This window comes from Schistocerca serialis, chromosome 2, assembly GCF_023864345.2.
Source record: "Schistocerca serialis cubense isolate TAMUIC-IGC-003099 chromosome 2, iqSchSeri2.2, whole genome shotgun sequence".
In the NCBI taxonomy this organism is placed as follows: domain Eukaryota; kingdom Metazoa; phylum Arthropoda; class Insecta; order Orthoptera; family Acrididae; genus Schistocerca; species Schistocerca serialis.
In genome coordinates, this window is record NC_064639.1 from 159,298,677 (window position 1) to 159,442,855 (window position 144,179).

Consider the following 144,179-nt stretch of genomic DNA (forward strand, 5'->3'; position numbering starts at 1 on the left):
CCACCTGGCGCCTCAGTTGGACCAGCGTTCGTGCTGGACGTGCAGACCGCGTGAGACGACGCTTCATCCAGTCCCAAACATGCTCAATGGGGGACAGATCCGGAGATCTTGCTGGCCAGGGTAGTTGACTTACACCTTCTAGAGCACGTTGGGTGGCACGGGATACATGCGGACGTGCATTGTCCTGTTGGAACAGCAAGTTCCCCTGCCGGTCTAGGAATGGTAGAACGATGGGTTCGATGACGGTTTGGATGTACCGTGCACTATTCAGTGTCCCCTCGACGATCACCAGTGGTGAACGGCCAGTGTAGGAGATCGCTCCCCACACCATGATGCCGGGTGTTGGCCCTGTGTGCCTCGGTCGTATGCAGTCCTGATTGTGGTGCTCACCTGCACGGCGCCAAACACGCATACGACCATCATTGGCACCAAGGCAGAAGCGACTCTCATCGCTGAAGACGACACGTCTCCATTCGTCCCTCAATTCACGCCTGTCGCGACACTACTGGAGGCGGGCTGCACGATGTTGGGGCGTGAGCGGAAGACGGCCTAACGGTGTGCGGGACCGTAGCCCAGCTTCATGGAGACGGTTGCGAATGGTCCTCGCCGATACCCCAGGAGCAACAGTGTCCCTAATTTGCTGGGAAGTGGCGGTGCGGTCCCCTACGGCACTGCGTAGGATCCTACGGTCTTGGCGTGCATCCGTGCGTCGCTGCGGTCCGGTCCCAGGTCGACGGGCACGTGCACCTTCCGCCGACCACTGGCGACAACATCGATGTACTGTGGAGACCTCACGCCCCACGTGTTGAGCAATTCGGCGGTACGTCCACCCGGCCTCCCGCATGCCCACTATACGCCCTCGCTCAAAGTCCGTCAACTGCACATACGGTTCACGTCCACGCTGTCGCGGCATGCTACCAGTGTTAAAGACTGCGATGGAGCTCCGTATGCCACGGCAAACTGGCTGACACTGACGGCGGCGGTGCACAAATGCTGCGCAGCTAGCGCCATTCGACGGCCAACACCGCGGTTCCTGGTGTGTCCGCTGTGCCTTGCGTGTGATCATTGTTTGTACAGCTCTCTCGCAGTGTCCGGAGCAAGTATGGTGGGTCTGACACACCGGTGTCAATGTGTTCTTTTTTCCATTTCCAGGAGTGTATCTGGGTCGGCGTTGTAGGCGACAATTTCACAGGACCATTTATTCTACCAGGCCATCTGAATTTCGATGTTCGTGCAAACAGTTCTACCTGAGATGTTGAAGAACGTACCCTTGGCTATTCGTGAGAGGATGTGAGTACAACTTTACTGTGCGCCGCCTCATTTCAGTGTGGCTATCAGCAAGGTTCTGCGCAGAATCGAAGAGGAAAGGACCATGTGTAAAACACTGACAGTGAGAAGGAACAGGGTGATAGGACATCTGTTAAGACATCAGGGACTGACTTCCAGTCTACAAGAGGGAGCTGTGGAGGCCAAAAACTGAAGACACAGATTGGAACACATCCAGCAGATAATTGAGGACGTAGGTTGAAAGTGCTACTCTGACATGAAGAGGTTGGCACAGGGGAGAAATTCATGGCGGGCCGCATCATACCAGTGAGAAGAGTGATGACTCGAGAAAAAAATCAACAAGCATCTCAGAGCTGCATTTGCTGGTCGCTGGACTGGAAGGTAATGGCTTATTCGATGTCCGGCGAGGTCACCTGATCTGAATCCCCGTGGTTATCTCCTATGGGGATATCTGAAGTCGGCTGTGTGTAAGACCCCTGTGCACACGGAGATGGAATTAGTTGCCAGAATTGTAGCTGCTTATGATGTGATTCGAAACATACCAGGGATATTTGTCAGGGTGCGTCAGAATCTGGTTCGCTAATGTCACGCTTGTATTGAGGCGGTTGGCCGTCAGTTTCAGCCCATTTTGTAAGATACAGTATAAATGGTACGTTCATTGTGTCAGTGATGGTATTTTCAGTTAACTGTAACTAGCGTAAATAGTAAAGTACACAGTTATGTGGTTTTGTTCTTGTTATCTCCTTAAGCTGGCTTCCCCGACGCCTCGTTCCCTACCTCAAATTGTTCAACGGGGCATCGTCTATGTCCTGTTAAGGTTTTGCACGCTCTTAAGTAAACACCATGCATAAAGATGTGCATATTTAGCCTTGACGGCGAAATATATTCTGAGCGGATGCACTCACTTGTCAGAAACCTTGTGGATCATGGATGCATGTCTGAAGCATATTGCAGAGTACATCGCAGTCGTACAGGCACTGCAAAATAGTGTTTCATGCCAGAACAATGTCGCGACAATAATCATGCGTCTCTCTCTGTCGAGGAATCACAGAAATTGTGCTAGTGTAAGATGCAGACACACCGTGACATATGGAAGTCCGGGTCGGACCTGGAGGCGTGCTTGGATGGCCGAGGCGGCTACAGAGAGCAGTAATGAAAAGCGCGAAAGCCGGGTGCGAGTCCCGTTCGGCTAAACTCTTTATTGTCACCAGTACATTGTGTAGCTGGATGTGATCATATTTACAATTGCGAATTGCTGGGTAAAGGCGTGGATTTGGGGAATTCTTGTAAATTTTGGGCAACTGTGGCTGGAAGATAGTAGGTAAGGAACCGTTTATCACATCTGATGGCAGGCGCTAGCTATGTTGATATTTAGCAAACTATTCTGCGAGACACGTTTACGACACTGTTCGCGTGCGAGAAGGCACGGTTCGACAGGCACTACATAGGAGTGTGAAGTAATCAGGGCAGCACAATGCGCTGATGTGCTGTGAAGAAGAGATACGTTGCAATTACAACAGCACCTAGTGATTTGTGTGTAGGTGGAAAAGCGTGCTGAGTAAAGCTGACGTTAATTATTAAAGAGCAGTCCACTCATCCACTCCAACGGAACTACCTCAGAGGCGTAAGGAAAAGTTTAAATAAGCGAGCCCGAACGCTCAACGGGGCAGTCGTGTCTTCATTTCGTCCACATTTAGAATCGGGGAGAATGACTATTGCGGAAGTTGGAGGCCAACCGCGACGACCTGTGGTGATGGCTGTTAACCGGCCCACTGAAACTACCACCAACCACTGCTACACGGACCTCCCCCCTCCCCCTTAGCTTTGGCGGGGCACACCGCACCTTGGAGCGACATTGGCGTGATAAGCGAGAGGGCTGCTAGCCTCCGCTCTCTGGCGACATCGTCCGGTGGACTTCAAGCTTCCGTTCGGGACGCGGTTTCGCGGCTTCCCAGAAGCAGAGCTGTATGCGATCACTGACCGTGCAGCCCTGGGCGAATGGCCACAGCTGCTAAGGCTCACTGCAGTGATGGCGGATGGCTGTTTCCCTCCGGCGCTCTACAAAGGACCCACGAGTTGCGTTTGAGGAAGCAGTCAGCCCTCCCCCAGGCTACTGGCGCAGCCAACACAAGCTGGAGCCATTCAGCCATGGCGTGAGTAGGATCGCTAGATCTGCAAGGCTGGGCGACGGGACGCAGACGCAGCAGCTTCCGGCACTGGCATTGGCGCCGACCCACGCACGCACATCGTTCGTCGCCATCACCGCGATCATCGGAAGGCCGGCTGCAATAATGCCAACGACACATTTTCCGGCGTTTCTCTGCACGGTTTGGCGTGAGTCACTCATCTACTTCTTTTTCAGCCTTGAATACGACTGCCTTTCAGCAACTGTATATAAGCTTCAGCGGAGAAATAACATAGCAAACCGGTTGCAAAAATTGTTTAATACGTTGACCTAGGTTTCGACACCTCCAAGGATGTCTTCATCAGACCGAAATTTTAAAAGCTGTAAAGTTACAATGCGAGATGGCACGTCAAAGTTTTGAACAGACATGCTAAAGTTAAAAATTAAAACCGTCTCAGCCTTTGGTACGTACACCTTGCAAGAAAAAACGTCAGCTTGATCACAGCGATCGCAACGTACCTTAAAGGCTCTTAAAGTTTCATTGTGATGAAGACATCCTTATAGGTGTTGAAGCCTAGCTCACTGTTTTAAACAGCTTCTGCAACCGAGTGACTGTGTCATTTCTCCGTTGTCACACCTCTCTCCGAAACCATACCTCTCTCCACTGAACTCGGTGGGATTGTAACAGAATACATATCTTCTGTTTCATGTAGTTGCCGATCGCAACAGCGCCTGTTCCTTCAGACATGCATGTCTCAAGGACTTCGCACAGTACATCGTAAAAAGACAGGCGCTGCAGTATAGTACAACAGTGTACCCAAATCTTCTGGGATGTTGTAATGGGCTCACTACCGGAAGAATGAAATCATCGCTGGCGTCGTTGCATACGCTGATGATAACCTGACAATAGTTAATGGAAATTTTAGAACTCAAATAGATAAAAAATCTGATGCATCTCTATGGACAATTCAGCAGTGGTGCGCACAACTAGACTGTATACTTATTTTGGAAGGTGAATTTATCAAAAACTAGTATTATTCGAATAAAAAGTTCTCGGTTTACTTTCCGTCTGAAATTCAGCTAAAATTCTGAGATTTCGATGACTGCCTCCTTCATCGTCGTCAAAAGCTAAGTCTACCTGTCCTGAAACTGGGAAGACTCTAACATTCACGTCCAGAGGACGGTTTCTGAATGGTTTTATTACGTCATAACATCACTGAAATGATGCCTACTGGGGTGATATTCTTTTGTCTACAGACTATACGAGTGTTTAGAAACTCTGTCCAGCGTCGTCTGCAGCGCGATCACTCGCATCGGCCGGTTAACTACGAGTAGTCTTCCTCTGTGACCTTCCTTTACCAAGCGCACGCTTCCATGCGTTGCTAAGTGCTAACAGGTGTCTTTATTTAATTTTTTTTCACAGTGCCTAATTTCTACTGCTTCCTTGATCACACAATCCGAATTGTTCGAAGAGTGAACAAGTTCTCGTTTGTCCAAACAAAATCTTGCTTTTATGAGACAGTCTCTACTTGGCTGCAGCTGATTTTATGATACTCGTGTGGTTAAGGTGATGCTGCCGCTGTTGCTCAACACGGCAGTCGGCGACAGTCCTTATACACAGATCCACATAACTTTTGCCACCTCGCAATGAATATTATAAATCTCTAATACACTCAAGCTGAGATTAATTTTAACAGGTCGCTACGTTTCTTTAATTTACCTGTGTGGCTGGATGCCTGGTTCCCTCTGTAAAGAGGTGGACATGAGTGAACACACTCGGCGGGGAAGGTGGACAGTGTGAATTTCTGAGGCAGGATGGAAACTGAGTTCGGAGATCTCCTCCTCTGTCATGATCTCAGGTCCACCCTTCATTACTACGGCAGTGAGGGAGGGAGGACGGTGCAGAGGCTGTATTTGTCTGGCTTGGAACACAGTGTTGAATGTGGCGAGGGAGATGAGAGGGCCGAAGGTGATGCGTGGGATTTCGAGGAGGAGATTTGTGTGTATGATAGAGAGCGTGGATTTTCTAAGGACTGAATCTGTTACGCCACAGCCAATGTAGCCCCTGAGGGCCGGCAACCCATATTACACCACAGAGGACGGGTTCCAAAAGCACCATGGCAAACACTGGCTATTTACAGACAAGATAATGGAAACAGACATTCCCTGCACTATTTCCTGCAGGGGGACCCCAAGCCACGGCCTGCAGGAAGTATCACTACGCCAAAACATGACTGGCTGGAGACAGCTATTAGGGGCTAGGATCAGCCCCATAGTTCAGTTCCTCCGGATGCCAACCTCGTGCACTTCAATCGCTGAAGATCACGTCTTCTTCTCTGAATTGGACTTTTACTAGTGTGTGTGAGTTACCACGAACCTTTGTGGAAAATTAGAAGTGAACTTTTGTTTGCCTCAATTAGAAGACGTTTACTGGCACCGCTATTGTTACCTTTCTTTTGTGGTTCAGTCATCAACCTTGTAAACGTACATAAATAAAAGTTGTGTTGTGAAAAATTGCAAATTGTCAGGCACTACTGAATCTTTGCGGGACATGAGTTGGGCAGTGGAAATGTGGGTGAGGTACTTCGTGATGGCAAAAGCAAAGAATTTCTATAAGGAATTTGGGATTAGGATGGGATAGAATAAAGGTGTGAACAACTGGCAAATAAGATGTACGGGAATTAGCGATGTCCATGTAGTAAGTGGAATCGTGGTATGTCTGGGACTTTTTGGTTACAGTAGTGGTTGTGGGGTCTACGTCAGGGAGTTTTCATGGTTTCTTGGGGGTAGTGCGATGGAGCAGGGGTTGGGGAACTGCAGAAGCTGTGACATGTCGAGGTGCTGGTACTCTAATTTCGTTTCCGTTGGTTGGAATGCTTGTTGACGTGGGGGCAGGTATTGTGGCTTTAGGCATTGGCAAGGTAGCATGGCAGTGTGTGAATTTTGTTGATGTTGGACTAGAGCATGTGCTCGGTGATGGATAACTTGGAAATGTGGGAAAGGAAAAGGAAATGGTAGGAGGCGAGAAAGAGGCCGTGGGAGCAGTAGAGTAGGCGAAAGATGTGATTGCGGCTGGAGACGAGACTGTGCGAAGGGGCTGATGGACATATGGGGGTGGATTGGAAAAATTCTTCGAACAGTGACAGTTGAAGTGAGGGAAGGTGCGGTTTAAATAATTAAGATGACAGGAGTGTCCGTAGTGGAACAAGGGAATAGGAAACAGCAGTTACCGGCGACGAAATGTCGAGGTGGTGGGGGATAACAGTAGCGGTGTTTGGAGTGATGCGGTGATGATGACAGCAAATGAAGGTGACGAAGACGAAGATGGAGGTATCGAGTCGACTGCTGCGACGTCGGCGAGACTCGACACAAATGAGGCGGCAATAGCGAGACGGGGGCGGAGAGGCGTCGGCGACGAGAGGGCAGTGACGACATGACGACGATCCACATGGCAGATGAGGAGGAGGGAGGGAGGAGGAGCCCCGACCAAATGCTACGAATAGTTGGGAAGATAAAATGAAGGAAGAAAAGGGGTAGCGTCTTTGATTTTTTATCATAACGTTCTCGGTTCCGGATATGAACACCGCCAACAACTACATTTTTAATAAAAATTGTCAGCTTTGGAGGGCGATGTCTTCCAGCAAAAGACGTTATTTCTTGCGAAAGGCCTTGTCAAAGAGGGCGGAGGAACGGACAGAGGTAAAATGGATGGTGTTCCCGTTGGTGGTAAACTGCTAAAGAGATGTTAGGTAACATAGCTCGCTGACTATAGCACATATAACACACACGTTAATGTATTAGGCGGAAAAGCCTCACAAAATAGTCACTACTGCAAGAAGAGAGGTGTTAGGTTACCACTGAATCTCATTAAATTTCTTTGTTGATACGTTTTTATCAGTGTACTGTAAGGTAGCGTCGGCAACTTGATTTGTGGTCTTTGGGGATTTCTGGGCTAAATGGGAGGCAGTGGAAATAACGTTTCTCTTGCACATCAGAAAGATTGGTTCAAATGGCTCTGAGCACTATGGGACACAACATCTGAGGCCATCAGTCCCCTAGAACTTAGAATTACTTAAACCTAACTAACCTAGGGACATCACACACATCCATGCCCGAGGCAGGATTCGAACCTGCGATGGTAGCGGTCGCGCGGTCTCAGACTGAAGCGCCTAGAACCGCTCGGCCACACCGGCCGGCACATCAGAGAGAGGTTCCGGGTGAGGCGCGCGGCTTCAGTGAGGTGGGGGGTATTGCCTGTATGAAGAATTTCTGAGTGCAAGCCATGTAATGTTATTAAGAATTTGTCCCCTGGCAGTATCTTGCTCCGGGACATTAAAACGCATGAGAAGATTGGGTCACATTTCAGTCAGCTGAAATTAGATAGTTCTGAAGCAGAAGCTGGTATGTAAAGAAATATAGAAACAGGGGTGCCTATCCCAGATTCCAATTTTTTCTTTTCTTTTTTGTGTGTGTGAGTGGGGGGAGGGGGGGGGGAGGCATAGATTGATATGTTTTCATCGATAAACTGTAGCCTAGTGCTGGCACATTGACTTGTGATGTTTGAAGTTTCCTTGGCACGTCGCGAAAGGCTGTGAGTTCCGTATGCACCAGTTTCAAGATAATGGGAAAATGCGATACGGGAGAGAGGCTTCTGAAGTACATTAGCGATGAAGTCTCCTAGCAGAGGTGAGCACGGCAATGTAGTCCATGCACAGTGACAATGCCAAACTTTGAGCGGCGTCAGGTTTTTCCTTTTGGATCTGGCTACGTGATGGCTAGCTACTTATAAATTCATCGATTCTTTCGTTTACACTGCCGTTCTGGAACATTTCCATGCGATGAATCATGTTCTGACCTTACCACAGGGTAGAGTTCTGAGGTGTAGCTGCTTTGACATCATTATAAATGTTATAATTTGCCTCATATTCTTTAATTTAATGGTGAGCTTCCGTCTGCTGAGTTACACTTTAATGTGGCTTAGCTGTATCAAAACGAGTAAACATATTACTTTACTGGGTAAATCTTCACAGTGCTCGCGCGAATTCAGCTGCTGTATCATTTGAGTGTCGACGAAAATTGGTTCTCTCTTCAATATTTGCCACCTTTTGTGGAACAATACCTTAAATTTATGTGTTTCTTTTACTTAAGATTACAAATGGAGTCCCAACAGTAACTGGTGTAGTCCTGCGAATTAATTTTATTTGAAAATACTCTCTGAGAGGGGAAATAAAGAAACAATAAAAAGTAAAATAAAAACAGAATTGACAGTCTTCCCTGTTTCCAGCAATGTATGTATAAATACATTTTAAAAAAATGAGTCGACATACCACAACGGAACTATTCGAATAGCACGAAAATCGGTAGAAGTGATGTACAAGTGCAGACAAACAAGTGTTTACCTTCTCAGAAAAATTGGATGATTTCTGTGGCAGTAAATTGAGCAAGTCAATATCGCATTGGTCCACTTCTGGCCCTTTTGCTAGCACTTCTTCGACCTGGGATTGATTGACAGTATTGTGGGATGTCATTCTAAAGAATGTCATGCCAAATTCTGTCGAATTGGCGCGTTAAATCGTCAAAATCCCAAGCTTGTTGGAAGGCCACGCTCATAATACTCCATACATTCTCAATTGGGCAGTACTCACCGACCACGTTGCCGAAGCCACCGTTTGGCAAGCATGGAGACAAACAGTAGAAACTCTCGCCGTGTGCTGGCGGGCGTTGTCTTACTGAAATGTAAGCCCAGGAGTGCTGCGGATGACAACCAAATGGGTCCTCCTATGAAATGAAATGGATCCCCAGACCACCATTCCTTGCTGTCCAGGGCGTCTCTCGACACGTCACTGCTGGCCATCCTGGCTGAGTTACAAGAGCATAGGCCGTATGTGGCCGACACCACAGGCCTATTGATGTACCGAGGAAATTGGAAATTACGGGACCAAACTGCTGAGGTCATCGGTCCCTAGGCTTACACACTACTTAATCTAACTTACGCTAAGGACAGCACACACACCCTTGCCCAAGGAAAAGGAAGGACTCGAACCTCCGACGGGGGGAGCCACGCGAACCGTGGCAAGGTCCCCAAGGCGCACGCTACCCCGCGCGGTGAAGTATGGAAGACAGTGGTAGTTGGAGGAAGTGTCATCGTGATCTTTCTGTTAGCCCCCTATTAATGATCTTGTGGTCACTCGGGCGCATCGCTCATCCGGAGCTCTGAGTGCCTCTCTGATGATTATTCACTCTTCTTGTTCTGTCGTTTCTGTTGATCGACGGTTTTCCTCTTGACGCTGTGTTCGACAATGCTTCACCCATTTCTGCCAACAGCGTCAAACAGTAGCATCGTTCCTACTCAAACGTCGAGCTATTCTCCGATTACTCCAATCGGTTTCTCTCCCAAATGCCGACATCTACGTACATTGTTCAGGCGCCTGTCTGCGAGACGTAGTTGCTGTCCAGCTGAGTACACGAAATAAAATTCGCAAAGGCTCTAAGCCCTGGTATCGACAAGTCCCTTGTTTACTATCCTAACCACCTGCGTGGAGAAATTGTGCTGCAGTATCACACATTCATCCATCGACCGCCAAAGTTGACAATTTTATATTTTCCATAATACCCTAATAAGTATCAATTTGTTACCAGTTTGTGTAACTTCGTCGTGATTTGTCGTTTTTGTACCTTAGAGTGCTTCCCTATGTGGGATAATGCCACAAAATTCACTTCGTTTTGAAATGGCATCGGCGGCCGATGACTGTGGCAAAGTTCTCTCTTCTATTATGGTGTTTTTGTGGATATAGTTGTCATTGAGGCTGAATTTATTTAACGGCAACATTGGTAGTGGCGATAATGGTGGTAAGTTCCTATGGATCCAAACTGCTAAGGCCATCGGTCCCTAGGCCTACATACTACTTAATCTAACATAAAGTAACTTACACTAAGGACAACACACACACCTGTGCCCTTGGAGGGACTCGAACCTCCGACGGGGAAAGCCGCGCGAACCGTGACAAGGCGCCCAAGACCACGCGCAGCTGGCACCAGTTGAGAGTAAATTCCCCAGGTGAGATTCCGTAAGTATTAACGTGTGCTAAGTGTGAAGGTGTGGGTCTCGGCTTAAGTGACGTGTGTTCAACTAATTTACTGGAACACTGACATGATAAACTGATTATGCTATAGATATTTGGAAAAGGTGCAACTCTGGTACTTTCATTTAAATTATATGTAAATATTTTAAGGCATTCTGGCATGTGTGGCATTACTGTTTTCTCTGTTTGTGTTTCAGAGATCTAATATGTAACAACTTCGTCATACTTGTCTAAATCTGGTTGGAAGTCCTGTTGAGACCTGTGGCGAATGTAAACAACTTTTGTACCTCTTTCTGAAGGAAATTTTTTGGGATGTGCCTTTAACTTCCTTCATCCATTATTGGCCTGCTGTTTTGGTATTGTAATTAACGTGTGCATGTTCTTTAACTCTCGTTACTGAAATTCTATCAGCTGCTACTTTTGAATTAACTGGAAGCTGCGTCACACAGATCTTTTTAAGGGGAAGTTTTTTTCTCTGAATTACTTGTTGGTGATTTTAAACTGTTCGCTAATCAGCTTTCAAATGTTTGACTTTACAATAGTGCGTGCTCAGGTTAGCAGTGTGTGTGTATCATGTAAAACTATTGCTGAAATAAATTCTGAACTTGTATTTTGCTGTGTTGCGTGATGTCCTTAGGTTAGTTAGGTTTAAGTAGTTCTAAGTTCTAGGGGACTGATGACCATAGGTGATAAGTCCCATAGTGCTCAGAGCCATTTCAACCATTTTTTGTATTTTGCTGAGAGTGGACATGGAAACTTATCTCTCCCGGATTCACATATCGTTTCAATCGTGATTCAGTACTAAGATGTTAGTATCGACATTTAGTATTCGGTGAGACCCGTTCAGATACCTGTAAGATGCACCACAATGTCTTCATAATAGCCCGCATCTCGTGGTCGTGCGGTAGCGTTCTCGCTTCCCACGCCCGGGTTCCCGGGTTCGATTCCCGGCGGGGTCAAGGATTTTCTCTGCCTCGTGATGGCTGGGTGTTGTGTGCTGTCCTTAGGTTAGTTAGGTTTAAGTAGTTCTAAGTTCTAGGGGACTGATGACCATAGATGTTAAGTCCCATAGTGCTCAGAGCCATTTGAACCATTTGTCTTCATAAGAATGTATGGTTTCTACTAGACAATATTGGCAGAAGACCTCTTAGTGTTACCTGAAATTTATCGTATCTTGCTATAGATGAGGAGAATGGTTACCGAATAGTTCGTCAGAAAAGACAAGACATCTTTGAAAAAGTAACAGTGGTAAGTGGTAAACTAACAAATGAGAAGAAAGAGCTAAAGAAAAAGGACGACTGATGAATGGCAATTAATCTGGACGCAGCCTGTACAGGAAGAAAAGTGTATACTATTCTACCAAAATTTAGAGAACGTGCGAAAATGAATCACTTTATCTCTACAAAGGAGTTAACTCATTTGCTGACAGGACATGGATATCATGCAAATTCTCTTCATAGACTCAATATAAAATCATGATCAAAAATATAATGACTACCTGTTTAGTAGTATGGTACCAAATATCTGTGCGCAGGTCACGCAATTCCTGTAAATTACGGTCCGAAGATTTGTGGGGAGGAGACCTGCCGCCCGATAACATCCCAGATGTGTTTCATTGAGTTCATATCAGGTGAAATTCGTGGCCAAGACGTGGAGCACGCCGTCACGCACGTCGAACCACTGTAGCACGACGGCCAGTTATCTTGCTGGAGGAGGTTACAGGCGATGCAGGTGATTCACTATGAGGTTTAAGTGCCCGTCCGGTTAGCCGTGCTGTCTAACACACGGCTTTCCGGATTGGGAAGGTGCGCCTTGTCTCCGGCACGAATACGCCCGGCGAACTTGTGTCGAGGTCCGGCGAGCCAGCCAGTCTTTGGATGGTTTTACGCAGTTTTCCATCTGCCTCGCGAGTGTGGGCTGGTTGGCCTTATTCCACATCAGCAACACTATGTCGGCAATTGCTGCGCACGCGTACACCACCATTACCATACCACGCAAACATAGGGGTTACACTCGTCTGGTGTGAGGCGTTCGCTGTGGGATGGGGGCGGGGGGGGGGGGGGGGTTCACCGGGGGCAAGCCGCACAATAACCCTGAAAGAGTGGTTCGGTTTTCGGACGGTGGAGGGGTGAAGTGGATTGTGGTAGTCGTCGTGGGGTTGTGGACCACTGCGGCTGCGGCGGGGACGGAGCCTCTCCGTCGTTTCTAGGCCCCCGGTTAACATACAGTACATACAATACAATAATGTTTACGTTTTCCACAGTTATCATATTGCCATAGGTTACTTCTGCAGGTCCAGAGGAAGCCCAGGTGAATGTTCCCTACAGCATAATACTTTCCCCGCAGGCTACTGCCCATAGCACAGTCTACTTTCCGAAAACTCGTTTGCCTGGATGACATCATTCCGGGACATGAAAATCGACCGGGTGTAACGAGGAACCTGATTTATCTTACGAGAAGATACATTTCAATTGATCCAAAGTCCAATCTAGATGATTTTGTGTCTCCGACTATTGTAAAGGACGGCGTCAACATGGGAAGACGTAGAGGTGACGAATCACATGTTCAACACAGTGCAGTGAACACTATGCTCGAAAACACTTGTGCCGTTACGTCTGCCACAGATCGCAGCCTATACTGCTTTACAGAGCATGCAAGCCTCCGACTGTGATGTCAACTTTTCTGAGACATACAAAGAACATGGAGAAATCTCACCAGCTGTCCAATTCAGCTTCTTCTCAAAGAAACAGAGTTGAAAAATACTGTCATAGTATATCTAGCCTCAGATTCGTTTTGCTTCAGTAATCACGAGTTAATTGGTAATAGGCACGGGCCTATATCCATTAACTGAAAAGTCAGTGAATTTAATCTGCCTATTTACGTGTTAAAATCAGTTTTTCATGGCCAACTGAGGCAACCAATAACCTGCCTGAGTTAAAAGACTACTGAATGATGGAGTCACAGCAATTTACTTGATCGCCAATCTTTTAATTTAGAAAATTGAAATTTGCAGAAAATTCAAGGTCAATACTTTCATATTTAAGCCACTGCAACGCTGGCTCATACGAACACTGAACCCGCCCTTCTTTGGAAAATTGCCGCAACCGTTGCGTTACCAATCTGATTGCTGGGAGGCTGGGCGGCTCCCTCAACTAAATACACTTACAACGTTTTGCATCGCTACTCGCAGTCCAGTTAGCAACAGTAACCATTTCCTGTCGGAGGTGGCACACTGCTGCGCAGTGGCCGGGATTACTAAGCTGCTGTAAGATTCTACTTCAGTTCTGAGTCAGCTTTACCCGTGGCTACCAGTGGTGCAGTACTTGACGCAACTTTCCTATACGTGGGCCAGCCTTCGGCATTGTCGAAGCAACAATGTACAGATTCAGTCGACTTGTGGTAGAATGCTTCCTCTTCGTCCGTGATTAAATGCAAACACGTGATACCTCTCCGCGAGCAACCAGCGTTGCTGTTCCACCGATGTTAGACCGTAAGCTTTGTCGCGCTGTCCTTGTTTGTGCACTTGCGTTACGTGAGTCGTCATGCCCAATTGCCTTCGCTCTTGATTCTCAATTCATATCTACACACCTGGAAATTGAAATAAGAACACCGTGAATTCATTGTCCCAGGAAGGGGAAACTTTATTGACACATTCCTGGGGTCAGATACATCACATGATCACACTGACAGAACCACAGGCACATAGACACAGGCAACAGAGCATGCACAATGTCGGCACTAGTACAGTGTATATCCACCTTCCGCAGCAATGCAGGCCGCTATTCTCCCATGGAGACGATCGTAGAGATGCTGGATGTAGTCCTGTGGAACGGCTTGTCATGCCATTTCCACCTGGCGCCTCAGTTGGACCAGCGTTCGTGCTGGACGTGCAGACCGCGTGAGACGACGCTTCATCCAGTCCCAAACATGCTCAATGGGGGACAGATCCGGAGATCTTGCTGGCCAGGGTAGTTGACTTACACCTTCTAGAGCACGTTGGGTGGCACGGGATACGTGCGGACGTGCATTGTCCTGTTGGAACAGCAAGTTCCCTTGCCGGTCTAGGAATGGTAGAACGATGGGTTCGATGACGGTTTGGATGTACCGTGCACTATTCAGTGTCCCCTCGACGATCACCAGTGGTGTACGGCCAGTGTAGGAGATCGCTCCCCACACCATGATGCCGGGTGTTGGCCCTGCGTGCCTCGGTCGTATGCAGTCCTGATTGTGGCGCTCACCTGCACGGCGCCAAACACGCATACGACCATCATTGGCACCAAGGCAGAAGCGACTCTCATCGCTGAAGACGACACGTCTCCATTCGTCCCTCCATTCACGCCTGTCGCGACACCACTGGAGGCGGGCTGCACGATGTTGGGGCGTGAGCAGAAGACGGCCTAACGGTGTGCGGGACCGTAGCCCAGCTTCATGGAGACGGTAGCGAATGGTCCTCGCCGATACCCCAGGAGCAACAGTGTCCCTAATTTGCTGGGAAGTGGCGGTGAAGTCCCCTACGGCACTGCGTAGGATCCTACGGTCTTGGCGCGCATCCGTGCGTCGCTGCGGTCCGGTCCCAGGTCGACGGGCACGTGCACCTTCCGCCGACCACTGGCGACAACATCGATGTACTGTGGAGACCTCACGCCCCACGTGTTGAGCAATTCGGCGGTACGTCCACACGGCCTCCCGCATGCCCACTATACGCCCTCGCTCAAAGTCCGTCAACTGCACATACGGTTCACGTCCACGCTGTCGCGGCATGCTACCAGTGTTAAAGACTGCGCTGGAGCTCCGTATGCCACGGCAAACTGGCTGACACTGACGGCGGCGGTGCACAAATGCTGCGCAGCTAGCGCCATTCGACGGCCAACACCGCGGTTCCTGGTGTGTCCGCTGTGCCGTGCGTGTGATCATTGCTTGTACAGCCCTCTCGCAGTGTCCGGAGCAAGTATGGTGGGTCTGACACACCGGTGTCAATGTGTTCTTTTTTCCATTTCCAGGAGTGTATTTTGTGACTGTCACTCTCTCAATGCTCTCTATGGACTGGACGAGCTATCGTTGCGTCTCTACTGATCCACTATGCTTTTGCGTCCCGACCTCTATCGGGCAAAGTACAACCATAATTTATAGTGTGACTTTGTTGTCCATCTGTCTGCCGGTGCACCTGTTAAAAGGCTTTCTCCTCAGGAATAGGTAAAAGTTCCAAATTGAAATTTATGCCACGCACTAAAATCCATGGTCCCGTGGCGGTGTAAAAATTTGAGGCATCTAAGAAAATGCAGTCGAACGAAATGACCATTTTAATGCTCGCAAACTCACTGACCAAAACTTATGGGTACTTCCTATTGACATAGAATCGAAAAATTAGGCAAGGAACAACTTTTAACAATGCAGTAGAGGATTTGTAAGTGGATCATAAGGGAAAAGAAAACTCTCTTCTATCGTTTGTTGTCTGTCTGTCTGTCTGTCCATCTATTAAGGCCCCTTTCTTCTCAGGAATTGATAGACGTATAAAGTTGAAATTTATGTAACAGATTTAGTTTTATGGTCCCTTGGCGGTGTAAAAACGTTAAGCTTCTAATTCACTGCAATCAATAGATACGGCCTTTTATGTCGCATATTTCGATACTCGCGAAAACCATCATTAAGACCTATAGGGTACTTCCCGTTGACCCAAAATCATGAAATTTGGGAAGAGGCAAGGTTTCGCAGTACAATTAAAGGTAAAAATCAAAATTGTTAATTTGTAATTATACCACATGGGAAATATGTTCCTGTTATGATTCGTTATCCGACTCAAAAGCTAAAATTAAAATATTCTCGAAAGTTTAGAAACTTTCGGGACCATTATCTCGCCAGAAAGCATGAACTGTCTTTGCAGATAATTAAGTTAGTACAGAACCCTCAGAGTGTGTGCTTTGTTGCCGCCTGGCCAGTTCCTTATGTTTATTTAAGTTGATGTACAGCAAGATGGACGCTCTTGTGCGACAACACTGGATCGAATTCACCTGTTTTTATATAGAATGACCTAAATTTAATTACTGTTCTCTGTCTGTTACTGGTCTGTAGTTCACCCCTCTCCCCCCGTCCCTGTTCCCTTCATTAGTCAAGAAGTGCCTGTTGTAGGTAACGTAGACTGATGTGTCCATTGCCCAGGCAATAGAAGACTACCAGGTGAGACCGTTATTGTCTCCTGATATGGCAAACGGTCATAGCCAGATCGTCTAACTTACAACGTGCCAAGCATCTACAGACTTAGCAACCATATCTAGCGTATCCGTGGTTTCACTGTCATTCATCTACTTTTCGTAGTTGCTCACGACTATACTGCTCGCAAACAAACAAACAGCTTCACCGTTTCCGATATGCTCGTCTGCGGGCTGTGAGCCACAACAATCACCTCTTTGTCAAAGTCGCTTAATTCAGTGGATTTCCCCGCGTGCGCTAGAAAGTTCACATTCGTGTCCGTTCCGCTTATGTATACATACAGCAACAAGAGCTTTCAAGTACCCTTCTATTTCTCAATTTATGAAACAGAAAACAGCTATTATCTCTGAGTCATGTGAATATATTCATTTGCAGTGTGTCCAGGTAATCAAATGAGAAATACAAACACTTGTGTGACGACAAAATCGCATGTTAACCTTGGGAGATTTTCCACGGCACTCCTAAACTACATCGACACGTGCTGAGACGCATCCTTTCTCGAACGCAGGCTTGAATCCGTCATGGCATACCATCGGTGAGATCATCAAGCCCGTCCCGGTAAACGTTGTCCCACTTTTCAATGGCGATTCTGCGTAAGTCGTGCAGAGTGTTTGGTCTATGTCGACGTCAAAAACAGCTCGTTTCAGTCGATCCCAAACACATTCGATTAGGGGAACAGGCAGGGCAATCCATGATCCTAACGTGGTGAAGGAACGTGTTCATGAGAACAACACGGTGGGTTATCAACCATCAATATGAAATGGTCATCGAAACGTTGCTAACACTGTCCTACCATTGGTTGCATAATCTATTGCATGTATCGTTGAGCAGTGAGATTTCCCTCAACAACCACTTGAGTTGTACTATGCTCCCATGTATAGCCACACCAGAACATCATTCCACCACCATTTCTTTCAGTGTTGGAGGCACTGTATATTACAGATTCGTCTTCAAACAGGTTGTCTGCAATTATCAGAGTACAAGCAGGCTAGAGTTTCGTCCGTAGACAACATCTGACGCCATCCTGGTCACCGGAAGTGAGATTCTAATCAATCAGTCGTCCCCAAACAGTTCGGTGCGTTCTGTAAATTATGGAGCTGTCGGAAATCGTAGATATTGGGTATCCTGTGCACCTGTCTAACGCTGATGGCCTATTCGATGTATGTTCTCAACACTACCGGTCAGTTGGAATCGATTCCATGTCCGCACCACATCACTTTGACTCCGGTGTACACGTCGAACAACTTCCTTGGTTGACACACCTTCTGTGCGTAACGTGATGTAGTAGTAGACGCGATAATCCTCCTTCGCACGATGGTCGTTCATTCTACTCTTCAAGAAACGCCGCTCACCCGACCGTATTGTAGCTTTGCTTTCAGCTCAAATCTATTCTATTGCGGCGTTCGACCGATAGATAGCGCAAAATTTTGGAAAATTGTGGTAAGTTTCTGTCGGACCAAACTGCTGAGGTCATCGTTCCTTGACTTATAAACTAAATTAAAGTAACTTACAGTAAGGACAACACATACACTCATACCCTAAGAAGGACTCGAACTTCCAACGTGAGGAGACGCGCGTACCGTGACCAGGCGCCATATACCGCGTGGCTACCCAGCCGCGCATGAGAAAAGTGTGTATGTTTACAAACAACGTCAGGGGTGACATTCTGATCGATACAGGAACAGTAACAATAGCAAAACAGGTTTACGACATAGCGGGGTGATGTAAAGCTTTAGGTAATGCATGGGCTTTTCTTATCGCTTCACGTGCCCGCTACGCCAACAGGCGCATTCGGTTTCGTGGTGGGTTGTGTGCGTAATGTATTTACTCATCAGTGTACGAACCAACGACAGATGCAATTGTGGAGTACGAGGAACATCTATCTGCACATGTAGTGATAGAGTGCCTCGATCAAAGACCCTCAGTTAATCAAAGACAGTTTAAGACATTGTAGATTAAGTCATTACTATACGTGACAGAGAAGCTTGTGCTGTTCTGAACAACCAGGCACTACTCCAGGACCTACAAAATTACTTTAACCTTCAGAGAGGGAGAGACTATGTTGTTCGGTAATGTCTAAAAACACAGTTTCACTTATAATCCAGCATCAAAGAGAAAGTGCAAAGAAAACACGACTTACGTCAGGGCATGTCACGGAGCGCATAATGTTCCCATGTACCATGAGTGTCAACGCTTGAGTTACTGGCTAGTAAATACGGTTCCAGCCTGACGCGAACTCCAGCAGAGAAGTGGTTCAAATGGCTCTACGCACTATGAAACTTAACATCTGAGGTCATCTGTCCCCTAGACTTAGAACTACATAAACCTTACTAACCTAAGGACATCACACACATCCATGCCCGAGGCAGAATTCGAACTTGCGACCGTAGCAGCCGCGTGTTTCTGGAATGAAGCGCCTAGAACCGCTCGGTCACAGAGGCCGGCGCGAGAGGTGGAAGATAGGATGTCATTTCAGCATGGTCCGCAGTGCCGGATAAAAGTGAAGAAACCCTTCGTACCAAAACATGATCAGCGTGTATCTTAGCCACAGTTTCCATGCGGGGTGCCAAGGATACTGCAGTGCATCGGATTCGCAATCACGGCCTGTGATAGGTCAGCACCGCTCCTCAAGTGCAGAAATAACTACCACCAGACCACCGGCAGTTACTACCTACGCCTAGAATTACCTTACTAACTTCCTCACTTTCGTCTCAACGTTATCGATTATCTTTGACTTATTTTTTACGTTTCTTTCTAACTAGACAATAAATTGCTATGCTGAATGCTATTCTGCCCTTCTCTCAGTTTTCCTCCTTCTCTAAATCACGTTTCTTCCATTTATTCTTTTTCTTCCCTAAAAGTAGCTGAGTAGTGTGATGTTGGGTTTCGAGGTATACAGAGAACGATCCATTAAATAAGGAAACTGTTTTATCAATGTACTGTGGAGTGCAATGATAACAGTAATAGTAATAACACTGAAATACTTCTTCTGCTTCTTTGATGCGGATCATATGTAAAAAAGGCAGCTGATAAATAAATAAACAATTTGGAATCTGAACAGTCGACGATTCATAACATTTAGATGAGCGTCTCCCTACCTGCTTTCAGCTGTCCAATTCCGTCCATATGTATTTAACACTCGGTACTCCCAACATATGTATCTATTAAACGACAGTTCTACAGTTTCTGCTCCTTATGTAATGTGTGAATCTAAACGTGATTCTTTCTGGATCCTATAAACGCTAATACGTGATTACACTATTTGGTTCTCAGTATAGTTTAGTTGGTAGTCACTGCTATTTATTACTTATGGGATTTTGAGCTATATGTTTGTCTCCGATAACTCCTGGGTTAGAGATTTTCCGTTTCATGTTAATGAAAAGAAAATTCATTAAGAAATCGTTTGTAAGATTGCGCGACGATTGCATCACTCTCTGGACATGTACTTGTGTTTCATCATTTAATCTGCCGTAGCAAAAGAAAGAGACTTAAATTTTATGTGAAGGATTATTCAAAAGTAACCGCAACTAAGAACACTAAAAATTATGCTTGACGTGCGAATGTAGAACACCGTGAATGAACCAACTCCGAAACAAAAGAAGAGAAATGTTGCATCCACTATTTTCTGATGCTTTCTTTCCTCCTCTTTGATTATAATAATGATTTCAAATACTATATTCTTATTTAAAAATCATTTAAATTTTCTATAGAAATAGTGTCGTAGCAATACAAAAGCTCTCAATATTCCAGGTGTGTGGCTGTGTTAAGATACCGCGAAGCTTCAATAAGTGTCATACTCATCATCTTCAGAAGATAAGTATGAATGTTCGTTTGTTTGCGCAGCGCGACTATTGCAACAGCTGACTCTACCGCCATGGTTGGTATTTTCTCGATTTCGATTTCTTAAGTAGTAGAATTCAGTATCAAATGACACTGGGCATAAACTTCATCCAGCATCCACGATTGTATTTAATGCCAGTATTTACAGGCAGGAATTCGCAACTCAAGCACAAAGTTCATAAGGTATTAGTTTTGAGATTACGTGAAGATTAATGCTATTCTTCTACTTGCAACTCTGTTGACTACATGTACAAGCCTTAAGTTAGCGTGGTCACGTTTACAGTTAAAATATTGCACTAAAGCACTTTACGACGTATTTAAACCTTCACGTGCTGTCTGTAAAAATTTTTGCACACTGCAGGCACTGAGGAGGAAACATGTGTGCTTAAATGCAATCATATAAAAATTGCAGCACACACACACACACACACACACACACACACACACACACACACACACACACACTTTGCTACATTCACAGTATGTAAATACTTTTCTAGTCTTTGTAGTAATATACAAAGTGAAAGCAGAAAGGACAAGTTACTAAACATTAGAGCTAATGGGCATCGTTATTTGCGTTTGAAAGAAATTGAGCCACAGGCAAACGAACACTAATTTGTATGCTCTATCTAGTAGTATGAGAGTAACGAGAGGTTTGTAATAGGAAAGAATACTTTAAAACCCAATTTATTCGTGAAATCTGAAAAATGTGTTGATGTATCGTAATAATTTCTGGGGTAAACACTGTTTTGCACTTCGAAGTATGCCTCCACGAGGCAGCAGTTTCCCTTTAGTAATCGGGCGCCCAGTAACTATTTCTTTAACTGTAACTTCTGCTATTACATTGATAGAGGGCTATAGATAATTTCGATATAGTTCCTCAGTTTAAAAGCTTAGTTATTCGCAGTGTTGAATTCACACAGTATTCTTGTCTTTACGAATGTTTAAATACACAAGGAACCAGACAGTAACTTTCAAATTACTTTCTCGCAGCCAGCTCTCGCGACTCTTTCTCGCAATCGAGTTCTTATTTTCAAAGTTTACGAGTTGATATGTTGAGAGTTTACGTAAAACTTGTCTTTGAACGTCTACATTGACAGAAATCATTAGCAATGCCCAGTACATTGAGTACATGTGCAATTGGATAAATTATACGGATGAGTCAAATATACTCGAGTTGTGTAATCCATTGTTAGAACAAAACAGAAACTTAATTACGAGGCAAGCAAAGGGGATGACCTATAGTAATGTGACTTAGCTTTGAGGTGTCATATCTGACGACACGCGCTTTTCTGACCATTATTGTCTTCGCTGAGTTTGACTACTTCCAATAAACTGAGCTCTACACCCAAAAATTATCTCGAAATAATGCAACAATTCTTTAATTACTAACATCTCGCAAAGAGTAATTAATTTACCTGTCAGCCGGATATTCGATTGAGATGTACGCGGTAGTTTGCAATTAGCCACATATTGAGAACATACTGTACTACTTACAGTTTATTTATCATGCAATGCTCTTCAGGTAAATGTGATCAACGTCTATCCGAGCAACAAATCTGGGAAACTCCCCAATAGCATTCACATAAATATGGAGAGCACTTCTGTAGTACAAATATTGTCGGAAATTCACATCATCCCGTGGTGAAACAGTAGTGAACTGTCATAACAAAACTGAAGTTAATCTGTCCCATATGACTGTTGAATAAAATGTTGCTGTAGTTACAAAGAACAATGTTAGTCTTCGTTAAGCCCTTGCTTTGTGCCTTGCCTAGTAGAGTGATTCCTCTTGTTAGAAAGCATTGAGACAATTTGGTGTTTGTGTATTTTTGTATAACTCTAGATTCGCATTTTGGAGGAAACTCCCGTCTGGTGATCCAAATTTAGGCTTACCCGTGGGGTCTCACAGTAAAGACTAATGCCGATTCCATTGTCAATACAGGTCGGTGGACGTTTCTAACGACACTGTCGTTAACAGAACGTTATAATCAAATTTAATTAGTTCCATGCATAATAGTCACGATACGTATAACGTTTCCAGTAAAATGGTTGGAACATACCGATAGTGTACCACAAAGAACATTACCAGAACAAGTATTGAACTACACGAGGAAAACTAGAAGAGACGGATAGGCTGGGTTGGACCAGATGAGAAGCCTACTGCTTGAAGTGAAGAAGAGAATCACTATAAATTACATCACGCGGAACTTGTCAGTTGAACAAAGAATTGCAGTTAACATTAAAATATATATATTTCCCGATAAATGGCTACCTACTGGCAATTTTTGTCATTGCAGTTGACAAATTTTTCGTCAAGAATTCAGTTAAGTCTAAGATATGGATGAAGTTGTTAAGGAGAATGTACTTCACATTTGGAAACACTTCTGCTGAATGAGATATTTTACACCCATGCACAGATTAATAGAGTTTTATAGCTGCATATTTCACTGCATTCTGTGCCAAAATTAGATTCACCAGACACAACTTAGATCTGTTTTTCTTCTAGTATTGTATCTGTGAATATCCTTGCTACTCTTTAACTGCAATGAACTGTTGACAACAAATTTCCTAAGCATAGAAATCTACTTTGAGACTGATTAGGATTCTCAGTTGCTTGTCAGGTCCTCAAAGACGTATGTATATGAACCACGCAGACAATCGTAATTAGTTTTGTACAACGAATATATTTTGCCTAACGCGGAAGTTACTCCAGAAGATTATCCGATAATGTATGAGAAAATGAAATTGTCGAAATTTATTGATTCCTGTGTCTCCAAAGTTGGTAGTTTTATACCCGAACACGAACATTTTAGCAGGTTTCCTATAGGTTTTCTTTTTTTTCCAGTTCATGTTTTCTTCAATATGCACGCGCAAAAATGTTGTGTCCCTTTTTTTTCGTCCTGAACTTTTTCTTTTCTTTTCTCACTTTCTTGTCTTGTTATTTCCGTTTGATGCCGGTAGCTATTGAAAACTACGCGTTGGTCTTTAAGACCATCATCTTGTCGCCAGTTTCCTTCGATTTTGATGGAACCTGGGATGTCCACGAAACAGCTCCACACTTCTAGTTTGCCACTGTAGATGGTCGCTCTAAGGCAGCTGCTCGGCGGATAGCGCTCCCGTGTGGAATTCAACTTGGTCCTAACAGGCCTCGGAAGGCCCAACAGTACCGACCGACCGTCGTGTCATCCTCAGCGGATAAGCGTCACTGGATGTCAGCACACCGCCCTACCGGCCGTTGTCAGTGTTCGTGGTCGGGGCCGCTACTTCTCAGTCAGCTAACTGCTCAATCGACCTCACAAGGGCTAAATGCATTCCGCTTGCCAACAGTGCTCGGCAGGCCCTAACGGTCGCTCATCCAAGTGCTAGCCAAAACCCAAAGCCCTTAACTTCGGTGATCTGACGGGAAATCGTGCTACCATGGCGGCAAGTCTGTTGATTGTAGTTTTCAACAGGGCTGTAAGACTTCGAAAAGAAATCTGGGATAAAATTACAATCTGGAGAACGATCATATGATGCATATAATTTTTATTTAATTGTCTTCATCCCAAAGTTCTTTGAACAGAATTGTCAGTGTCGGCTACACAAAAGCCGTCTTAAGAGTCTCATTCCGCTGCACTGAAAGGAGCCATAACAATGTAGCAATAATGTGAGTCAAAAACTTTAGTCTCGATATCTCGAAAACGGCTGAGAAGTGCTTCGTAGTGTAATGGGAATTCTTACATCTAAGTTTGTACTACAGTTATGTGTAAGACGAGCATATCGGTAACCTGTTAGGTGTTTCTTCCCTTGTCAGCACAAAATACTGGGTCTCCCAGGCTCTAAATGTATACCTGCAGAGCTATGACAGTTCTTCGTTTTCGATATTGTGAAACCTAACTCTTCTACTGCAGGTCCTTTACTTTCCATTTAAGAGGAGGTGTTATGGATCAAAACAAGAAAAACTTGTCTTATTAACAGAATCTTCCGTCGGTTCTTGGTAGAACAACATTATAATAAGCAAACTGGTGCTTTTCATTTATTATTAAAAACTTGTCTAGTAAGCATATCGTATACAATGAATATCTTAAGAGTTTTGACTACTTGTTCAGTAGAAGAGACGTATTTCGTAGTGACAAAGATTAACAATAGCACATAGCTCTTAAGGTTCTCACTTTAGTGTCCATATTTACTAGACTTTTTTTTACTTCGAATGATGGTTCCCGCCATATCGCTGAATTCTGACCATTCCTCCTGTGACACCCTGTATGAACAGCGTTGTATTGAAGCAACGTGACGATTCCAGGTTCATGTTGAGGTCATGCTCAGCACTTTCTACTCAGTCCATAGATACAAGGATTACGATCACCTATGATTTTCGGGTGCCCAAAGGCGACGCATATGTGTCCACCTGGGTTCGGATTTGGCAAAATTAGTGGCCAAGACATCAACATGTACTCACCATTATGCTCCTCAAATCACTATAGCATGATTCTGGCCACTTATCCTGTTGGAAGATGCCTTCGCTGTAGGTCTACAAAACAAAATAATGACACTGGCACTGATAATCACTCATGCTTTTCAGAGCAAATGCAAGTGAAGTTTAACTACCAATAGAAAAAAAATTAACAAAAAGGAAAGGAAACCATTAACTTCCCTGGTTAATCAAAATCGTTTCTAGTAAAGAGCACAGGTTTTACACCGGAATTCCAACACAGAGAGGTCACAAATCACTTGTATAAAACCAGCTGACAATCCATATCTACAGCTACATGATTACTCCGCAGGTCACAACTGTGTCTCGAAGAGGGTTCATCAAACCACCTTTAAGCTGCTTCTCTACTGTTCCATTCTCTAAAAGCGCGCGGGAGTAACAAACACTTACATCTTTCCGTAGGAGTTCTGTTTTCCGTTATTTTATTACGATGATTTTTTTCTCTATGTAAGTGGGAACCAAAACAATATTTTTACACCCTGAGGAGAAATTTGGTGATTTAAATTTCGTGAGAAGGTCCTGCCGCAGCGACAAACGCCTTTGCTTTAGTGACTGCCACTCCAATTCGTGTATTATATCAGTGGCATTCTCTCCTCTATTTCGCGATGATACAAAACGAACTCACCTTCTCTGAAGTTTTTCGATTTCCTCCGTCATTTCTATCTGATGAGTATACCACATCACACAGCAGCTCTCCAGAAGGCGGCGACAACCATGGTGTAAGCAGTGTCATTAGCAGACTTGTTACAGTTTTTAAGTGTTTCTGTCAAAACGCTCAGCCTTTGGTTTGCTTTCCCCAGAGCATTATCTGTACGATCGTTCCTGTTCAAGTTATTCATAATGGTAGTTATTACTATTAAAGGACCGCTTCACAGACTTTTGTACGACAAAAATGATCAAACTGAATCTGTTAAAATTAAATTTATTGGTCTTCAGATATGCTTCTTAGATAGTTCTGTTTGTCTAGGGTAAAAATTAATGATCACGGAATTCAAAAAAATTACATTAATCAATTGTGAGACAACATTCCAATCATTTTGGGACATTGTACAAATGCCGAAAGCACCTGAATGCTATGTGGAAGCAAATAACTCTTCAAAATCTGAGCAGCTCGAAAATGCAATAATACTGTAAGCAATAGACTGATGATGCTAGTACAAAAACTCACTATAAGAAGCAATGTTGAAAAATAAACTCGCGGATTATGAGTTGTGCAGAGAGAAGGCAGCGCAAATGCTAAACACGACACATACCCATAAAAGAGCGAAAGAAGCGCCAGGCTGGGGTCGGACACCTGTCGAGATCTCTGCGACAACCCGTCGCCCCGCAATCCCGAACACCAAGGGTAGCGTTCTGTCTACGTTCCACCCAGCTGCTAAACAAACGTCACCGGTTGGAGCGGAAGATTCGCGAGTTTAGCCACCGAGACACCAAACAATTTTTCCGCGCCTTCCAAAATGCAGGGGTAGTCCGCAGAATTTTCTCAACTAGCGTTTGTTGTATTTCTATAAACTGACTAGAAGCTAGCCCTGGACGGACTCTCTCCTTGATTGGCAGAAAATTCGTCTCGGCGCAAAATGCTCCTTTTTTCCCACATTTTGAACATATAAAATAGCGGTGGCTCATTATAGGCATACGCATCTGTAGGTATTTCTGGTTACTCCCCAGGGACCCCTTGTAATATGCACATGTCTGAAAAGTTGCTTTGATGTACCCCGGCCTGGATTCACCATTACCTGCAGCGACCTCCTCACGCGACTACACTGTCCTTGCGGGAATACTGGGAAACCTCCCGAATACACGCTAGATCGACAACCCAACGCTTAAAGCCTGCAGCTGGCCTCTCTCGCCTCTGTCCAACAACGGGGAATTTTACAAGATCAAACTCCAGCATAAGCCCTGTTCCTCCGTCCAGCAAAACTTTCTATTACAACAGGAAAGAATTAACTGATCATCGCTTAGCGTCATGTCACTAACCAGTTATGTCATACACTGATCCACGTTCCAGTTGCGATGAGCGTATTTGGCGATGTCTATTGGGTCAATATGGCAGCATGTTGGCGTTATCTGCTGCAGACACCCACGATCAACAGTATACACCTGTACAGTGTGCTCGATCACTAGTCCGTGCACCAGCATTGTGCTGTGTTGTTAGACTTGTCACAAATCGTTGCCTATCCTACTTTACACAACAGGCAAGACTGATTATCATGTTCTGTGATGAGGCGTGAACTCACTTTCAGAAGTCGCTCATGACAGCAATACACCTTCGCCGTTTCAGAGCTTCTCTTTCCCAGGCCCTAACAATCCGCGCCTTGTCAAAGTCGTTAAGGTCGGTGATTTCTCCATTTTCGGCAAGCCACGCATGTCCATTAGACAGCACTGAATCTCGTGGAAGCAGTAATTATAATATTTTGGCTCCTCAGAGGATACGTGCTTATTGGCAGCTGGTTCAGCGAACTGCACTCGTTCTGTGTATGGCATTAACATATCTCGACATTAGTACATGTACTTAAAGATCCGGTGGAGTTATGCCTTCTGTCTAAGAGCAGGGTTGAGAATGAAGGTGTTTGATGCTTAGTATGTTATTAAGTTTGTAAGGTGTCAAACAAATAACACACCTTACACTGAATTCCTGAACAAATTCCGGTTAAATCGCTATGCCACACAACCTAGTTACATGAAAATGTACGAATTTCATTGATAGGCGAATCGAATAAGCAAACCGTCATTCCATGAATATAAACCATTAACACTCATACTAGTAATTGCATGCAAATATGTCCCCAAAACTGAGCTACGAGATGCAGTTCTGAGGAGAGGAGAATTTTACGACAGCAATGCCCGTCCCTCATTCAGCTGAAACTTTCACTGCGGGACATATAGCGGACATAGTGAGACGCTGGAGCCACTGCTTAGGCTGCCGGCAAAAGCTGCCTTTGTTAATGCTTTTAACAACGATCCTTCGGAAAGCAATTCTACAGGAAACCGGCTGGAAATAGCAGATAAACATCTGGAGAAAGCTAACTCAAAACGTTGATGCCTCGCTGTGACCACCTGCGTAAAAATCCGTGTGGAACGAAGGTGTTTATCTCAGCATTACATTGTGTAAGTTAAACTCTGACCTATGAAAGAAACGATGGCTGTGATAGGCTGCACAAACTCCAGTGGATGGAGTTATGACAAGTACGAATGCTCTGATTGGCCAGAAAGAAGAAGCGGTGCTACCATCTTTGATAGATGCAAATTGCAGACAGAGAAATTCGCTCTTTCTCTTGCAGAAAATCCTCAAATGTTTGAGCAAGGCGACTCGCGCCGCACTGAGGCGATGGTGAGAGTAATTATGTGAACACTGGTTCACAGGCTCGTCTTAACTCTTAAGTAGTTAAACTGCAAAGTCTCCTAGTAGAAAGAATTTCACAGGGAACTGACAGTTAATATTTGCGAGTGATTTTAGGGCAACGACGTATGCGCTATTCCAGCGATATAGCACGTACCACGCCAATTAACCTAGCTAGGGAACAACTAGGAGTCTCGGCTTCACTGAAGATGTAGGAAATGTATCTGAATGGTGTTTAACAGTCGAGAGAGATTTAGAATAGCTTCTCAGGTTCACAGCTCGTGCCGACAGCAGCCGCTGCCGCCACCGCGAATGGGAGACATACGCACCCGTGCTACGCCAGCAAGTGATATTCAATTGACACCATGAACTGCAGTCGTCTCCGTCTCTCCAGTTTTTTAGTAAACTGAACCATGATCTGTAGTTAAACATTTTCACGACTCTCGGGCTTAACTGAAGCAGAAACACGAGATATCCCATTGAACGAAAACAATTGTTTAGTCACTGTAGAATGCTTTATACTCTGAAATTATTGAATTGTTTTAATTGGATACTTCTTTCTGATTGCTTTCTACCGACTCCATCCATTATTTGATTATTTTAATTGTGCTTTTTAGCTTCATTGTTCTTTGACTCCGATTGCATTTAATTTGTTTGTATTTTATCGACCCACAGTCACGGTCATCAACCACCTTACTATTCAAGAACCTTAGAATAGTTAGGAATTTAGCTTCACAGTACTGAACACCCAATATCAATATTTTACCATTCTGTACATATTATAATTATGATTGCTATGTCATAGTCATACTTAGAGTAAAATAAAAACACGAATAACGAAAATCTAAGCTTTTCATTTTTGCTAACATATAGAGGTAGGGGTGTAAGTGTAGAAACCCAGTTTGTTTTTGCTGTATAAAAGAAATGTTTACTTCTCATTCAGCTTCAAAAATTAGCCAAAGCTAATTCATCATGTTTTACCAATAAATGTAATATTATGAAACACAGAAACTACATAAGTCAAAAATTAAAAAACATTTTCTGCTTGCACAACAACTCATTAATTTTTCAAGAAGTGCAAGTAATGTGGAAACGCCTTAAAATTATGGGAAACTGACTACTTCAAACGAGAACTATTAAAAATGTTAGAAACTATTTTATTTTATATTAAATTTAAATTACACAAAAATGTTTTTAAATGCAACTCTAATAGAAAAATGCTTCATAAGCGAAGTTCACTTGCAAAATTCGCATATGTAAATATCTCCTTCATTTGCGGCACACAAAGAGTGACTCCACTCCTCACACACTACACACAATTTTCTTTGGAAAATGCGCCTCCACAAAAAAAAATGGCATCTTCTTCAGTTGGTTTTTCTTCCCTAGCTGGGAGATCAAAATCTGACTCGCCTGAAGAGACAGTTGGTGTATTGGGCTCTTCATCTGAATCCTCAGATAACTTAAGCTGTTTGTTGTATGGTTTTCTAGGAGGAGCTTCACGTTTTTTCTTGCTTTTGGCAGGTGCCTTTGGAGTCTTCTGTTTACCCTTCTGTAAGGAGTCTTCAAGGCGTGTTTTATAAGGCGAAGATAACAGCTGATGAGCCTGGCTTACGACCTCTGTTGGAAACCTTCCTCTTTACAGGAGGGATTGGCACGATATCTTGTGGAGATAAACACGTGTTTGATGAGGTATTTGACAGCGATGTTGACCTTCTGCTTTCTCTTTGGCCAACTTCACTTGGGCTGTCAGTTGTCACAGGTCTGAATGCGTTCTGAGTGTCTTCTTGTCTGAGGTCATTACTTCCACCTGGAGATGCTGAATTCTCATAAGTTCCTCTCAGACTTCTGGCCTCGTCTAAAGCCGATGTGGGAGCTATAAAGTCGATTTCTGCAAAAACAGTCCTGTCACATGGGAAAATTCCAGTCTCCAAAAATCGTTTTGCTGTCACTTTAGGTGGGCTTTCCCAAACAACTCAGATATGTCATATGGTCCTAAGGGCCTACTGCTGTGTCGCAACCATTGGCGAACGTACTCATCGTAATAGGTTTTTAGAGTGCCCATAAAGGTCTTATCGAGTGGCTGAATTTTGTGAGAGATATAAGGCGGGATGCTCGCGATTGTAACATGGTTCTCCCTTGCATGTTCTATAACTTGAAGGTTTCTGGCATGACTGTTAGGCCCATCAAGAATTAACAACACAAGAGATTCTTTTGGAGGATGTGCCTTAGAAATGAAGTGGTCAAACCACTCGGAGAAGAGCTCAGTTTGAAGCCAGCCTGAAGGATGGCATTTACCAATTGTTCCAGGTGGTGCTCCTTTCAGTAGAGTATCAGTCCAGTTCTTCCTGGGGAAGATCATCATTGGTGGTATGAAAGTACCGCTAACACTCATACAGCATATGACAGTCACCAGGGATCCTCACTCTGCTGATGTGAGCTACTTGATGTTTACCTTTCAGGTCAATTACATGCGGTATTCTGCTCTGGACGACAGAGAGCCCAGTCTCGTCCACACTGTAGACACTATCAGCTCTACAGGAGTGTTTACTGTACTCAGAATCCAAAATGTCAAAAAAATTGTCTATAGCCTCTTTGTTGAAGCCGTTTGCTCTCGAGAATGAAGTCCCCATAGGTTTCTGGATTGTGAGTTTATTTCTGTGTCGTCTAAGAAAAAGGTCACACCAAGCTCCACCTGCAGCATTTTAAGTAATAGGATGATTAATATTATTTCTTTCCGCTAGCTGATATGCCATTCACTTGACATCTAATCTGGTAAGGCCATAGAAGCGATTATCCATTTCAATGAGCATCAGGTAGTACAGCCTTACGTCCAAGTTTCAAAGAAACACATTCTTCAGGTGACATATCACTATGCACAAACCTTTGAAGTGTCGTCTGAGGTACACTGAAAGCTTTTACTGCTCTTCTTAACCCCATATGCTTTTCTCTTAAAGCTATTATAACCTTAATCATGTTTTCAACATCCCACTTCTTCATAAAAGCTCTTGTTTCCGATCAGTTAGCTTTCGTGGCATCTAGAAACAGACGCAAAACGTATTAGAACTAATGTATTTGATATTGGTATTGTGGAAACGTTTCCACAGTGCCATCGTATGTATGCTTCCACATTACCTACACAATGGCCATTTTAAAATTCGGTAAATTACATTAAGCAAATATCCACTTAAGGTTGACAAAGGACAGCTAAAAGCTTCTATGCACCTCCCTTTAGAAGCTAACAGACGTAAAGAAAGATAACTTACAAACTATGTAGATAAATATAATACCACAACTTACCTCAAAAAGGTTTAGAAAATGCGCGAACGTAAATTGTATCACTGTCACGGCGTCTGTTGCTCAACTGACTGCTAAACCTCTGCCATGACAAATAGGAAGTATTGCAAATTTTATGTCTGCCCCGCTAGAGTGCAGCACTCTGCAGGCCAGATACTAGACGTTTCCACATTACCAACACGCTTCCACATTTACAACCCTTCCTCTTGCTATTATGCCTGAACCCGTACACTAATTTTTGTTCGATAATATTTCCTGTACACGGAGTGTAGTGCAACGGACACTGAGCTGATTGTCCGGTTATATCACTGTCCATACCGGTGCACTCTTCTGAACTCTGCATGCATGACATGGTATCTTCCTACCTTACAAACTGTAAGTTCAGTACAAATTCCTAAAACACTCACAGAGCGTCCTTGCGCATCTGTGAGATCAGAACCAGTCTCACACATGTAAGAAGTTTATAGTTCTTATGCACAGAATTGTTCTCGAAACAGGTGAGTGGTAATACTCCCAGGATACTTATACACTCCTGGAAATAGAAAAAAGAACACATTGACACCGGTGTGTCAGACCCACCATACTTGCTCCGGACACTGCGAGAGGTCTGTACAAGCGATGATCACACGCACGGCACAGCGGACACACCAGGAACCGCGGTGTTGGCCGTCGAATGGCGCTAGCTGCGCAGCATTTGTGCACCGCCGCCGTCAGTGTCAGCCAGTTTGCCGTGGCATACGGAGCTCCATCGCAGTCTTTAACACTGGTAGCATGCCGCGACAGCGTGGACGTGAACCGTATGTGCAGTTGACGGACTTTGAGCGAGGGCGTATAGTGGGCATGCGGGAGGCCGGGTGGACGTACCGCCGAATTGCTCAACACGTGGGGCGTGAGGTCTCCACAGTACATCGATGTTGTCGCCAGTGGTCGGCGGAAGGTGCACGTGCCCGTCGACCTGGGACCGGACCGCAGCGACGCACGGATGCACGCCAAGACCGTAGGATCCTACGCAGTGCCGTAGGGGACCGCACCGCCACTTCCCAGCAAATTAGGGACGCTGTTGCTCCTGGGGTATCGGCGAGGACCATTCGCAACCGTCTCCATGAAGCTGGGCTACGGTCCCGCACACCGTTAGGCCGTCTTCCGCTCACGCCCCAACATCGTGCAGCCTGCCTCCAATGGTGTCGCGACAGGCGTGAATGGAGGGACGAATGGAGACGTGTCGTCTTCAGCGATGAGAGTCGCTTCTGCCTTGGTGCCAATGATGGTCGTATGCGTGTTTGGCGCCGTGCAGGTGAGCGCCACAATCAGGACTGCATACGACCGAGGCACACAGGGCCAACACCCGGCATCATGGTGTGGGGAGCGATCTCCTACACTGGCCGTACACCACTGGTGATCGTCGAGGGGACACTGAATAGTGCACGGTACATCCAAACTGTCATCGAACCCATCGTTCTACCATTCCTAGACCGGCAAGGGAACTTGCTGTTCCAACAGGACAATGCACGTCCGCATGTATCCCGTGCCACCCAACGTGCTCTAGAAGGTGTAAGTCAACTACCCTGGCCAGCAAGATCTCCGGATCTGTCCCCCATTGAGCATGTTTGGGACTGGATGAAGCGTCGTCTCACGCGGTCTGCACGTCCAGCACGAACGCTGGTCCAACTGAGGCGCCAGGTGGAAATGGCATGGCAAGCCGTTCCACAGGACTACATCCAGCATCTCTACGATCGTCTCCATGGGAGAATAGCAGCCTGCATTGCTGCGGAAGGTGGATATACACTGTACTAGTGCCGACATTGTGCATGCTCTGTTGCCTGTGTCTATGTGCCTGTGGTTTTGTCAGTGTGATCATGTGATGTATCTGACCCCAGGAATGTGTCAATAAAGTTTCCCCTTCCTGGGACAATGAATTCACGGTGTTCTTATTTCAATTTCCAGGAGTGTAGTTAACATGATTGGGATCTCTATCTAAGGGTGGGATGAAACGGTGAAGTGTCTGTTTTGTTATAGTGTGATTGGTGTGTTTTTGTCTGATAGATGTGATGGATGGCATGTTTCTGTCTTGCTGTACTTGTGTTATGGAAACGAACTAGGCTGCATTTACTGTATAACGATTCTAACAGTAAGTGCTTTGTTTTGAAACACTTGTAGTTTGTGCAGCCAAGCCCCAGACACTTTTTGATCCATTTTGAGATCCAAATACACTACTGGCCATTAAAATTGCTACACCAAGAAGAAATGCAGATTATAAACGGGTATTCGTTGGACAAAGATATTTTACTAGAAGTGACATGAGATTACATTTTCACGCAATTTTGGTGAAATCAGTACCCAGAACAACCACCTCTGGCCGTAATAACGGCCTTGATACGCTTGGGCATTGAAGCAAACAGAGCTTGGATGGCGTGTACAGGTACCGCTGCACATGCAGCTTCAACACGATACCACTGTTCATCAAGAGTAGTGACTGGCGTATCGTGACGAGGCAGTTGCTCGGCCACCATTGACGAGACGTTTTCAGTTGGTGAGAGATCTGGAGAATGTGCTGGCCAGGGCAGCAGTCGAACATTTTCGGTATCCAGAAAGACCCGTACAGGACCTGCAACATTCGGTCGTGCATTATCCTGCTGAAATGTAGGGTTTCGCAGGGATCGAGTGAAGGGTAGAGCCACGGGTCGTAACACATCTGAAATGTAGCGCCCACTGTTCAAAGTGCCATCAATGCGAGCAAGAGGTGACCGAGATGTGTAACCAATGGCACCCCATACCATCACGCCGGGTGATACGCCAGTATGGCGATGACGAATACACGCTTCCAATGTGCGTTCACCACGATGTCGCCAAACACGGATGCGACCATCATGATGCTGCAAACATAACCTGAATTCATCCTAAAAAATGACGTTTTGCCATTCGTGCACCCAGGTTCGTCGTTGAGTACACCACCGCAGACGTTCCTGTCTGTGATGCAGTGTCAAGGGTAACCGCAGCCATGGTCTCCGAGCTGATAGTCCATGCTGCTGCAAACGTCGTCGAACTGTTCGTGCAGATGGTTGTTGTCTTGCAAACGTTCCCATGTGTTGACTCAGGGATCGAGACGTAGCTGCACGATACGTTACAGCCATGAGTATAATATGACTGTCATCTCGACTGCTAGTGATATGAGGCCTTTGGGATCCAGCACAGCGTTCCGTATTACCTTCTTGAAGCCACCGATTCCATATTCTGCTAACAGCCATTGGATGTCGACCAACGCGAGCAGAAATGTCGCGATACGATAAACCGCAATCGCGAAAGGCTACAATCCGACCTTTATCAAAGTCGGAAACTTGATGGTACGCATTTCTCCTCCTTACACAGGCATCACTACGATGTTTCACCAGGCAACGCCGATCAACTACTGTTTGTGTATGAGAAATCCGTTGGAAACTTTCCTCATGTCAGCACGTTGTAGGTGTCGCCACCGACGCCAACCTTGTGTGAATGCTCTGAAAAGCTAATCACTTGCATATCACAGCATCTTCTTCCTGTCGGTTAAATTTCGCGTCTGTAGCACGTCATCTTCGTGGTGTAGCAATTTTAATGGCCAGTAGTGTATTTTACTAATTCGCATCAGGGTCATTACCACCAATCTAGAGGGAGCTGATTCGTTGGGCGCCTCCTGGTAGTGAGCTTGACAGCGTTGCATTTTTCGGGATTAATTTTGATTTTCTAGATGTTGCAACACTGAGTAGTTTGCTAAATATGCCGCTGTAGGGCGCATGGTGAACGGCAGCAGGTAGATATGCTAGTGGAAGGCGGCTGTGGCTGAGCGGACGGAGACGCGGCTGGCGCTCCGCCGTCCATCCATCAGGCGGTGCGCGGCGCCCGGCTGCGCCGGTTCCCACGTGAATGAGTAACGGCCCGGGCCCCGAGCCGCCGGTGCAGCTACCGCGGCCGCACGCAAACCCAGACACCTGCCGGCGAGGCGCGCCACCACCGGCGGCCGTCTCTAAATTAACACCGACCGCCGCGCCGCCGATACTGCCAACAACGTCGAAGCCGGTCGCTACAGCACTCAATCTCGTCCGCTCACGCAGGCGATACTTTCCAATATAAGAAATGTGCCGCGCCACAGTTTGAACTTGGCACGCGATCGCCTGAACAAGGCCACTGTATTCTGAGACTAGAGCTTGCAAGTGGCCTTCGGCGTTACTAATTCGTCTCTTACGATAAGTATACTAACCGTTGATGAATTGATCATATGACTTCTAAAACAATGAAGCGCCAAAGAAACCGGTAAGGCATGCGTATTCAAATACAGAGGGTGCTAGCAGGCAGAATATGGCTCAGCGGCCGGCAACGCCCATGTAAAACAACATACGTCTGGCACAGTTGTTAGATCGGTTACTGCTGCTACAATGGCAGGGTGGCAAATTATTAAGGTTTAAGTGAGTTTGAATGTGGTGTTATGGTCGGCCCACGAGCGATGGGACACAGCATCTCCGAAACAGCGATGAAGTTGGGATTTTCCCGTATGACCATTTCACGAGTGTACCGTGAATATCAGGAATCCGGTAAAACATCAAATCTCCGACATCGTTGCGGCCGGAAAAGGATCATGATAGAATGGGACCAAAAACGATTGAAGAGAATCATTCAACGTGACGGAAGTGCAACCCATCCGTAGATTTCTGCAGATTTCAGTGCTGGGCCATCAACAAGTATCAGCGTGCGAACCATCCAACAAAACATCATCGATGTGGACTTTCGGAGCAGAAGGCCCACTTGTGTACCCTTGATGACTGCACGACACAAAGCTATACGCCTCGCCTGGGCGCGTCAACACCGACATTGGATTGTTGATGATTGGAAACAGGTTACCTGGTCGGACGAGTCTCTTTTCAAATCGTATCAAGCTGATGGACGTGTACGGGTATGGAGACAACCTCATGATCCATGGAGCGTGCGTGTCAGCAGGGCACTGTTCAAGCTAGTGTTAGGTCTCTAAAAGTATGGGGCAATACCACCCACTGTTCCGACTGGCTGAAAGCTAATGGCACCACCACGGACCTGTAGCACTCACTGTTCCAATTGGCTGAAAGCGACTGGCGCCACCGAGGGCCTATAGTACTCACTGTTACGACTGGCTGAAAGGGACCGGTACTCGCGAAATCCACGTGTTGTTACCACCGTGTCCCAAAAAGACATAAAGAGAAATATAGAGAGAAGGAAAGTATGAATGGCAATTAACAACTGTTACTGAAGTGTTAACGAGGAGTAGAACACTTGTATTAAAATTTCTATGAAGTTTTTGAATAATAATTCATGTAATTTGTAGACTATTTTTGCGACAGTTGAAAGGATTAAAAGTCGACTCGACATAGTGGTATGACCCTGAGGCTACCAGTTTATTTCATAAGCATTGACTTTCCCGGGCACGACAGAACGTTCAGAGCGTGTGTAACTGTTAAACGTGCGATCGGTGACTCGTGTTCTTCAAAATTTCTTTTTTTTTCTAAATTAGGCAGAAATGTAACAATTGCATTTAAAGCAGCTAATGGTTGGATGTCATTAGATTGTAGGGATAGAGTTTTGCGACACAGTCTATTCCATCAATCTGTAATGTCAGTTTTGTGGAAGCATTGAACTTATTAGAAGCCAACAGCACGGTCCTCAGCTGATTCGAATGTAAAGTCAGTTCTATCTATTGTATCCACTTTCACGGAGATTAATCTGATAACAATAATTTCTCTACAATTGAAATGGATCCAATAAGCGTCAAGCTAGTTCACTCGTTCTTGAAAGAGAGAAAGCTACAAAGTGGAAACCACACTCCCCCAAACCTAAACATTTGATTGGTGGTGAATGGATATAATTTTAACAGCCTGAATGTGCTATGTAGTATGCCTTAAGGCTGAAAACTACGATGGATCATCGTATATAAATTAATGTCTCCAAAACCACAAGGGCGAACATTGCGAAGGGAACAGCCTACAGTGAACATTTGGATTCGGGTACGTTGGAAAAGACTATTGATCTCAGTGATGTGTGAGTGTGTGCGTGTGTGTGCGTGTGTGTGTGTGTGTGTGTGTGTGTGTGTGTGAGAGAGAGAGAGAGAGAGAGAGAGTGAAGTCTGAGTATAAAAGATACACGTAGAGCGCGGAACGGTAATAAGGAGAGAATACGCGAAAGAGACAGACGTTTACTGAAAACGGTTATTATACCTACAAGTAAGCTCACCATACAAACTACAAACCGTATACAGCGGTGGATTTGCACCTGATGGCTACAACTGGAATTAATTTGTTTTCCAACGTAAATCATTTCCACATTGAAGCATTTTCATATCTACCAAGTTTCGCTGCCATAGGACAAGAACAACATTCACTGCAGCTCCGTGAGAAGCTGTCCTTTACAACAACGTGGTATGTGCGGGTGTAGTAAGAAAGCTCGCTGTGGAAACGTGACAGAACGGCAGAAATGAGCTATCGTGTTTAGAAGTTCCCATGACCACATGGTGAACGAAATTACCCGATTTGATGGTGTATCAACGCGGACTCTGCAACCTGTCTAAAAGGAATGCTGTACAGCCTAAGCCATATACCAGGGCGCAACAAGAGTGATCGTAAATGTGTATTAATGTAAAGGGACCGGAGGCGTCTATCACACCTTGTCAGTGACAATCGGTTTCAAATCAGACGGGAACTGCTGCTGTCATATGAATTCAGGTCATTGTTAGCCAATTCAGAGCGAACATTGGAAGAAAACTGCCTGAAATGAACATTTGGATTCGGGTACGTGGCGAAAGTCTATTGCTCTCAGCGATACGTAATGCTGCCTGCCTTCAGTGGACCAAAGAACACAGAAACTGGGCAGGTCAGACGGATTAGCTACTGAAAGAACGACAGTCGCTATTTCCTTCTTTTGAAATCATACAAATATGTCCAGGCCTAGTTTGGGCTGGATATGGTTCTTTAATGTTTTGGGGGTGTTTTCCGTACCATAATTTGGCCCTATTCATCCAGCTTACTATAAGATGCACCAGGATGTTTCTCTGAACATTCTTGGTTACCAGGTTTGCCCCTTCCCTTCTACATCTTCGTTATCGAATATGCTGTGATATTTCTTTTCTTCCAATACGACATCTGCCTTGTTCACAGTACTGCAATCATATGTTTCTGATTTTACAAACACTGTGAAACTACAAAGCATCTCGACTAGCTCACTAATTCGTCCGATCCTAATCCCACGGAAAATGTTTGGGACTATATGGAACAGCTGATCAAATGTCACAATAAACATCCCAGCAGTTTAGTATCCCTATGAGAGGTGGTATACAGTGAGTGGCTTCAGTTCGATACTACACATCTGTACAGACTTGGAGGGGGGAGGGGGGGAGGCTATTTTCCTCATCGAACTTAGGTCATTTGTAAGGCTAGCATTGGTGTTACATGGCATTAGCACTATGTCTCCTGGGTGTCAGTTGAACCGATGAAAATGTCATAGTGGTTCTTTTCCAAAGCAAGTAATTCTAACTTTCTGGCATAACATACGATTACACAAAACAGGCCTCAAGTTTGTTACGGAATTGAATAACTGAACGCTGACTTTCAAAGTCAGAATGTTTACTCTCTTGACATTTTTATTTTATGGTGAGTCCTCTGAACACAATAACGTCAACATCTTTTTTTTAAGTGGAAGTTACATTGCATTATTGTCTGCCTATTGCCTATTTTGGAACATTTCCGAAATTGAATTTCATGCTGACATTAGTAAATTGCGTCACGTACATTTTAAAAACCCATTCAAAGACAAGAGCCAACAGCCTTTACTCTTTTACATAAGAACTAACTTATTCACCAGGAAAATTTATGGCAGCCAGTGTCTTTCAGAATGATGAGAAAATGTGTGATGTGGAACAGGTCTTACTTTCGAAAAGGAAATCTCTATAATGTATTTCGAGACAGGGCAAATGGGTTTTTAAAAGTCGCTTTCGCTTAGTTCACTGAAACCCCTAGTAAACTAAAAATACAAACTGTAAACCTTCCAACATTCAGAGAAAATTAAAGCGACGCCATTTTTTCATCATTTTTTTCAAGATGAAAGTATTAAACATCAATGGTTGATTTTGCCACCGTGCCTACGCGAGACGACTGAAACCCGAAGTAGTATCGGAAGATTCTCTAATCCAAGAATATTAGTCATTAGTAACCAGTGAAACTGGTTCTTCTTTCATAGCAGATGTTTACGCGTTGTACCGTCGGTAACAACAACGGCAACGAAGGTAACAGAATGCACCCGAGGGCAAATCGCGTTGCAGTGTGCATAGTCACTAACACTGCTGTCAACTGCTCCGCAGCAAACCATTCCGTACGAAATGTCGAAAACAAAATAATTATCAAACATCATTTAGCAACCTACAGTGTCTTGCATGCATCACAAACAAAAAGGAAAACGAAGCGCAGCAGCGTTACAAGTGACATTGTCAGATTTTACTCTACGTCTATCAGACGATGAAGTCCCCAAACTTAAACGGCGAATGATATCAATTACCAAATTATGACTTCAAAAGTTAAGCTATAAGCCAATGGTTGATTTTGCCACCGTGCCTACGCGAGACGACTGAAACCCGAAGTAGTATCGGAAGATTCTCTAATCCAAGAATATTAGTCATTAGTAACCAGTGAAACTGGTTCTTCTTTCATAGCAGATGTTTACGCGTTGTACCGTCGGTAACAACAACGGCAACGAAGGTAACAGAATGCACCCGAGGGCAAATCGCGTTGCAGTGTGCATAGTCACTAACACTGCTGTCAACTGCTCCGCAGCAAACCATTCCGTACGAAATGTCGAAAACAAAATAATTATCAAACATCATTTAGCAACCTACAGTGTCTTGCATGCATCACAAACAAAAAGGAAAACGAAGCGCATAGTCACTAACACTGCTGTCAACTGCTCCGCAGCAAACCATTCCGTACGAAATGTCGAAAACAAAATAATTATCAAACATCATTTAGCAACCTACAGTGTCTTGCATGCATCACAAACAAAAAGGAAAACGAATGATATCAATTACCAAATTATGACTTCAAAAGTTAAGCTATAAGCCAATTAGTTATTCAAAAGTAAGAAAAATGAAGGAAATTATGTCAGGATCGTTGCAGACTACTTCGCGATTGGCGAAACAAGAGACCAAAGCGGATGTACACAAGCCGCTGTGTGTTCCAAAAACAAAAGTGTGTTGCCTTCACTGTTTGGGGGAGAAACGAAGTGGGGAAAGTCATTTCGTGCAATTATTTTACTGAGTTCCCGGCAAAAATTAGTAAAAGGTATCTAAAAGAACCGGTTGGCAGTCTCCTATCCACATGAGTACAGAGATTGCCTCGGTTACACAAGGACTTTCCCTCAGACTGAAACAGCTGATTCCTTCTCATTGCCCTTCAGCTTTAATACAATTTTCGGATACTTTTGCGAAAGTACCTGCTGACAAGAATAGTGTACGGATGGAAAGAAAAGATAATTGACGATGACGATCATTTCCGGTTCAGGAAAGGTGAAGGCAGCAGAGAGACTGCAGAAAAGTCAAAACTCGCTAATGGGATTTGTTGATGAAGAGAAAGTGTTTGACGTTGTAAAATCGTGTAAGACCTTCGAAATTCTCAGAAAATGAGAGTTTCAGGGAAAGACGGGTGATACGCAACATGTGCAAGATCCAAGACCGAATAATAAGACTGGAGGATCAAGAATGAAATGCTCAGGTTAAAAAGAGTATAAGAGCGGCTGCAGTATTTCACTCCTATTGTTCAAACCTTGCATCGAAATATCTCTGACGGGAATAAAATAAGGATCAAGAGTGGAATTAACATTCAAAATGTTTGGAATGGCTCTGAGCTCTAGAACTTAGAACTACTTAAACCTAACTAACCTAAAGACATCACACACACCCATGCCCGAGGCAGGATTCGGACCTGCGTCCGTAGCGGTCGCGCGGTTCCAGACTGAAGCGCTTAGAACCGCTTGGCCACACTAGCCGGCGACTTAATATTCCTGATGAAAATATATCAATGGTTAAATTCTCTGATAACATTGCCATCCTTAATCAAAGTAAAGAAGAATTACAGGACGTACTGAATGAAGTAAAGAGTGTAACGAATACAGAATGTGGATTGCGGGTGAACCGGAACAAGACAGGAGTTGTGATAATTAGCAGAAATGAGAATAGCGAGAGAGTAAACATAAAATTGATGATTATGAAGTAGGCAAAGCTGAGGAATTCTGCTGCCTGTAAAGCAAAGTAACGCGTGACAGATGAAGCGTGGGAGTTAAAAAAAGTAAAGAAAAGAAAAAAAAATCAGACGAGCACATTCGAAGTGGGTATTCCTAGCCTAGAGAAGTATAGTGATTTCAAACATAGGCCTTAATAGGAAGAAATTTCTGAGAATAAACGTTTGGAGCACAGTGTTGTATGGTAGTGATAATGGATTGTAGGGAACCCGGAACAGGAGAGGATCGTAACGTCTGACATGTGTTGCTACAGAAGAGTGTTGAAAATGATGTGGACTGGCGAGATAAGGAACGAGAACGTTCTCCGCAGACTCTGCGAAGAAAGGAATATATCGAAAAAAAATGAAAAGAAGACGGGACAGGATGATAGGATAGGTGTTAAGGCATCAGGTAATAACCATCGTGGTACTCGAGGGAAACGTAGAAAGTGGAATCTGTATGGAAAGACAGAGATTTGGATACACCCGTCAAATAACTTGAGGACGTAGTGTAAGAGTGCCACTCTGCGATGAAGACTTTGGCGCAAGAAAGGAATTCATGATGAGCCGTACCAAAACAATCAGGAGACTGCTGACGCTATACATATGGCCATTAAAATTGCTATTCCACGAAGATGACGTGCTACAGAAGCGAAATTTAACCGACAGGAAGAAGATGCTGTAATATGTAACTGATTAGCTTTTCAGAGCATTCACACAAGGTAGCCCGCCGGTGGCGACACCTACAACGTGCTGATATGAGGAAAGGAGGAGATTACTGTTTAACGTCCCGTCGACAACGAGGTCATTAGAGGCGGAGCAAAAGCTCGGATTAGGGAAGGATGGGGAAGGAAATCGGCCGTGCCCTTTCTAAGGAACCATCCCGGCATTTGCCTGAAGCGATTTAGGGAAATCACGGAAAACCTAAATCAGGATGGCCGGTCACGGGACTGAACCGTCGTCTTCCCGAATGCGAGTCCAGTGTGCTAACCACTGCTCCACCTCGCTCGGTCATGACAAAAGTTTCCAGCCGATTTCTCATACACAAACAGCAGTTGGCCGCCGTTTCCTGGTGAAACGTGATTGCGATGCTACGTGTAAGGAGCAGAAATGCGTACCATCACGTTTCCGACTTTGATAAAGGTCGGATTGTAGCCTATCGTGATTGCAGTTTATCGTATCGCGACATTGCTGCTCGCGTTGGTCGAGATCCAATTACTGTTAGCGGAATATGGAATCGTTGGGTTCAGGAGGGTAATACGGAACGCTGCATTGGATTTCAACGGCCTCGTATCACTCGCAGTCGAGATGACAGGCATCTTACCCGCATGGCTGTAACGGACCGCACAGCCACGTCTCGATCCCTGAGTCAACAGATGGGGACGTTTGCAAGACGACGACCATTGGCACGAACAGTTCTACGATGTTTGCAGCACCATGGGCTATCAGCTCGGAGACCATGGCTGCGTTTACCCTTGACGCTGCATCACAGACAGGAGCGCCTGCGATGGTGTACTCAACGACGAACTTGGGTGCACGAACGGCAAAACGTAATTATTTTGAATGAATCCAGGTTCTGTTTACAGCATCATGATGGTCGCAACCGTGCTTGGCGACATCGCGGTGAACGCACATTGGAAGCGTGTATTCGTCATCGCCATACTGGGGTATCACCCAGCGTGATGGTATGGGATGCCATTGTTTACACGTCTCGGTCACCTGTTGTTCGCACTGACGGCACTTTGAACAGTGGACGTTACATTTCAGATGTGTTACGACCCGTGCTCTACCCTTCATTCGATCCCTGCGAAACTCTACATTTCAGCAGGATAACGCACGACCGGATGTTGCAGGTCCTGTGCGGGTCTTTCTGGATACAGAAAATGTTCGACTGCTGTCCTAGGCAGTACATTCTCCAGATCTCTCACCAGTTGAAAACGTCTGGTCAATGGTGGCCGAGCAACTGGCTAGTCACTGTACGCCAGTCACTACTCTTGATGAACTGTGGTATAGTGTTGAAGTTGCATGGGCAGCTGTACCTGTACACGCCATCCAGCTCTGTTTGACTCAATGCCCTGGCGTATCAAGGCCATTATTACGGCCAGAGGTGGTTGTTCTGGGTATTGATTTCTCAGAATCTATGAAGCCAAATTGCGTGAAAATGTCAGTTCTAGTTCCAGTGAATACCCGTGTATCATCGGCATTTCTTCTTGGTGTAGCAATTTTTATGGCCAGTAGTGTATATACGCTTGAGATTTGCTACTTGCATTAATTTGATGAATGCGCTATAATGGTAACTTACGTTTGTGAGAACTTGAAGCGCAAATAAGGGAATAAGAAAGTGGAGGTCGCTGCAGTTCCTTTGCTGACAAGTGCCAATGTCCAACGCCGGCGGCCGCGCTGCGCGCCCGCGACCTGGCGTTGTTTTCTTTGACAGCGGCCCTCGCCCTCGCCTCGCCCCCTGGCGTGGCGGCTCTCCAGGGCGCGCCTTGCCGTGTCTACACTTTTTCATTCCGCCACTTGAACCACTCCTGCTGCCGGCGTCCCTCCCTTATCCTTTGTGTGTTCCATCCCCCGCCGACACTTACCCGGTCTCCTCTTTGTGTACCTTGGCTGCTCGAGTTTGTTCTTCGGTCAAGTAATCGCGGGGAAACTCTATACCGCAGAGCCGTTAGCTCACGTGCGTCTTCAACCTGACGTCGCAAGGCCCCCATATCTCGGCTCGTATACATACAGAAAGGAACATTTTCCACGCTGCACGTTCATGTGCCCACCTGGACTGCACGGGGTGGTCAGAATATCTCAGCAGTCGGTATCAAATATTCGGTGATGAGGACGAAGAAACGGAACAAATGGAAAAAATTCAAAGGCATCATTCAATATGCCCTAAACAAGTACGTTCCGAGTAAGGTTGTAAGGGATGGGAATCATCCACCACCATTCAATATCCATGTTAGAAAAGCGCACCTCGTCTCAGGTTCAAGAGAAGAAAAACCTAGCTGACAAACAAAAGCTTAACGAAGTGAAAAATAAGCGTAAGGAGAGGAATGAGAGAATCATTCAATGAGTTTGAAGTAAGTCCGTGGCAACCGACAAAACACCCTAAGAGATTTTGGTCGTGTGTAAAATAAGTAAGTGGGTCAAAATCATCTATTCATTCTCTCAGCGACCACACCGGCATAGAAACGGAAGATAAGAGAAGGCCGAAATGCTAAATTCGGTCTTCCGAAGTTGTTTCACCACAGATGATCGTAACACTGTCCCTCCTTTCAATCGTCGTGCGAACGTAGAAATGGCAGATATTGTGATAGCAGAACGCGGAATCGAAAAGCAGCTACACTCGTTTAGTAGTGGAAAGGCTTCATGACCAGACGAGATACCTATAAGGCTCTATAAAGATTGTGCGGTAGGACTCGCTCTCCTTCTAGCAGTAATTTATCGTAGATCACTTGAGAAACGAAATGTGACTAACCACTGGAAAAATTGCAGGTCATTCCCGTTTTTAAGAAAGGCCGTAAGTCAGATTCACACAATTATAGACCTATATCGTTGACGTCAATTTGTTGTGGAATTATGGAACATGTTTTATGCTCAAGAATTGTCACGTTTTTGAAAAATTAACATCTCCTCTATAAAATTCACCATGGGTTCCTAGAACAGAGATCCTGCGAAACTCAGCTCGCTCTGTTCCTCCATGAGACCTACAGCGCAGTGGACAACGGCGCTCGGGTTGATGCCATATTCCTTGATTTCAGTCAGGCATTTGACACCGTCCCGCACTGCCGTTTAATGAAAAAAATACGGGCTTGAGTATCGGAGCAGATTTGCGATTGGATTCAAGACCTTCTTGCTTCTTTTTAAATAGAGGTGGAGCCCCTCCACGCCCACACCGGCATGATGGCCAACACAAAAGGTCTACTGCCATCTCTGCATAAGGGTTAGTATTCACTAAAGTGAGGTGTCGCAGGATGTGGGTACTGCGCTGTTTGCATATTAGGATCAACCATTAATACGCGCTCATCTGGAGATAGATTGGTCGAAATCTGACGAAGGGTAGCGGTTTGAAGGGCAGAGGAAAAAAAGTGCCAAGGCAAGGGCCAAGGGAAGAAAACCTCTGCGAAAGTTAGGTCGGGCGGAAAGAGCAGTAGCGGTTGTCTTGCTGCCTGCGATAGGTTGTATAAGGATAGATTTTGTTAGTAGTGGGTATCATGCATGTCGATACCTTCACGTTGTGCGTTTGCGCTGCTCGGCGGCTGGCGCTGGGTGCTGGTACAGAGTCCTCGTTCAGCGTCAGCAACCAGCAACAGTTAGGTTTGTTATCGATCTTGTGTCCGATAGGTCATATACCGGAGGCACAGTGTGAGGGAATGTTGGCAGATTGTTTGTGCGTCTGTGGGCGAGCTCGTCGGTGTCCCTGCTGTGGCCTGTTGGTCGGCACTAATAGCAGCTGGTAGTTGCCAGTCAGTGTTGCTGATATGAAGGGGCTTGCCGAAGTTTGTCGCTGTTTGCGTATGTTAGTTAACCATAGGTGGCTATGCCCTAGCTAGCAGTGTCTTTGGCCGCTTCTGTTTCCACCTGTGGTTGTGATAAGAGACCTTCTTGCAGATAGAACCCAACATATAGCTCTCAACAGAACTAAATCGACACATGTTGTAAGAGGTATGCGCTGCCTGCGATATGTAAGTTATAACAGAATCCGAGACCAAAGAGCAGTGTTGACTACAGTACGAACTGTGTAGCAGTAGCAGTAAGTTGTTGCTAGCGAGCAGTCTGCTGTATCATGTTGGCTGGGCCGGTCGCGGTGCAGCGATGCCGGAGCCTGAGTATTATTGTATAAGGTAAAAAGCAGCCTCGCGCATGTCTAGTAATGTTATGTGAACTCCCATGTAAATCTTATAAAAATGTCCTAATAATAATCTTTGTCATATAAAGTAATTTCTAACAAGCATTCATTTCAATTTAAAGAATTTAATAATTTCTCCAATCCATGATCATTCCGATTGTTGCAAAAGAAAAATCAGTTGCTTCCTTTCATAAATAACAAATGTATAGGCCAGCATTGCACAGAGCTATGCCGGAAAAAGCTATTGTAAGAGCAGATAGTTGGCGACTTTATCGAGGTAAGAATTTTTGCTTTTTATTCAGAATGATCTTACAGGGCCATGACGCAGCACTGCTGTCGTCCAAAATTTACCAGGTTACTGAATTTATTTATTTTTTTTAATTCCGAGGTTTAGGAATTTTTCTGTTTCGAGCTTAAATTAAATGAGAAAAGAATTTTGCGGGTACATTAAATGGGAAACAAATTTTGTGTGGAGGTTAAATGTGAATGAATTTCTGTAGAGAGGTTACAATAAATTAGAATCACATTCATTATTCATGTTAATATTTATTAATTTTTCTATGGGGAGGTTACACTTGGCGACATCCTGCCAGGATCGTACTTCTTTGTGAATCTCTGAGAAGTAGTCGTATATCTGCCCTTATTTACTTAAATGTAGTTTGCATCTGGCGCAACGCATTTACTAGTTTGTCACTTTTTCTTTCACAGATCATCGGCAATTCATTGCTCTTTGTTGTAATTGTGTTTGTTCCACTTTTGCTTTGTCTTTGTTTCACTTTGTGTTTAATTTTGATTTGTGAAAAATGCCGCGAAAAACTGTTAACAGTACATCGCGATGTGCAATGAGTGAAATAGCCGACTCGAATAATTTGACCGATAATACTACCGACACTCAGTGTCTTAATGATAGTCCTCCATTTACAGACAATCAGTGCGTACCGATCACTAGTAATGATTTTAATTCTAATGATGAGCAAACAAATTCAATTATGTCCTCTGTTAATTTAACGACAGTTGATGACGCGGCGCGTTCCATTACAATGAACGCTGCCCAGTTTGACACACCCGGTTTGCAAAATTTACGTAACGAACAGATAAATTTTTATAACGAAAACGAACAGTGTAATCAGAATACGTCAGATTTATTTGATTCCGAGGTAGTGACCCACAGTGCACATCCGATTGGCAAACCTTTTCGGGAATCACAGAATGACCAAATGGTTACACAAAACGTGACAATTGCAGGTACGCCATCAAACAGCACAGAGAATAGAGTAGGTAATATTGGTATGGATCAAGTTATGGCATTACTGCTACAACTTAATGAAAAACTAGACAACAATTCCATAGAGTCGAATGAAAAACTAGACAACAATTACAAACAACTTAATGAAAAACTAGATAACAATTCCAAACAGTTGAATGAAAAACAAGATAACAATTTCAAACAGCTTAGTGAACAGATTACAGCCGTTGCCGCGCAATGTCATGATACTAAAGAACAATTACGTGAAGAAATTAAGGCTTGTGCTAGGAACAATAGTGAAGAAATTAGATCTGTGGCTCAAGGATTAATTAATACACATGCAGCCACAACTAAAGTACTTAGAGACGAAATTAGTGCAGTCGCTAAACAATGTTCTGAAAACGCAACACAGTTACGCGACGAGTTTAAATTAATGTCAGCGGAGCTTTCACGCGCACTGGAAGCGAAAGTAGATGCGAAATTTGACCAACAGAACAGCCAAATTGACGAACGTTTTAATCACCACCTACAAAACAGTGAAACGCTTTACAGTAAATTTATACAGGAACAGAACAGAGTAAAGCACCAAGTCATGGAAACAATTACTGCACAGAGACAGGAAGATAAGCGTAAATTGTTTACGAAAGCAAAAACATACGTAGATAACAATATTGCTACAGTATCAGACGAAATCAAACAGTTGAACACCGAATTGCATGATGAAATTTCCGATCTTAAAACAAAAACAGATACACACACATTAGACTTTCAGACAATGACCAACAGACTTGAAAAGTTGGAACTAATACAGGATCCCGATGCCATCGAAGCAGACGTTAAAAAGTTGAACAAAACCACACGTAAAATACAAAAGCAAATTAATGCTTGTGACACTAAAAACAATGATCAGGTAAAAGCTCTTACTGAAAAATATGATGAATTGGCCAGTCGTATTGACGTTATCGAAAGTAATAATGACACCAAATCAGACGATACGTCACCAGTTTCGTTTAATCAAACACCTGAATTCTAAAATTTACAGCAGACGATCAGTGAGATAGGTTCGTCTAATAATACATTACGTAGAAAATTGTCATTTTTACAGCACGAAGTGACGGAGATGAAAAATATTTCAGCCTTTAACACATCACAGCATACGCTACTTTCCGAACATTTGTCAGAATCACACAGCCAGTATACTTTAGGTAATTTACAGAGAGTACGTGAGTTAGATTCTGAACAGTCACAGACAAACAGATTCTCATACAATCATGAACCTGTTCATACATACAGAGACGATAATTTTGATTACAAGCACTTTCTATCCGTTAGGAAATTTAAAGAATTTAAGAATGACAGAACACAGATTCACACTTTTGACTGGATACGACAATTTATTTTTCTATTTTCACCAGCTTGGCCTGTAATGCAGAAACTAGAATTGGATTGGATACAACAATTTGTTTTTGAACTTTCACCGGAGTTGCCTGTAATGCAGAAACTAAATTTTATTTGCAGCGCATAAGAGACCTCAGGGGATTCATTACACTTCGATGAATATGTGCTGTAGCGTGCACAGGGCCCCGAGCCGTAGTAGTGCTATTTCATCTTTAGTTTTCTGCGCTGCTGCCTTCTCTTCTACTATCCTTTATATCTGTCAAAACAGCCCTTCAACTATCGATCTATCTAGGATTAAGAAAGAGTAAGGAAAGCCCGATATGACAAGTTTTACCGAAAGTGACAGTTTTCTTTAGACACTCCCGAAATGACAACTACCACCGTAATTTTAATAACAAACAAAATTTTAATCATCAGTACGTACAAAATTTTGAGCAATCGTCAAAATTATCAGCTACCACATTTTGGTAACAATAGAGGTTTTTCCCAACAACAGCAACAAAACCAGCCGGTTAGCACACCTAACCAACAATGTAGTCTGCAAGGTCAACCAAGCTTTAATGTTTCGCCGCCTACACGTATAGCGTCGGCTCCGCCAAATAGTAACGCACAGCAACAAGGAAATCAGTACGTGCAGAAAACACACCATTTCAACTCATATCGCAATGCACCGTATAGAAATGACTATCATGACAGACGTAAAAGTAATGAGCACAATTTTCAGCGTACGTTTAATAGCAGTCGGTTTTACCAGCAACAAAATCATCCGCAACAACAAATTATCATGAATGAACCAGACAGTAGATATCATCCCGAACGTAATATATCAGGAAGAAATAACAGAACAGTACAAATAGTCGAAATGCCACAACATCCTCCCGCAAATAATAGCACGTCAGATAGAATTTGACTAGATACAGTGCAGAATGAATCTTCCAGCAACGTAAGCAATACTTCAGATACACAGAATCTTGTTCACGAAAATGTTATTACTTTTGACGACATCCGAGACACTCCTTTGCAGGAAAGACCAGTTATTCAAAAAAACATTTCACACCCTGTCATTGAGGTAAAGATTGTATCATCCAAATTTTCAGCAGTAATCGATTCTGGATCACCTATGTCAGTTATAAATGAGGAAACTTTCAACGAATGTAACAAAGAGAATACCTATCCTACGTTACCATTTGGCAAAACTAAAGTAAAAGAAGCAGTATCTGATAAAGGAGTAGATGTAAAATTACAGACACATTTATCATTTTGTATTGCAGGTCATACATTTCGCTCAAATTTTTGGATTGTTCCCTTATTGACAACAGACGTTATTTTAGGTACGAATTTTCTGGTACCACACGACGCAACTATTGACTTTCAAAACTCCTATTTAATGTTAAAGGATGAAAATGTACAACTGGCTTTAGAATTTCAGCACTCTTTATCTGCAGAAGAACAAATAATTAACCATACAGAGGTCATTTCCGCATCAGGTAACATAGACTGTCATTCCACATTGTTCACAGATACGTACGTACACAACTATAATACTCCAGACGAAGCCGACTATGACGTTATACAGATGATTACTGATAAAATTAAACAGAGCAGTGCAAATACAGACGACGAACGTTCAGAGCTACGCAAAATTCTTTTCAGCAAGCTCCAGTTTTTGACAACGTCCCTGGTACTATGTCCGGTTTTATGTATGAATTTCAAGATAAACAGCACGACACGTTTAAAGCCAAACATTATCCCATTCCGTATATTCACAGAGAACAAGTTAAGAAAGAATTGTAAGCTATGCTTGGGCAAGGTATTATTGAACCGGCAGTTAGTCCGTACATAAACCCACTCCATATTGTTAAGAAAAAGGATGGTTCACTTCGCCTCTTACTTGATTCGCGTCACATCAATGACATTATTATTAATGAAACATATCGCTCTCAAACACTAGAAGAACTTCTGCAGAAATTTCATGGTACGGCTATTTATTCCACATTAGATTTGAAATCGGGATTTTGGCAAATTCAGCTCCATCCGAACTGTAGAAAGTACACAGCTTTTCTCTGTTTTGGTGACTGTTACCAGTTTTGTAAATTACCGTTCGGTTTAACAATTTCTTCAGCAGCATTTATTCGCGATTTGAATACTGTACTTCCGACAGAACTTAAAGACAGAATCACAACGTATGTAGACGACATTCTTATTGTAGAAGCTAACAGGTCTGAACACAATCTGATTCCTGAACAACCGTTACGAACTTTTCGTGCACAAGGACTCACAGTTAATCTCAGTAAATCGCACTTTGGGAAAACTTCTATAAAATTTCTTGGACATGTAATTTCAGCAGAAGGCATTGCGCTTAACCTGGAAAAAACTTCAAGCTTTACGTGACATTACTGTTCCTACGACGAAGAAACAACTACGCAGCTTTTTCGGTTTAATTAACTTTTTCCGTAAATTTATTCATTACTCTGCTTTAGACACTCCTAGATTATGTCAATTGACAGGTAAAAACACTATTTGGTCCTGGGATAGCACAAGCTTTGTTGAATGCACCACTTTTATCACATCCAGATCTCACTAGAAATTTTTCCATTGCCACCGACACTTCTAACACCGCTTTAGGCGCACACATTTTTTAGGAAATTGAAGAAGACGGTAATTAAAAACATCGCCTTTGCGAGTCGCATTTTGTCACCTGCTGAACGCAATTATTTTGTCACAGAACTTGAAACATTATGTGTTGTATGGGCATTTACGAGATTTCGGCATTTTCTTTATGGAAAACACACTACCGTTTACACAGATCATAGAGAGATACAGTTTTTACTTTCAGCAAAATTTACACACGACAGGTTAAGCAGATGGAAACTTTATTTACAGGAATTTAATTTTACAATTGTTCACATTCTCGGTACACAAAATATTGTAGCAGACGCACTATCCCGTTCTCTCAGCAGCAATCAGCAAGACATCGCAACCAACTTCTGCAAAGCAAATTTAAGCATCATGTATATTCAACAAGTTGCATTTGAAAATTTCATTTCATCGTCACTACGAGACATAGCATAAGAGCAGAGTAAAGATAACGTATGGAAAGAAATTAAACACCTTTGGCAAGATAGGAATAATGTTACCATTAGAAACCGTTACACTGTACGCAATAATATTCTGTTTCGCCGCTCTCATCCTGACAGCAACAACTGGTTACTATGCATTCCTGACGAGCTTGTTAACAAATTAATTTGGTATACTCGTTTAAGTTACGCACATTACGGAGCCAGAAAATGTTTTCTTATACTGAGACAGAACTGTTATTTTGCCAACATGGAGAAACGTATTCGACGAGTTTTAGCGTCATGTAAAATCTGCCAGAAAGCTAAGTCAGACACGACTTCACATATTCCTCCATTACATCCCATTGTACCTGTTAAATTGAGACACATGGCCGCTGTAGACATTTTTGGTCCGATTCCCAGAACTAATAGAGGTTTTTGCTACATCTTTGTCGCTGTTGAACTCACTTCGAAATTTGTTACCTTCACTCTGTTACGCAAAGCTACTGCTAAATCTGTTTCGAAAGCATTTATAAAACATTTTCTATCCCATGTAGGACATGTATTGAAAGTAATTTCCGACAATGGATCACAGTTTCGATCTGCTATATGGACACGTATGTTACGAGCTAGAAACATTTCTCCGATCTATATATCCAAGTATCACGCTTCTTCGAACCCTTGTGAACGTCTAATGAAAGATATTGGTAAACTGTGTAGAATATACTGCCATAAAAGACATATTGATTGGGACACACATATACTCTCATTCCAGGATGTAATTAATTCCATACCAAATGAATCTACTATGCTATGTCCGACGGTTATAATGAAAAATGTTGAACCACCTAACAAAATTAAAGAATTAGTATCCTTTCCTACATCTCGTCGACTACGACACCATGAAATAATTGACATTGCGCTGAACAACATCAAACGTGCCGCAGAGCGCCGGAGAAGTCAGCAAAAACAGGTTTGTGCACGCCGTGACTTTCACCTTGGACAGAGGATATTAGTACGCACACATTATTTATCCAATAGAGGAAAGAGTAGATGTAGTAAATTGGCTTCTATACGCAGGTCCATATCGAATCCGCAGCATTCCTCACCCCAATGTAGTACACGTCGAAACTTTGAGAACCAGAAAAAGCAAAGGCAATCACCATGTCTCCAATATTAAACCCTTAATTGAATGAACATACTTTATGATTTATCACACTGTAATGCTATTTCCAGATTTTTATATGACCAATGATGCAATTATATTTATATGAATACTTACTGATGATTATCGTATTTTTTCTTGGCAAGTGCCCGGCAAGGTAAGGTTAGCAGATCGTTTTTCTTGTCGTTACACATCAGACCGTGCACATTTTTCCAGATAAACTTACGCATATTATGACCACTTATGCAATTATATTTATATGAATACTTACTGATGATTATCGTATTTTTCTTGGCAAGTGCCCGGCAAGGTAAGGTTAGCAGGTCGCTTTTCTTGTCGTTACACATCAGACCGTGCACATTTTTCCAGATAAACTTACATATTTTATGACCAATTATGCAGTTGTATCTAGTGACATACTAATTTTATCAAATTCTTTCTCCATTAAAGTCTTCAACTCTCGCCTCTATCAACTACACAATATACAAGTTGAACACAAAGAAAATCATTTCTTGTCGTTATATATCAGACCATGCACATTTTCCATTTTTCGTGTATGTATGATTGTTTTCCTGTTGGTTTGTATACACTATGAAATGTTTAAGATGTAACAAGCACCAGTTGACTTTGACATTTTGCCTTATCATATCTCAACATCGTGACTATTTTACGTTTTTTTTTTTTTGCTACTACATTATGAGACTGTGTGTACATTTTTGCACTTAAACACTGTCTATGTTTTTGACATATTACGTTATCTGTCATGCCATGCTGTATGCTTAATTATATGACTAGAAACCAGTTTTTATTTAATGGGTATGTGATTTAAATGCAAGACGTTAATCACTGTGCATCATTTTCAGAAAGCAATAACGTGTAAAAGAAATAAAATAAACAAACCACAGTGGATTACTATGAAATGGGAATTTCACCTTCGGAATGAACGAAAGAAGATGCAATAACTCTTCATGAAGAGTAGATGGATCAGAATTAACAAGCATTAACAAGAATATACTATACACATCGTATGATAGCAGTCGTAACTATTTTTTTTTCTTTCAGAATACGAGGCGATTGATGCAGGCTGTCTGACAGAACTACACATCTTAGTTTTAGTGATGAAATATGCTAGAAATAAGAAACTCTATACTATGAATAGTTGTATGAACTAAATGGTAATACGAATAATGAATAATGAAGTGTCTTTTTTGCAGATGATAATGAATGATGATGAATAGTTATATGAAGAATATGCTACTTTGAATAATGAAGTTTTTCTTTGCAGGTGATAATAGTAATGAAGTTATGGTAATATGAATAATGAAGTTTTTCTTGCAGATGAGAATAATGATGAAGTTTATATATTTACTGTTTGTTCAGAAATGCTATGTAGTTATTTAAGTATTTGTTGCAGTTCATTTTGACAGTATGTCTTATGTCGCATGGTAATGACTTAAGGTTTTGGAAAGGACAGCTTGAGTACATACATATTATGTACATGTTTCATTACCTGTTAATTCGAAGTTCACTATTTTTCAGCATAATATGCGTTTCTTCTTTCAGCTTAACAATCCATTTTGTATTTTTTCTAGGAGAAGCTATTCATGAAATTAATGTGCTATAAGCAGTTAGTCATTAAACCTGTTCTCGTACTTGCATTTTTTTTTTACCCATGTCATTCATGAATGTGATCACATATACTCTACTTGTTTCATAACCTTGCTACAGCTGACTCATGACGAATGACGTTACCTACCCTCATTTGCAACAATAAGTCAAAAGCAAATATTTTCATGCCCCAGCAATTAATTATCGATCCCAAAGCAATGCCTTGCTAGCACAAAAAAATAGACCTTGAATAATAGTTACAGTGTGTTACATTTTAAATATGTCTTATGTCACTGGAATGGTCAGTTCTGAGTAATACTGAATGATGTTTTCTAATCACAGACCTTGAGTAATAGTTATAGTGTGTTGCATTTTCAATATGTCATATGTCACTTGAATGATGAAAAATGTTTTGTAATATTCAATACTTGCTATACGTTTAGTAACTGGCCAATGAGTGCCAATAATTATTTTAAATATGTCATATGTCTCATGAATTATGAAAAATGTTATGTAATATTCAATACTTGCTATACGTTTAGTAACTGGCCAATGAATGCCACTGTTTCTCATATTTTAAATTTGTATTATGTCACCTACATGCTAATATATATGAATACCAGTAGTTTGATGCTACACTCATTAGCTCCTGTTTTGAATGATGACTTCTGATGATTTGTAACTGGCCAGTGAGTGCCAATAATTATTTTAAATAAGTCATATGTCACTTGAATGATGAAAAATGTTTTGTAATATTCAATACATGCTATACGTTTAGTAACTGGCCAATGAATGCCACTGTTTCTTATATTTTAAATTTGTATTATGTCACCTACATGCTATTATATATGAATACCAGTAGCTTGATGCTACACTCGTTAGCTCCTGTTTTGAATGATGGCTTCTGATGGTTTGTAACTGGCCAATGAGTGCCAATAATTATTTTAAATATGTCATATGTCACTTGAATGATGAAAAATGTTTTGTAATATTCAATACTTGCTATATGTTTAGTAACTGGTCAATGAATGCCACTGTTTCTTATATTTTAAATTTGTATTATGTCACCTACATGCTATTATATATGAATACCAGTAGCTTGATGCTACACTCGTTAGCTCCTGTTTTGAATGATGACTTCTGATGGTTTGTAATTGGGCAATGAGTGCCAATGATTAATATAACTAGATGAATTATGTTAATACTATGCCATTAATTAGCTCCTGTTTTGAATGATGACTTCTGATGGTTTGTAACTGGCCAAAGAGTGCCAATGATTACTATAACTAGATGAATTATGTAGATGGTATGCCATTAATTAACTCTTGCTTTGAATGATCACTTTTAAATAATGTATAAAAATGGTTTGTAACTGGCCAATGAGTGCCAATATTTACTGTCATCAGATGGCTTATGAATAATATTCTGTAATACCCCATACATAGTACAGAAATATTTATTAACTAGGCAATGAGTGCCAACAATTAGTCAAATCGGTTGATAGGCTAGTGTAATTCTCAATGATGACTAGCATGAGACTTAATGTCCTTCACCTTCTGACCTAATTACCAGAAATTACTGCAATATACGTTTGTCCTGTATATCCTTATGATCATGGAGCACTGTATTTGGTTTCTGCACTAATTCTACGTTGGTGAAAGAGTGTGGTGTTGACACATCATGGTGTCCACCACCTTGAACAATGGAGATGTTATTATGGTTCCACTGTTTGGTGTACCTAATGCACTACCAAAATGATAACATGGAATATTAATACGACATTTCAGTGTCTTGGCTACACTGATTAATACTTCAGGGAAGAGAACTTCAGATTGTCTCACTTGGTGTTGTGCTTCTGTAGAAAAATATGGACTTTCCGTGCAGCTAAGTGCAACCTACTGTGCTACAACCATGATGCAATCCTTCCCCTTCCTACCCTAGTTCTTGTAAAATGGTAAAAAAAAAATACTACAGTGCGTATGCACTTTATGTCATTTGTTAATATGTTTTGTACTCATTGCGTTAACATTTTGTCGTTGCTTGATATGTTCTGTACTGAGTGCATTTGCACTCTATTTCATTTCATGTTCTGCACTTATATATATGTATATACTCTGTGACTGTAAACTTATATAATTAAGAAAAATTGCGTATTCATTTTGTGATTTCTTGATATGTTCTGTACTCAGTGCATGTGCACTCTATTTCATTTTATGTTCTGTACTTAAATATATGTATATACTCTGTGACTGTCAAATTAGTTAATTAAGTAGATTTTAGAAAAATTTGTTTCTCATGGCAAGTCCAATTGACTCACCATCGCTGCCAAATTTTTGCCGCCCCAGTTGAGGGTTATGTAAGAGGTATGCGCTGCCTGCGATGTGTAAGTTATAAGAGAATCTGAGACCAAAGAGCAGTGTTGACTGCAGTACGAACTGTGTAGCAGTAGCAGTAAGTTGTTGCTAGTGAACAGTCTGCTGTATCATGTTGGCTGGGCCGGTCGCGGTGCAGCGATGCCGGAGCCTGAGTATTATTGTATAAGGTAAAAAGCAGCCTCGCGCATGTCTAGTAATGTTATGTGAACTCCCACGTAAATCTTTTAAAAATGTCCTAATAATAATCTTTGTCATATAAAGTAATTTCTAACAAGCATTCATTTCAATTTAAAGAATTTAATAATTTCTCCAATCCATGATCATTCCGATTGTTGCAAAAGAAAAATCAGTTGCTTCCTTTCATAAATAACAAATTTATAGGCCAGCATTGCACAGAGCTGTGCCGGAAAAAGCTATTGTAAGAGCAGATAGTTGGCGACTTTATCGAGGTAAGAATTTTTGCTTTTTATTCAGAATGTTCTTACACGGCCATGACGCAGCACTGCTGTCGTCCAAAATTTACCAGGTTACTGAATTTTTTTTTTATTCCGAGGTTTAGGAATTTTTCTGCTTCGACCTTACATTAAATGAGAAAAGAATTTTGCGGGTACATTAAATGGGAAACAAATTTTGTGTGGAGGTTAAATGTGAATGAATTTCTGTAGAGAGGGTACACTAAATTAGAATCACATTCATTATTCATATTAATATTTATTAATTTTTCTGTGGGGAGGTTACAATGTAAAGCTAATATCCGGAGTACCACAGGGAATTTTGATAGAACCGTTGCTGTTTACAATATATATAAATGATCTAGTAGAAAGCGTCGGACGCTCTTTAAGGCTATTCGTAGATGATGCAGTTGTCTATACCAAAGCAGCAACGTCAGAAGATAGTAAGAATTTGCAGAACGACCCTCGGAGAACAGATGATTGGTGCAGGCTCTGGCAGTTGACCCTGAACGTAAATAAATGCTGAACGTAAATAAATGTAACATATTGCATACACATAGGAAAAGAAATCCACTACTGTACAGCGACATTATTGATGACAAACAGCTGGAGACAGCCACGAAAGAAGTGGCTTATAAGGCGCTTGTTCGCCCGATTCTTGAGTATTGTTCATCTATCTGGGATCCCTATATCTATCTGGGATCCCTATCAGGTAGGACTGATAGAGAAGATCCAACAAAGAGCGGCGCGTTTCTTCCCTGGGTCGTTTAGCTGACGATACAGCGTTACGGAGATGCTAATCAAACTCCAGACGTTACAAGAGAGGCTTTGTGCAACACAGAGAGAGTTAGTAGTGAAATTTCGGGACATTATTTCTCAGGAGGAGTCGAACAACGTAGTACTTCCCCCCCCCCTTTCCCCACCCCCCAAAATACATCTCCCGTATTGACCACGAGGAGAAAATTTGAGAAATTAGGGCCAATACAGAGGCTTACCGACAATCATTCTTCCCACACACTATTCGCGAGTGGATCATGGTTGGAGGGCTCAGATAGTGGTACAGAAAGTACCCTCCGGCGCACATCATTAGGTGGCTTGCGGAATATAATGTAGATGTAGTTGTAGATGTAGGTGTGACAGATATTTAAAATTATCCAGTGAGATTTTCCTCGTCGTGACGAAAGCGATGAAAATACGGTTGTAATACTCGCTTACCGCAAAACTGCGGGAGTCTTTACGAATTAAAACACAGTCGCAGTAAAATTGACAGTGATCCAGCAAAGTGTTTGTAAGGTAGCTTTATTCCAGTTACGGATCACAGTCTCGTACAATTGGTAATTTCGGTTTACGATGACTATCTTTTGACTTAAATATAAACGCATGTTCCGTCACGTCCACCCAATATGCGTAAGTATGGTACAATCCGAAAATAGTAATCAAAACTCGACGCATTTGTCACTGGATGTTATCCGAGATCATTATTTATATAAAATATAGTTATTTTCCGTAAATCTATCGTTGCTTTTATTTCAAAATGAAGTTAACCATTTTCAAATCAGACTTCGTAACTATCAGATATGGTATGAAGATGGAAGACACTAACCGATGAACGAGGGGATAGTGTTGCTAAACCAGAGATCTACAAAAACCGGTTACATAATAGTGACTCCTGCTGTTATTATATACGTGATAGGAATCCTCCACATTCATGTCGATCAAGTGGTCTTAATGTGGTGTAATGGAAAACCGAAACTGGTTGTGTAAATACTAAAACCGCAAAGGTGACAGCTGCACGTGTATTGTCCTTTCATACTGAACTGTCTACATCCTTTTAACCACCTATTACAAGGTTGGACATCACATTGGCAGAAAATAAGGCTACTTCGTAGTAAATAATAAGCGAGAAAATCTTCGTCGTTTCATGTAAAATTGTAAACGTGGTACAACTTTACTTGAGAGAATCTTAGTCGTTTCATGCAAAATTCTATATGTGGTGCAACTTTATGTGAAACGGTGAAGTTCTTCTGGCCTGTTATTTTGTGATCGCATCACGCCTATATCTGATGGCTGGATGTGGTAGTAAAAGCATTTGTACTCCGCTCTTGGAGGTGGTCATCCCAGACCGAGGTTATACTTTGTGGAAGACTGTGGTTTCTTCACACTGTGACCAACATGAGATGAGCATTCAGTGCCTTCAGCTCACATTCATTAATAATAATATATATGTGTTCAGAACACGACGATGTGATAAATGCGTGTAATCACTATCACAAAACAGTTGGTTACACACACGTTGTGGTAGATGACAAATTGAAAGAAACTCCCAATAATAAGAATGTCTTACAATTTTTACACTATGCAGCGTAAATGCAGATTGTTCATTACAAATACACCAAACGTCTTTCACCGTATAAAATGTACAGTTTTGAAAACAGACTTCTTCAGTAAAGAGGAGGCTGAGTATAGAAAAACGAATATAGATGAAGGACGGCTGCCAGTGAGCGGCTGACTGATTCGCTTTGCCACATAACACGCAACTCTTTATAATGCATGCCTGTAGCGCAGTATTGAGGCCAATTGATTGTTTCGTTCAGACAAAACACAAACACTCGACGCCAGTACAGCTCTTTGAGTTTCTCGTTCACTTTTTTTTTTTTTTTTTTTTTTTAAAAAAAAGAAGGCTGCAAACATGCACGCACACGAAAAACGTTTTTCCTTATAGGATGTCAATCAAAACCTGCTCTACATCAGAGCACCTCGTTTCTCTTTTTCTGAACAAACCAGAACATAGAACACTTTCAGCTACAGGCCTCGCACAGGAAAATGAGACTGAACGCGTAATGAAGTCTCAGACATTCAGAAACGTGATACTACGTTTACTGTGTCTTTCTGCTTGAAGTACATTTGATTTTATATTAAATGATTCAACATTGAATTATCGTTTTGGAAGTACGGAAACGCTAGAATCATGTTTTCTGTAGTTACGATCAATAAATTGCCGTAAATGTATTTTGTTTTTCAAGTTCACTTGTATGACGCTAACTTGTTTCTTTTTTGTTTTACTCAGTTGGCTGAGAATGGTCACTTATAAAAAATAAAAAAAACTGGTAACAAACTGTAATTCTTCATCTTAGCAAATGTCAGTGTTTTGAATACGACGCTCTGTAAGTATTATACAGCTGTGGAGGACAGCTAATCGAAAATATAACGCATGTCCACTAGGCTCGAGTTAAAAGGTGTAAAGGTAAGTTAACATACTGTCAAGTAGGCGGTTAAACAACTGCTGTCACAGAAATCAAATCTTACAGAACTTTCAGGTACTGCGTAAAACCCAAGGAGATGAATCGGAGTTGGGCCCAGTGCGTGTACACTTCACCCCTTGTCGCGCCAGATGTGCTCAGTAGGACTGAACGTGATAATTTCGATTTCAGAAGAGGTCACGAATATACCGATAATCCAGAAGCTGTTTGAGGACAGGAATATCTGATTCAGAATCGAAAACAATAAAACTGATAAATTTATCAAAACTGCTGGTGAATTGGAGACATCAATAAATCCATGACGTCAGTGAGAGATCTTAGGACTTTCATTCGCTCCATACTTTTAAGTAACTTCAGTAAGAATGGTGGACACATTAGTAAATCGAATTAGAACTTTTTCGTTCGAATTGCAAAAGAGACCAAGATTAAAGAGACAAACAAGGAAAGGCGGAATACTGCCTTAAATGTACGTTTGTTGTGTGTCCATCCGCCCCCCTCCCCCCCTATACTACCGTTTTTTGTGTCGACAGTTTAGTACTATAAGACGATACTGGCGCTGAAAGAACGAGTAGAAATTCAACAGTGAATTTAGGTAACCGAGTGCTAGGTATGAGACTTATGCAATAAAGATCAGAGATTAATCGGATGAAGTGGCGAAACAGGTGGAGCTATTAAAAGTGATAGAGTAGACCTATGTTATTGACTGAATAAATCGAAAGAATTGATCAATAGCATTACGCACTAAATAACAGGGCAATACTCATAGTGAGCTGAGAGTATTATGTGTCAATATTTTTCGATTTGTGTCTACTGTGATGGTGTAAAACAAGGACTCACTGTTTTCAGCGGATGATCCTTATACAGGGACCTGTATTGATCATTTATGTTGAAAGTCTCTTACCCCAGTCGTTTGTATGCCGCAACCAGGTAAAGGAAGACAGCAACATTTTCGTCTCTCTTCTCAAACCCACATTCCACATAATTCATTCAGTTGAGGACATAACGATAACTGAGGTGAAATGCCGCTTGTTATCTGGGACTATCACTTTAATTGCTGGTGCAGTATTGTTTGGAATTCATCTTTCGAAGTATTTTTATGTAGCAGAGTGTCGTGCTATTGACTTGTAGGTCCGTGTCCGTCGCTGGTTTCAGTAAGGCAGTAACCTTATTCTCCAAGAATAATTACAGTCTTCTTGCTTCAAAACGAAGTACGTCAGCATTCCAAGGAAGGTCCACAGTATTTAAGTAGCTCCAGAAATATCATATCAAAGCCTACAGTCCATCTACTCTGGAGACTGTTACTTAATTTTCTGGTTTTAAAAATTCTTTCATCCTGGAACGAAACACTGGCAACACTTGCCCAGGTGACATGTCATTCCGCGCCATTGCTTCAGCCACTCTCTCTGTTTCCGACATTCCAGATGTAAAACGGGAGTAGCTATGTGTCCATGAACAACGGCACTTGGTTGCTCGCTGTTCTGAGGCACGTAACAGTAGTTTGTAGCGTGATTATTCAAGATGATGTGATAAATGAAAAGCACCAGTTTGCTTTTGTTCTACAATATTACTTTTATTGTTAACCGGTTTTCGGCTTACAAGGCCATCTCCAGACATTTACTGAGTATTATCACCAAAGAAGTTACACGTTAGCAGACAACATCGGAAGAGAAGTAACACATCTAGACTGAAGTAGAAACATACAGTAAGTAACATCTTTGCAATGAAAACGTAAAAACTGAACTGTACATAAATAACAATGGAGTAGACAGGAAAACCTTTAGCGCAAAATAGTAATAGCATGCCTACATAACAGTTTCTATTAATAAACAAAACTAATAAAATAAAATAAAATTAGTACTAGACAGGGCTGCATCAGGAGGTACGAAACATGGAGAGTGATACACAACAAATTAAAAGAAGAGGCAGTTATCAATGTCAATACAGAATACATAAGGAATTTAAGCAATATCAATAAGATAAACAGAAATAAGTAAATGCAGGAAAATGGAGGTGTTTGAGGGAACCTATCATTATGTTGTTCTACCAAGAACCGACGGAAGATTCTGTTAAGAAGATGATGTGAATTTGGCTGTGGTACATACGATGACTCAATTGTCCATCCTGTCTATTTTCACAATCAGAACAGGTAGCTCAGCATTTTCAAATTCTTTGATGAATTAGGTGGCTGCAAGATGGTGTGTAGAGATAAGCATACAGTTCTCTTTCAGATTATCAGTCAGTAAACTGTAAGTACTCCTCCAAATATTATCCATTTCTCAATAAATTGATAATATCTTGTAACCTAAAATTTCTCTACTTTTGTTGTTTATTCAGGTCTCCTTCGGATTAATAATTATCATTTATATAACTCCAGAGATATGTATGAGGAAACTGGTGGTACATCTAAGGTCACTTGAAAAGCAGGAGGCATATTTACATCCTTTTTCATTAATTTTCATGTTAGTTTATTAGTTTAGAGAATGAGAGCGGTGGGAACTGAAATTAGAAAATATTTATTACGGATCTTAGGCCACGTGACTGGTAGCACTACGCCCTACGTAATTTAGTTTCTTTAACATGGTGACCGTGATAGCGTTACGGAGATGTTTAGCAAACTCAATTGGCAGACTCTGCAAGAGAGGCTCTCTGCATCGCGGTGTAGCTTGCTCGCCAGGTTTCGAGAGGGTGCGTTTCTGGATGAGGTATTGAATATATTGCTTCCCCCTACTTATACCTCCCGAGGAGATCACTAATGTAAAATTAGAGAGATTCCAGCGCGCACGGAGGCTTTCAGACAGTCGTTCTTCCCGCGAACCATACGCGACTGGAACAGAAAAGGGAGGTAATGACAGTGGCACGTAAAGTGCCCTCCATCACACACCGTTGGGTGGCTTGCGGAGTATAAATGTAGATGTAGATGTAGAAGGACTCACTGTTTTCTGTATGCCTTTTCATCCCTAGGAAGACACAGCGCATTGGAGCTGAGAACAGGAAATGTCATGGGGAGCAGTGGGGCGACTGAAGGGACAGGCATTGACTTCGTGAAACTGGAGCAGCTGCGGCGTCCCAGGGAGCTGCTAAGCACTGTCCACTTTACAGCTTCAGGCAGGTGCTTGGGCAACCAGGAAGTGGAGCGGTGTCACGACCTGCTGGCGAGGGCGGTTTTATCATCTTTTTCCGACCGACTATGTAGACAATCACTGCCTGCTTTCGAAAACACTAGCAGCACAAAATAATGGACTGGCCTCGCGAGCAGTAGTTCCAAATTACAGAGACCCTCTCCATGGACTCAAAGACGCAATACTGGCCTGTTAGTGTGTCACGCCGCGAGCACAGAGCTGGTGCTGACGCTTTTTAGCAGTGGGGGAGAATTTTTCGATATGATTGGCATCTGAAGGTGACACATTGTTTTGGCGGGACTTTCTCTTCTGCAGGGAAACCTCGCTATTGGGCTGCAATGGTATGTAATTTTGCTATTGGCAACAGACACTGTTGGGCGTGAAGAAAGTGCGCAGAGCGTAAAGGGAGAGCCAGTGTTTTAACATTCACACGTGAATAGTGGAGCTTAATTAGCAGATTTCGGACGGTTGTGGTCCTTAGAGTTTCGCGGGTGGGCTTGGCAGGTGGCCACCGTTGAGAATTGCTGGGGGGCCTTGAACGAAGTGGTGTGGAGCGAATCTTACCTGACTAACAGGGACTGTGTTGGAGACATCGCGACGTGCCCTCGTCTTCCCTGAAGAGCCACCTCCGCGCCAGCACTAGAAATTTACGATGAGCATTAATTGCGGCACCGGTAAGCTAGCGCATCTGTTCCACACGTGTTAAATTTTATACAATTACCTGTCTCAGCTTCAGCGTTCAGCGTTCATTTTTGAAAGTATGATCGATTTACTCTGGCAACAGGCTTCGAATCACTTTGTTTTTCGGTAGGAATTTGTAAAGTTAAATTCGAGTGTTACATCTGGATTTGAGTTAAGTCGGTGTAACTTTGTCAGGTAATAGAGTAACACTGCTACCCATAATAGCCCACAATCAGTAATTCATACGGATACGATTTACCATCTGTCCTACTGTCTCTCTCTCACGAGTGTGATAATCACTGTTTTAATGAAATAAAGCAGACAGTTTAAACAAAAGATTGTTTTTCTCGGATACCCTCCCGTCTCATCAATTATTATGCAAGTTTCTCGCTTGAGATCTATATCCAGGGTCTAACATCGCCTTATGCATCTGAAATTGTGCAGATGTAAATTCATAGCGCAGATTTTAAAGAAGTGGTCGGCCAACACATAGTTTTTTTGGGTTGGAGAGATGAAATCACGAGTAGGAGATTTTGCACACTGAATTGTATGTTCGTCTTAAGCACACCTAAATGTATTTAATTAATGGTTGTTTCACACTATAACGCTGCATTCTCTTTTATCAATATGTGGACAGTATATCTTCAATTATGTACGCGTGGTTTACTGTACGTTTGTTTTCTGCTTGGCGAGTTTAGTGTGTAACATCTCGTCGACATGGTGCATTAGCTAAAATGGACCAAGGCGAGAAACAGCAGCTGTAGTGTCTTCATGTCCGGAATATATACTCTCACAACACTGTATTTGCGATTTTTCCATAACTTGCATACACAACAGATTCATCGCATATGAAAGTAGCGTATACTACAGTAAGTAGTTGAATAATACCGTAGGAACACGTGAAACTGGTATTGTGCTGCGGAAACATGTCGTGATAAATATTGCAAATAATAAATGGATATAGTAGGAAACTTGGATTTTTTTTTTTAAAGTTTGCAACACGGTGGTAGATATCAAGATTACTTGGTTGGTTGAGTACCGACAGCGAGGTAACCGGTCCCATCGGATTAGGGAGAATGGGGAAGGAAGTCGGCCGTGCCTTTTCAAAGGTACCATCCCGGCAATTGCCTGAAGCGATTTAGGAAAATGACGAAAAACCTAAATCAGGAAGGTCAGACGAGGGTTAGATCCGTCTCCTCCCGAATGAGGAGTCCATTGTTCTAACCATTGCGCCACCTCGGTCGGTGGTCTTCATGAAATGACCAAATGGCAATTTTGACTAATAAATCTGCAGCTGTCATCTTCGTTCTCGTTATAATTGTCGTGATCGTTAGCCGTTTCCTATTAATTTCTGGATATATGCTCCTGTAGACTCTCCATATATTACGATCTTAATCAATAGGAATGGCATTTCAAATACAGTTGAACTAATTAAGACAATTCTTCAGCCTAAAGTCAGTGACGATTCATAACCGATTCTCAGTTACCTCGCTAATGACTCGCTTGCAGACAGATATTTAATGGAAAGTTTTGCTTTTATTATGATACACGTTCAACTTTAGCAGCTTCTGCTAATATTACAAGGGACTGTTCCTTCTACAGTGTTATTTAACATCTACACCAATGCCCAACTACTTCCGGCGAACACAGCTTTCTTTATTATGGTTATCTGGCATTAGTGAGACAAGGGAAATATTTTAAAGATGTTCAAGACCACCTTACAGCGCACTGGGAGAATGAAGTATCTCGTACTGTAACAACCAGCTTCCTCGAATAACAGCAAAAACCAGCTGTGAGCGTTTCATCTTAAGCACATTAATGCACGTCGCAAACTATACGTCCCATGGCAAAGTATACAGCTAGTAACAAAGCTCCATTCAAAAGATATGGGAGTCATACTGGATCTTAAACGGCACTGTGAGAATACGAGAATGAAAGTGGAAATCGGAAATAATATCGTTTGCAAGGTCATTGGCAGCAGATGAGGCTGCCGATCACATACCCTGACAATGACGGCACCAGCAACAGGTTACTGTGCGGCAGACTATGTGCGTCTAATTTGGTACAAATCCATCCACGCAAAAATCGTCGACAAGGCGCTAAATGAAACGTATAGGCGATTCTGGATCACATGTAAAACTCTAGCAGCACACACACATTGCGCCACAAGACACTCGTCGTGAAGCAGTTGTCAAAGCGTTGAGAACAAATCGAGTTGATCAGGAAAACTATCCATTACATGTACACGTTCCAGCGGTCCCAAGCTTGAGGTACAAAAGACGATTCCCCAACACCATTGCAGTTATGCAAACAACAGCAGTTACGTCACAGAAAAAAATGTTTCTTTTTCGACTTGAGAATAATACTACCTTGCGTGTCCCATCCGGAAACCTCCCGTCTGGAGTTGAAAAGAACTGGATAGTGTGGAAGTCACATAACCACCTTCGTTCAGCAGTTGGAAAATCCAGGAATAATTTACAGGAATTCTGCTTCCCTGTGGATACCACCAATTTTGACTGCGGAGAAGCACGGACAATGGCACACCTACTGTATTATCAGCCATGCTCTGCATCTTGCACAGAAAATCTTACGCTTGCAGCTCTGAGCGTAGTTGAAGTGTGATTTTGGTCTGTAGTTGTGTATCTTATAATTATTTCTTTCATTTGATGTAATGGTAATTACCATGTACTGTACACTAGTGTCCAAAACTTAGACATAATCACGGAAACATGAAAATGAAAAAAAATAAAATAAAATGAGCAATGGCCCGAGATCACCATAAATATTAACCTACAAACACTGCCTCTTCGCTTTGTACAGAAAGCGCATATTTAGTGCTTTAAATAGCAGCGTAATCGAAAACTAGACACCAACAGTGCATGAGACCTCTTAGTTTCGTTTGTCTGTTCACGACGAATATAGTGTAGTCTCTTAGTGAAGTTGACAACGTAATGCCACAAAGACGCAATTTGCAACATGTTTTGCAGAGTAAAACACTTCTAACATTCTGCGTGGTGTCTGTTGTTCTACATCGTGTCTCCCTAGCACTTTCGCGCTACGACGCTCTGAGCGTGTTTTTTAGGGAATTGACTAGTTTGAACCTGCGACCTGTTGCTGGTAAGGAGACGTCAGACCACACATGACATGTAGAGTTCAGAAGAGTTCAGTGAGACTAGCGATGATATAACCAAATACTTAATGATTTCAGCGTCAGCTCCACTGCACTCCCTGTAAAAGAATCTTAATACTAACTAAATTTAGTGGAAGGGGTTCAAGGCTTTCCTATTTTTAGTTAGCTGGTAAAATAACGTCGAAAAAGCAGTTAAGTTTACCATTGGAAATTTTATTCTACTCACAAAACATTGTTTATAAATTACACTATTGATAAAAGGAAAGCCGGCCGGTGTGGCCGAGCGGTTCTAGGCGCGTCTGTCTGGACCCGCGCGACTGCTACGGTCGCAGGTTCGAATCCTGCCTCGGGCATGGATGTGTGTGATGTCCTTAGGTTAGTTAGGTTTAAGTAGTTCTAAGGTCTACGGGACTGATGACCTCAGATGTTAGGTCCCAAAGTGCTCAGAGCCATTTGATAAAAAGAAATGTTTTAATACAGGATGGTAAAAACCAACAGTGTTCAACAAAAATGTGAACGAATATTCCCTGAATGGGTTTCCAAGTTCTACAATGGATCGAAGGGTGACCTATGCCATATCACATCTATAATCTAGGTTTAAATTAAGCTTCACAAAAGAGAAAACTATCAAAATGGTCTACAGTGACCCTCAATCATCTTTAATTACTTATCTAACTTGTTGTAAATTACAGTGGCTGATGTGGCTTCCCAATAACTATATAACAGAAAAATCATCGCGTTTCAGATTTTTACTTCAAGTGGCAAATGTGAATACCATGAGCTTTAATTGTTGATCGACGCTAGTATTACGCAAAAAGGGGGTGTAACAGATGAGACTTCTGCAGTTCTGAGTGAAGGTTTATGCTCTGTTATGCGGCATCGCGTGCGTTCATTACCTTGTCGGTGTTCGTCAGGGGGCGCCGAGCAGCACAGCTCCGCTCACCTCGCCGTCTCGGAAGCAACTCTCTCCTAACTTCTCCTTACTATAATTTACCGAAGTTGGTTTAAAAAACTATCTGGCTGTGTTTTCATCTGTCCATGCAGGGTCTCAATGTTAATCTTAAGCTCAGCCTATAAAAATACTGTCTGTCCAATGAGAAACGTTATACTTTTCGTGGTGGTGCAATGTTTTAAAGTTTGCAACGTAACAGACGCGAAAAAGTCTCACGCTAAAACTTGCAGCTGGTGTGGTCCTTTTAGTGTTATCGTAAGATCTATACTGTTCTTCTGGAGGGCTCTATCTTTTAACATGGGCTGGGGAGTGGTCCTGGCGTAACAGAGACGCGAAAAAGTCTCACGCTAAAACTTGCGGCTGGGGTGTGGTCCTAGCGGTTAGCTGGCGACGTGGGGCTCCGTCCCTTATCGTAGGGCCTTCTAGCTTAACACAGTTCTGCTCTCGGCTTCTGTTCTTGTTTCTCCCCTCGGAACTGCATATGTCTCACGGTGGGAAGGTATGACATGCATTTAGGCAATCTTGTGTTAGTCTGTGGCATTCCATTTGCTCACTGGTTACACGTATTACTTTGGTTAATTTAATTTCACGATTTATTAGGAGCTATGTGACATACTACTGGATTTGCTTATCATGTCACGGTTTTCATGGAAGGCGTTGGATATGCCTGACACCTTACACACTCGGTCTCCTGGAAGCTGGCCAGACATAGACGAAGTCACATAATTCTTGTATGTTCCACAAAGTGTCATTTCCATGCTTTGGCGACAGTTCCGAGACACCGGAGATTTTTTTCATAGGCCAGACGAGTTCGGCCAAGAATAACCACCTCAGCCGGCCGCGATGGGCTAGCGGTTCTAGGCGCTCTGTCCGGAACCGCGCGACCGCTACGGTCGCAGGTTCGAATCCTGCCTCGGGCATGGATGTGTGTGATGTCCTTAGGTTAGTTAAGTTTAAGTAGTTCTAAGTTCTAGGGGACTGATGACCACAGATGTTAAGTCCCATAGTGCTCAGAGCCATTTGAGCCAATAACCACCTCACAGCTGGACTAAGGAATGGCCAAAACTGCCCCACAAAATCGGAATACATCTGCGTGACAATTGGTTGCAGAGCTTGCAGCTGCCTCAGAAGTTGCTTTTTCCGAACTAACTGTGTGTTAGAGGGCAGAACAGCAGGTCTGTACGCCAGAGGTCCAGCCGTGTCCATCCCGCTCACTCCAGCACACAGACAGTCCCATGTACTGTGCAGTCATCAACAAGAAAACTGGACTGTGAATGAATGGAGGAAACCGCTCTACGCAGATTAATCCCTCTCCAGTTTGCAAAATGGTTCTCTTCGCACATTACTCTGGAGGGAACCTGGTTCCCGATATAACCCCAGCAACACCGTGGAAAGAGACCGGTTTGGTGGTGATGGCGTCAGGGAGAGGTAGGCATGATGTCGAATGGTCATTCAGAGGTGCACGTCTAATTTGGTGGTCGGAGGAGTGTTGTAAACGCTCAGAGGTACAGAGATGAGTATAAATGTGCTGCTGGGGTAAGGGGCCATCGCATTTCCGTCACAGTTTCTTGGAGCAGACATGTACACCAACGAAGAAAAGTTAGATTAGATAAGCTTATAGTGTATGGTGAAAGCAGAAGAAATGCTGTTAGAGCAATAAAGCGATATGGAGAGCTGTATCCTGATCCTGAGCGTCCTACGCGCCAGCTTCTTGCACGTATTTGCAAGCAACTGCTTGAATCGGGATCCTTTAACGCCATACAGAGGACAAGGCAGAATACTGCAACTGGCGAGGTACGAGGTGCGACGATAAAGTAATGAGTTGATGTGAAAAAAAAAGTTGCTTACCGTTTTAGTCAAATTTAGTGTTGTCTCCTTCAAAGTAGTTCCCTTCTGATTGCACTCATTTTTTCCAGCGCTTCTGCTACTGATGGTAACATTTCTGGAAATCATCTTCTGTAATATCCTCCAAGACCCTCGACACAGTTTTTGGACATCTTGTGTTGTTAGAAAATGGTGTCCCTTGACCGCCGTTTTGACTCTTGAAAATAGAAAAAGTCGCGTGGAGCGATATCTGGTGAATAAGGTGGCTGTGGTAGTACTGAAATTTGTTTTTAGGTTAAAAATTGCTGTACTGACAGAGCAGTATGGGATGGTGCATTATCGTGATGCCGAATCCAATCATCAGCAATGTTGGCATGGACACAAATAACTCTTTTAAGAAGTTTTTCTAAAATTTCTTTGTAGTAATACTGGCTAACTAATTGTCCAGGAGGTACCCCCTCTTTATGAATTCCCTTGGAATCAAAGAAGCACACAAGCATGCGTTTCACTTTTGACTTTGACATTTTTGTGACAAGAGACACAAACACGTGTTAACTTATTACAGCACAACTCACGACTGAGCAGTTGCGTCGATGTGCTGCTTGGACTAGAAGCAGCTTATATACCAAGGTCAAAGATATAGTGCCTACGCAAGCCTGCAGGGTTGTCACATCTTGCAAAGAAAATCAGTCTCATTACTTTATTGTCGCACCTCGTATATGAAGAGGGCGTTCTAGCATTGGCGCATAACGACCCTACTGTTTCGTCGCGATATATTGCCTTGGAATGTGGTATAAGTCAGAGAAGTGTTCTATGCATATTGCACTGGCATAGATTTCACCCATGTCACCTCTCATTACATCAAGGACTCTCCAGTGTGGATTTCAAACGGCGCCAGGAATTTTGCCTGTTTGCTCTGCAGCAGGGCTTGCCAAACTTTTCACCTGGCGGACCCTTTCTTCAGTCGAAAATCCATGGCAGACCTCTAGTCTAGTCAGTCAAGAGCACAGTAACCATAAATTTCAGAGCTCACCCCCCCCCCCCCCCCCCGAAGTATCAATAGTCTTTGGTTTAGAGATGAATGAAAATAACTTGAAATTGACACTCCAATTTGAATTACCACTGTATCCAGACACTTACTAGTGGATTTACTCCCTTTGTTCAACACACTATAGCCTGATTAAAATTACTTGGTAACTGACATTTTCACACGTTGGAGCTGACTTCCTCCAAGAGCAATCAACGTAACGTCCAAACTGTTCGCTGTTGCAAGCTGCCGCTTGTGGTCTGTTCACTTCCAATGTTTCGCTACTGTTGTGTAAGGAGCATGCACAATTCGTAACAGTCGTGTGTGTGTGTGTGTGTGTGTGTGTGTGTGTGTGTGTGTGTGTGTGGTTTTTCGTGAAATCCGAAGAAAAATGTTCAAATGTATGTAAAGTCTATGGGACTTAACTGCTGAGGTCATCAGTCCCTAGTCTTACATACCATTAACCTAATTTTAACTTCCGCTAAGGACAAAACACACACACACACACACACACACACACACACACATGCCCAAGGGAGGATTCGAACCTCCGGCGGGAGCGGTCGCGCAATCCACGACGACATGGCGCCCTAGACTGCGCGGCCATTACGCGCGGCTGTGAAGAAAAAGGCAGACCCATGATTCGGGACACAAACACATCACGAAAGGAATTGCCTTTAAAGGACTATTGTGACATCTGTTGTGCTATGTGTGGGAATACATTCACGCAGTTTACATGCATTTCCAAAACCGGATTTCGTAAGCCGATGTCCTAGTTCCGCTTTTGGTTGGTCAGGTAAACACTTCAAAATCGGTTCTGGTAATCTGCTTTTATAAAGCCGTTTTCCAGTTCCACAATCGATTTTGATGCTCATTCAAACAGCTCGGAAAGTCTAGTTATTTTTACATCTTTGCGTATCTACTGAATGGCAGCTGTCAGTCCATAGCCGGCAGCTAGCAGGCGTCGTTATAACAGTGTACTGACAGATGGTAGCTGGCAACTGGCAGGCGGCGTGGCAACAGTTCAGCCACAGTTGACAACTTCAACTACTACTTGGACACTATATCGTGGCAGTTAGCCTTATCTGTAAGCAGATTAGGAAAACAAACAAACAGACTCTCTTATTTCTGTATTAGAAGACAAAACATTTCGCAGAACGAAAGACTTTTTTTCTCAAAGGAAACAATTCTGGCAGAGGAGGGTTACCTTTCACAAGGTGGCACGTGAAAAGTCCTCATTTGTTTACGCTCGCAGCCAGTTGCCACAATATAGTGTCAGAGTAATAGCAAGTAATTGTAATTGGCGTGTAGGCAGGCCATATTTTTAACTGAGAGGATGGAATATATTATAAAGAATCATCACCATCATCATCATCATTTAAAACTGATAATGCATTTCAGCGTTCAGTTAGGAGCATAGTCCCCCTTATAAAATCATAAAGAAAAGAAATTAAATTTAGAGATCATTTTACTTTTCGTAACAAAAATACCAATGCCAACAGAATTCAATTAATAATTATTTTGTAAATGATAGAAGACAGAAACAAAATTCCTACATAGTTCAGGTACGTTCACTGAGCATCTACGAAGGAAAATGCTTTCTTCTTTACTAAAAATGAGTCTGTAGCAATAACAGTGGAATCCTAATGTGATGGTTGATGGTGCTTCTGCTGACACAATTTTGAAAAGTTGGGTTCAGTTCTTGACAACTGGAGACGGATGTCTGGTTTCGCATCTAGACAGCTTCGGTATTTAGTTTTGTGGGCAGCATAGATGGAGAATCCAGATTCACACAGCTATGTTGTGGCAAACGGAATAACAAGTGGGTAGTATTTCTTGTCATCCAAACAGATCCAAAAGTGTGAGTAACCGTCAATGCCAAAACTTGATTTCAAGGTAGGGTCTGTGGCAATTTCTATCAACTCATACTCATTTGATGATAGAATGTTCGGATTTTTGGATACAGTGAATGGGTTGACCACCAATTGGTATTTCTGCAGCTTCTCATCTTCAGCTGTTGGGAAAAAATGCTCCAACAATGACATCAAGCTTAGTAGATATTCCAGGATTTGATGAAACAAATTCTTCCTAAGTGCCATTGTTTTGTTTTTCAAAAACTCCTTGAGAAGAGGAAAACACTCGACCTCCCCGTCTCTTTGCCCAAAAATTGATTTTCCTCTTGAAAGCTCGAACTTTGTCGATTGCAGTGACCTTCGTTTCACTTTGCCCTTGGAGTAAAATATTCATTTCGTTCATTTTGGAGAAAATATCTGACAAATAGGCAAGTATACACTGCCAATTTTCGTCATTAATAAGGTCTGCTAATTTAGTGTTATGCTCCAAAAGGAAAGCTAAGACTTCCAATCTTAATTCGTACAACCGAGAGAGTGCATTCCGACGTGAGATCCACCTCACTTCTGTGTGGAGACGCAGGGAATGATGAAGGCTTCCCATATCTTCACACAGTATTGTGAAAAGTCTTGACTTCAATGGCCTTGATTTTATGTAGTTAATGATTTAAATGAATTCGTCTAAAACTTTTTTGAACGAAACAGGCATTTGTTTCGTAGCTAAAGCGTATCTGTGAAGAGCACAATGACTAATGCTGCAATTCTTCGCGTTTTCTTTTATTTTCGTTATTGCTCCGACTGTAGGAGCCCTCATAGATTTTGCACCATTTGTGCACCCATCTATACAATTAGACCATGAAACTTCGTTAGCCCTTAAAAAATCATCCAATAGACGGAATATTTCAGCACCTGTTGTGTTGGCAGGTAGTGGTCTGCACAGTAAGAGGTCCTCCTCAAAATACCCAGAATATTCATAACGGACAAACGCCAATAAAATCGCTAATCCTGCAACATCAGTGGATTCATCTATCTGCAGAGATAATGAATTGTTTTGGATGCGAGAAACAAGAGTGTCTTTCACATCATTTGACATGTCAACAATGCGTCTTCTGACAGTATAGTTTGATAATGGCATTGAAGACACAAGCTTTACTGCCTTTTCGTCTAGCACGCAAGAAACAATATCATTAACACCCGGCTTTATGAGATTTTCTGCAATGGTATGAGCTTTGCCTGTTTTTGCCTCTCGATAACTAACCAAGACAAAAGCTTTTAATGAATTTTCATTAATTGCTTTTGCATAAGTTTTCATGCAATGCTGAGAAGCAGCTAGTTCAGCACTCTTCCTTTTGAAAAAATCGATGTCTTCAGCCAGGAATTCCGGGTGAGTACCTTCAAAATGACGGCACAATTTAACTGGAACCATTGAACTGTTCGGAAGGACTCGCGCACAAATTATACACTGAGCTTTACCCTCCTTTGTCTCCATAAAGCCCATTTCTCAATAGCTTTCGTTGTACTTACGCTTCTTGGTTATTCCACTTCCACAGGATATTGCAACTAATGGAGTACTTGCAGCGTTTTCACATAATAAATCCGGCTGTGGAGCTTCTTGTGATTGTTCTTCCTTTGGTCGTCCTCCCTCCTCATTCATTTCAACTGGAAACTTCCCTTGTTGTGAAGGCGATGGAGAAACTGCACCCTTCTTAAATGATCCTGACTTCAGCCACCGATCCATGTTAGAAGTAATAAACTGGTCAAAACTCGACTTGTGAAATAGGTAGTTCACTGACAAGGCAAGTTTAACATTTAATTATGCCTGGGGCCGTATACGTGCCAGCGAGCGCTGTGGTTGGTCGGCAAAGCTCGGTCCGCGCATGCGTAAAAGGTTACAGCGCATCTAGCGCCGTGAGCCGGCGCACAAACGACCCCCATATTGTTGCGAAACAGTAGATCAGAGAAGCGGCATTCTCCGGCACTTAACTGTGTATGCGTTCTCACATAGGTACTACAAAGGCTGCTTGGGAATACGATCTGAAGTAAAAGAACACGTTTTTTACACGAAGAAAAAGTGATGAATTTGATTTTCATATTTTATTCAATAATTGTACTAATTATTTTACACGATTTGGTGAAAGGTGACCGCGAACCCCCTAGAAAGAGCCGGCGGACCCCTTCCAAAGTTTTTTCAACAGGTGATTTTTACTGATGAAGCGACTTTCACCAACAATGGTAATGGGAATTTGCATGATATGCATTGCTGGTCAATAGACAACCTTCATCGCCTTCGGCAGGAACATCATCAGCAACCGTGGAGTGTTAACGTGTGGTGCGACACAGTCGGAAATCTCATTTTGGGGCCGTACATCATTCCAGGTATACTAAATGGCAATAACTATGCACAGTTCCTGCTAAACGTTCTGCGCATTTTGCTGGAAGCTACGCTTCAGTCATGTGGTTCCAACATGCCAGCTGTCCTGCTCACTCTTCCCGTGTGGCTACAGAGCTGTTAAATGAAAAGTTCCCAGATTGTTTGATAGGACGACGTGCTGAAGTGGAGTGGCCAGCCCGGTCTCCTGATCTGACCCCACTCGATTTTTTTCTGTGGGGAGCCATCAAACATAAAGTGTATGCTCAAATACCAGCTACGTCAGATGATATGAAGCAACGTATCATTGAAGCGTGTGCTGATATGTCACATGACACCCTCGCAGCCATTCACAAATCATTCGAATGGTGACTACAAATGTGCATTGCAGCAGAGAGGAAGCATTCTGAGCACATGCTTCAGTTAAGTTTTGTATTATGTAAAATATGTATTTTGCATCTATTTGTGTATTTGCTTCGTATTGTATTCAATAGTAAATATTTTAAAATAAAAAAACAATTATGTACTAAATGATTGTGACGAATAAGGGTCTTCTCATATACAGTTGTATTTCTGTTACTTAAAATGTATTAACATCTTGTACAATTTTAATACTGTATGTTGTCTACTATTTTGGTTTCACAGTTTTCAAATACCTGAATAATATTTGCATGACATCATCAGTTAATTTTTGTGCAAAATATAGCAGTTACTGTTGTCGAGTAAATGGGCGTGTTGGTGTAAGGACGGACTCGCGACGTTTACCATGTACTCTACACAACAGGAGCCCGCATCTCGTGGTCGTGCGGTAGCGTTCTCGCTTCCCACGCGCGGGTTCCCGGGTTCGATTCCCGGCGGGGTCAGGGATTTTCTCTGCCTCGTGATGGCTGGGTGTTGTGTGCTGTCCTTAGGTTAGTTAGGTTTAAGTAGTTCTAAGTTCTAGGGGACTGATGACCATAGATGTTAAGTCCCATTGTGCTCAGAACCATTTGAACCATTTCTACACAGCAGGAAAGGTCGCACTGGGCAACGCCGCTTGGAAGGACGAACACGTTACGAGAAAATATCTGTGTCTCAAAAACTATTCGCCTAAATATTATGATATGCACATATTTGAAACCGTCTTTTCAAGCCCATCATGCTACGCTAAAATTTAACATAGGGTTCCATTTAAGAAACCAAAGATGGCCTCATATCTCTGTAATAACATATATATATATATATATATATATATATATATATGCCACCTGTATCTGTAGCGAATTTCGTGTATGTATGTGTGTGTGTGTGTGTGTGTGTGTGTGTGTGTGTGTGTGTGTGTGTGTGTAAAAAGTGTGTACATTGGTAAAGCTGTGGTTAAAAAGCTTCTCCTAAAGCCCTGGATCGATTCCTGCCAAACTTGGTGCATATATTAGTATCTGAAGAGAAATACTGTGGAGCTAAGACCCAGCGACGTCCTTTCGTCGTTGGGGTGATAATGTGGAGATAGAAGGGGCAGGAAGAGATGGACAGACCGTGAGGTGGACAGAGAGACTGGTGAGGAGAAGAGAAGGGAATGAGAAGGAGGTAGAGTGATAGGCAAAGATGGACAGTGGCGGCGGGGGGGAGGGGGGTAGGTGCAGGAGATGCAAAGAGGGGGAAGGAACACATGAGAGAGTGGGGAGGAGCCGATGGACGATGGGGAATGGAGGAGATGAACGGAGAGAGCGGCTGAAAAGGAAGTGGTCGGAGAGAGAGGGGGATAAGGAGAGAAGAGAGCTGAGGAGATTGTCAGAGAGGAAAAAGGAACAGATCGGCTAATGGAACTCCAGGTACTCGGGTAATATTTAGTAAACTAATGTATCATGGACTTCCTTTATGCAGTTAGACTCAGGACACTGTCCCCTTTCAGTCTTAATTTCCTTTTTTTTTATTTTCCGACTCATTCACAATGCATGACAGTCTTCAGGAGTTACTGCCTCTGGAAATGAGACGTTCAATACGTTTTAGCAGTCACATTTTTTTTCAGACGATATACAAAAATTATGTGTTCTAACGCTTACTTGCAAAGAAATATAGGTCACATGAATTATTAAAATATGGACTCCATCACGAACTTTCTCCTTGGACACTCCTGACTCCCAGGTGAACGCTTCATCGCTGAGCCACCGAGGTCCATGTTTGGGATATAGCGCCATAAATATTTGAGGAACGAGCTCGGCGGGGAACCCCAAGTTTCCTCTGTTAAGCCGCCGGCCAGACAAACTCGCCGCCGACCGACCCCGGACCGGTGCTGGTAGAGCCGCCCTCGAGTACCAGCACTTATCCCCAGGGGCCGGCCGCGGCTCCCAGTGGTCGTTACCGATGCCAAATGCGATCACAACCGGCGCGCCCTCGATCCTTCTTTATTTTGCCCGCCCGGAATAAAGGACGGTCTCCGCTCGGGGGTCGGTTAAAATCCCTTTTATATTTTCTGCCGCGAATCGGCTCGTAAATCAATGCTGGGGGCGGCTCAGGGACTCTGCTGAGACCGACTATTCTAATCAGAGCGTAGGAAGATTTATGTCAGGAAACGTGGAAATAAAAAGTTCCTTTAACGTCATTCAGCGTGATACCCAATAAGTGTCAGCGTTTTGTGGTGATTGCCTTTGTCCTTCTCGCATGCTCTCGACGATTCGCGGCCAGTGTGAAATACGTCAGCTCGGGTGGGAAGGTTGGAAGCTTAACTAGGTAACTTAAACACCAATACGACTAATACTTTTCACTCACCGTAACCCACTGCCACAGGACCAAGGAAAGTAGATAGCACTAAGACACTTTCGACACTACGCTGCAGTAATTGTCAAACAGGTGCTAATCATTCCCTTTATAATCAGCAGATAAACGTATCGAAGCAACTTTTTTCTTCGTCCGTGACATATTGGCAACAATATCCTTCAATATACCACTCAATAGACTATACCACTCTCCACAATAATAATGAAACCGTGATGCCTCTGTGATTTAGGGTTGCCATCTTTCTTTTTTCTATCTATCTACGTGATTACACTGCTATTTACAATTAAGTGTCTAGCAGAGGGTTAAGTGAACCACCTTAAAACTGTCTCTACTGTTCCACTCTCGAATGGCACGCGGGAAAAACGAGCACTTAAATTTTTCTGTGCGAGTCCTCATTTCTCTCATTTTATCGCAATGAACATTTCTCCCTATGCCAACAGAATATTTTCGCAATCGGAGGAGAAAACTGGTGATTGAAATTTTATGAGAAGATCCCGAGACAACGAAAATCGCCTTTGTTTTAATGATTGCCACCCCAAGTTACGTATCATGTCTGTGGCACAATCTCCCTTATTTCGCGATAATACAAAACTAGCTGCCCTTCTTTCTACTTTTTCGATGTCATCCGTCAGTCCCACCTGATGCGGATCCCAGACCGTACAGCAGTACTCCAGAATAGCATCGTTGTCCTGACCTCCATCGATTTTTTTATTTTATTTTACTTTTTTCCGAGGGGGGGGGGGGGATCATCAGTCTTCTGACTGGTTCGATGCGGCCAGCAACGAATTCCTCTCACTTGCAACCTACGTCCTTAATTATTTGCTGGATGTATTCGAATCTCTGTCCTCTTCTACCAGTTTTTGCCCTCTACAGGTGCCCCTAATACCATGGAAGTCATTCCCTTATGTTTTAACAGATGTCCTATCATTCTCTTCCTTCTTCTTTTCAGTGTTTTCCACATATTCCTTCCTCTGCGATTCTGTTCAGAACCTCTTCATCCCTTGCCTTATCAGTCCGCCTAATTTTCAACATTCGTCTGTAGCACCACATCTCAAATGCTTCGATTCTCTTCTGTTCCTGTTCTACCACAGTCTATGTTTCACTATCGTACAGTGCTCCAGACTTACATTCTCAGGAATTTCTACCTCTTATTAAGTTCTATGTTTGATACTAGTAGACTCCTCTTGGCTAGGAATGCCCTTTTTCCAGTGCTGGTCTGCCTTTGATGTCCTCGTTGCTCCGTCCGTCAATGGTTATTTTGCAGCCTAGGAAGTAGGATTCCTTAAATTCGTCTAGTTCGTGGTCATCAATCCTGGTGCTAAGATTGTCGCTGTTCTCATTTCTGCTATTTCCCAGTATTTTCATCTTTCTTCCATTTACTCTCAGTCCATACTCTGTACTCATTAGACCGTTGAAGCCTTTCAGCAGATTATGCAATTCTTCTTCACTTTACTCAGTATAGCGATGTCATCAGCCAATCTTATCAATGATATCCACTCTTGAATCTTCCTTTTGTTTCCATCATTACTTTTTCGATCTACAATAGAGGTGAAAGACTACATCCTTGTCTTACACCCTTTTTAATCTGAGCCCCATTCCTTAGCGGCGTTGATTTCCACATATTTGTCAGACTTGGACTCTGCTAGCAATCCTGGACCTTTTGCCTGTCTCTAAGGACATTTTAGAGCTGGATTCCCACCGCACTCCTTTGGAGTGCAGCGCGACGGGAATTTTTACTGTCGTGTTCAGCTTGGAACACGTATAGACCGTTCAAGACCATTCCATGAAATCTAAGTACGATCTGAAGCAGCAAGGGCTATTCATGCTTTTTGCTTTTTCATCCCTTCTGTTCCGCGCCATCCTGCGGCGTGATCACGGGATGGAGGGGCGAGGCGGGCGGGAAGGAGTGGGTGCGGTGTGACGTGTACGCATTTGTGAATAAAAAGGCAAAAAACTTCTAACGTTATTGCCCCTCCATAGCGAACAATGTCGTTAACGTCCGGGCTTGAACGATCCTTCCATATTTACGTCATTGTCCGTAACATGCACACATTAAGCGTCTTTAACGGAGTGTTTTCCATTCTTTTCCGTATCCTCATGTATTTGGATCATTGCTGTTTCTTCCGCCCTTTAATAGCGTTTTCTCACTCCCAAAATTCTGGCCGGCCTTCGCTCTCTTCGACAAGGCCGTTGACGTAGATAAAATTAAAGAAGAAGGTGCATTATATTTTGTCGGATGGGGGTACATCTAATACACTCTCAGTTTCAACGGCTTAAGTTACTTCAGCATATTTTCTCTGAAGTTACATACATCACAGTAAAATGACATGCGGAAGGTCAGACAAGATAGAGAGATTTTTGTAGCTGCAAGTAACTGGAAATTTTCTTCGGATGATGGTAAGTGTATGTGCAGGTAAATATGCTATTATTGTCAAACGTTCTTACATGCGCATATTTTACTATTAGTCCATAGTCGAGATATTCTAAAACGGCTCTTGAGGGGAGCTGCAGTGACGAACAACTTTTTGCGGAAGAATTTTGTTAGAATGTATTTCGTGGCTATGAAAGGAAGAGTCAATTTTTAGAGATACACGAGTGACATCTCCATCGGCTAATCACATGGCATTCCCCATGGATAGATCTGCTGCTCCTTATCTATATAAATAATTCAGAACACAATCTAAGCAGCCGTCTTAGGTTGTTTGCATATAATGCTATCGTTCATTGTCTAGTAAAGCCATCAGAGCATCAAAACAAATTGCAAAACGATTTAGAAAAGATATCTGGATGGTGCGAAAATTGGTATGTGTCCCTAAATAAGGAAAAGCGTGAGGTCATCCACGTGACTGATTGATAATTTACAATTTCCATTGACTATCAAAGCATCACTTAATGGACTAACTAACAAACCGCTGTCTTTAAGTACATTGTACCACTGAAAAAGAGAAATTGAAGAAACAACTGACATACCTACGTTGGCTGTGTTATATCCTAATTTGGCATGATCCCTAAAAATCACAAGACTAAACGACGTTTTTGCCTTTTCCAAACGCTACTCAGGCTTTCGGTATTGTACGCTGAAGAGCTAAAGAATTTGATACACCTGCCTAACATCGTGTAGGCAACAAGGCGTGGCATGGTCTCGACTAATGTCTGAAGTAGTGCTGGAGGCAACTGCCACCATGAATCCTGTAAGGCTGCCCATAAATTAGTAAGACTACGAGGGGTGGAGATCTTTCCTGAACAGCATGTTGCAAGGTATAACAGACATGCTCAATAATATTCATTTCCGGGGAATACGGTGGCGAGCGCAAGTGTTTAAACTAAGAAGAGTGTTTCTGGACCACTCTGTAGCATTTCTGGACGTGTGGGGTGTCGCATTGTCCTGCTGGAATTTCCCAATGCACAATGGACATGAATGGACGCAGGTGATCATACAGGACGCTTAAGTATGTGTCACATGTCAGATTTGTATCTATATGTATCAGGGATCCCATATCACTCCAACTGCACATGCCCCACTCCATTACAGAGCCTCCACCAGCTTGAACACTCCCCTGATGACATGCAGGGCCCATGGATTCATGAAGTTGTCTCGTTACTCGCACACGTCCATCCGCTCGATACAATCTGAAACGAGACTCTTCCGACCAGGCAACATCTTTACCGTCATCAACAGTCGAATGTCAGTGCTGATGGCCCCAGGCGAGGCGTAAAGCTTTGTGTCGTACAGTTATCAAGGGTACACAAGTGGGCGTTGGGCTCCGAAGGCCGATATCGATGACGTTTCGTTGAATGGTTCGCCCTGGTACTTTTTGATGGCCCTGCATTGAAATCTGCAGCAATTTGTCGAATGGTTGTACTTCTCACACGTTGAATGATTCTCTTCAGTCGCCGAGAGTCCCGTTTTTGCAGGAAATTTTTCCGGAAGGAGCGATGTCAGAGAGTTGATGTTTTACCGGATTCCTGATATTCACGGTACTCTGTTGAAATAGTGGTATGGGAGAATCCCCACTTCATCTCTACCTCGGAGATGCTGTGTCCCATCGCTCGTACGCCAACTATAACACCACGTTCAAATTCACATAAATCTTGATAACCCACTATTGTAGCAGCATTAACCGATCCAACAATTGCGCCAGATACTTGTTGCCATATACAGGCCTGCTTGTTTACATCTCTGTGTATTTGAATATACTTGCCCAAACCAGTTTCCTTGGCGCTTCAGTGTACGAATACGATGAAACAGTTATCCTTTTTGCCTCTACCTCTTGTAAGACTACGTTACTTAAGAGGATGCCGGTTTATAATATGTGCTCGACATAACCTCAACAAAGATCAACGTCAGCGGTGCTAGACTACGGAGAATGACGCAACGACCAGCAAGAGGAATGATACATTGCGCCTTGCGACTCGGCAGCCAACCCGACGCCCTACTTCCGTCGACCGTCAACAGAGCGCACTGCGATCCAGCTGTCCTTTCACACGACGATGACAACGAGAAGCGCTCCTCTGCAATTCCCGAGCGTTCACACAACGCGTCATTGCACAATGTTGCACGACGTTGCTCTGGGTACAGTTTCAGCTATTGCTGTGCGCAGCTTTGATGCGACTTCTCTCTCTCTCTCTCTCTCTCTCGCTCTCTCTCTCTATCATCTTATACTTTCCCCTCTTTGGGGATGTTTGTGGCGGTGTGTGTAAGCCTATTGACTTTTACTCCAATTGTTTATCGGTATGCGTGTGCTTTTTTCTTCTACGATTATAGGATGTCTGTCTATTGTGATCCATGTTCTTTGTATGTCTGGTATTTGTCTGAGATTGGCGAGTTTTTAAGGGTGAAGGGACGGAATTAGGAATAGAAGATTGGGGAAGATTGGGATTTTTCCCGTCGAGTTAGCGGCCAAAGATCGTCATGGGACGTTTGTGCTTATCGCGGGACATGTTATACCGACCTAGGGAGTGCATGAGGTCGTTTTCACATCTGGGAGGGAACTCGTAGAAAGCCCTTGCCAGATCTTGGGGATTGTAGCAGCGGCGTGCAAATCGTCCGTGGGAAACCCAGAGGGTAGGTGCATAGCCCTTCTGGAGTTTGCCCAGATGCTGCTTGGCCGCGTATACCCAAGCAGGGAATGCATATTCCATTATTGGCCGTTTCAGTGACTGGTAAACGTTTACCCCTATGGAGCAGGGAAGGGAACTGGTTGTGTTGAGGATAGGATGGAGGTTGTATATTCTGGCATAGACCTTCGTGTGGACCTCATGTATGTGGGGATTCCACTTAAGACGAGGCTCCAAGGTTAAGGCAAAATACTTTGCTGTTCTGCGCCAGGGGAGTTGGGTTCCGTGTAGGTCGAAGTGGAAGTTGTGTGTGTGGGGAGGGGGGGGGGGGGGTGAGCGGCGTGTGCTGACTTCGCCCACCGACTGTTCATAGAACTCGCTGTTTGGCTGATTAGCAACGCCATCTACTGGCTTTGCGTAAAGGCCCTACAGCAAGCACTGTTACGCCAGAGGTAGCTCAGTTACGGTAGTCTCACGCTGAAGCAGGTGCAGGTTTTGTTACGCTTTTTAGTGATGAAGCAGAGACAGTGTGGTGTCACCGCCAGACACCACACTTGCTAGGTGGTAGCCTTTAAATCGGCCGCGGTCCGTTAGTATACGTCGGACCCGCGTGTCGCCACTATCAGTGATTGCAGACCGAGCGCCGCCACACTGCAGGTCTAGTCTAGAGAAACTCCTTAGCACTCGCGCCAGTTTTACAGCCGACTTTGCTAGCGATGGTTCACTGTCTACATACGCTCTCATTTGCAGTTTAGCATAGCCTCCAGCTACGTCATTTGCTACGACCTAGCAACGAGCCCTATTTAGTTACTACAATTACTATCTTCAAGAATGTATTCTGAACAGATAATATGGTGAATCATGTGCCGTCAAGAGCGACGTTCATCATTAATGGATTAAAGTTAAATATCAAACTAATTCTCATTCCTTGTCATGTTCCGGACCTCACGTCAGTATAGTTCTTCCCTCCTCAAGCCAGCCTGCGTGAGCTAAAACGCGTGCATTTCGGCCTCCACTCGTAACACGGTGTTGGCTCTTCTGCTAACACAAAAGAAAACACAACTTAGGCCCGTTCTAAGCTAATGACGTAAGCGCCAGGAATACGAGTAAGGACGAATGAGGAGGTGTACCACAAGGATGTACAGGGTGTTTGTAATTAAACTTTCGCTACTTCAGAGGGTCCCAATTAGAGTGATCGAGGACAATGAAACTTTGTGAAATCATTAGTAAGAGCACGTGAAAGAGAAATAATGAATGAACTATTGAAAGAAATACATTTTAATTTCCACATGGGAGGCTAACATGCTTTAACAGCAGGCACGTTTACGTTCCAGGTTACAAAATTTCTCAATGTGAGAACCGCCTTCATCAACGACGGCCTACAACCACAGTGGAGATATCATAATTATTATCAACGGTGGATCGTGGAATTTTCAGCTGTCCTGACACAAGTCGTAGACGGCTTAAACTTCGCAGATTACCTCCAGCATACTCAACGATGACGACAGAAACTTCTTCAACAATATGTGGTGCTGTTAGACGTCGGACTTTCCAAGAAGCCTGTTAATTATGAAATTGCCAGTTAACAAAAACTTTCGAATCAAGTTCTTCAACCCCGGTACGCAAACAAAATCTCTCCGCATTCCTTTAGTACGTCGAGGGTCGCGAAGAGCGGCAGCGCTATTGCTGTTGTTTTGATAAAACAGATTGACGAATATATCCCTGCCCACCTTGTCCAGATAAATAGTGATTGTGTGCAGCTTTAATGCACGCCGACGCTTGTGTTTCATCCTTAAAATCGCAGAATCAGTACTGGCGCCAAACGGTAGGTCATGACACTAACACTACTAACAACGCTAATCCTGCAGCACACAGTCTGAATATCATTCCTATTAAGTTGGCCAACCCTATGGTAAATATTTTTCCCTGTACAATCGCTCAATAAGCGAAAATTTGTTTATAACCAGCCTGTATGTTGATACACCAACCAATGCTATCCTTATCCTCTGTACTACGTTATTCTCCGTAAGGTGAACGAGCCCAGCACACAGTGTCACAACCAGCCTACGCGAGGAGCGATCGAAGGAAAGTAGAATGTGGCAACCAGTTGATGTCTCAACGATACCCCATCCGCCACGATTGCGTTTATTTTGTCGTAAGATTATCTTAGGAAGAAGACTGAGCACCTAGCTGCTAGCACAATTGCCAAATTATAAGACGTTCATTAAGGGGTTGATCTCGCAAAAAAAAAGCTCTGACTGTAATTGATTACTAATAAACGATTCAGAAAACCCAACTGAATCTTTTCAAATACACCGATGCCCACAATTAAAGCAACAAAGGGAAATTTCGCAAGGTTGCTTTTATTTTGCCACAGAACAGTATAAACAGGCAACAGTAAAGTAGAAACAATGTAAAGAATACAGAACGTTAGCAATTGCAACATGCAAAACGGTAGACAAAGGTCTAACCTATTGGCACACACATTCCGACAACTGATTAATGTGCTCTTTATGGGGCGTGACCACCTCTGGCCGTAACCTGTCTCCGTAGTGCATCCCAGACGTGCACTATGGGATTCAAATCTTAAGAGCGAGCAGGCCACACCGGGCGTGTAATATCTTCCGTTTCCAAGAAAACATCAATCAGCAGTGCTCAGTGCGGTGGAGCATTGTTGTCCATCAATACAAAGTCTGGGCCTACAGAAACGTCGCAACAACCACACATGAGGTCCCAAGATCTGGTACAGTTTCATGAAGAGTGGTAAGCATAATCCCTGCCCATACGATTAAGGTTTCTCCTCGATATCGGCCTCTTTCCACAAAGTTTGAGTCTCGAAAGCGTGTTCCACGTTCTCTCCAGATGCGAATCCCCACATCGGGACAGATCTGTGAAAAGAATATTGGCCCACTCTTCGACCGTCCAGGTGGCATGTTGACGACTCCATTCCAGATGTTTCTTTTCTGAGAAGACACTCAGAGATACACTTACAGCAAGTCTCCAACAGTAAAGGCCACTCTGCTGAAGCTTTCTCTACACCGTTTCCCTCGATACATCACATCCAGTGGATGCTTCTAGGTCAGATGCCAGTGGCCATGGTGTACTTACGTGGTACCGTCGTTCTCTTGCCCCCAAATAACCGTCCTCTCTTATGTCACAAGTAGTCGACCCTACCCTGGTCTTCGGGATACATTTTCGGTCTCTACAAACTGTCGCAACATCCCACAAACAACAGATCGATTCACATTAAGCCATCGGTTCACACCAGCGTGCGACTGTCCTGCTTCCATTTTTCCTATGGCTCTCCACTGCAGAGAGCCTCGCAGGCGTCTTCTCTGTGCCATAGTGCACCGTCTGTGACTGTGTACGCTGCGGTTTTGGATGTGGGACTACCCGACAAATACCACCCCACGTCATCGCTGGCGTGGTTGTCCCTTGACCGGAATGCCATCTTCCCTACAGAACACGATCGTACTACCATCTGTTGACAGTTGGTATGATTACATCGTCACTTAGATACAGGACGCAGAATAGCGTTGCGTTACCTTCATTTTTGACCTTTCAGGTCAAAATGTTAATTTGAATATAATGCCCAGCCCGTTTTTTCTTTCCCCACCTGACTTCTGCGCCACCGCTGACGGTAGTCTGCCACTGAGAGCTGCAGCAGCGCGAAGGCTCTGCACGTCAGGAAGGTTCCCCTTTAAACCAAAGTTTTGCCAGCGGAAGCACTCCTCAGTGGCTCCGTGTGAAGAGGGCCTTAAGCAACATTGTACTTCGTAGTTTCACAACGACAATGAGGGCCGTGCTTGGTTCTCCCGTTAACTGTTCATTTTATCACCAGAAGATGATAAGCAAATGTCCAGTCTCTCTCGCCGCGCGAGGTAGCCGAGAACTTATGCAGAGACTCAACGAGGGGAAGTATTTTTCTAAAATAGATATGAGAGATGCGTACTTGCAATTGCCATTCGATGTAGCTTCACAAAATGTCCTTTTCGTTAACGCTCATGTTGGCTTGTTTAAATTCTTGCGATTGCCTTTTGATTGCGAATCTTCGCCTGCTACTTTTCAGAGAATTTTTGTCAGAATTGACATCGAGGTTCCATGTTGTTCCACTTATTTAGATGACATTGTAGTTGCTGGTCGTACACCTGGCGAACATTTGCAAAATCTTCGTGCTTTGATTGAAGTTTTGTCCGCAGCTGGACTAAGGTGTAACAAATCTAAATGTGTCTTCTTTCAAACTGAAATTGATTATTTGGGTCATCGACTGAATGGATAAGGTGGACATCCATTAGTCACATTTGCTTGCCATCAAAGATTTACCGCCTCCCAAAAATCTTCGCAAGTTGCAATCTGTATTAGGAAAATTGTACTATTATTGTAAATTTATTCCCAACGCAGCACAAATTGCTGCACCATTGCACCGTTTTCGAAAGAAGAATGTACCTTTGCACTGGACTCCCGATTGTGCCAAAGCTTTACAGACATTGGAAAATGAACTCTTGAGTGACAGGTGTTTAGTTCATTTTGATCCATCGCACCCTGTGGTATTAGCGGCTGACGCGTCGGCCTCTGGGAACGGTGTTGTTTTGTCCCATTGCCTTGGACACCAGGATCGTCCGATTGCTTTCGCCTCAAAATTGCTAAATGATGCACAACGCAAATATTCTCAGATTGAGAAAGAGGCACTTGCTCCTGTGTGTGGTATAACAAAATTCGACCACTATTTATATGGCCGTAAATTTTTGCTTGTCACGGACTATAAACCATTGCAATCGTTGTTCCATCCTAACAAACGTCTCCCGGAATCGACAACGCATAAATTGCTTCCTTGGGTTCTGATTTTGTCTTCCTAGAATTATGAAATTCTGTATCGCCCTACGTCCAAACACGCCAAAGCAGACGTTTTGTCCCGTCTGCCGACTGGTCATGATTCTGATTTTGATTCGTCACCGGCGTCTTGTTTTGCAGTCGACGCTCAGGTTTCCAATTGGCTTGCGTCTTTTGCGCTTGATTTTCGGAAGATAGCTCACGCTACCGCCACAGATCCACAATTGAAACTTCTTGTTAACTTTTTTCGTTTCGGGTGGCCACGATCTCTAAAGCAAATTGCAGACACAGTAGTTCGCAGATTTTTTTGCACGCCGTAATGATTTGTCGTTGCAAAACGGTGTCATTTTGCTTCACAGCGGAGCCGATCAGTTGCGTGTAGTTGTGCCAACGTCATTACGCGCACATGTGTTGCGTCTTTTGCATGAAGGACACTGGGGTGTCGTCCGAACGAAACAGTTAGCTCGCCGCCATTGTACTTGGCCTGGTATCGATTCGGACATCGAGCGTATGAAGTCACGTTGTAACGTCTGTTCTGAACATCAGTCTGCTCCGCCACAACGCTTCTTTGCTTGGCCTACTGCCACCTTGCCTTGGCAACGCCTTCACTTAGATTTTGCAGGATCATTTTGGAATTCACGATGGTTATTGATGATTGATTCATACAGTCATTTTCCGTTTGTGGTACCAATGTCTTCCACCACGACAGTAGCAACAATCAAGGTGCTTCGGTCCATCTTTTGCATAGAGGGGTAGCCGCAAACAATTACCACGGATAACGGACCACAGTTTGCTTCATCGGAGTTCGCTTCTTTCTGCAAGAGCATGGGAATTGATCACGTCACAAGCGCACCGTTTCATCCTCCGTCAAACGGTGCCGCTGAACGTCTAGTAAGGACATTTAAAGAGCTTATGACCCGCCTCCGACACGACCATTCCCGCGAGGACGCATTGCTTATTTTTCTGACTACCTATCGCTCGCAGCGGCCCAACGGTTCCTCGCCGGCAGAATTACTGCATGGACGGCCACATCGCACGTTACTGCACTTGCTTCGACCGCCGCTACGCAGCGCGCAGTCAGCGCGCGCCTGCTGCATCTTCGCACTTCCGTGCTGCCGCCTCTGTGTGGTTTCGATCTTATGGCATGCGCCAGCGTTGGCAGCAGGGCACCATAGCTCGCCGTATCGGCCGTGCGCTGTATTTAGTTCGGAATCAGCGCGGCGCCTCAATCAGCTTTGCCTTTGTGTTCCTGCCGCGGGCCCTATGTTCAGAGACATGGAAGCAGCTGGCCCGCGGCCGGCGACGCGGCCGACGCCGTCCCACACCGCCGACGCGACGCCCTCGTCCGGGGGCGCCATCGCCATCGACTCACCAGCGCCGCCGCCACCGCCGACGCCGACGTCGTCGCCCCTGGCGTCGCCATCCTTACCATCGCAGGCTCCTTCTCCAGACGTCCATCCAATGGAAGTTGATGCCATCGCTGGATAACAGTAGCATGCCATACCAGATGTGGAGATTCGCGTCGCCCATGGTTTTGGCAGTTTTCCATCGGGCCCGCGCGAGGAATTCCGGACGCGTGAGCCTGGTATCCCTGCCTGAAGTTCGACGTCAGGCTTCTTCAAGATCTTCACACAGGTCCCTCTCTCCCACGGCCGTTAGCGTCCAGTGGCCATGACGCGACGGCCTTGGGCCGCGAAGGGCGGAGGGGTGCAGTATCGATAGCTGCGATACTGCGCCTGCCACGAGACGAAACGCAGGTTGGCAGCAAAGTTGCTGCGGGCCGCCACGAGGGCGTCCCGCCACGCGGCAGCCAATAGAAGAAGAGCACCGAGTCTTCCTGCTGAGAAGACGACGACCCATACAGCAGACGAACACCAGCTAGCCAGCGGAGAAGAACAATTTATCTATGAACATTGTATCCTGTACTTTGCTTCGCTCAACATATCAGAAGTTATGCAATCTGTTTATCTCTCTTAATAAGTTATTACTAATTGTTTGCTTTGTGTTACATATCCTCACATCCTGGAAAACTTCCCCGAATTGAACCCAGAGTTTTGCTCTGATAATCCACTAAGGATACAGCAATACCAAGCCCTGTTAATTGAAAAGCTGATATTTCAAAGTTTGTCTTCACTTAGTGTACTAAGGTCATGTCTTGATTTGAACTGTGTTCCTTTTCTGATACAAATGCGTGATCCTCCACCCCTTGAAGCAGTTCTGCAGGAAGAGTTTGCCCTTTCATACTATGATAACAGTACATGTAGGATTTCTGTGTCTCTCCACCAGTGCTCAGTAACACAAAATGCTGTGCAGTTCGAAGACAGGAGCTCAAATTATAATAATTATATTCTATTTTTTATAGATTGCATGTCTCGTTGGAGGACTGCTAAGTCTGTGAAATTCCCCATATTACTCTTTTCAATTTTTTGTTTTTCTTTGTGACATCTGCTATGATTGATATTTGGAGTGTTAAAACCTGTCTTGTGAGTGATTATTTCAGAATTTTTTAAAGTGCTGTAGATACTCTTTAGAGACGGGAACCTGTTGTCTGGATTTGTCCTAAAAAAGACTTACTTTCCCTACCCATGACAACCGGTATTTCACCATGTGTGGCCTGAGATCCACCCCCTATACTTTCATGAATCTGCTGTACCAATCTTCCCTTCCCAGTCCAGTTTAGGTAAAGGCCATACCTAGAGAAACCTCATCTGTTGATAGTCCCGACGAGCACCAGACGAACATGAGCAAAGTTGGCTGGCCTCAGAGTCAACCATAACCCCACATTGAGTCGCCTCAGAGCTCCATCAAGGTGTGGTCCATCATGACGTCAGAACAGCTTAACATAGTGTACGTTCGTGCATATGCTCCATCCCCGTCCAAACTTTTTCCTGCCCCACCCACTATCACTACATGGTCCTCTTTTGTTAAAGACCCTAAGTCCCCTGTCACATGATTTAGCCCTGAATGTCTCCGATATCGATCTGTATTTGATGTCTGATGAAGCTTGCTTTCACCTGAGTGGTTATGTCAACTCACAGAATCACAGAGTTTGGGCAGTGGAGAACCGCATAACTTCCACGAAACTGCATTCCGTGGTCAGAAGGGTGGGGTTTGGTGTGCAGTATCTGAACGCCTCACTGTAGTTCCATCTTCTTTCATCAGACTCTGATTGCGGAGAGTTGTATTTCTTATACTTTGAAACCATTTGTGGCAGCATTCCAACAGGATGGAGCAGCTGCCGATACAGCCGGAAATTCCTTGCAGCACATTTACACAATCTTCGTGCCGGACAGAGTTGTTAGCAGAGGTCGGTCTGGTCGCGGCCCTAGCTCGCCTCACAGGTCACTTGATCTGTCTGCCTGTGATTGCTTTTTGTGGGAGAGCCCGAAGGCTTAAAGTGTATCGTTAGAACTATTATAGCTTTCAACAACTGCAACAGAACATTTCGGATGTGGTTGCAGCAATTCCAAAAGTTCAGCTTCGATCCACCGCCAGCAACTTGTTGACCACCTCCCAAAAATGCCAGTGGATGAATGATGGTCGGTTTCAGTATCTGCTGTAGTAAGGGTATTGCCGTATTTCCTTCCCTCTGCTGTGTTCCTTTGTTCCCTGTAACTCTGTTCTCTGGGCTACTTTTACTTAGCCCATTCTGTATATGAATACTGTTCCCCAACCTTATCTCTCAGTTTGTTTAGGCCCTACTTTTAATTCTTACCTGCAGCGGAGAACTCAGCTGTAGTCTTAGTTACCTAAAAATTATTGAATCACAAATTTTCGTTAACTTACCAATAGCTACTAAATTTATGAAAATATACTGCCTCAAAGAAGTCCAGTGCCACAACAACCCTTGCCACCAGAAGACAAACAACTGTGGGAATGTGTTGACTACGATGCATCAAGAAACATTGACTATCATGAAGTTCATAGAACCAGAACCATCTGTTTGTGTAAAGTGGTACTGCGTCCACAGCGCCTCAAACGTCGATGGGGCTATGTTAAGAAGAAAAGGGACGCACTTTCTGCCCACCCTCTGTGTGTACTGGCACTGTTATTAAGCTTTATCTCACATGCATGGCACTAGACACCATACTTTTTTTTCAAGGTGTCCATAATACTTACTAAATCAAAGCTGCTATTTCTCAGTTATTATAATAACACTTTAAACCAATCAATGAATAGTCTCCCAAGATAACTACTACAATATCCTTAACCTAAAGATAGCAGAGAAGAACAGAAAAGGAACTGAACATGAAACAAGAACTAAAATTGTAATCATCTGGGAGTGTACCATATGCCACTATGACACACCAGTAAAAGAAACTCTGCAAATCCTTATGCCAAATTGTGCAGTCTTTGTTTGCACAAGCTTACCAACCCTTCTGTGTTCTAAGAAATATGTTTCTGCTTAAACCTTACTCTTTTCCAGTAATCTCTAACTTCCAGTCTAATACACACAAGCTGCTCATACTGTATAACATTCAATGATAAAAACTGAAGTTGTAACAAGCCATACTTCTTAAGTCTACAATCAGTACATTTTTCAGAGTTGTTAGATAGTTGCACCACGTTTGTGACTAGTTTAAATCTTTATGCGACCTTACGCAACTACTCTTAATTATTTACTGTCTGACAAAATAGCCCTCAAGGAACTGTACTTGACATCTTAATTCCTGGATCACTGAATCTAGCTGATCCTCGTGTTCAAATGGTAACAAATCATTAGGTTTCACGAAAATCAACGCCCTGCATTTCTTTTGTATATCTATCACATTCATGAAAATTTCTTTCACTAGAGCATCTCCATATAGGAATAATGTGTTGAAGCTAACTGGTGCTACCCCTGTGTTTTCAAGCCTAGTCAGTACATTGCTTGTGTTAGTCACCAACTCTAAAACACCTATTGACAAATTAGTACAGCTGCTTCTGTTTTGAGTAAGATTTCAGCTTGTGTTTTATTTGTTTCCTCATAACTTGTTTGACTGTACCGTACATTTTGATCTGCTACTAGATTAACACTTTCACTTACTGTGAAGTAGTTAGTAACTGGTTTACCATCTTTACCTGCCAGGTATTCTCGGTGATCTCATTGGATACAGCCTCCAGACCTATTACTGTGTTAACCATTTCACTTTCTGCTGCAAATGTTTCCAATTTGTCTGTGTTCATTAGCTGATATCTGTGCTCATTGTTATCATTATGTACTAAATCTTGGCGTATCACGTTATCCTCATTTTCAAGCTGTTCTGGGCTAGCTTCTGACTAATTTATGTTTACTGCCTGACAGCTGTACTTGATGAGCCCAGAGCTTGGCTATTCACAAGGCATTGTTTCACCACTTTCCAGATTTTTCTCTAGGTTCGCACTGAAATCAACAATATTCCCTATAATATCTTTCTATTTCTTAATAGTCTCACAATATCTATTACATACTCATTTATTACTTTCCTAACTCCTCAATACACTCTTTAATCTCATTAATAATAAACAGTGTTCTGTCGCTGATTTCTAATAATATTTTCTTCCTGACCTTTATTCTTCCATTCTTGATTTGTATTACTCGGCTTCACCAGACATTCACTGTTAACTACATTTGTATTCGTTGTACTCGTCCGTCAAACTTAGAATTATTTCGTTTCATCATCATTCCCACTATTTGATGGAGCCACTCCAATGATTTCTTTACTCAACGCACTGGGCGCCTCCATGAATTCCATGTAACTCTTTTCTTAACTTTTCCTATACACTTACCAAAACGTCTTAAAAATATTGTCCTCCTGCATTCTAAAAATCTCATCTTTCCTTTTAAAACACTCATCAAATGTTACCTCTAACATCTAAAAATGGTTCAAATGGCTCTGAGCACAATGGGTCATAACATCTTAGGTCATCAGTCCCCTAAAACTTTTTTTTTGTCATAAGTCTACTGACTGGTTTGATGCGGCCCGCCACGAATTCCTTTCCTGTGCTAACCTCTTCATCTCACAGTAGCACTTGCAACCTACGTCCTCAATTATTTGCTTGACGTATTCCACTCTCTGTCTTCCTGTACAGTTTTTGCCCTCTACAGCTCCCTCTAGTACGATGGAAGTCATTCCCTCATGTCTTAGCAGAAGTCCTATCATCCTGTCCCTTCTCCTTATCAGTGTTTTCCACATATTCCTTTCCTCTCCGATTCTGCGTAGAACCTCCTCATTCCTTACCTTATCAGTCCACCTAATTTTCAACATTCGTCTAAAGCACCACATCTCAAATGCTTCGATTCTCTTCTGTTTCGGTTTTCCCACAGTCCATGTTTCACTACCATACAATGCCGTACTCCAGACGTACATCCTCAGAAATTTCTTCCTCAAATTAAGGCCGGTATTTGATATTAGTAGACTTCTCTTGGCCAGAAATGCCTTTTTTGCCACAGCGAGTTTGCTTTTGATGTCCTCCTTGCTCAGTCCGTCATTGGTTATTTTACTGCCTAGGTAGCAGAATTCCTTAACTTCATTGACTTCGTGACCATCAATCCTGATGTTACGTTTCTCGCTGTTCTCATTTCTACTACTTCTCATTACCTTCGTCTATCTCCGATTTACTCTCAAACCATACTGTGTACTCATTAGACTGTTCATTCCGTTCAGCAGATCATTTGATTCTTCTTTACTTTCACTCAGGATAGCAATGTCATCATAGAATCGTATCATTGATATCCTTTCACCTTGTATTTTAATTCCACTCCTGAACCTTTCTTTTATTTCCATCATTGCTTCCTCGATGTACAGATTGAAGAGTAGGGGCGAAAGGCTACAGCCTTGTCTTACACCCTTCTTAATACGAGCACTTCGTTCTTGATCGTCCACTCTTATTATTCCCTCTTGATTGTTGCACATATTGTATATGAGCCGTCTCTCCCTATAGCTTACCCCTACTTTTTTCAGAATCTCGAACATCTTGCACCATTTTATATTGTCGAACGCTTTTTCCAGGTCGACAAATCCTATGAAAGTGTCTTGATTTTTCTTTGGCCTTGCTTCCATTATTAGCCGTAACGTCAGAATTGCCTCTCTCGTCCCTTTACTTTTCCTAAAGCCAAACTGATCGTTACCTAGCGCATTCTCAATTTTCTTTTCCATTCTTCTGTATATTATTCTTGTAAGCAGCTTCGATGCATGAGCTGTTAAGCTGATTGTGCGATAATTCTCGCACTTGTCAGCTCTTGCCGTCTTCGGAATTGTGTGGACGATGCTTTTCCGAAAGTCAGATGGTATGTCGCCAGACTCATATATTCAACACACCAACGGGAATAGTCGTTTTGTTGCCACTTCCCCCAATGAGTTTAGAAATTCTGATGGAATGTTATCTATCCCTTCTGCCTTATTTGACCGTAAGTCCTCCAAAGCTCTTTTAAATTCCGACTCTAATACTGGATCCCCTATCTCTTCTAAATCGACTCCTGTTTCTTCTTCTATCACATCAGTTAAATCTTCACTCTCATAGAGGCTTTCAATGTATTCTTTCCACCTATCTGCTCTCTCCTCTGCATTTAACAGTGGAATTCCCGTTGCACTCTTAATGTTTCCACCGTTGCTTTTAATGTCACCAAAGGTTGTTTTGACTTTCCTGTATGCTGAGTCTGTGCTTCCGACAATCATATCTTTTTCGATGTCTTCACATTTTTCCTGCAGCCATTTCGCCTTAGCTTCCCTGCACTTCCTATTTACTTCATTCCTCAGCGACTTGTATTTCTGTATTCCTGATTTTCCCGGAACATGTTTGTACTTCCTCCTTTCATCAATCAACCGAAGTATTTCTTCTGTTACCCATGGGTTCTTCGCAGCTACCTTCTTTGTACCTATGTTTTCCATCCCAACTTCTGTGATGGCCCTTTTTAGAGATGTCCATTCCTCTTGAACTGTACTGCCTACTGCGCTATTCCTTATTGCTGTATCTATAGCGTTAGAGAACTTCAAACGTATCTCGTCATTCCTTAGTACTTAGAACTACTTAAACCTAACCAACCTAAGGACATCACACACATCCACGCCCCAGGCAGGATTCGAACCTGGACCGTAGCAGTCCCGCGGTTCCGGACAGCAGCGCCTAGAACCGCACGGCCACCGCGGCCGGCACCTCTAACATCTATGCTTGGTCTAAGAGCCGGTAATAAAGACAAAATCCACACCAGTGGTGTCCGACATATTGACTGAGAACAGTGAATGGTAACCATTAATACGAGGATGATCCCAAAATTAAGCTCACCAATTTTTTAATATAAAAAAACGTTTATTTATAATAAACTGTACAAAGTTTTGAAGCTTGAACATTTTCCTATTTTTCCACGTAAACGCTATTTCGATCACTGTATTTTTGTAAACGCTGTAGCAGTTGTATTTCCATGTCATACCAACCTGCCGTGATGCTTTCGAAGAAGCATCGAACCTCATCTTTCACCTCGTCGTCGTCAGTGAAGCTTCTTCGACCCAACCATTCTTTCAACTTGGGAAACAAGTGGCAGTCACTGGTCGCTAAAGCCGAACTATAGCGTGGGTGGGTAATGATGTCCTGTTGCAGGAGATCCGCGGTTCGACGGGCGATGTGGGATCGACCATTGTCGTGGAGAAGGCTTATGCCCTAGTTCAACATTCCTCTTCTTCGGTTCTGAACCGCCCGTCTATTTTTTCTATGTCTGTCAGTATTTATCGACATTTATTGTAGCCCCAGAAACCCTGAAGCCGACTGACAATATCCCCTTTTGATCCCAAAACACAGTTGACAAGACTTTACCATCACACTGTATTCTTTTGTATTTTCGCGGCTTGGGTGAATCGGAAGGTCGCCACTCACGCGATGGTTGCTTGGTCTGAGGTCTGAGGTATGAGGTGGAAAGCCCAGGTTTCATCACCCATGACCAATGAATCCAAAAGGTTGTCCTTTTCATCTGCATAGCGTTGACCAAATGACGTCCCCAGCGCTTTGGAGACCTTATTTTTGGGGTTATCTCGTATTCTGCACTATCAGTGAATAACTACTTATAAAGGCACATTTGCATGCCGAGCGTGAGTTTCCTCGGAAACGCGAGATATTAATTAAATAAATAATCAGTGACAAATAAATAAAGCCTATGGCACACAACTGCAGCGCTGTGTCGCTGATAAAACAAAAGTACATTTTCGTTAGTCGTATGTTTGATTAAGAAAAAAGAGCTCTCGTTGAAGTGGTGCGAGAAGCACGTATTTTAGTTTATTGTCTGGCACACCGCCATATTTCATGATATAGAAAATTACTGCGAGTTGCAACCATACTAGGCACTCGATTCTGTAAAGAATTTATATTTATAAAAGTAAGTAGGATTATGAACTGTAGGCTTATTCATTGAATATATGATTCAACTAACTGTGTAATTTTTTTGTTTAGTAGACAATCACCTCTGTACGACGTTTTGGCATGGCTGGCAAATTATTGTAATATTGAGATTTAGTTTATGAGTCCGCACCTACCGCAGCAGTCTTTGGAATCGATTTAATTACGAAGTCCGATTATTTCAGTTTTATTTCACGGTCAACTACGAGTAACATTGCCTTTACGAAAAAGCCATTGTCAAGCGTCTGATACCGAATAATCAAAACCTGACGACTCATAGGAGAGCCAATCAGACAGATAAAAATAATTAATATTTTATTTTATTTTATTTTATTTTATTTATTTTATATTGGCGACCGTGACAGGACGTTGTTCAGTTTGTCATTTGTTACATTGTTCTCTTTGTTTCATGTGAAAAATCAACCTTCTGGTCCTGGACTTGACTATATGAGAAATAAAAAAAAATCAGAAGATATTTGCCAATTATAAAATTTTGCGGGAAGACGCAAAGAAGCTTCCAGCAAAATAAGGTAAGACGCAGCATCTTTGCATTAGCAGGCTTGACCAGACGTATAATTCAGTGTATTAGCTTTTCAGTAAAATTCTGTAGTGTTTCTTTTCCGCATAACAGTTTCAGTGATAAATTCCATTCTCAGTATTTTTCCTTAAACAATAACGTATGCAACAATACCAATACACGAGTGTACAATATGGCCGACTTCTGTACGATATCATGTAACATGGCCAGCAGCCATTACCAATAATCTCAAATTCAGTTTATATTTTTAAATTAACAGACAGCCATTGTTGCTACGACCGATTCATGCTCAACTGCATTTTATTTTAAAACCAGTGTCAAACATTAATTTCTTGAAATATATAGCACGTGTGGCATGGTAATAACTAGAAAACAATACGCAAAAATGGAACAGCAAAGACGTACTATTCAGACGCAATCCGACTCGGACGAGAGACAAATGTTAGAAAATGACTTTACGACAGCAACCGGTAGTGACGATACATCAAATATTGACGCAAGTGTCAACGGAAATTTTGACAATAGGCCGTCCACCACAAAAATTTCAAAGTCTCAGTCAGAGCCCATGTTAATACATGACGTCACGTCTAATGACGCGGCGGGGGCAGAGACCTTGCAAACAGTAAACATTGCCAACATGTTACAAATGCTAATGAAACAAAACGCAGAAAATATGGCAACCTTAAGGATGCAGAACGCGGAAAACATGGCAACCTTAAAGACACAAAATGAACAGTTAAAGACACAAAATGACGAAATTAAATCTGATCTCATAGCAATCAAGGCATGTAATGACACTTTGTGTAAACGTGTGGAACTTATAGACGCCACACTGACCAAACAGATGACTGAACTCAGTACGAAATTTTCCAAGCTTAATACGAGACAAGAAAAGACTACAAATGACGTAGCACTTTTACAGAAACAATTAAAAAACCTTAATGTCACGTGTGAAGCTCTTACTGAACAAATTCAAACATATCCTTCAGTACACGACAACCTTGAAAAACGAATTACTGACGTGCAGAATAAATTTGACGATGTTGAACAACACCTGACTGACATCTTACAATCTGATGCCACAGCTCATTTTCAAAATATTAATAAAGAATTTCATGATTGGGTAGAGAACAAAGACAAACATTTTGATAGATGCATACGTGAAAATTTACCAACAATTGTGCACGACTCCGTAGCGGAATACATCACTAATAACAAACAGCTGATTAGTGACGCAGTACAATCCGTCACTGCACCCATGAGACAATTCACCGATCAACCACAGTCTGAATGTAACGAAAATATCAGTCAAAATGTACAGTTCAGAAACCAATATACATTCGAGTATGACGCACACATACCGCACACCACAAACACACAAGAACAAAACACACCACGACTACAACACATACCACGACGTGCAACCACAAACACAAGCTATTATCATGGTAAACCACAGCAACATTATCGTAATTACTCGCCAGCTGAGCATTGCAGTAATTACAGTGGAACAAATCCATATCATAATGCAAAGGAAGAAGAAAGCTTAATAAAACACAGGCAATTTCAGGCTTTTATCCCAGAGAAACGAACCATTCATCCGGTGATTTTTCTTAAATCTTTTAGTAACGCATTTCCACGCACTTGGAGTGACCGGAAAAAGATTTCATATATTGTCGGTTACATCCAAGGCGATGCAGCTGTCTGGGCATACAGTCAAGCTGACGTATGTACCACGTACAGTGAGTTTGAGCGTGCCTTTCTGAACAAATTCTGGTCGCAATCCGTCCAGGAGCGACTCAGGAGACAAATTTTAGAACCTGAAACTTTTAACAGTAAAAATGGTAACTTACGCAGATATTTTGAAAAATACTTGAACATGGGACATTTTTTAGACGAACCAGTCGCAACACGTGATATACTCCGAGCGTTGAAGGCCAAATTGCCTTTCAACATTAAGGAAAAACTTCTACATATCCCGGATGACGATTCAGATTATTTTTTAACAGCTTTAGATTCGGTTGACATGTTACTTGAAGATCAGCGCTTCGCGCGGCAAAACAGCAGCCACAATGTTTACACTAGTGGTATGCAAAACATGCAGGCTTGCCAACACAATTCTGGCGCGCCCACAGTTGGATACGCGGTACAACAAAAACAGCAAACTCACATGCCGTCTCAGTACGGAAATCAAAATCAACACGCGTATTCCAATACGAACAATAGTTACAACAGTAATAACATTTCATGCGGCAATCCATACAAAAGGCACCGCGGTAATAACTGCAACGGTAACAACGGATACAAAGGTAATAACAAAAACACAAACAGAAATAGAAATAATAATAACTACGAGCCAAGACAGCATCAAGGTTGGACTCGTAACGATCAGTACTTTCATTCAAACTCTGCTTTACCACAGCAGCCACCAGGTCAAAATTGGAGCATACCTTACGACCGACAGGTAAGTTATAATGCGCAACAGCAACAACAACCGCAAAAGTTTGGAGATCATAATAGGCAATATCCGAATGTGAATATAATAGAAATGACACCTGATGCACAACCTCAATCTGTGTCAGTACCTAGTACAAATGATAATCCAACAAACTAGAAACAGTCACTACTTTGCCCCAGGTCGTGGCTGAAGAATCCTTGGGGGGCGGCTTCAATGTTAATCAGTTATTTGACACCACACTTGAACAACAGAATAATGATATGCCGAGTAATTCTAAACAAAAACTACCTGTTTTATTTATAAGATACAACCACAATAACAATATATCAGATGAACTTTTACAAGACAGTACACAATGTCGTTTAAACACAAATGAAATTGTTTTAGCATCCACTACTGGTGTAGTAGGTGGGATTCCAACTACTATTATCCTAGATACAGGTGCAGCTGTGAGCGTTTTATCTTTTAATTTTTATAAAAAGATGTGTGAATTGGAACCTGTGCCTGAGTTTCCTGCCCAAAACTGTAAAATAACTACTGCACTAGGTAATAAGTCATGTAGGGTTACGAAGCAAGTTTTTGTAAACGTTAAAATAGGTAATGGAACCGTACAATGGCCATTCCTGGTTGTACAAAACCTTGTGACAAATTGCATATTAGGAATAGATATTATGAGCGAGAAGGACTGCATTATAGACTTCTCCAAAGGTAAATGTATTTTAAATGATAAAGGCAGTGTAATTATTATTGATTTGGACAGGAGAACTCTAAAGCATGACAAACACTGTACAGGGTACAAGGTACAGTTAGTACTTGACAAAGACATTCAAGACATGCAAACACACTCATCTGACAGAGAGCTAATGGACTTGAAAACATTGCTTGATCATAAGATAAGTGAAGCTACAGCTCTCAGTGTACATGAACGTATAAAACTACAGGAAGTGTTATCCAAATATTTACAAGTTTTTACCAAACGATTAGGTGTTATCAACACGTATGTGTACAAGATTGAAGTTAAGCCTCACAAGATCTTCTACCATAAGACATATAACGTACCGTTATCTCAACGACCTGCTGTGTGGCAAGAATTAAAACAAATGTTAGACTGGAAGGTCATTGAACCATCCACCTCACCTTATTGTAGTCCTCTACTTGTTGTCAAAAAATCAAATGGAGGCATTAGGTTAGTGTTAGACGCACGAGCTATTAATGAAATAATTTTACCGGTTCACACAAAACCTGAAAATTTAGAAGAGCAATTACAGAAATTTCTAGATGCAAAATATTTTTCCACAATAGATCTCGCTAATTCGTTTTGGCAGGTGGGTATCACTCCTGATTCTCGGAAATATACTGCATTTATGTTCGGGGGGCGAACCTATCAGTTTTGTGTTCTACCCTTCGGACTGAATGTCAGCTCTGGGGTATTCATTACAGCCCTGGATACCGTGCTTGGCGACGATTTAGTTGAGACAGTCACACACTATGTAGATGATATACTGATAGCTACACAATCCTGGAATGAACACGTTGACACACTTCAAAGAATTTTAGAAAAATTTGCACAAGCTGGAGTCACAGCCAACCTAAGAAAATCAAAATTTGGTTGCAGTGAGATAAAGTATTTAGGACATATCATTAATTCACAGGGCATACGTCCGGATCCCAGTAAATTAGATGCTATCAGAAACTTTCCTAGCCCTCGAACTAAAAAGCAGTTAAAATCATTCCTTGGGCTATGTTCATTTTTCAGACGTTTTTTGCCACAACCACTTTTGAACAGTAAACATCTGCTAAATCTACTCAGAAGGAATCAAGTTTGGATCTGGTCGGAACAGTGCCAGAATGACTTTAATACAATTAAACATGCTTTAGTGAATGCTAACATTTTGAGCCATCCAGATTTCAATTTAGATTTTTGTATGACTTGTGACGCTTCACGTACTGGCTTGGGCTGTTGCTTATTTCAAGTTGTAAAGAATAAAGAGGAGGAACAGATAAGAATTATTGGGTTTGCGAGTCGCACTCTAACTGAATGTGAGCGTACATACTCCACTACTGAGTTAGAAACACTTTCCATAGTATGGGCATTCAAGAAATTCAATTATTATTTATTTGGAAAACATACGGTAATTTACACCGATCACCAGGCCCTGACATTTTTGTTAACTTGTAAACTTGTACATCCTAGACTATCACGATGGGCAGTTACACTTCAGAACTACTCTTTTGAAATTAAGTACATAAGAGGTAAGGACAACACCATTGCAGACACTTTGTCTAGACTTCCACAAGGTATGAATGATACCAACAGTGACTTAGAAAATATAAATGACTACAGGATTCTCTTAATGCAAGACAAGCAGTATCACCAATATTATATTGATATGTGCAGAAACATGGCTGAATTACAAAAATCTGATCCTCACTGGTATAAGATAATAACATTACTGGTAGAAAAACACAACCATCCTTTGACTAAGTATTACAAGTTACACAATGATGTGTTATTTTACCGCCGACATCCAAATGCTACTAACTGGTGTGTATGCATTCCCAAAGAGTCTGAACGTAATCTAATTTGGCACACACACTTAGTTTGGGGTCATTATGGGACGAAAAAGTGTTTGGCAAAGCTCAGTACATACTGTTATTTTAGCAATATGAGAAGAAAAATTTACAGGGAACTAAAAACATGTGTCATATGTCAAAAATCAAAACCTCAGAATTTATCCACAAAAACAGATTTACATTCTATTTTACCTGGTAGACCCCTGGAAATTCTGTGTACTGACATTAGTGGACCGCATCCAGCAAGCTCTGGAGGCGTCAAATATATCTTAGCTTTTTACGATATATTTTCTAAACACGTAAAACTTTATGCTTTAAAATCCGCCACTGCAAATGCTATAATACGAAGATTCTCAAGTGATTACCTGACGCACGTGGGAAAACCTAAAGCAATTCTGTCAGATAATGCAGCATACTACTCTGGGTACAAATGGAGAAATTTCTTGAAGGACAATAACATTAAAAGTATATTTATTTCGAGGTTTAGTCCACAATGTAACGCGACTGAGAGACTTTTCCGAGAATTAAATCGATTCATGAGGACCTATATTTCATCAAAACATACTAATTGGGTGTCCTACCTAAGTCTTTTCGAAGACGTACACAATAACTTAAATATTTACGATACAAATTACACACCTAACGAGATCATGTTCAATTGCAAACAGAACGATCAGTGGATAGAACCATTACCTAAGTTGTCGGACAAGGAAATCACACCTGAACAGAAAATAAAAGAAGTATTGACTACGCTGACACATCACGCACAGATACGAAACAAACATCACAGAAACATAATAAAAAGAAAACAAAAATTCGAGGTAGGAATGCTTGTACTACTTCGTACTCATCATAAATCTGTTGCACTCAAACGACGCAACGCTAAGTGGCGTCTGCTATATGAAGGACCTTATATAATTGTTAACATACCGCACCCTGGTGCGTATCTGTTACAACATCGTAGAACTAACAAAATTATTGGGCTATACGCACACCGAGATCTTAGAGCATTTCATGCTGAATAATGTAAAAGTCATACCCATCAAAATATTGCTAAGCAACTCGAAAAACTCTGTTGCTACAACATAGATGATAAGTAGTATAGAAATTTTCATTTCAGCGGTTCCAGTGACGCAGTTGAAGACAGAAGAACTTTTCTTTCAACGCCGCGGCTCCACCGAGAAGACTGAATATTAAAGTAAAATTTATGATTACGTAGCAGTGAATGATATATAAATTTTTCACGGAATATTTGTGACTGTAGGTACCACTGACTTGCTATGACACCTGACGAACCGACAGACGTCATCTGTGAAGCGATCTTTTACTTCGAGAAATAGATTAGACGCACATCTCTCAGCAAGAAAAGCATCTACCAGTAGTCAAGGCCACACAGACACACTACACACACGCACAAAACGCGAGGAATCGAACATTTTCTCTCTCTTACTATTTTGAATATTTATTGAGTAGTGAAAACGCCTGGTCTTGCCTACTGATGTAATGAATGTTGTGTCTAACCTATCTTAATTTCAGATGACATCACAAAAAACATCGATAATATCCCAGCAAAACCGCTAAAGAGGATGTAAATATCTGCAACTCATGTAATCAAATATGACACAATGTAATAACCTATAGCTATGTAATGATGATGTAAACATGTTTATGTGCAACTGTATTATGTTTATGCTAAGAAAATATGTGACGTGTGTATGTATTATTACTTATGTTTTTTTTAAACTGATGTATAATGTAACTGTTACTGTGTGAAAATTTGAACGATAACGAGTGCCAAAATGTGAAAAACTTTTTTTAAAAAAAAAAAAAAAAACTGAATATGTGAAGTGCATAATTCGTGCATCGTCTAGCGACATTACTACAGTACCCAACTTCAAGATGTTAACTGGATTAAATGGACACAAAGTGCCTGTCCAGAAAACAACACGACGGGTGGAAGAATTTTGGTTGGAACTTCAGGGAATGAAATGTTCTCGAAATGTGACGGACACGCTTACCTGGACTGTCCAAGGATCGACGCCAGCTATGTGCCGTCCGAGGTTCTGCAACCAAGCTTCCACGGAATATCGAAAACGAACTGCATATGGACTAATTACTCGACGGGTCACGTCTGATCTGTAATAAACAATGCTTTTTGTCACAACGAACTGCATCACAACGACTATAATGGAAATAGGAAATGGACATGCTTATGTATCAATCACGTTGTTATACAACGATGTTACTGTGATCAAAAAAACTTTACCACGACGATACTAACCTGTAAAAAATTATTGTGCAGCAGATGAATATGAACTGTGATAACGACACCATGTGTATAGGTCAACGCACCTGAAAAATACGGACATTTTTCTTTGAAGCATTTCATTGCAATGCTATGTAACTAAGAACATTCAACAATCTAAAGTTGTATTGTATTATAACAAATATTGTAATTTTAAAACTAAGTTACCTGTCATAGAATGTAGTCTTCATATGTAATCTTGGTGGAATATTTTCTTTGTGCAACGACTAAGAAATGCGCGCGCACACGAACAATATGAACTGCAATACTGTGCCGCGTGATCTAAATTTACGAAATAACGGCAGTGCCGTAGTTACACAGACGCTTCTGCGCATGCGCGCACTCTGTTTTGCCAACATAAGAACTTTTTCGGCGCACGCGCGTCATTCAAATTTTGTGTATAATATACAGTATAATGTAAGTCATGTAAATAGTTGTAGATAACTTAGATTTTCTTGTGCCTTTAGGTGAATTGCTCGCCTGCAGGTGTGTCCTTTCGCCTCGCAATTCAGGGGGCAATATAAAGGCACATTTGCATGCCGAGCGTGAGTTTCCTCGGAAACGCGAGATATTAATTAAATAAATAATCAGTGACAAATAAATAAAGCCTATGGCACACAACTGCAGCGCTGTGTCGCTGATAAAACAAAAGTACATTTTCGTTAGTCGTATGTTTGATTAAGAAAAAAGAGCTCTCGTTGAAGTGGTGCGAGAAGCACGTATTTTAGTTTATTGTCTGGCACACCGCCATATTTCATGATATAGAAAATTACTGCGAGTTGCAACCATACTAGGCACTCGATTCTGTAAAGAATTTATATTTATAAAAGTAAGTAGGATTATGAACTGTAGGCTTATTCATTGAATATATGATTCAACTAACTGTGTAATTTTTTTGTTTAGTAGACAATCACCTCTGTACGACGTTTTGGCATGGCTGGCAAATTATTGTAATATTGAGATTTAGTTTATGAGTCCGCACCTACCGCAGCAGTCTTTGGAATCGATTTAATTACGAAGTCCGATTATTTCAGTTTTATTTCACGGTCAACTACGAGTAACATTGCCTTTACGAAAAAGCCATTGTCAAGCGTCTGATACCGAATAATCAAAACCTGACGACTCATAGGAGAGCCAATCAGACAGATAAAAATAATTAATATTTTATTTTATTTTATTTTATTTTATTTATTTTATATACTGTACACAAATAACTGTTGAAAGCATAGCTTGCTACACAACATGTTAGAGTATAAATAGAAGTACATAAAAATGCTAGCAGTGTTCGTATTTCAGACCATAAACTTCCGGGAAAAAAAAGAATGGAAGTGTATTCTGCTGTATGGAAAAAGTACCAGAACAAGTCTAACATAAACCATAAGTCATAGCCTAATTGTGTATCACTTCAGAGCAAAAGTAATGTTCAATGAAAGCAAAAACTTAAGAGACAACACCTTTCAAAAACATCAAGTAAGCTAAAGAACTTTAATACTATGTTGTCACATGAAATTAGCTTTCTCAGTTACAGTGACTTCAATTTTTAATAAGACATTAAACACATGGGTAAATTATTCAAGGCATATAAATAGTCTCTCGTTGTAAATACAGTTGTAGAACAAAACTTTTCACATAATGGCTTAGCCATAAGCTACCAATAATGAGCAGCAAGATCGACATGTGAAACCGTAACACCTGTAACTCATCACCTAACCTACTGTAACTCTAAACTGTTCGACGTACAGCTTCCAGGTACAGTCTCGGTAGTGTACTGTGATCTAATATAAGGTTTGTTACGATAGTTTAAATACGAACGTTAACTTTGTTAATTACTTTCGATATGGGTGGCGCCAGTTACTCTAAATTGAGTCTGACTATCTGTAAATGAGACTGAATATGAAGAATGACTATCAACAGTTCACATAATTTCTCACTCATCCCAACAATCGCAGCACACTTGCTAGTTGTCACGTATTGAAATCATACCCTGTAAGAGAAATGTCGCTTACTGAATTAAGTAATAACTTGACAAATGAATAATATTTCCGAAATGCATTTCACAAAGTTTGTTTAGGCCATACGACTGATTCGTACGTCAGCGGATAACTCAGCTGTCCTCTGTCTTATTTGTCTTTAGGTACATGAAGTGCTGAACTGCATGTGCCTGAAACAAATCACTGGGTGACTAATTGCCTTATTTACTTTAAGCTGCTTTTGCAAATGAGAATTTTGCTGCCTGTCAAAGAAATGCAATTGGCTGTTCACGTGATAGTATCTAATCTCCCCCTGCATCCTTCTTCCATCTATTGTCCACATTAAACAATGCCCAGTCCGAGTAATTAATAAGACTTTTATGAAGATTTGAGATGAGCGAAGATTACAATAAACATTTTAGTTTCCTTAGCTTGCCATATTAAGATGTCTCCAGTTCTTCTTGTCTAGGGGTCTGATTGTTCAAGCTGAAAATCTCACATGAGGTCCTCTCGGTTGGTTTGAACTAATTAAATCTGAAGACTGTTGTTGCAGCATTTTTACGTAAATATATCTTCTCATATTTTAGTATATGATACAGTATTTCGATTTTTCACATTAACAAAGCTGAAATTACATTGTTCGCACGAAAATACACTCTTCGGGAATAACAATATTTCAAAGGGTTCACAATTTTTCTTAACATATGAACTTCTACTTGTTTCCGTTACATTATTAATTTCTATTATTATTTCATAAATGAATCCAGAAATAAACATAGTAAACAGTACAGGATTGCAATATTAATAACAGAAATTTTAAGTGTCCAAATAATTCGTAATTTCAAATGTTTCTAAAAAACATTATTTTAACTGTACATTCAGAACGATTACTTACTGATCATAACATCTAAAGTAAAATATTTTATAAAATAATCCATTTTCCCAAAATTTTAGCTTGAAATATAACATACTGTGTATAAAATTATATGAAAGTTTTCAGAAAAGCCACTGAGATAATACTGATCTGTCCAAAACTCGAAAAATAATACAGGTAGTGACAACTATTATTGAGGAAAAGTAATGCTAGAGGACTATGTCCAGTTACGAGTACAAGGTTTTGACAGTGCAGTAATGGTACGATTTGCATTCAGACTATGAAAATAAACTTTAGTGAATTGTTTCCAATTGAATGAAAGGTAATTTTAAATTGACGTGGTATTCGGATCCCTTTAATAACACAGAAGTGAAACTTCCTGGCAGATTAAAACTGTGTGCCGGACCGAGACTCGAACTCGGGACCTTTGCCTTTCGCGGGAAAGTGCTCTATCGCTGCAGACTGAAAATCTCATTCTGGAAACACAGAAGTGAATTACATTAACATAAAACTATGATCTTTCTTTGGAATATCACAAACAATGAACACTGACTCAGACAAGCAGTACTTGAGTTACAAAATACTTTCAATTAAAACTGGAGGGTGACGAATAATAATTCTGAGCACATAACCGTTAATTCACATTGGATAACATTATGCAAATACCGTTGAACAAAATGTAATCCTTACATTACGATACATTACGTTTAACGCTTCCTACAGATAAGAATTACTATATTCGTGTCACTTTTTTTCCGAATATGTCGTCTCTCTATGAAGTCTTCTCAAAATGTTCTCTGTTCTCACCAGCAGGCGTCTGTGACTCGTAGTTATAACTCATCTATGCTGTGGTTCAAATGGTTCTGAGCACTATGGGACTTAACATCTATGGCCATCAGTCCCCTAGAACTAAGAACTACTTAAACCTAACTAACCTAAGGACAGCACACAACACCCAGTCATCACGAGGCGGAGAAAATCCCTGACCCCGCCGGGAATCGAACCCTGGAACCCGGGCGCGGGAAGCGAGAACGCTACCGCACGACCACGAGCTGTGGACAATCTACGCTGTACAACGGTATTTCCACAGTAATGCTTTCTGATGAAATTAACATCATTGCACATCATACAAAACTCAGTTTCGCTCAACGCGCAATATTTTAAACTGAAATCTGAATATTCATTAGCAAAGCGCTAGTTTAGAGAGTAATCAGGCTTGAAAAAAATGCTAATGAAAGACAGAACAGCACCACAGAAGGGTAACCATAGGTAATATTGACCATATCAAGCCGGTTTAATGTGATTTAAAGCTAAATGTACAAAAGAAAATATAACTTTATGCTATATACTGTGCATCACGAACACAAGCAAACAAATAAACATTGCTGGATACACGGAAAAATTCTAATATTTGTTGATAAAGCTAACATAGCGTTAACACAGATTGAAATAAAGGAAAATATAAATGTAGCATGCCCTCGCTGCGAACATGATGCATTTTTTTTTCTTTTTTTTTTAAAAAGCAGTTTCACGAGTCAGTTTCTCTGCACGTTCTTTTTTCTTTTTTTTTCATTCCGTTTCTCATTTCTCCTCTTAAACAGGGGTCACCAAATTGTCAAAAACACTATACGCAGGGCACGCAGGGCATAGACCAGCAGCTGCTCTGCATGCCGGCGATCTCGTTTGTCGGCGTGGGATCGCGGCGCGAGTCGGCAAGGGTGCTTCGGCGCGCCCCTGGGTAACCGGGGCGTGTTCTGCCAAACCCAGAAGGTGGTGACATCGCCTGGACCAGGTTAGATGGGTCCAGACCGCCGAACGTCTGGGTGACCGGCCCGCCACCTGAGTAGGAGTGGGTCCTTGGCCGAGAGGTGGAAACTCGGGCAAGTAGGCGGCGAAGGGCGAGAGGTGCACCTGCCTCTCCGGAGTGCGGGGTGCACTTGCCGAGGAGCGTCGCGTGAAATCGTCGATGACGGAGTCACCGAGGAGGACCAGTGCACTGGCGACGGTGCGCTGAACCCAGCAGTTCGGTAGTGCCCTTGACCTAGGGGCGAGGTCGGTGGACGAGCTGCAGAAGTCTCCCCCCCCCCCCCCCCACCCCCATGCGAGAGGAGCCGGTCCGGGGTAAGAGACGGGCTCCCACCTCTTCTTTATCACTCGTTCAAAATGGCGACAACGGAGACGAGTGATACTAGTGCGCTTTCGAGAACTTCTCTTGCGCCTGATCCCTCTCTACAGGACGAGGTGGGACAGGCAGAGGAGGATTATTCAGTAATGAAGAGACACGCCAAAATTACGCTGCTCCTGGAGCAAAGTATAAAAAATGGGAAAATAAGCCAGGCAGCAATCTCACAAATAAAAAATGAATTGGCTGCATGGGCAATCGCTCATGCAAAAGTGGAAGGACGCGTAGAGGAGATGGAGAAATAAAATACCCGATTGAGACAACAGCAACAACAACCGAGCAGGACCTGGGCGGCAGTGGCTGCACAAGCCCCCACCAGACATAACAACACAAAAGAAACAATAGACAGGGTGACTAAAAAACAAGAGACGGCGGTCTTTCTTAGGACCTTGCCCGGACAAGATACGAGTGTCAAAAGGATCCAGGAACTCTTAACCACTACAATCGACCCGGTGAAAGACAAAATAAAGATTAAACGAGTCAAACCAAGCCGCAACTCGGTGATTGTAGAATTTGCGTCTGAAGAGGATAAAAACAAGCTTCTTGAAAATCCGAAATTGAACGCAGTTGTAAAGTGCGAACCGCCAAAAAAGAGGAACCCCTTGGTCATACTCTACGATGTTCCTACAGTAATAACAAACGAGAAACTCTGTGAGGCAATCAGGAAACAAAACTTTGAGGGCATTAACGAAAAGGATTTCCAAAGCAGCTTCAAATTGAGATTTAAGACGGGTCCTCGGGACCGTGATGTCGTACATCATGTTGCCGAGGTCTCTGCAACAATGTGGAGACAAATAACATCAATGGGCAGACTAAACGTGGAATTCCACGCAATAAATACCAGAGACTACATTGTGGTACCTCGTTGTCACAATTGCGGCGACCTGGACCACATTTTGAGGCACTGCACCAGGGGGTCGGCCTGCTCCAAATGGTGATAGCGGTCACACCTGGAAAGATTGCAAGGCCACAGGCGTCTGCATCCCTTGCAAGAGTCGAGGCAAAAAGTCTTGTGGAGCCACAGGACGGAACTGCCCTACCGACAGGATGCTTGAACAACGATTAATATCACGAATTGATTATGGCTGAGAACGGCATACCAAGCAGGATGCCAAAGCATAAATCCCCGAGCAAAAGGAGGAGGGATGCTATGAGAGCAAGCAGATTCAGGAACTTCCTGAAGTCGCTCACCAGCGTCGACGTACCAACAGTCGACAAATCAATACAAACAGAATCCCCCAATAGGGACATTGGCATTCAAACTGAGCTCCCCCCAGTAGTCAGAGCACCCTCCTCCCAATGCCGGGACACGTTGCCGACTAAAAATCCTCAACGGCAAGAGCATCCTGTGGTAGCGACAGATAAAGCCGCAAAACCTGTCCAAGAAAACACAATAACAAACTCCACCGCCAACTCCATCGCAAAAGACAGCACGGTGGTCAGGTTGCCACCCGTGGACCCGGTAAGGATGTACCCGAATCTCGAGTACACCATGCAACTAGCTAGGCTGGAGCAGCCGACTACCCTGACCACTGCCTTAAGACTTGTGGTCCGAGTAGGACATGAGTACGGACGGAGGGTAACCTTCTCGGTGATGGAGGCTGTGGACAGAATACAATTAAAGTCAGTGAACCTCCCCACTGACTTCGGAGCACTGCGCGACCTACTCAAAAAAGTGTTTGAAAGACGAGGAGAAAAATTTGACCTAGATGAAATCTACCATCAATCAGTGATAGCAAACGCACATCTAGCATATGACTGGAACAAAACCTGGCCACATGACCACATAAATACTTACTTTCCATGACGACCAAAATAAAAATAGGACAACTCAATACTCATAACAGTCGACTAGTAATGCAGGAGCTCCGTAAGGAAGTGGTGGAAAAGAGACTGGACATACTCTGTTTACAGGATGACGACCTCCTCCTGCTGGTCGGCGGCCGAAGTCGCGAAGACATAGAACCGAAAATAGAGAGAGCTATTGACAAACTACAACTATGGTGCCGCAACACCAAGATGACTATCTCACCAACCAAGTCGACTTACCTACTACTCAAAGGACAGTTAATGAGAAACCCGACCGTGAGAATTGACGGTACGCCGGTTCTTCGGAGACGAGAAACGCGCTACTTGGGGACCATCATCGACGAAAGGTGGAAATTTGCAAGGCACATTGAAACCGTAACCCAGAAAGCATTACAACTACTAAATAACCTGATTTCCATAGGACACAAGAGATTCCACCTTCCGCCTCATCTAATTAAGCTCTATCATAACAGTATACTGACATCAATAGTGGGTTATGGCTCGGGGGTCTGGGCACACAGGCTCACGAGGGTGGTGCCCGCCATGACGGTGAGAAGAGCACAAAGCAACATGGTACTAAGGTCCGTGGGAGCATATAGAACATCTCCGGGAGGTGCCCTGTTAATTATAATGGGGCTCTGTCCCCTGGATATAAAGATACGGGAACAGGCTGCATGGTACTGGGCCAAAAGAGGTAACAACACCAAAGTAGAGGAAATTATGGGGGCACCAGTCAGGGAAAAAGGGGAAATAAGGGGAAGGGGTGAAGATCTGTGGCAGGAGATATGGGAGTCAGACGAAACTGGTAGAAGAAGCTTTCAGCTCCTACCAGATGTTAAGGAAAGATTAAAAATGAAATACTTTGAGCCAACTCGGGGATTGTTCCATTTTCTCACAGGTCATGGCCCCTATCCGACTTATCTATGTCGGTTTGGGAAGAGGGCGACGCCTGCGTGCGACTGTGGCGCCCCAGAGGGTACTCCTGACCATGTGGTTTACGAGTGCCCCCTTTTCGATGATGTAGCCGAGACATTGAGACGACAATTACCAAGTACAAACACCTATGACCTTCTAAGACAAGAGGAGACCTTTCAGAGACTGAACACGCTGGCCAACGAGGTATCATAAAAAGTATTAAAAACCTTTTTGAGAGACCTTCATGACTATATAAATAAAAATCACCGATTGCGACCACTGCCCCAATCCCGTACCGCCTGTTCGTGGATAGGTCGACTTTACTGTTTGAATCCGCCACGTGCAGGACCAGGGGGAGTGGGGTGATCCCGAAATGAGACAACGCACCGATTATGACGTAGAATAGGAAGTAGATGTTAGTCAATTAGAATAGGATAGTAAGTTAGGAACCTGCAGCGATAAATAACTTTTGGCTGTTCTGTGCCAGGGGCATGCTCATAGGGATTAGCTCTATGAGCAAGGCACCCAAGTAGGTTTACATTATTAACACTGGCACAACTGTAACGCTGCAGGCAGCTAATACTAAACTTTCATAGAAGCTAGAAATAATACTAACACTAATTAAATTAGATGTAGTCTGCCTAGTAATAAATATAGCACTCTGTAGTCTAGTAGAATGTAGAAGCTGCAAATATAAAACTAGAAACTTAGGACCCACTAATTATTAAGGTGGTGGGTCATTTTGTATAATTATTATGTTATGAAATAAAGAATTTAAAAAAAACACTATATCCGCTTAATAGGCACTTTACTGGTAAGAAATATTTTGTGTTTACTATTTGGTTAGTATGGACCAACCATTGTTCTCTCTCTTGTATGGTCTTCTGGGCAGTTGTTTCCCCTACGGTCGTCCATGTTTACAAATTTTAACTATTGCGGGGTCCATCCTTTCCACATGATCCTTCGAAATTCTTTTTCTTGTATTCATTCATTAATTTATACCTTGTACTCCACCCTGTTCCCTTATGAATACTTCTATTCCCTTATCCCACATGGCACTGTCTCAGCTACAGCACTTCCATTGCCGTTACCTTTTAGTGTACCTATTTCGTTTCCGCTCCATTTTCTGCAGCATACGTCACAACAAAACGCATCGTTGTCTTATATATTTTTCTTTTTCCCACAGCTGTCATAAACCTTTTCCTGAAGACACAATACTGTGTTCATCGTAAGAATAAACCTGATGTAAGCATTTCCAATGTATTCTTCCGTCCTTGCTGGAATCTCATTGAATTTCGTTTCATGTGGAGCGGAATCCAAGCTGTCTCAAGTATAACTAAGTACGACAATAAGAATCCGTTTCACGCCGTCCGTTGCGTGAACATCGACTGGACGATGAGACGAGACAACAGCTTTACCGACGCATTTTACGCTGATTGCACAGACCAGCTATTCGGTCGAAATAACTTGAAGTGATGTGAGTAGCTGCATTTAAGACGCAAAAAAAGGCGAGCAGAGAAACAGTATAGTCTCGAATGTTTTAAACAGATGAAATAATATTTGACAAAACTCTAGCAAAACCGCATGCTTCATAGGAGACCAGACGGAAAGCATAAAACGCTCTCCTTCTCAGCTAACATAACACTGTAATTAAAAACAAGAGTAAACAAAATTCCTAACGTAACTACAGTGTAATTTTTCTGCGGAAGCTATGTATGACTATTGTCGGAATTTCATTGTTGAACTAAATATTGAAACCACTAGAGCCGTTACAGTAAGTTGTCTAGTAATCTCTGTACTCCTTGCATTTCAGAATCCGAGAAATATATTTCAGTACTGGAACTGTCATCCGCTACATTTATAACGAGTATATCAACAACCGAATTCACGAAGCCAACCAAGGGCCACCATTTCTCCTGTTCTTCTACGATAAGCCGTTCTATACCCCGCCAGCGTTCTGTATGACATGTGACAAAGCTTCTTGCATTAGTTCCAGTACCTCTGACAGCTTAAATGTCTCGTTAGTTCTCGCTACAACTGTCGTAACTGGGCTCCCTATCAGTTCTGTTTCGTTCATATAGCAATGGTACAGTGGCAAGTGTAAAAATTCAGCCTTTGTATGCTGTGCTCGATGCCGTAAAAACTATTGTTTTCCGTGTTCTGCGACGCTTATCGCTTTGTCTCGTGTGAGACTTCATCTATGGTATAAAACAATGGACAGAGTCCGAATAAAGACTATCTAATTTTTTTGTTTTCATTCTAAAAATTTAATTTATGTTTTCTTAATTTAAAGAATCTTTGGCAATCAGAAGCAAAAATATGTGTACTTTTCAGAATAATGATGATTGTGTTAATTAGCTTATGTTTGATGAATGTTATATATTAAAGATGTTTGTATTCCAAACTGAAAGAAAAAAAGAATGAAGCGAGATTTGAACCAGCAGTGATTAAATTATCGCCCAACCCGATCCTACAACGCTACTTATTCAGCTATACATCACGTGTGCAATGCCGCCTTAAATTTATTAAATAATGTAGTCGAAAAACTTCGAAGTCGATTTTTTCTGTAAATGTGTGCCGGCTGGGGTGCTTCAGTGTGGAACCGTGCGACCGCCACGGTCGCAGGTTCGAATCCTGCCTCGGGCATGGATGTGTGTGATGTCCTTAGGTTAGTTAGGTTTAAGTAGTTTTAAGTTCTAGGGGACTGATGACCTCAGAAGTTAAGAGCCATTTTGTAAATGTGTGAAAAAGTTTGACAACAGTTTCTCGCACTTTTAAACGGTGTTTCACACGCTTGTTTCCCTACAGAGCAGGAAGCAGCATCAGCTACTTTCACACTACGTACTAACCACATGACAATCAGAGCACAACAGTACAGAGACTGATACTGTACTCGATTTTTTAAATAAAAACTAGATAGCTGAAGTATGATTAATAAAAACGTTGATAGGCATTACTACATTAGAATATTTTAAACTTTCATTCATCGTAAAGTAGTAACAAGATATATAGAACCCATGAAGGACCTTATTTCAAGAGTGTAACAACAGCAGTGTACGCGTGCTACGGTTGCTCCGTTGCTGACCAATTATCGCTTTTGTGTTTGTTTACCCAAGGCTTAATTTTATGATAAACGAAGTGTACTTTGAAGGCAACCGGCTACCTGATTTCAGTAACCACAATGTTCTCGTTTCTGCAAGTCAAAGTACTGACACAGCGAATGAGCGGAGGGGGTAAGTGCAGAAATGTTGCATCACCTTTCTAAGCAGGGCCATAGTGGAGCTGTTATGAAGTGTCACATGTGTTGCTGTCTCATGTGTATGACTGTGATGAGTGTGAGTAGAGTGTACTGTTGGGGGTCATAGCCTACTCCTCTCGAATGGCACCAGAAGAGTCGCCGAGATTAATGTCCCCGTCGGAAGGACGGATCGCCACCAATAGTGTCGCTTCTGAAGACAGCGCGAAGAAGTTTCGAAAAATTATCCACCACCAGGTTTCGAATCGGCCTAGGTCCTAGTCAAGCACCACCGTCCAGGAGACTATCTTTCGACGGTCCTGTTGGGCGATTTACGAGGACGGAAACATTGTATACGCGATATTGAACATCTATCCTAGACTCTGTATCTTTTCACAGATGGTTGTGGGACATTTGCCATTCAGTATAGAATCTCAAATTAAACATCTTTCAGTCGTCTAAATTTCCAGATTGTTATTTTATTGGGCTACCAGTTTAGGTGATGTATTATGCCATTTTCAGGTGCCCAGACCGACCGACATGTAGGAAGATTCCCACCTTTGGCCCAGTCAAAATAGGGGCCATCATTCAAAGACTGGTACCCGTATGTCATTGAGACAGCAGTCACTTAAAATCAGTCACTGAAGATGGCGTAATATCTAGCCGAAATTGGTACCCAAATTTGGAAATTTAGACGGCTTCTATCCTAGAAACTGAATACCCAGTGCCTAGATTCTTGTGTAGTCTTTTTTTTTTTTTTTTTTTTTTTTTTTTTGTCATCAGTCTACTGACTGGTTTGATGCGGCCCGCCACGAATTCCTTTCCTGTGCTAACCTCTTCATCTCAGAGTAGTACTTGCAACCTACGTCCTCAATTATTTGCTTGACGTATTCCAATCTCTGTCTTCCTCTACAGTTTTTGCCCTCTACAGCTCCCTCTAGTACCATGGAAGTCATTCCCTCATGTCTTAGTAGACGTCCTATCATCCTGCTCCTTCTCCTCATCAGTGTTCTCCACATATTCCTTTCCTCTCCGATTCTGCGTAGAACCTCCTCATTCCTTACCTTATCAGTTCACCTAATTTTCAACATTCGTCTACAGCACCACATCTCAAATGCTTCGATTCTCTTCTGTTCCGGTTTTCCCACAGTCAATCTTTAGTTTCATTCATTGTGGTATCTACGCAAACAGTCTGTGGTTGGCATCATGGTTCTAGGAGCTGCAGTCCGGAACCGCGCGACTGCTACGGTCGCAGGTTCGAATCCTGCCTCGGGCATGGATGTGTGTGATGTTCTTAGGTTAGTTAGGTTTAAGTAGTTCTAAGTTCTAGGGGACTGATGACCTCAGATGTTAAGTCCCATAGTGCTCAGAGCCATTTGAACCATTTGATGTCATCATGAGGAAATTCCTTCCGTATCTGAAAAGCTTGCTGTGTTAGACGATGAACGTTTCTGGGTGGTGTGAAGCATATTTGTTCCAGTCACCTCCCAGACATTCTGTAAGGGAGACAGATCGGTGGCTTGAGAAGTCAAACAAAGTTCCGTGCACTGTTCAAGGCGTTTGTGATGCGAACAGCGGTGTGGACAATTCCATTGTCTGCCGGTAAACGCTATTTGGTACCCTGGTCACGAAAAGTATCACAGCAGCATTTACTATTCTTGGCACATACTGGCGGGCATTCATCCTTCCTTACAGCAATTACCTATTCAGTCCTGCTGTCATATGGACTACTTACCCACACGATATTCCAAGAGATGGAGACGTATAGATTCGTCACGAAACGCATCAGAATGCCACCAAATATTCCAGCTGACTCTAGCTCGAGAGTGAAATTGGTGAAAGACGTATGCAACTCGAGATCCACGTCCGGTTTCGAATACTCTCCAAACGGTTCGTGGAGCTTATTGCAACTGATATCTATCTATTGATCAATTATTCCGAATGATTCAATCAATCCTATGATGTGAGATCTGAGTTTTTCTCGGAAATGTACAAATAACTTAGGGGACACACAGTGTAAAAACCAGCGCCATCACAAACCAAAGATGACCGCATCGTCACATGTTATAAATAGTGAAATTAATAATCAGCAGGTGAGATAGCAGTAACCCCGTCCCTCTGTTTTTGACAAGAGAGAGAGAGCAGGATTCCATTTACAGTTTAAACAATAACCACCATCACTATTTAAAAGGATGCTTGCTAATTTAATATCAACGGCTTCCGTAATAACATTATACCAATAGCTGGAAGTGCAAGCTGGAATGTCCGTGTTGTTTTATTCTATAGAATGAAAGGTACCAAAATAGTGTTCTGCAATGGTGGATTTGCCTGGCTGGCGTAAGCGTGTGTGCCACTTACGCTCAGTACACCGGACCTCCACAATCGTCATAGTCTAACCAGTATATGGCATAACATAACTGCAAGGAAAACGGCGGACATCCGTCTTACGCAGACCAAGATCATCCTTTACGGAACCTAAAACGACTCTGGTCTTAGTTAATGGTCAAAAGATGCACTTTACTTCACATCATATTTCCGCAAAATACTACCAATCGTGTCGGAATGTTCCCTGCGTAACGCATAAAGGCCGTACACGTTGCTGCCACCTCGGTATTATCATCACTCTTCTGGAGCACAGTAGGTCGATAGCGCAGCGTACGTCTCATCTTCGTTTCACTATAACCATTCTGACGAAAGCTGACTTCGAAATGGGCGAAGCTGACGATCTCTCAGGGTCCGAGATGACATGGGCCCTGTGAACCAAGATACGAAGTAAGCCTTCACGTTGAGCCGGATGGTGACAACTATCAGCCTGCAGATACAAGTCAGAGTAAGAAGGCTTCCTAAAAACGACATATCCCAACGTACCATCAAACTTCCTCCTGAGCAACATATCAAGGAAGGGAAGACAACCAACCTTTTCCCCTTTCATCCTGAAACAAATTTTCGGATGGATTGAGTAGAGGTGTTCTAAGATGTCGTGGAGGTTCTCACTGCTATGAGGGCAAATTACAAAACTGTCATCAATATAACTGAAAAACACACTCAGGTTTAAAAGCCGCCGATTCCAAGGCACATTCTTTTTCGAAGTCTTCCATAAAGAAATAGTCAGTAATAGGTGACAAAGAGCTTCCCATCTCAAATCCGTCTGGCTGTAGAATTGGTCACTGAATAGAAAGTAAGTCGAAGGTAACAGCATCAAACGTAGCCTCAATCAACTGTAACGAATCAGACAAACGAACAGGACTGAGGAGAGCGACCACATCAAAAACCTAATAGAGTAACGCATTTCCCCTAAGCGACTAACGAAATCCACCGAGTTCTTAATGTGGTACTCACACCGACCTACTACGTGGCTCAAAGAGTAGCAATGTGTTTTACTACACGATATGTTGAAGCACCAGTGCTACTCACAATCCTACGGAGAGGAATCGCTTCTTTGTGAAGCTTAGGGAGGCCATATAGCCTAGGGGAGCAGCATATTAAAAATCGAGACTCTTGATAATCTCCTGCAATAACGAACTTTTCTTCACGAGTCTGTAAGCCTTTCTCTCAACACTTTTTCGTGGGATCAGCAGCGATCCTGCGACACGCTGAGTGAACGTAAAGCAGGCCTCTCAGCTGCTGTGAAACTGCTTTTGGGCGAACAATCCCCAGTCAATACACGACATGCCTTCCTCTGCAACATCCCCACAAAAAGTGTTGAGATTCTGGTATGCACTTCCAGCTACTGGGATAGTGTTATTGCGGAAGCTGTTTAAATTAAATTAGTAACCTTATAAACAGAGTTGGTGTTTCCTTTTAAAAAAGAATTCTGCATGGAATCCTGCCCACTCCCTTGGCAAAAAACAAAGTTTATGGTACCTCAACTGTTGATTATTAATTTCGCTATCGATATTTTCTGACGGTTGTCATCTTTATTTTGTGACGGCGCTAGTGCTTACAGTGTATGCAACTGCTATCTTTCTTGAATTCTCTGAAAACAGAGGTTTTATATTACTTTGCATAGTGCTTATTTCCTGCAGTTATGCCCTGAAAATGACATGGTAGTCTACTGTCGAAATATCAACGACGGTCGACGACGTTCCCAAATGTCATCTGAAATTCTATAATGTTCTCTTGGTATCCTCCTTTTGGAAGGATCCGTGCATATTCTTGTTGCTAAATTGCAGTCAGTGCACTATGGCCAACTGTCTACGTGAGCTCTGTGTATGACGCTCCCCCGTCACTTATGTTAAACGTTCGACCTTAAGTGCGGAAGATAACGATAAATCCCACGTGCACGTTTCCTCTGACTGCTGTTTTGAGATCTTCATCTGAGGTGTTGCAGTAGCGCTAGACACACCCGACAGCCATGTTCGATGCCTGAGGATGGCTTTTTTTCTGTACTGAGAATAACCTCTTAGAAACATGAAATATTAATGAAGATATCCCACGGGGATGGGTGGTAGCGTTGACTCAAAGTGCTCACGGTGCAGCATTTTCTACTTCCCCAGCCACAGATCAACGATATTACCGTACCGGGGCAAAAAATCGATAGTGGCGACCCACCCCCTACCTCCTCCCACTAGAGCATTAGGGATAGAACGTAAAAATTTGAAAATATCTATTTTTCAAAAATATGTTAATTTTGTAGCGCACATCTTTCTGAATACACAAAACATATATGTTCGAGAAAATGTAAGACATGTTATTTGGTCTTCAGTGTGCCAAAGTGCAGTGCCAAACCTCTTCACACATCATTCCTCAATCGCAAGTAGATTTCGTTCAGTGGAAATCAAGCGTGTACATTTTGTAATGGAATCAATCAAACGCAGTCGGCCAGTTTGACATTCTAACCCCTTACAAAACAAAAAACCCACAATTAATACTGTGTGGAATTATTTGAGACTGGGAGAATAAGAAAATGTTCACTCTTTATTTCTATTAGCTAATAACTGTCTCTTGTGTGACATAAAATTAAATATAGGAAATACAAAACCAGTGAAGACAAAAGACAAGCAAGATACTTCGGTTCAGCTTTACACAGCCTTTTTTCCAGTCTGCGACAGAATGTGGCACTCCGTCGAAGTTCTTCAAAAGTTACGGTACATTTAAAGTCAGAATGTAGTTGTCTAATACTGAAAAAGCTTTTAATACAAAAAGTACCCAAAACTGGTGTGGTTTCTCGCTTTGACTACGTCTATTTTGTCACTGTCTACTAGATAAAACGAAACAGGCCTTTCTAATATTGCAGCAGTTGTACCACACACCTCTACCTCATTTACATAAATAACACGACAGAATGTAATTCACGAAGTACCAATATGAAATGTCTAATAGGGAGGTAAAAAGTTTTATTTTAGGAAATAGTTTCATATTACATTCATATGCTCCAGTTTCTCAAGCATGATATCGAACAGTAGTAGTAGTACGAAATTTTTATATAAATTTGGAATCGTCATATTCTTCCATATAATTTTCGTGATGTCCCCATTTCTTCTCCTTCCTCGTTCTAGAAAACAATCTTTTCATCACTAATTCAGTACCTATTCCTGCCATTATTAAAACTTATTCTCCGATTAACTCCATTAACCCTGCCAGAATCGCCGGTTCAGTTGTCCAGCGTTTATTCACCGGTAAGGCGTTGTTACGTGTACGTACAACATGTTTTCCGCGCTGTTCCCAGAATATAACTTAAGCAGCTGCTAACTGGGGACTGAACATCTGGCCCTTAGTAGTGCAACTAAGTGGTAAAAACTTTCTGTCAAAATTTCAATTTCTTGGATACATCTAGACGATAATATGTAATCTTTCTTAAATGTTGTTCCTGTTAGCCGTTTATTTCCTGTCTGGTAGTCTGAATCTATGGGTTTCGCTAATAACTATAACAACGCTTATCATTCGTACAATCAGTCAATCACATAAAAAAACAGTGTTCGGGTTTATCTGGCTCAGCTCGTATAGCCCCGTCCCCTTTTGTCTACGGGAAAGTTTTTCATTTCTTGAAGCGACGTGGATTCCCCTGGCAAAGACATCACATACATTATGCACGTATTCAAAAATTAACTTTCCATTCGTTCAGAAATAAACTTACAAATCAACTTACAACGTGACATCATGGGTTGTCGGGTGTTCTGCCGGATATCAGCGTCGTACTTGCACGATATTTCGGTCACGTAGCTCGTAACCTTCATCAGGTGCGACCTGAGACTGCTCCTCTAGTGGACCTGGTACAGTATTTATGCCTATGGCCTTCCCCCTCCACCAACGGCTGCAGGCGCTTCCTCTGTGGTCCGCGCCCATTCCCTGCGACCTGCTGGAGCGTTGCTGCTCCGTTTTCCGTCCGCTGCGGTTCTAGGTGTTCCCTCTGCGGTCCGCGCCCATCAAACCCGCTCCTGGGGGTTTCATCTACGGTCTAGGGTACCAAGCGTCCCCCCTGTGGTCCGCGCCCGCTCACCACGACCTGTTGGAGCGTTGCCGCTCCGTTTTTCGTCCGCTGCTAGAACCGCAGCGGACGGAAAACGGAGCAGCAACGCCTTGCAGTTCAACACGATTATTCACCACGATTACTGAGTGGAGGACTGATACATATTCAGAGTAGCCGCACTGTGGCTTCACTACAGTCACTAGAAAAACAAGTTAGTACACACTTGTTGACGGTGGACCTTGACGAAATGTCACGGTTGGTTCTCTGCGTTTCCTCCTTGTCTGCAACGCGTTCATTTTGAAATTTTCGCTTCGCGCTCTGCTGTTTTCTTACGCTAGCCAGAGGGCGCTGTGACGTGGCTGCGGCCGGCTGCCTGCCGTGTTTGCGGGAGAGCGTCGGTCGGGAGTAGGGACTCTGACTGCAGACGTCTGGGAGCGTACAGCAGTCCACGCCGATTTGTTGATGTTTGGGGTGACTCGTGTCAGGTGTGATGCATCGTTATTGCCGTGATAGTAGCCAATGTCTTGGTCCCAGGTGGATCCAAGGGGATGAGGCCAGGTTGTCCATTGAAACCGTTATCCTACGGATGTTGGTTGGTTGTTTCGGGGAAGGAGACCATTCAGCGAGGTCATCGGTCTCATCGGATTAGGGAAGAACGGGGAAGGAAGTCGGCCGTGCCCTTTGAAAGGAACCATCCCGGCATTTGCCTGGAGCGATTTAGGGAAATCACGGAAAGCCTAAATCAGGATGGCCGGACGCGGGATTGAACCGTCGTCCTCCCGAATGCGAGTCCAGTGTCTAACCACTGCGCCACCTCGCTCGGTGCTCCTACGGATGTCATCACCTTATGCTCGTGTTCTCCTTGTGTTGCTTGCGAATGTAAACTTGACCATCACCTTTGTCTGCTGATTTTGAGTGCATCGTCAAATACTGAATCCAAGTAGTGACTTTCAGTTAATTAGCTGGATTATTTCTTTCCCCGACACGATACGTGTTAAATCGCAAAGTAAATTGTAGACCTTAACTTGCTACCTCATTTGCGTGGCATCGCTAACAGAGCCTAACCTGTTAACTAGTTAAGGCTTGTTGAAAACAAAGGTATTTAAGTATGTTGTTTTAAAATATTATCTGAAACTGTGTCAATTATGTTGCGCTAGTTGATTCTTGGGTATGAACGGAAGTGTTCACACGTCTGCCGTGTAAGGGAATCCTGCTAGTTTTAATTGTTTTGGAAACTTTAGTTGAGAGAGAAACCAGTGTGCTTTATTCCTGCCTTGGATTAAGGCTATATTAGGGCTCTGGCATTTGTACTGCAAGCTGCAATATCATCCTGTTGATTAATGGTTGTTTTGTCCTCAAACTAGGTGTTTGCGCTGAACATGCTTTGGGCTGGGCATTTCGCCCCTCAGCATTATACTTAGGTTTCCGCTGAGTGTTCAGTCTATTGACTGTCCCTCGTACGCTACTTCGGTAGTGGTCAACCTGTCATCAGTTGATTTCTATGCTGTAGTTAGTTGTAAATTAGTACTGGTTCCATTACCTTCTGATCAGGGTTCTTGCTCGGCGTTTGTCTTTAAATACGCCTCTAGACTGGTTACCGTATGTTGTGGTTAGCTTAAATTAATGACTGCTCAATAGCCCAACACAGTTTTCCGGCCGTCAGAAGCCGTGTATGTGTTATTTACTCCTTTATTGTAGTCAATCCGTCAGCATGCTATTCTTAATTTTGTTACTCTAGATAGCGATTAAGCTGCCATTTTTGGGATGTTTACATGGAGTGCGGCTCCTTTGAGTATAGATTTGTCAGTTTCCAATTTATTGCTTTGCCACCAGTTTTTAATCGTGCTTATGCGCATATATGTATTTATATATATATATATCGGTGGAATCTAAATGTTTTTTATTACTATTGAGCTGTACTTAATGTCGTACTGTAAAGAAAGGAACTTATTAACTGTCGCCGTAAGGTGTTGTGGACGGTGCACTATCCAAGCCTAAGGATTGTTATAGTGTACATAGTAGCACAAAATTATTCACCTTAATGTTCTAGTCAATGTGTAAACTTGCTACTTATTTCTTCTTTAAATGGGTGTGTCTGTCTTGCTGTTATAAGTGATTGTTTCATAACCAGTTCCTTAACGCTCCTACGCGCATATTTATATCTATGAGAGAACTGAAAACTGTATTCGCTTGTTGAACTTTAAGTAAAATGCAGAAAACAGAATCAAGTGTTTACTATTGGTCTAGTGTTATTATCTGTCAAGTGTAACACGCGACATCTTCTTGGTCTATTATCAAGTGTTACAATAAATGCAAATTGCAGTGAAGTGATGGGTTATTTCAGTTATTCCCGTGATGTCCTATCTCCGCATATAGTATTTAATTGTTTGATGTAAGACTGATTAAACCTTTGTTGAAATAGTGGAAGTAGGGGCGCGTGTTCCGGACAGAGTCCTTATAGCGCTGGCGCGTAGACGTAGTTCACAGGAGACGGAAGTCTCTTCGCTCCCCGACGGTTGACGAAGACTGTGTCACGGTGAGAGGGCAACACAACTACGATTCTCAGACAGGAACTTCTTGAAAGTGGGCAGGATTCGACCTGGAGTAAAACTACAAGAAATGTATTCGCAGATGCCAATACGGACAACCATCAGCTATATAATGGAATTGCGACAATAAGAATTTGTGTCGGATCGGGACACGAACCCGGATCTCCCGCTTATCGCGAGCGGCCGCCTTACCATTTGACTATCCGAGCACGACTCACTCCCAGAGCAAAACTTTCATATGTCGTCAACCATGAGTCTGTAACCTGCGCGCCGGCCGAAGTGGCCGAGCGGTTCTAGGCGTTACAGTCTGGAACCTCGCGACCGCTACGGTCGCAGGTTCGAATCCTGCCTCGGGCATGGATGTGTGTGATGTCCTTAGGTTAGTTAGGTTTAAGTAGTTCTAAGTTCTAGGGGACTTATGACCTCAGAAGTTGAGTCCCATAGTGCTCAGAGCCATTTGAACCATTTTGTAACCTGCGCAGGTACATCCATTATGTATATTCCCGCACAGGGGAGACTTTTACTTGAAAGTGGCTTGCCCGGTGTTGGCGGATAAATACGGTATTCCAAAACCTGTGTTATTCGAAATTACGATGCAATGTTCCTTCGCAATAACACAGGCACTGCAATATCGTATTTATCTGCCAACACTGGGCAAGTGACTTTCAAGTAAAATGTGTACGGAAATATACGTAATGGATATACGAGTACAGGTTGTGGACGTATAGTCGACGACATGTGCATGTTTGGGTCGGGCCGTGAGTCTTGCTCGGATAAGGTGGAATTCCTGGTTCGTGTCCTTTCCCAGCACAAAATTTTCATTTGCGTCATTGGATTATACAACTGGTGGTTGTCCATATTCGCAACGGCGAATACATTTCATGTTCTCCTGAGTAGACCTGGCTGGAGATCGAATGGTAGACTACGTTACTTTGGGAATATTTTACCCTAAAGGACGCTATCAACATTTATCCATGTAGTAGAGGTGCATGCCCTCGGGAAGAATTACGACTGTAGTTTTTGATTACTTTCAGCCGTTTGCAGCACCAGCACATCAAGACTGTTTTGGTTGATGTTACACGGCCACGTCAGTCAGTCATTCAAAAAAATGGCTCTGAGCATTATGGGACATCAGTCCCCTAGAACCTAGAACTACTTAAACCTAACTAACCTAAGGACATCACATACATCCATGCCCGAGGCAGGATTCGAACCTGCGACCGTAGCGGTCGCGCGGTTCCAGACTGTAGCGCCTAGAACCGCTCGGCAACCACGGCCGGAAGTCAGTGATTCAAACTGTTCCTCCTGCAGCTACTGGAGATCCTGCTGACCATCTTCAGAAACCAAGTGTTTGTCTTTTCTCCCAACAGACACCCTTCCGCTGTGGTTGCACCTGCGGTACATCTATCTGTACTGCTGAGGCAAGGAAGCGTACCCCACCAACATCCATGGTTCACGGAAGGATGACTTTCTTTTTTTGATGAAAGTTATGTGTTTCTTTCCCTGTTTTTCTCGGCAAAAGGACTCTCATGAAAATTAGCTCGTTAGCTCCTCATAAGGACTTCGCAATGGAAAACTGATCTGTCATCATAAAGCGAAGCAATTCATGCGGGGCTATCACTAACGAAACAAAACAATAATTTGCTTGGATCAAGAGCAAGCGGAAATTAAACAGAAAATGTACGCAAATCTTTTGTCATGGATCTCATGACGCAATTCAACATGCATAATAGCACAATAAAAGACCTGGAAGAGGACGAATTACAGCTCAGTAGCTTGTGCACAAATTAATCCTGCTGTTAAAGGCGTGCATGCACCATCGACCCGTTATGACGTCTGCATTTCTCGTATCTGATTCTAATGATTGCCCTCTGCACGCAATGGTGATTAATCCCAAACTCCACTCGGAGCAGGGACCGAATCCTGATGCCAAAGTGACGAACGAGAGTGTGCGTTTAGCCACGTAAAAACAAAGGAACGCAACAGAAACTATGCGCTCAAGCCATATAAAACTGCATATTACGATTGATTAGCTTATTATTAGTGCCAAAAACTCCTCGTATACAACGTTCTTCCATGGTTCTTAAACCAAGTGTTATCAATGATTATATTATGCTCTGTGCAAAATTCTACCAGGCATGGTTCGCGCCACGTCTGGTGGTGGAAGCGATACTGTGGATTGGACAGTCTGTAAATTGGAAGGAAAGCAACGGACTTTCATCAATCGCCTGGAAATGACCGCAGTAAAATTTAGGCAAACAGCGCCTTTCCGTAAATGCGGACGCCTCGCAGGAGGCTGCCGTTCACTGTTTTGAGACTCAGTGGAGGCCTTCTGAAGACCTAATGGTACACTGCCGAGCAGTCCATACTGACTCCCTTCCTATGATAAATCGAATAACTTTCCTCTACCACCAAAAGTACCAAGCTCAAACAGTAAACGATCAACCGTAACGGGGCTGAAAGAAAACTCGGGAAGCGATATGTGACCGTCATGTTACGGTGTTTATGTCTATACGGAGCAATTCGATGAATTGTCGAAATGTACTTTTGTCGCTACCAGTCGCCACTTTTGAGTTACTTCTCGTACGTAGCACATATAATAATGCGCCTTGCTGCAAGAGTTGTTGAAGCACCACCGTATCTTCGTTTCTAACAGCATTTCGCTGTCGCAGACTAATTATTGGCTTGGAATGCCTAACTAAAATAGTTTAAACATTAAGATTTCGCGCTAGACTTTACAATTCACTGTAGGTGGGTAAGCATTCATTCTGTGCTACGTCCTCCATGCTTTGCAATCGCAGGCATTGGCACGTGGCAGTTCGGTCTAGTCGCAGTCTCAAGGTCGTAAGAGTGATAACGATGTCCTGAGATTTGTGTGGTATGGGTTAGAGTGCTCCACAATTTTTCCAAGAGAGTGCAGAACTGAAATCGGATAATAGTTTCGAGGAACATTCAGATTCTGTTTTGGCATAGTTTGGATAACTAACAGGCCAGTGTTTTCTTCAGACTGTCAGCGATATAGTAACGACATCATGACGTATTTTCCTACCTTTCACTTCAAGGCTTTTTCCACATTCGTTAAGCCTCTTTAGAGCTCCTCAGAAATTTCGCTTTAATCAATTGGTTATAAGTTTCGTGTTATTATCCCTAGCGTTCCGTAATACGAGTTCCCTGCATCATAGCATAGAACGTAAAAGAAGATAGCGGATGCGAAGTTCTGGTAGATATTACGTGAATAAATAACGAAATAACTGTGAAGAAGGGGGAAAAATTTGGGGAGCTGAGAATATGAATGTGCTTCATACAGCGAGTCAAAAGAGGGGAGCGACAGTTGTTGTAAAGTTAACACTCGGATTCGGAACTTATTAGCTGATATTTGTCTTGCATTCAGCGAAGGGAGATAGTGAATTCCGGTATGTATCACTGTCTCTGTAAATTACTTTACCGTTGTTAGACATAGCATAGTACTTGCGTAAATTTTGTAGTATAGCACTAAAATGATAATGTTATTTGTTAAGTGCATATACAAGCGAAGAATAATTTATTTTTCTCCCCAGTGGTTTTCATCATAGTGGTGTACATGTGCACGAGGGAGCCACAGTCGCCTCTCTATCAATAGCACTCAATAACGTAATGTTTTCTGTTACAAATTGTCACTATCAACAAATCTTCAGCATTTATTCACTATTAACAACTTTACAAATATACGTGTCACGTACAAGCTTGCAGTGGGCAACCTAATTAGCAAGTTCGATGCTTCCGTTAATGCTAGCTGTACACGAAGTGTAACGATATAAGTCGCTGTATTTTCGAGGACTGTTAGATGGGAATGGTTCCCTGCCTTAAGTACCATCAGGTAAAAAACGAAATAAGACTTCACTCTTCGATGCATCCAAACTGCAGTTCCTTAACAAATGGTAGTAAACAAAATAGAGTTTGTAGCGTTTGCTATTGATGCCTACCGAAGCACTGTTGATGTATTACCTGTAAACAGTTAAGTTAAAATGAACCGAAATAAGCATCATATAATTTTAAGCAGTTCTGAGAAAAGATGGGATCAGAACTACAATAAAAAAAATTTATTTTTATGGAAAGAAGAATGGGTTAGCCGTAAAATCGTGTCTATTTGAAACTCAGAAAAAAGACCCACTTTTATGTTGAGTTTCTCACATAAAAATTAATCTTTTGTGAGAGCATGGTGAAATTTTCTCGACCTGGGACAGATTGGAGTTAATATGTACTATAATTTTTAATTAGTTTGATACATGTAGTGGTGTAACGTGAGCAAAATGTAAACATTATCTGCAGAATAGTTGCCTCTGAGTAGGTTTCTTTTTACTGAGCTGTTGGAGGAAGTGGATGCACTGTAGGCCGTGCGGTTCTAGGCGCTACAGTCTGGAACCGAGTGACCGCTACTGTCGCAGGTTCTAATCCTGCCTCGGGCATGGATGTGTGTGATGTCCTTAGGTTAGTTAGGTTTAATTAGTTCTAAGTTCTAGGCGACTGATGACCTCAGAAGTTAAGTCGCATAGTGCTCAGAGCCATTTGAACCATTTGATGCACTATATTTACGTGTTGTAAAACATTTACTATCACCGCAAATATACTCAGACTTAGTGAAGATTGTAAACTAAGTGGGAAATGCAGTACCAATGATGCTACAGTGAGTCATGACCGAACAGGTCTGTTGGTACGAGCTATTACCCGCAGAGAGCAAGTTTTCGGATTTAGGTTCGGAAGGAGTCCGTTCATTCGTTTGAGGAACGAGCGACTGTGCTGACATTTCGCTATAGTATCATTGAAGATTGCCCACGTGCAGAAACTGTCACTACGGATGACAGCATCGACAGTCACACAATCTGATATTAGGCAATCGGTGGTTAACGATATCTGAAATAACTGATTCGGTAGGAATTTACGAAGAAAATTTTTTAGTACGTTTCACGTGAAGAATTGATTACGAAAAGGTTTCTGCAAGATAGTAATGTTTCCAAGTCAAATGTCTAAATATCGTTTCGCCAAAGCTTGAACAGGTTTAAGAGAGTAAAATCTGTTTTGTGAGCGTAACTTATTCTATGCTTAATAGGAGGGCTTCAAGGCTCCACTGTAGAAGCCACTCACCAGGAAAAGTGAAAGGTGGAAGTTATAAGGTCTTTCAACAATCCGAAAACGTGACGGTTAGAGTTTTCCAATGGGCCAGGAGGGTTCTTCACTTCTTATAAAATGTAATACAACAACTGATGAGGCGGTAACATTTGGTAGGTGAGGTGAGGCATGTAGTGTTAGAAAAATAGTGTATTTCAGAAGGAAAATACGTCGAGGACTGGAACGTTATGAAGGACGATATGCTGGAGAATCCACATCGGCTTTGGGGGCCTCCAAGGGCTGTTTTGTTCCCACATATAAAGACCTATTTTCTATAAAACTGTTTGGGACCAATGAAGAGGCTATAGAAGACACTAAAGGATATTTTAGAAAAATCTGTAGGTTCGCACATCAGGAATGTTAATCTCAATGAACAAAATGTTTCTCATCCCCTAAAGAAAGTACACTGGTCACTTTGGAGCGTTGTAGACTATGTAGATCGGGTATCAGACAATTATGTTGCCACCATTCATGTAAAACGTGGCAGTGAAGTGTCCTGCAAAATGATGGTCAGGTCCTGCAGAAAGTGTCATCACTGCTGTCTCTAGGCTGATCGTAGGTTGTGTTCCAAAAATGAACAGCATAGAGACAGAAGTGAAGACATTTTCTGCAGAACCTGACCATCATTTTGGAGGACTATGTTCAAGCACTATAGTGCAAGCTGTTACTGGTTTGTTTGAGTGATGTGGTTACTAAGTGCTATACCACCTACTGCACTCCCCTGACTTAAGCCTTCGTGAGTTCAACTCGATTTCTATACTGAAGGAAACACTTCAAGGCATTCGCTTCAGAACTGCTACAAATTCGTCGGGCAATAGACCGCGCCGCACGAGCTGTCAACACAACTAGCACTACTAAGAGTATCTTACAACTTCCACATCGCTGGCAACAGGTTATACACAATGCTGGTGACTACTCTGAAGGTCAGTAAAACTTTGAAACGATTATCTATTTTGTACGAGCTGTAAATAAGTAGTTGCCACTATTAAAGCTGCAACCTCGTATAAAAGGCCACTTGTGAACAGAGATCATAAACGGAGCCAGTATGAGTCTAATGTTACGGGCTGCATCCTTCAGGAATCAAGGCGCCGCTGTGCTAATGCTCTGCCTTCGTTCCCACTGTAGTTCCGCGAGTATGAAGAGTTTGAGAACTGTGGGGCCGCATACTCGTGAAAACGATCCAATGCAAACGAAACGGTTGTATTCTTCCTTATTCCACCTCCACCGTGGGGAAGCATACTGTATGGGCTGCGTTAAATGTAAACTGAACACAGAGCAACGTCATTGTCATATACCCGTGAGAGAAAAAACGATTATTTTGTGTCCATGGGCATTTCTGCGTTTATGGGCTAAGAATGTATATCTTATCATACAATTCTGTGTTTTTTATATTATCTGATACTTTCGTTATAGACTGGAAACGCCTCGAAAGCGTATATAATTATGTCGACGTAACTCGTAGGCATTCTCTAAATAGCTATTAAATATTAAAATAAATTTGCAGCAGTCTTCAAAATAGTTTCACGTTTATAAATGTGTGTATAAAGAGAACAATATCCGCTGCTAACCGACGAATCATTGTATTTATACGTAATAATCGTCATGCCCAGTGGACGCTTACGTCGTTCAGAAGGGCCCGGGGCCAACGCGATATACGGGTCCTTTAACGAACTTGTGACGTCACACTAGTCGGCTTGTCCACCGCGTTTCACGATCGCTCTGCTCCGTGCAGGCCCCACGGAAAATCAATATTTAATTGAAAAGGTACCCAGTAAAGGTCTTAATTTGATCGGTGCTATCGAGAACTTGCATGCATTTAAACACGCCGTCCAGAATTATTAAACTCGTCTAAAATAGTCAATCGATCCCCACCGTAGACTGCTACCTGAACTCGTAAGACGTTTAGTGTGACGTATGTGCCACGGCCTGTCTTTCTCGTCGATCCCGGGCAAGTCGAACATTTTGGTGACATTTCCCGCTGCACTTGAGAACAGCTATAAAATACCTGAAAAGTAATTTGCAGTTTAAAGGAGGAAATTTCTTTCAAAACGGTTGCTTATGTAGCGGGAATGCCGCGAGTCCGCGGGTATACTTTCGAGCTCGTGTGCCCGCTCCCCTCTCAGAGAGATTTGAGTTGACTTGTACCCAACAACAGGTGACGAGTGGGCTGTGGAGGAACTTGACAAGTCGAGTCAACGGTCACACGGAGATAGCATTTTGGAGACTCGTTGAACTTAAAACGAGTATATGGAGCTCATTTCTGACCTCTGTTTGTGAACTTCCTTTAGGCCACTCGTAGCTATTAATTGCGGGATGTACAGACAGACAGTCATGCTAAATACTTTTGAACACATTCTCTGAAAACTGTCTTGGCATCTAGCTCGGTATCCCACATTCAATGGACATATCTTATACCATGTAGCTATAAATAACCCGGACCTTATCGACAATGTCGATATAGAAACGAGGATTAGTGATCATGATATCATTATAGCAACTAGGATTACGAAAGTTAGTAAATCACCTAGGAGAGTTTTCTGCTATATAGGACGGATACGCAGTTGTTAACATCTCACCTAGATAGTGAACTGGCATCAATTAGTTCCCTAAGACGGATGCAGAGGAATTATGGGCAAAGTTTAAGTAGATTGTATATCGTGGTCTGGAGAGTTAGCCTCGTAAGATAAAGGATCGAAAATGTTCACTATGGTTTAGTAATGGACTTCTTAAGATGCTGAGGAAGTAGGGGCTGTTACACTCTCGGTTCAAGAGGGAACGCACGTTCAGTAGAGATTCGAGGGTCGGTGAAAAGATCTATTCGCGAAGCATACCACAACTACCACCGTCACACCGCAGCAAAATATCTGGCAGAAAATCCCAGAAAATTCTGGTCTTACATAAAATCGCTAAGCGGGTCTAAGGTTTCCATTCGCTCCCTTGTTGACCAGTCTGTTGTGGCAGTTGAAAATACCAAACCGAAAACTGAAGTTTTAAATTTATCGTTCAAGAAAGCGTTCACACAGGAGAATCGTACAAATATACCGTCATTTGACCCTCGGACTGACTCCCGTATGAACTACATATTATAAGCATAACGCGTTGGGAAACTAATGAAAGATTTGAAAGCAAGTAAATCACCTGGTCCGGATGGAATCTCAGTTCGATTTTACAAAGAGTACTCTAACTCATCGGTCTCTTACATATCTTATTTACCGTGAATCTCTCGTCCAGCACAAAGTCCCAGCGACTGGAAAAAAGCGCAGGTTGCTCCAGTATGTAAGAGAAGGGTAAAAGGACGAACCACCAAAATTACAAATATCCCTAACTTCGGTTTTCTGCGGAATCCTTGAACATATTCTCATTTCAATATAATAAGCTTTCTTGAAGTTAAGAAGCTTATTTCGACGACTCAGCATGGTTTTAGAAACCATCGCTCGTGCGGAACACAGCTTGGCCCTTTTCTCACATGATATACTGAGATCTATGTGAAGTATCTGCGCTAGCAGAATAGAAATGCATAAAACACAAGTTCGAAAACAATTTATTGGACTCACCAAAACGAGACAATAATACAATCTCCAAAACAGCAACAGACTCTATCCCGACTGCGGATCGTCACAAATACAAAATAACAAATAACAATAGAAAAGACCCGACTCTTCACGGCGAGAGATCACAACAAAACAATTCTACAATGTCGAGACGTTCGTCGACTACACAAAGTCCATCTGCAAGAGATCGGCCAGCTAGAAGAGGCGTCTGGCCGTGGCTAGCCGGCTTGGCAGCTCCGTATACCTCCAAGCGGTGCGTCGAATTGCTCTTTGACGGCAGTGTGCCGCCCTATAAAGCCTATTTGGCGGATATATCTGCCGGAACTATTTCCTATCACGTGCCTGGCGTATCAAAGTAGTTCCTGGGCTAGCTGCGATCTCTGGTGAAGCTGTTCTGCAGGTTCCGCGAACGCGTAGCGGTTCCTTGCGACCGTTGGTGGAAACCTGGTGTTGTGTTGTGTTGACAACACAGACGACGTAGGTTGTCCTGGTGAACATACGCCCTGTGAAGCAGGCATCCCATGTTGATTGGATGTGAAGTGGGATGCCGATGCAGTAGGCGCTACGATGTTTGAAGTGGGCGCCCACAGTACTATAGATTAAGGGCAACAGTCAGATTCCACATTTCTAGATTTCCCGAAAGCATTTGATAACGTGCCGCACTGCAGGCTGTTAACTAAGGTACGAGCATATGGAATAAGTTCACAGATATGTGAGTGACTCGAAGACTACTTAAACAATAGGACCCAGTATGTTCTCCTCGATGACGAGTGATCATCAGAGACAAGGATTTCGTCAGGAGTGCCTCTGGGAAGTGCGACAGGAACGCTATTATTCTCTATATACATAAATCATTTGGCGTACAGGATGCGGTTGTCTGCTGATGACGTCATTGTGTATGGTGAAGTGTCGAAGTTGAGTGACGTAGGAAGATACAAGATGACTTAGACAAAATTTCCATTTGGTGTGATTATTTTAATTATTTGATACTGTAGAATTCCAACGAAATTACAGCGGAGCATCATTGTACCAGTCTTCAAAAAGAAATGAAAGCCTGCTCATTGTTCTAATTACCGCCCGACCAGATTACTGAACCACCCGATGAAGTTCATTGAACGCATTCTCGATAAAAGAATCCGAGAGATAGCTCAAATCACAAGAACCAAGTCGGATTTGTGAAAATTTGTGGCACAACTGCTGCAATCCATGCCGTACGGCTACTGGATGAGAAATATCGTGAAAAGAAGTACTGAAAGTTTCTTATTTATTTAAACTACTGTTCGTAAGTATCAAGTTGGTATCTGAGAAAAGGGTAAGACTTAATTTTGGTATCGAAATACGTAAAAATTAAGTGCAGGCAATGTAACTAGGGGAAAATTTAATTTCGAACGGAAATATGTCGGGCTCACGCTACACGATGCGAAATCCAAACAATTCGTGTGCGAGAAAGCAATTCGTTTTCAATTATATTTATATACGCTATCTGACTGAAAAACAAAATGATTCAGTTGAAAATGTTGGCGCTGAATATTGCTAATCTTTATCTTCCGTCTTGCCAACAATCACTGTACCAAAACTGTTACTGTAATAACACATCAAATGAATATAAAAGTTAACGGATTTGACTTCCTGATCAAACTGCTTGAAAATTCACCAGATAGCACCTTATTGAACTCTTTGACTGTTATTAAGTCTCGTAACTGATACTGGTGTTACTGTCACAGATACATTCTGCCAATCACTGTGCCTTACGGTGGACACGAACTTTGATGGTAATTAAACTTGTTGGCTTATCTGTGCCCATGGAATGCTCGTCTCTTCTGAAATTTGTTGCCAGTAGATACAATGATGTGACCGTCAATAATCAGATTTCATTTGCCGTCCTTGCGATGTGCAATGTAAGACGGTACTTATCAATTTTTATAAATGCTTCCCAATATACAACTCGCGATGAGCAATGCGAGCGTGCAATCAGAGTCGTGAAAGTAAATGAAAACGGGAAACTAATCTTAACTACTGACAAATGAGAAGAAAGACTACTAGTTTAACTGTTTTTCATTAAGTAATAACAGCAATACACCTTTTATAAAGTTATCACACCTAGAAAAGTTAGCGAAATATTTCTTAATAAATCTCCTGTGTACATTTGCCACCCTTAACACTTGTTTCAACAACAAGACAAGACCATATACTTCTTACAAAATTTCTGCAGCAAACTTCACACAGTGTTCTAATAGTGAAAATTTACACAGTTAGATGTATAAAATAACAGGATTATCCTAAAACTAGGCTTCTATTATTCTTCCGTTGATAAAATGTCATTTGCTCAATATCTTTCCTCGTAACATATTATTACAAAATCCTTTTTAAATAACGCAGCCTTCACTACACGACAGTCCAGCTTCCATCCTCTTAAACCAAATATATTGCCAGACTGTCCAACACGCTCTGCTTCTGCTACTCTCTGACTTTCTCTGACAAAGCAAAATTAACCTCTGTGACCAACATCTCTGGTCTCAAACACAGTCTTATTAAGGATATGGTTACTTAGATATTACACAGGTTGTACACATTTATCAAATTCGCCACTTCGCTCACATGTATGGCCAAACCTTCCTGAAAATTGTTGTAGTAAATAGGACAGCCCCCTTTCACAACAGACTGCACATTGAGACTTCCTGGCAGATTAAAACTGTGTGCCGGACGGAGACTCGAACTCGGGAACTTTGCCTTTCGCAGAATTTAAGTATCTCGGTTCTACAATGTCTAGCGATGCCCAACCTATAGAGGAGGTCAACGTAAATACGCAGGCAGCCTGTATGTGGTGGCGGACGTTAACACGCTTCACATGCAGTCGTCGGATTAAGGATCATCTAATCTGAAAGATCATCTGCACTGTCATCCGTCTACGTCACCAAGTGTTAGCAGTTACAGAAACAGAACGACAATTGGGGGTCATGGAGACGAAGACACGGACTGGTGATATCGCTCTACTGGATCACGTTTCGAACGACTAAATGAGGGAATGTCTCGGGGTCGCACTGATGCAGGAGAAAATGCGAGAAAGCCATCTGCAGTGGTTTGGACAGAGGACGACACTATTGAAAGAACAACAACCACAGTGGTAGTTATGGGGAAGAGACACCAGGGACGACCAAGTGAGCGATGGACCGACGCCCTGCAGGACCTGAAGGCTGTAAATCTTCATCCACACATGGCCCACGTTCGAAGAAAGTGGAGACAGTGCACCCACTCAGCGGACCCTGCCACCAGCCGCAACAAGAAGAATAAGAGAGTACTTATCAATAATTGGGAGAATCGTGGTATAAAAGGTATACAACAGTTACGATGCAACCGGAACAGATCGGCGTAGTTACAAAGGGTACTGCAGATTGCTCAGTGGCTAAACTCGCCCCCCGAGTGTCCCCCGTCAGACAGCCGCAGCTACCGCCGCCTCCACGCCGCCGCCGCCCCCGCTGTACCGCTACGGCAGCGGCTGCTGGTTTCTGCGATCGATGTCCCCCGCCCCCATCAGCTGGCGGGGCCGCCTCCGACACGGAGCCGCTGTGCCGTTACGACGGTCGTATTACTCGGCAGTAACTACGCCGACAGGGTCTCGTCCCCTGATCGATAGCACAATTCCTGCCCGCCGGTCGCTCGCTCGTCTGGTTACCCGCCGAACCCTGTACATCAACACTTTCGTCCGCCACAACCAACTACCGATGCTCTAGCGCATACCATACAAGCTCAGAAATTATGATTACTGTATGGCACAGTTGAGCTTGCAATGTGAACGCAGTATGTGGAACAAACAAAGTCTGTCTCAATTAGTATACTTGAGTAGTATGTGGAAAACATCAGGCAATAGGAGAAACTGGTCACCAGGTCATTCATCTGCCGCTCAGATAACGCTTAATGTTCTACTGGCTATCAGTCATAATTTAACTATGTCTCTCTGCTTTGCTTCCTTCTCTGGTGTCTATTTCGTATGATTTTATGCTGCAGTTAATAGAGATATGACGCCCATATTTCATCTTAAACAACTTATGCACTATCTATCCGTTTGTCAAGAAAAAGATAAATAAAAATGTATTTGTAAGAAATTAGTTGTTTCAATAGGACAGAAAAATAATGTGTTCATTAATCTTAACACTGACCATGTATAAATACCCTATACAATGACTCGTTTCACACCATTTAGATAAAAGAATCCATTCAAACGATCTATGGAACATGTAACTTACTAAGAAAGAGCTTCCTTGTTTAACTGAAGATTTCAGTATCTCTACTCATTTGTGTCTGAATAAGCCTTATTTGGGTATTTTAGTAGACAGTTCGCCAGTTCTTTATTTCTAATGCTGGCTTGAGTAATGTTAACTGTGATCAAGTAAAAGTCTGGTGTTAATTACTCGTGCCAAATGAAAATGAATATTTATGCCTAGGTCAGCATAGTGTAGATCCTGGCTTTGGGTCGGTTTGGGAGTATAGGTTTATAGGCTGTTTACGATATGTACCGCCCGTAGCTCTTTCCCTAGCAGCACATGAAAATAGTCTCACCTGCCAATCTGCATTTCTCTGGAGCGTGAAGACATCAACGTCCATCACGCTCAGCAGGAGAGTCTATTGCCTGGATAAATCACTTAATTATTGAAGAGGAGCCGGAACGATGAAAATGACAGAAGTAAGGTTTTTTGGTTTTTTTCATTGTAAAATTACTTGGAGTTTTCTGAATAAAACAAATCAAGTTTCACCCTTCCAAGTGAATTCTAAGTGTGTTTTTTATAGCTGCAAAGTTGAAGCGTCGCGTAAACGGTTGTAGCGACTTGGTGTGTCACTTCTGACGGCACCGCTCTCTGGCTGCAAGCAGGCTATCTTTGCCGAATTAGACAGTGTTTTGTTTTCCAACGTTGTATGGCTTTAATCTCTGAGACAAGTGACTGTTCATATCGGTAAACATAAACGCTATACTGCGTGTATTGACTTGTGGAGTTTGCTTTATGTTGCTTAGCTGTTCAATTTTGCGTATTTGACGAATTTTGCTCGTACCTGTTTTACGTATTTGGTTTCTGGATATCAATATGCCCCGTTTCAAAAATTGAGTGTTTAAGAACAGCTACAATGAGTGGAAGAGAAAATCTTTTGTTGTTTCGAAGGGAGATGCTGCTCAGACTGCTTCACCGACTGCTCCAAATGAATGTCAATAGGACTTCTTCCAGCAAGAAACTTTGTGACAGCAGAGAAAAATTTGAAAACTATGTAAGTGACAGTAATTTTCTGAATTAAATAATTAACATATCCTTGCCCTCTAATATTTTGAAACGTAACGTATTATGTCAAGTTTGTGAAGAAAGAGGACTTGAAGTGAAAATAACTTCACACATTGGTTTGGCTCGTAAAATGCTATTGAAGTGTAGCAAATGTGCTGCAGAAGTTTCGTTTTCTAATTCTAACAGTATTCGTCGTAGTGGTAATAGTGGAAAGAAGGTGTATGATATAAATGTTAGGCTAGTGTATGGCTTGCGTTGCATTGGCAAGGGCAGTGCTGCAGGGACAATGTTATGTGGAATTATGAACTTGCCAAAACCACCAACAAAGTTTGGATTTTATAATGAATTGGTGGGCTCTTCTGCTGAAGATATTGCTCAAACAACAATGAAGAAAGCAGTTGAAGAAGCTGTGACAGATAATGGCAATTGAAGAGATTTAACTGTTGCTTTAGATGGATTATGGCAACGTAGAGGTCATAAATCTCTGTATGGATTTGTGGCAGCTACCAGTGGAGACAGTTGCAAAGTAACTGATGTTGCTGTTCTCTCAAAACGTTGTAGATGTAAGGGTAATACCAAGGACGAACATAGTGAAAATTGTGAAGCAAATTTTCACGGCACGAGTGGAGTGATGGGAGTAGAGGGTGTGAAAGTAATTTTTTCCAGGAGTGGTATAATGTACGATACACTAACCATCCAAGAGATGGTGATTCTAAGGGATATAAAGCTGTAGAAGAATTCAAACCTTATGGCAATGAAATTCACTTTAAAAAAAGGAGTGCATTGGACATGCGCAGAAGCGCATGGGGGCTCCCTTGCGCAAACTAAAGCAGACATTAGGAGCCCAGAAGCTTAGTGATAGTAAGACTCTTGGAGGAAGAGGAAGATTGACAGATAAAGCAATTGATAGATTGCAGAGGTATTATGGGTGTGCAATTAGGCAATATACAAGAAGCATTGAGCATATGAGGAGAGCATTATGGGCATTACTTTTTTATACTGCATCAACAAATGAGCACACACAACAAGCACTGTGTCCCACAGGTGACGACTCATGGTGTAAGTACCAATCAGGAAGGGAATACACCCATAAAAACAGTTTGCCAAATGCTGTAATTTATGTAATGAAGCCCATATTCTGAGATTTATTACAGGCAAGTTTATTGGAAAAGTGTTTACATGAGAAAACACAAAATGCAAATGAAAGTGCAAATAATTTAATTTGCATTAGGATTCCCAGAAGAGTGTTTGTACAGATAAAATCATTGTATTTAGGAGTTTATGATGCAGTGGCAACATACAATGAAGGAAACATTATCAAATGTGATGTGCTGAAACGTTTAGGTTTCCAACCAGGACATCACACCATTTCCACAATGCGCCTAATTGATGAAGAATGACTAAGAGGTGCAGGAAGACGAAACAAATGCCTACAACATGCAGCAAAAGGGAAGAAAAGACCAGTGAAAAGGAAACTAACACTGGAAAAAGGATGCTGATAATCCATCATATGGGGCAGGAATGTATTAAAATACTTTGGAAGCCATTTCCCGTAACTTTAAAATTTTCATCTTTGAGGAACATTTTCTAAAAAACTGCTCACAGTATATCAATGAAATTTATACACAATATTGTCTACTTCTTTTCCTTCATTTTTATAATAAATTGTAAAAAATATTGTATAATTCAAGAGTTATAGAAGAAAAAGTGCAAAATTTTAGAGAAAAAAATAAGCACTTGTTTAAAAAAATTGTAAACAAAAACCAATACATATTTCTTAACATGGTATTATAACTTTGTAGGAAAATATTCACTTAACATGTAGTCCAAATTTCAGAGCAATATGTTTAATGGTTATAGATAAAACGTTCCTTCTGTTTGCTAAATTTAACATGGAGGAGACGGATCGTTCGGGCTTCCCTTTTGGAAAAGGGGGGGGGGGGGACTGCAGGCGAGGAACAGACGGTAAACTGAAATTAAATCAAATATATTCACGCTAAAGCATCTAGATGTGGGGTAGTTTTGTCACAAAGAATGGAATTTAGCCAGTCCATAATTCTGGGCTATACGGAGCGCTGCCCACTTGCTACACGACTAGATGAATATACATGGAAATAATAATATCAGCATGAAACGAGAAACTACGACAACTCGTCGTCTCTGGAGAGAGTAGTAATGGGAAAACCTGAGATGAATTTTGGGAATTAAGATTTACGAAGGAAATCAGTTATCCATGAACAGTCACGTAATACGAACACAGACAAGGGCAACGCGACAAAACTTACCGCCTTCACATAGGTAGAATCGCGGAGCAAATAATGAAGTTGCATTTTAATGATGGCCGAACTTGCCACGAACGTTCTAACGTGAAAAATCTTGACTAAGACTGATAGGAACTACAAGAGATTGCTTCAACGGTGGTGGAAGCCAACACATGTTGAATAAAACGGTAGCAAATCCATTTCTACTTCTGTGAGGGGCGTTCAGTAAGTAATGAAACACATTTTTTTCTGAAAGGAGTTTGATTTTATTCAGCATTGCAAAACACCAAGGTATTTTGCTGAAAGCAGGTTGCTTTATTCAGGATTCTCGTGCACCATACTATCCCCCTAAAAAAAATCCTGTTTTTCAACATAATCTCCGTTCAATGCGACGGCCTTAGGCCTCTTACTGGGAGGACCTTTATGCCCACAGGGTATCATTCTGCTAGTCGAAGTCGGAGCCAACGTCTTGCTTCATCAGTAACGTACAATTTATGCACCTACTGGTTTCCACAAGTGAATCCTTCATGGCCAAACAGGTGGAAAGTACGGGATCCAGGCTGTAGGGAGGATGAGGAAGACCAGCGCAGTGAAGTTTTGTGAGCTGCTCTCGGGTGTGCAGACTTGTGTGAGGCCTTGCTTTGCCATGGGGGACTAGATGTTCGATGGTGTTTTCATGGCGACGAACATGCTGTAAAAGTTTTCTTCGATTTCCTAGGGGTAGCACAATACACTTCAGGATTGTTTGTTGTGCAATGAAAGCAAACATCTTTCCTTTCATGTACTATTTTCGTTTTAAGAATATAGTGAATTTGTTTGTTCTTCCCTTCCTCTCCCAAATTGGACTTTATGTATCTAGTATTTTTTGTTTCGTTTTTCTTTATATTAAAACTTTTATTATAATGAGTGTTACAAAAAGGTACGGCCAAACTTTCAGGAAACATTCCTCACACACAAATAAAGAAAAGATGTTATGTGGACATGAGTCCGGAAACGCTTAATTTCCATGTTAGAGCTCATTTTAGTTTCGTCAGTATGTACTGTACTTCCTCGATTCACCGCCATAATTTCATACGGGATACTCTACCTGTGCTGCTAGAACATGTGCCTTTACAAGCACGACACAAAATGTGGTTCGTGCACGATGGAGCTCCTGCACATTTCAGTCGAAGTGTTCGTACGCTTCTCAACAACAGATTCGGTGACCGATGGATTGGTAGAGGCGGACCAATTCCATGGCCTCCACGCTCTCCTTACCTCAACCCTCTTGACGTTCATTTATGGGGGCATTTGAAAGCTCTTGTCTACGCAACCCCCAGTACCAAATGTGGAGACTCTTCGCGCTCGTATTGTGGACGGCTGTGATACAATACGCCATTCTCCATGGCTGCATCAGCGCATCAGGGATTCCATGCGACGGAGGGTGGATGCATGTATCCTCGCTAAAGGAGGACGTTTTGAACATTTCCTGTAAAAAAATGAAGTCACGCTTGCACGTTCTGTTGCTGAGTGTTTCCATTCCATGATTAATGTGATTTGAAGAGAAGTAATAAAATGAGCTCTAACATGGAAAGTAAGCGTTTCCGGACACATGTCCACATAAAATATTTTCTTTCTTTGTGTGTGAGGAATGTTTCCTGAAAGTTTGTCCGTATCTTTTTGTAACACCCTGTCTAAAAAACATGAAAACTACTAAAATTCTGAAAACTGTCACCTAGGTTGTGGGACACACTGTAATGTTAATAAATAAGTAAATAAATGAATGATAAATGAAACAGAACGATCCCATCAGTGTCCCAGAAGACCGTCGTCATGATTTTACCGGCTTAGGATGCAGCTTTGAATTTTACCTTCAGATGAGAAGTTGTGTGGTGCCACTACTTGGATTGCCATT